Source organism: Moschus berezovskii, chromosome 22 (genome assembly GCF_049115385.1).
Source record: "Moschus berezovskii isolate FMDL1 chromosome 22, NW_MosBer_1.0, whole genome shotgun sequence".
Taxonomy (NCBI): Eukaryota; Metazoa; Chordata; class Mammalia; order Artiodactyla; family Moschidae; genus Moschus; species Moschus berezovskii.
In genome coordinates this window covers 12,606,103-12,723,088 of record NC_142481.1, presented here as the reverse complement: position 1 = coordinate 12,723,088, position 116,986 = coordinate 12,606,103, and the positions used below count along the sequence as shown (strand labels likewise).

The 116,986-nt window shown below is 54.3% G+C and overlaps 4 protein-coding genes across 7 annotated transcripts; 3 read left to right on the top strand and 1 right to left on the bottom strand.

Moving 5' to 3' along the window:
* Positions 1–6,217: 6,217 nt before the first annotated feature.
* ZNF574 (zinc finger protein 574) lies at positions 6,218–11,779 on the bottom strand. 2 transcript variants are annotated; one of them, XM_055412057.2, is made up of 2 exons: positions 11,674–11,779; positions 6,218–9,177 (listed from the first exon to the last, which is right to left on the bottom strand). In XM_055412057.2, exons 1-2 carry the CDS (start codon positions 11,777–11,779, stop codon positions 6,467–6,469), a joined length of 2,817 nt encoding a protein of 938 aa, XP_055268032.2. In that variant the 3' UTR covers positions 6,218–6,466. The 2 variants fall into 2 exon arrangements, with proteins under 2 accessions (XP_055268032.2, XP_055268031.1); XM_055412056.2 differs by having other exon boundaries at positions 11,569–11,707.
* Positions 11,780–18,042: 6,263 nt separating this feature from the next.
* Positions 18,043–80,534, top strand: GRIK5 (glutamate ionotropic receptor kainate type subunit 5). Of its 3 annotated transcripts, none has more exons than XM_055412054.2 (20): positions 18,043–18,174; positions 21,786–21,914; positions 22,225–22,389; positions 25,021–25,118; positions 25,194–25,359; positions 28,210–28,388; positions 30,170–30,223; positions 30,303–30,464; positions 32,201–32,353; positions 32,640–32,744; positions 32,873–32,980; positions 43,428–43,631; positions 59,684–59,797; positions 59,963–60,072; positions 60,451–60,624; positions 71,155–71,320; positions 71,875–72,100; positions 74,863–74,991; positions 75,089–75,210; positions 79,552–80,534. In XM_055412054.2, the coding sequence occupies exons 2-20, from the start codon at positions 21,836–21,838 to the stop codon at positions 79,966–79,968; spliced, it is 2,931 nt and encodes a 976-aa protein (XP_055268029.1). In that variant the 5' UTR covers positions 18,043–18,174; positions 21,786–21,835; the 3' UTR covers positions 79,969–80,534. The 3 variants fall into 3 exon arrangements, with proteins under 3 accessions (XP_055268029.1, XP_055268028.1, XP_055268030.1); XM_055412053.2 differs by having other exon boundaries at positions 59,681–59,797; XM_055412055.2 differs by lacking the exon at positions 30,170–30,223 and having other exon boundaries at positions 59,681–59,797.
* A 4,239-nt stretch (positions 80,535–84,773) lies between these two features.
* ATP1A3 (ATPase Na+/K+ transporting subunit alpha 3) lies at positions 84,774–105,111 on the top strand. Its single transcript, XM_055413194.2, has 23 exons — positions 84,774–84,785; positions 88,672–88,761; positions 88,877–88,936; positions 89,060–89,263; positions 90,733–90,846; positions 90,960–91,094; positions 91,743–91,860; positions 91,990–92,258; positions 93,682–93,880; positions 93,959–94,068; positions 94,155–94,289; positions 96,383–96,575; positions 96,833–97,008; positions 97,096–97,232; positions 97,853–98,003; positions 98,124–98,292; positions 101,041–101,195; positions 101,269–101,392; positions 102,835–102,980; positions 103,529–103,659; positions 104,065–104,166; positions 104,406–104,497; positions 104,785–105,111. The coding sequence occupies exons 1-23, from the start codon at positions 84,780–84,782 to the stop codon at positions 104,811–104,813; spliced, it is 3,045 nt and encodes a 1,014-aa protein (XP_055269169.2). The 5' UTR covers positions 84,774–84,779; the 3' UTR covers positions 104,814–105,111.
* A 4,906-nt stretch (positions 105,112–110,017) lies between these two features.
* RABAC1 (Rab acceptor 1) lies at positions 110,018–112,936 on the top strand. Its single transcript, XM_055412051.2, has 5 exons — positions 110,018–110,193; positions 110,467–110,679; positions 110,991–111,088; positions 112,513–112,614; positions 112,697–112,936. The coding sequence occupies exons 1-5, from the start codon at positions 110,138–110,140 to the stop codon at positions 112,783–112,785; spliced, it is 558 nt and encodes a 185-aa protein (XP_055268026.1). The 5' UTR covers positions 110,018–110,137; the 3' UTR covers positions 112,786–112,936.
* Positions 112,937–116,986: the final 4,050 nt, after the last annotated feature.

Genomic DNA, 116,986 nt, shown 5'->3' with positions numbered 1-116,986 from the left:
CTCGGGGTGCCTTGTCTGGGAAGTGGTGGAGTGGTTGCCCCTCCCACCCTGGCACCGATGAGGCCTGGCATACTGTCGACTCATCCTCGCCAGAATGTAAGCATCTCCGCTGAACCGACTCCCCGCCCTTACCCTACCTCTGAGTTTGTCCATTTTTATTTCCTGAAGAGAAGGGACTGGCTAGCGGGCCAGGGCCCTAGCCCAAGGGTGGAGACGGGGCCAAGGGCTCCTGAACGTATAGGAAGGACGTTTGAGCAGAGCCAAGTGAAAGGAATTGCAACCGAAAACCCCTCCGAGAAGACAGGCAGCATGGAAGGCATGGTGGAGATGACTCAAAAAACTCTGATTCTAGACCAAAAAATAGAAAAAAAAAAAAAAAGAAAAAAGGGAAAAAAAAAGAAAGAAAAAAGAAAAAAAAGAAAATCCAGGACTCACCACCACCCACTTCATCCTGCTTCCTCCCCTTCAAGTCCTGCCTCCCGGACTGCTCCTCCACCCCAGTAGGAAGCGGGCAGAGGAGAGGAGGAAGCAGGGGGCAGGAATGGGCCGAAGCCCTGACATTGGTGGAGGGACCCCCTTGCAGCCAGGGTGGTGGGGACCCTCCCCATCCAACCCCCATTATCTGGGAAAAGAAAAAACAAGAGAAAAAGAAAATTCCTGGGAAGGGGAAAAATAACCAAATCCCAAGCTTTAACTACAGCTGTGAAACCAAATATTGGGAAGGGGGTGGGAGGGAGGGAGGGGCAAGTGTGCCCCAGGTCTCCCCCCTGGGCCCCCCTCCCCTGAGGACTCGAGATAAGGCACCAAATACCTCATAGAACTTTAATGTTAAAATATGGAAACCAAATATCGTTGGCTGGGGGCCAGCCAGGGCAAGGGGCTGGGGGGCTGAGGGAGCCAGGGTTAGGAAGGTGATGGGGGAATTCATGCCCCCCACCTCCCTCTGCCCCTTCCACTCCAGCCTCTCCCGTCTCGACTCCGGGAAACAAAACTATCTCATCGTTTTTATTTTGTGGTCTGTACAGAGCCTGTGTCCGTGTGTCTGTGTGCGAGCGAGAGAGTTGGGGGGCTGGGGAACTTTATGTGGGGTTGGGGAAGGAGACCCCAGGCCAGGTTCTGGGCTAGGGGAGATGTCTGAGGTGGGGGGCCAGGGGCCTGGGCGAGGAAGAATGGTGAGTGGAATGGAGAAGGTGGGAGCCCTTTGAATTTCTCCTCCCCAACCCTGATCTCCTTACTCAAGGTGGGGACAGAGACTGGGTCTGCCTAACCGGGGCCTTTAAATTGTGCCAAAAAAAATGCCAGTAACTGAAACACCTCTCTGGTCTCTTCTGGGAGGGTGGGGGCTGGAAGTGGGAGGAAGGATTGGGGAGGGTAAGTGGGGTCAGCGGCGATGAAGAACCCAAGGCTCTGTATGAACTGGGGCTACGACCAGGAGGAGGAGTAAGGCTCTGAGTTTCCCGCATGTCTCCTCCCTGGGGAAGGCCAAGAGAGGGTCTCCAAGCCCTGCACCCTGGGAAGATGGGGTCAGGGACCAGCCATGCGCTGAGGGCACCTCTTGACGTGGCTAGATCTCCTCCCCTACCCAAATCCCAGGGTGCTTCTCTCCCTTTAGCCCAGGGTAGGGAGAACTGAGTGAGAGAGAGTGAGACGGACTGACACGCGGGCCCCACTGGCCTGAGTGGGAAAGGCAAGTGCGAGAGATAAAGGCCTCCAAGAGAAAAAAGAAACAAACCAAAGATTTAACCATTAAAAAAAAACCCACAGACAACTCCGCTACCTTTTTATACGTTGGAAAAAAAAGTGAAAAAAATTAAAAAATTAAAATTAAAAAAAAAAAAACACAAAAACTCCAAGCCGCAGTTCCTTCATGCGGTTTGAACTTTGACCTCAGCAGTCTCCAAAGCAAGATGACGATGAGAAAGGGGAACAAAAGAAAGAAAAAATAATGTATATTTTTAAGTATTGTCCTTGAGATGTTAGCTCCTTGTTAAACAAACACAAAAAGGAGAGAAAAATCCAGAGGGAAGCGTTGCTGGGACGGAGACAACTATTTACTATGTCTGTGACCCCTCCCCTTCCTCCCCTTCCCTCTGTCCCTCCCCCAGCCTGTTCCCCCAAGCCCAGGGGCTCAGTATTTATTTATTTATATGATTGCAGGGTGACTGGGGGCCTCTCTCGGCAACTTGGGGAGAGGCCCTTTGGATCATGGTAGGGTGGGGAAGGAGCGAGGAGTCTGGAGGAAAGCAGGACCCTGATCTTTGGTCAGTTCCTCTCTGCCGGCTCCTTTCTGGCTTCTCATGTCACTGCTGCCACCTTCACCTCCCAAATCCAAGGTTTCACGAGGGCAAGGTGACCTTCCCACCTTGTGAAGATGAAACTGGTTCAGCCCTTTCTGGGGTGGGTGTCTTGCCCCTTTGAAAGACCAGGTTTGAATGGGGAGGGGAAGAGGTGGCCAGTAGTGGGCAAGGGAGACCAAGGAGTCTTATCCAGACATGGAGCAGGCCCTGGAGGAGACCCGCCTTGCCTCCATTCTCACCAAGTTAGCCCCCCTTTCAGTTCGGTTTGTCCCCTGTGTTGGTAGCCCCTCCCCTTCCACCCTGGACCCCCCTCCCTGTCTCTTCTCGTGGTAGCGGGTTAGCGTTTCAGTGTTCTTAACTCCAATCTGCTTGTTCATTGTACAATGTGCTTCTTTTAAGGCCCCATTTTTGTAACTTGAGTGTGTCATTCATCTGAACAACATCAAAAAATAAAAAATGACAAACTGTACAGAGAGAAACTGCCTGCTCTCCTTGGTCTCCTATCTTGGGAAAGGTGGTGGGGAAGTCAGGGTGTGGGGTGGACATGTGTGTGCCTGGGAGGGGAAGGCTTTACTTCTGTTGAATGTTCAGAAGTAAGGCCTGAGCAATTTTTTTTCACCAATTAAAAAAACACGCCTGGGATCTTAGAATGAATTCAAATTCCTGAACTTAAATCTCATTTCTGGGAACCTCCCTTGCAATCCAGTGGTTAAGACTCCATGTTTCCACTGCAGGGTGCTCAGGTTCGATCCCTCGTTGGGGAACGAAGATCCCACATGCCCGTGTGACACAAACGAAATAAATCTCTTATGCCATTTTATAGATATGTGACCTTCAGTATGTGAGCTTCAATGTTGGCATCTATTACACAGGGACAATATGTAGCCTGTGGTGGTATAAAGGATTCAAGATGACCTCCAGCAGACAGACTTCGATAAGTGAGTACTATGAGAAAATCAGGAAGCCAAAGAGCAGTTCCCTACTTCCATCCACAGAGGACTTAAGAGACCATTTAAAGAGTTGACTTTGAAGTTGTCTGGTGACACAAGACACACAGCTGACTTTTTCAGAATGACATTAGTACTCTCACTCAAATTTTCGTGCTTGTCATTCGCAGCAACGACTGTTTCACACGCCAGACCATGGGCTGATCCCTAAGATCTCACCGCTGAAAATCATCAGTGGGTCGTCTCACTGTCGTCAGTTCTTCCTGTCATCACTCCCCTCTGATGAATGCATGACACAGAGGTGCTGGATTCTGCAAAATTCAATAGCGAGGGATAGGGGAACAGGAGAAAGGAAAAAAGTAGGAGAGGGTTTGATCATTTTGAAAGAAATAAAATATTAACACTTTGGGAATTCCCTGATGGTCCAGGGGTTAGGACTCTATGCTCTGCACTTCCACTGCAGGGAGGCACAAGTCCCATCCCTGGTAAGGGAACTAGAATCCCGCAGACAACATGGTGCAGCCAAAAAAAAATTACCAGTACTGCACTGTTTTGGCAAGACAGAAAAGAAAAGTGCTTCTCCACCTCTCAAGCCAAGTCAGTAGAGATGGGAGAGTGGCTTGGGCTGGAAGACAGGTCTTTTGTTCCAGTCCTCTGCCCGTAGGGGGATGCATTCAGAACCATATAGACCCAAAAGGACTCTGTCTCCCAGGCCAGTCTGTGACAATCAGAGATGGCACATGCAAGAGCACGCCAGAGCTGAACTTGGCGGCATCCACTTGTGGCCCCGTAAATGTGCTCAATTGCTCCAGGCAGCCTCCCCTGTAGTCATCCTTGGACCTCACACGTCTTGAAGAACACGTTGTCACTAGAAGACCACCATTCTGTTCTCTTGAGTGCTCTGCTGAAGCAGCTTCTACCTCTAACTAAAAAATCTGGCAACGCAAGGTTCTTCTTGGGGTCTTCAAGTCACCACCAAAATTGCTGTGTTCAAAATGCAGATTCCTAGGTCTCATCAAGCCAAGTTGCTGGATCCAAATCTCTGGGGAAATTCTCAAACATAAAGTTCAAGAGCCGTTGTCTGTCCAACTAAAACTCCAGCATCCAACAAGGGTTTGATTAGTGCATCTTCCTTAGGACCGTGGTCCAACTGAAGACTCTGGATTCCAGTTTCACTGGGGTGAACAATGATTCTTGTTCATAAACACGTTTGTGCACATAAGGTTTTCTCAAGAATGGAGTCTTAAAAAAGTTCTCACTAGAGGCTCTAGAAAGGAACCACAATAGAGGGAGACCCCTGCCCCCTGCACTGTCACAGAGCTTGCTTCTCTGCTGAAAGCATCTTTATTATGGAGTCAACCAGAACCCTCAGGGTTTTTCCCTCCATTCCTGTCCCTTGATCCAGCCTGATTTTTATCTGGTTTTGCAAAGAGAAATCCTCTAATTGTTCTATGTATTTATTTGACATGACTTTCTCGATGTTACAACTCTTCTTGAAAGCAAGCAGTTTGAGAATGAATCTTGTGGATTAAGGGGCTCTAGGGAGAAGGAAATGGCAACCCACTCCAGTGTTCTTGCCTGGAGAATCCCAGGGACGGGGGAGCCTGGTGGGCTGCCGTCTTTGGGGTCGCACAGAGTCGGGCACGACTGAAGTGACTTAGCAGCAGCAGTAGCAGCAGCATGCTGGGCTAAGATGGTTCTAGTCCTTTCTGTAGGGTGTGAGGTTACTAAAAGATGGAGCCCACAATCAACACGCTCTGGTCGAAAACAACGGCTTAACAGATAAGTGCTATTCTTCATTAGGAGCTTTCAAGATATCAAAGGCCTGAGAGCTTTACCTTTTTAAAAAATGAAGCCTAAGCCTAAGCTGTAGTGACCACAGAGGTCTACAGGATTGCTGAAGGGAGTCAATCAAGAGCAATGGAGAGGCTGAGGGGGCAGCTCTTAGGCCTCCCTTTTCACTGGTTTCAACGCAAAGAGCTTCCCTTTACCTCTCATTCAGTAGGGTTCCAACAAGAATCCTAACAAAAAGACTGGAGTAACCCTGGGGGTGGGGCTGTTAGTTTTCTTGGTGTGGCTCTCAGACACAAAGACTAGCATAGAAACCAGGCACTTCCAGTCACACTCACCATCTCTCTTCTCCACCGCCCTCCCCCTCAAGGATACAGAAGGCAGCAGAATGTAGAGGAAACCACAGAGGTGATTAAGTCAAATGAAACTACGCTGAAATTCAAGCTCTGCCCTGTGTGGGCTGAATGACCTTGGGTAAGTCTCCTCACTACTTTTGACTTCAGATTCCTTTCCTACAAAATGTTCTCTTCACAGGACCACGGTGAAGATTCCAAAAAATGTAGGAAAACACTTGAGACAAATTAGGCATTCAAACATCAGCCAGCCACCCCAACCACCTCTCCCACCACCACAAGCAACTGTTGGCTAACTCCAGGTAGGTGTCAGAGCACATTCCTACCCCCAGAAACTGTTCATCTTCTCCAGCCCCACAGCTGGATCTTGTCCCAGAAGCTACCTCCTCTACTGCCCCCGAGATCATACCTTTCCAAAATGTGCATTTGCCCTCAGGGGTCCATGGTAAGAACAAATGGCCTTGGAGGAGACCGCTCACATCAGGCCAGAGTAGGGGCAACAGGGTGGTAAGAACAGCCTGAAGACTTTCCTAAAGGTTCCTGCCCCCCAGCAGAAACAGCTTCAAGTTTTTCCATGGGGCTTTGGGGACCTCTAGTGGTCAGAGAACCACACTGCCCCTACCTATGACCAGAGGGAAGTCCCTGCTCCGAGAGCTCACAGACTGAAGTCCTCCTCTTAGGTTCTGGGTTCCCGTTTACTGAGCTCCACTGCTTGCCAGGCTATGCTTTAGGCACTGGGGATGCAGCCATGACAAGTCAGTCTCAAGAACCTGGGGGCTCAAGTGCCCAAGTTCCACCATCCCACACGGTCAGGCCAGACAAAAGCACGTAAATGTCCACTCAGTCTTTATTGACTGTTTTACCTTGGGGCCACCAGTGCTATCAGGTGTGGGGGGGCCCACCTTTATTCATATCAAGGACCCTAGAGCACCCCCCTCAGAAGACAAATCCAGTTACAGAACTTACATGGCAGTTGAGAGGAGTGGAAAGGGGCACAGAATGTACAGAGACCTAAGGGGATGGTGGAGGTCCTTCAGCAACCGGGCCTGGTGGTGCTGAAGAGGGAAACGAGGTGCGGTCAGCCACTGATCTGGACCCCCTCAGCCTCAGCCAGAGGGTAGATCTCAATGGCCTCCACCAGGGGCAGAGCTTCCACTGCAGTCTCCATCACAGCCAGGCCGACGGCAGCTTCGGCCTCTGCCAGCTGCTGCCGTACAGCTGCCTGGTGCTGCTGCTGGTGGGTCTTGCGGTGCTTCCACAGGTTGGAGAAGGAGCGGTAGCTCTTGCCACAGTCGGGGCACGAGTAGGGCCGTTCGCCTGTGTGGATGCGGCGATGTTCTGCCAAGCGCATGGAGATGGCAAAGGCCTTGCCACACACTTCACAGGCGAACGGCCGCTCACCGGTGTGCAGGCGGCGGTGGTCCTTCAGGTGGGTGCTCTGACGGAAGGCCTTGCCACAGTCCGGGCATGGGTACGGCCGCTCACCGGTGTGGATGCGCCGGTGCACCTGCAGCGACGTCTCCGTGCTGAACAGCTTCTTGCACTCGCTGCACTCCAGGCCGCGACGTCGGACCGGGGCCGCAGGGGCCGCGGGGGCCGCACTCCCAAGGGTCGTCGGGGAGGCAACGGGTGTGCGCGTAGCCCGCGGGGCCCGCGGGGCCGGCGGCTCCTTAGCCAGGACCTCCCCTGGCCCAGCCGCCGCGTGTGCGGCCTCGTGCGCCTGCAGCCGAGCGGCCGAGCCCACTTTCTTGCCACACGTGCCGCACTCGAAGCGCCGCGGGGCCTGGGCGGCCGCAGCCGCACAGCGGTGCTCCCGCAGCCGCAGCGAGGAGGGGAAGGCAGCGCCACAGGACGAGCAGCGGTGGGGCTGGCGCCCGGCGTGGGCCACCAGCTGGTGCACCTCCAGCAGCCGGCGCAGCAGGAAGGAGCGGGGGCACTCGCGACACTTGTAGGGGTACTCGCCCGTGTGGTGGTAGCGGTGCATGAGCAGGCGGTAGGGCCGGTGAAAGCGCACCCCGCACTCCTGGCAGCGGTACGGAAAGTGCTGGGCATGCACCAGACGGTGCTGCCTCAGCGTGGAGCTCTGGGTGAAGGCCTTGCCGCAGTCCCCACAGCGGTAGGGCCGCTCCCCTGTGTGTGTGAGGCGGTGGCGGGCCAGGTTGGCGGGCGAGTTAAAGGGCTTGGAGCAGTCCGGGCAGGGGAAGGGCCGCTCGCCCGTGTGCGTGCGCAGGTGGTTACGCACGTGCGATTTCTTCTTGAACATTTTGCCGCAGATGCTACACTTATGGCGCCGTTCCAGCCGGTGCACAAAACGCTGGTGCCGGGTCAGCTGCAGCGCCTTGCCAAACTCGCGACTGCATAGGAGGCAGCGATAGGTGCCTGGGGCGGCGGGTTCGGCTGAGCTCTCCTCGGCTGCGGGGGGCTCCGGGGCCTCCGGCTCTCCAGTCTCTGCTGGGGCTGGCTCAGGAAAGCCAAGGACAGGCTCCTCCGGGGGGACTGGTGTTGTGGGCAGAGGGACACCCCCAACCCCGTGGGTACGCCGGTGATACAGGAATTTGGTGAGGTTGACAAAGGTCTTTCCACATGGACACGAATGCAGAGGATTGGGGGTGTGGGCTCGCCGGTGGGCCAGGAGGAGGGCCTCCGTGCCAAAGGCCAGGCCACAGTCCACGCACAGGAAATGAGACTCACTGCTGTGGTCTCCAAGGTGCTGGTCCAGACTGGAAGGGCTGGGGAAGACACGACTGCACAGGGGGCACTTGAAGACACCCTCCCGGTGACTCCGCAGGTGCTGCTGTAGCTGGTGAGGTGAGAGAAAGAGCTGATCACAGGCTGAGCAAAAGAGCTCCTGGGTGGCTGCCCCGCCTGGCTCTCCGCTGTTGTTCCTCCGCGCTCTGCGCCCCCTGCGATCGCGCCCGAGGGCTTCCCCGTTGCGCAGCTCATAACTGTGGTCAGAGGAGGGCACGGGCTCAGGCTGAGACACAGGCACCTCCGCCGGCGCTGGGGTCAGAGTCTCCTGCTGCAAGGCGGGCTCCTCAGACTCCGGGGCGGGAGCAGGGAAGTGGGTGGCCTGATGCTCCAGGAAGTCGGCCGGCAGCTGGAAGAGCTGCGAGCACTCTGAACACTTGTAGAGGAGCAACTCCACCTCGGTCACCACCTCAGTGGGGGTGGCAGCGGCAGACGGGACAGCTGCCCCCTCCCCGCCCTCTTCCGCTTTGCGGTACGAGTGCTCCACAGCCACGCGGGTCTGGCCCACAGGGGACCCCACGACAACTGGGGACCCCAGGACAACTGGAGTCGGAGGCTTGGTGGGAGTGGCCCGGAGGTGCGTCTGCCGGTGGTTCAGCCAGAGCTCCTGGCTGGCAAAGAGAGCCTTGCAATCCACACACTCATAGTGGATGGTACTGGAGCTCAGGGCAGGCACCTTGGGTGGCGGCTCAGCTGGCACTGCCTCCTGGGGCGCCATCATCTTCAGGTGCAGCTCCTGGTGCTCCAGGAGCTGGCTGGGTGACATGAGCAGCTGCCCACACTCCAAGCACTGGTACTGGCTCTCCTGGACGAGGGTCTGATAGAGGCCCGTGCTAGAAGCTGCCTCTGCGGCCACAGTGACTCCAGGGTCAGCCACACCCACCAGCTCAAAGTGCTGCTGGGGCACGTGGGAGTTCTGATGCATGAGCACCTCCTCCAGGGATCCATAGAGTTGGTTGCACTCAGAGCAGACATAGCGGTGCTCAATGTACAGGACCGTTTCCTCTGACTCCTCAGTCATGACGGTGGCAACACCCTGGGCTGGGAGATGTGGGGACAAATCATGCCTAAGTCACTGCTTCTTCAGTCCTTCCCAGGGACAATTCTGTCCCTTTATCACTCCTCTACCAAAACCCTAGATCAATCTCCCCTCTAACTTTCTGCTTCCATATTTCCACCCCCATCCCACTCCCTAACAACCCTTCCTCTCCTGAACACACAAGAATACCAAGCACAAAACCTTTCCCCTAGTCCCTTCCCAGTCAATCTACCTAAATCTCATCTCTGAATCAACACGCATTAAACTCCCACCACCACATCCTTGCAACCTGTTGAATCTCTCATTCTCCTGCGCCACAGCTGGCCCAAGGCCCCAACCTACCACAAAAGAACCTCTTTGAGTCAATGCTTCCTCTACTGACTCCTTACCGACACACTACCCCATCCCTACCCCAGATGCCCAGGAGAGTCCTCACACAGGCCTGGGCCACCCACTTCTCACATCTCGCCCCTCCTCTGCTTCCACCCCCAGGTTCTCTCTTACACCCCAACCACTCAAACTGTCCCAATGCCCGCCACTTTCAGCACCTTTTCATGGTTCAACCCCGCCCCCTGCACATAGCCCATCAGCCACTAACTTTCTCCCTCTGGTGCCCAGGTTCCTCACATCAATAAACTTTTCTCACATTGGCCTAACCCTTCTCCACACCCAGACCTTGCCCACCTTAACCACTTTCCCACGATTCCCAGGTCCCTCTCTTCAAATTACTTAACTCCCTCTACACATTAAGGCCCTCTCCCACAACCCTAACAGCCCACCCAGAACTTCTAGACTCATCTTCACAAAAGACAGCCAGAACTTTCTTCACACTTAGACCCCTCCACCACCCTAACTCATGTCTCCAGAGCACCCAGACACTCTTCGCATGAATCATCTACCGCTTCTGTGCACTGAGACCTCATCTACAATTCTAAGTCCCTCTGGGGTGCCTAGCCCCCTCTTCATACTGACTTAAGCCCCCCTTCTTCATGGACAACCACCCTGGACAATTGAGGGAGTCCCAGAACCTCTCTCCACATAGTCTTCTTCACAAAAAAAGACCCTTCCCACCCTAACTTATTCTTGGGATACCCAGATCCTTCTTTAAAAAAGACCCACCCTCACCCTAATCCATTCCAGGGACAGACTCCCTCCCCCCACACACATTACCTTTTCTTCCTTGCAGAAAGACCCCCTTCTTCCCACCCTAACCCATTCTAGGGATGCCCAGACACCCTTCTTCCTATCAATCTAAGCCCCTCTTATCCGCAGAAAGACCCAACCCCACCCTAACCCACTCTAGGGATGCTCAGATCCCCTCTTGATACCCAAATTCCTCTTTCCTGCAAAAAGACCCCACACATAATAATATCCAGACTACCCTTCATAATGGCTTAGATTCCTTTCCCACTTACTCCTCCCACTGTCCAAATCTCATTAAGAATACCTCAACCCTGCACCAGCACCCGAACCCTGACAGCCATCTAGATCCTCCTTCCTAACACCCAAGCCCCTCTCATCAGCCTATTAACCCTGGGGCTACCCAGACCCCCTGCCCCACCCTAGACACCCAGATCGCTCTCACCACCCCAAAACCCTCCAGGGACCCCCAAGTCTTACTCTTCACCTTGACCTAATTCCTGGTACTTTCCAAAAAGACTTCTCAAGTTATTCTATAAACACGAAGACCACAGTTTCATATAACATAAAACTTCTTTACACCGAGACCCATTCTCAGGGCTCTCAACCCATTCCAAGAGTGCCCAACGCTCCCCGCTCGCCCTCCCTCCCCACATACTTTGGTTTAACTCTTCACATTAATGTAACTCATCCCCACCCTTCACCCTGGGACCTCCACCTCCCCTGAGCTCTAAATCTCCCCTCTAGGCATATCCATTTCCTGGTGTCTTTTCACACAGAAGACCTAACTCATGAGCCTAACTCTCCAGGCATAACTAGATTTTCGCTTTACGTCAACTTAACCACCTCCGTTCTCAGGGCCGGAACCCCTCCCCGGGCACCCAGCTGTCCTCTAACCGTCCAGCCTTCGTCCTGGGTTGTCCCACCGCCAAGCCCTTAGCCGCGTACTCCCTGGAGCCTTAGAGACCCTCCCGGGCACACTCGAACGCCTCCCTTCCCACCCAAGTCCCCGATAACGTCCAGCCCGAGCCCCGTCCCTCCTCACTCAGCCCTTTCCACGACTCTCGCCCCCTTCCCACCCGCCGCCCGGGCCCGATCTCCCGCGCACCCCGCGGCCCGTTGGTACCGCTCCGCCCCACCTCCCGGCGCGCGCCCCCGCTCCGGTCCTTAGTGCGCAGGCGAGGAGGCGAGAGAAGGCCGCGCGGGCAGGGTGGGGAGCCCGGCCGGCCCTTCATGCGCCCGCTCGCACGTACCCGCCTCCGCCGTCTCGCACGCCCAGGGGTCGGACGCGGACCCGGGCCGCAGCTCCCCCTGCGCGGCCACCCTAGCGCTGCGCCCTCTCTAGCTCCCGCCGTCACCTCTCGCCTGCTCCGCAGCCTCGCTCTCGCCCCCGATCGCCCGCAGCAACGCCCCTCCCACCTTCCTCCTTGGCCGCCGTGCGGTTGGCCTAGTGCGCCCAATCATCGTCCGTCTGGCCTCTGCCGTTGGGCCAATCGACGCTTCCGTCTCCGAGCCCTGGACCAATAGTATCGGGCGTTGGGCTCCCTCCGCAGCACCCAACCAATCTTCCGGCGATGTTTTCTCACTGGCCCGCCCCCGACTGATAGGGCCCGCCTCCTTACGCCCTCTGAAGGATGTTCCTCCTCCACCTCCTCCTCGACCCCTCTTGACGGCTCGAGAAGGGAGGGCGGTGCGATGACGTCAGGCGGCGGAGCGACGCTTCTGGCGCCATCTTGGGGCCGCGGGGCGGGAGGCGGGTTGTTCTCCAAGGGGAAAGTAGGGGAAATTGAGGCACAGACACCAGGAACGCGGCGGAGGCGGGGGAGCTGAAGCTTAGGAATCCCTGAAGACCGAAGGGAGAGAGTGAAACTTTGGTCAGCGGGAAGGGGAAGCTGTAACACCAATTGCATGGAAGGAGAAAAAGGGGAAATCAAGGCGCTAGACTTACTTTGTTAGAGAAGAATAAAGGCAGAAAGAAGGGAAGGAAAACCGAGGGACCCTTCAGAGGAGGAGGAGGAAGAAATGTTGGAGGAAAAGCACGGATAGGGAATCTGGGCGAACAAGAAAGATCTGAAGGATAAGGGAAGAAATGGTAGTTGGAGAAACAGTAAGATCCAGGAGGGGCATTTGTTTTGTTTCCTATCATGAATATTTAATAAGCGGCTGCAGTATGCCAAGTCAAGGTTAATCTTTGTAGGGATAGAGAAGGAACAGGAAAAGTCTGTGCCCACCTGGATTTTAATTTCTGAGAATATAAAAGTATCAGGTTCAGGGCTTCCCTGGTGGCTCATCCAGTGGTTAAGAATCTGCCTGTCAGTGCAGGAGACACCCGTTGCATTCCTGATCTGAGAATGTCCCACATTCATCGGGGCAGGTAGGCCAGAGGACAACTACTGAGCCTGTGCTCTGCCCCAAGAGAAGCTACCACAAAGAGAAGCCTGTGTACTGCAAATAGAGAGTAGCCCCGCTCCCTACAACTAGAGAAAGCCCATATACAGCAAGGCCAAGTGCAGCCAAAAATAAATATTTTAAGAAAAGAAAAGATCAGGTACACAAGTAGCTGTAGACAGCCAGTGACAGTAGTTGTAAAGAAAATAAAGGAGGGGGACAGAGGACACGGACTGATCTTGGATGGCAGGGAGGGCCTCTCTCTCAGGTCACTGAGGAATGACAGGAAGGAGGCAGGAAAGAAATTACTGTGGGGGTGGGGAAGGTATCCAGATGGATCCTCATTTTCCCCCAAACTCCTTTCAACTCAGGCTCTGGTCCAGGAGAATTTCAAAGTAAACCAAGTCCAGGACAGTGACGTTCCTGCCTTCATTATCAAGGCTTTCAGAGCCAGGACAGAGGAGATGGCAATGGGAATCTCCTGGGCCCCTTCTCTCCCTGCCATGATACCCCCAGGCTTCCTCTAGCCCAGGCCAGAGGTCTGAATTTCTACCTTTTGGGAAATCTGGCCCCCGCCTCCACCTCCCATACTGAAGAGTCACTAAGGTCTCAGGCCGGGCCAGCTAGCTCTGGCAGTTCCATTTGAAGAAACGAAGTGTGTAGGGGTAGATGACCTGAAAGACAACCTGGGTGAGACCCTGAAGGTGGTGACCCTGAAGTGTCTGGACTGTATTCCACTTTCTTCTAGGGTGCTCTTTTTCCATGCTGATGTCCCAGAAGCTCAGGAAGGCTGGGATCCCCATATGTTTGAGGAGCTCTGGCCTACTCACATCCTCTTATGGATGGCCCTCAGGGCCTTGGAAGCAAGTTGCCCCCCACCCAGCACTGCAGTATGTTGCCAGAGGTACTCTACTCCCCAAAGACAGGAGGGGACCTGCAAGAGATTCAATTGTTCTAATTGTTTCCCCTCCCCCCATTGCTAAATGTCCATCAACAGATGAATGGATAAAGAAGATGTGGTATATATACAGAATGGAATGCTACTCAGCCATAAAAATGAAATAATGTCAATTTGCAGCAATATGTATGGAATTAGAGTTTATCATAGTAAGTGAACTAAGAGGAAGACAAATGCCATATGATATACATAGAATCTAAAACATGACACAACTGAAGGTATCCATGAAGCAAACAGGCTCACAGATACAGAGAACAGACCTGTGGTTGCCACGCAGGTGGGGTGGGGGAGTGAAAGATTGGGAGCTTGGAATTAGCAGATAAAAACTATTATATATAGGATGGATAAGCAACAAGGACCTACTGTGTAGCACAGGGAATTCTATTCAATATCCTGTGATAAACCATAGTGGAAAAGAATATGAGGGTACTTCCCTGGTGGTCCAGTGGTCAAGAATCTGCCTTCCAATGCAGGGGATGCAGGTTCAATCCCTGGTCAGGGAGTTAAGATCCCACACACCTCGGGGCACCTAAGCCCATGCACCACAGCTATAGAGTCCATGTGCCGCAAACGAAAGATCCTGCATGCTGCAACTAAAACCCAACATAGCTGAATATGTAATAATAAAATAAATGTTAAGAATATTAAAGCATATATATGTATATCTGAATCACTTTGCTGTACAGCAAAAATCAACAACATTGTAAATATAATAAAAATTTTTAAAAATTTGAATCAAAAAAGTTGTGTAAGAGTTATTTTTATTAGGATCTCAAGTGCTTCCTTTTTTAAACAATTTATTTTGGCCGTGTAGCATGCAGGAGCTTAGTTTCCAACCTAGGGATAGAACTCATACCCCATGCATTGGAAGCATTGAGTCTTAACCACTAGACCACCAGGGAAGTCCCTATGCTCTGCTTTCCATGCATTTTCCAACATAATCCTCTCAATAAGTCTAGAAAGGAGGGAGGAACTAATGTTCTCACTCTACAGAGAAAGTGAGGCTCAGAGAAATTAAAGAACATGTCTCATCATTAGGAAGAGACACAACCAGGATTCTAACCCAGGAGTTCACTCCAAGATCTACACTCTTAGCTCCCACTCAGATGGGACATCCAGAGCATCATACCAAATGGATGAATGCATTGCATGCATGCTAAGTCACTTAGTCGTGTCTGACTCTGCCACCCTATGGAGAAGGCTCTCAATGGCCTACTTTGAGCCCGTCCCCATCTCTGAACCGATCCCTGTGCCAGGATGATGTGGTTCTTTGATCCTGGGTCAGGAATCAATCATTTCTGGGAACCATGTGGTTCTCTGAGGGAAAGTTCAAGTTCTGTCATCGGGATGGGCACTGGGCAGGTGAAAACAACACTCTGCCCGCCTCCCAGCCTGGAGATACATGCATGTATAAGGAGAAAGAAAAGGGAAGAAAGGGAGCCCGTAAATGCAACAGAGGAATGGTGTTTGGGGTGTAGAGCACAGAAGGAACCTTGGCTGTGGATTCAGGGTAGAAGGGATGTTGGATGAACCCTAGGTGGTTATTGTTTAGTCACTAAGTCGTATCGGACTCTTTTGTGACCCATGGACTGTAGCCCATCAGGCTCCTCTGTCCATGGGATTTCCCAGGCAAGATACTGGAGTGGGTTGCCATGCACCTCCTCCAGGGGGTCTTCCCAAACCAGGAATTGAACCAACCAACGTCTCTTACATCTCCTGCACTGGCAGGTGAGTTCTTTACCACTAGCGCCATCTGAGAAGTCTGCATGAATGCATTATTGCCTTCAGGGTGAAATCACCAGGGGCTGGAACCAGATAACCTGGAAGCTAGACTCAGCCTTTGGGGTTCCATGCTCTTGGGCAGATTCTCACTCTTGCAGAGGCCTCCTTTCCCCACTTGAAAATGGAAGGGTCCAGCTTGATTTATCTTTCTGCTTATACCTTCAGCTTGAAATTCCCAGTTTATCTGGATTGACTAGATCCCTTCATTTCAGATGACGCAGGAGTAAGCTGAGGCCTGCATCAGTTTTTCTGGAGGTGGTGGCACAGGACTAGGGCATCTGGGACAGGATCAGCTTAGACAGAATATCATTCTATGCTGGGGTCCCTGCATAAGCAATGGCCTAGAGGCCACTGTAAATCTGGGCTTTCAGACCTAGCTGGAGCTGAGAGTGGGTGTTGGGAGTTCCTTAAATCACGTGAGGAGGGGTATGCAAAGTCAGAGGTCCTTCAGGGTCAAATATGCGTGTCAGATGTATGTTGGGGCCACCCCACATGCCAGCTGCAGAGGGACTTCTGTGCCAGGCCGATGGGAGAGTTGCCACGTGCCGACTGTCTGCCTTCTCGCGAGGCATGCGGTCACGTGTGCTGGGGGCTGCACGTGAGTGCGTTAGTGTCTCCTCCCCATCACGAGCCTTGGGGGTGGTGGTGAGTCACGGACTCAGCCTTCAGCGCCAACTGTCATGTTCTTTCCCCCCAAATTTCACCCCCCATCCAGCCGTGCACCACCCACCCCCACTCCTGTCTCTGCTTCTCTCTGCCATCCCCCTGCCCTGCTCAGCTCTCTCCGGGAGGGAGGGAGTCTCCCACTTCTGTGGGCTCTGCCCTCCAGCTTCCTGCCCTTTCCCACTGCCTCTATGCTCGGGTGGGTGGCTTTCCTCCCCACCCACTCAGGTCCCTGGGATTTCTCTGCTTTATGGAGAATTCCCCTACTCACCACCCATCCCTGCATCTCCATGGGGGCTACTTCTATTTCTGGGGGCTACTCCCTTTTCCCCACACCCCGCTGCTCCTGCCTCAGCGGGTCTTTTGTGTCCTCATTCTGCCTTTCTGGGTTGTCTGGTCCCTGTGGGCCTCCCTCCAGGTCCATGACCTGCCCCCCCTTTCCCTGGCCCTCCTCCGTCTCTGTGATGTGCATCCTTGTTCCGGAGTCTGTGGGCCTCTTCTCTGGTCACCCCGGACCACTCCCCATGCCTTCTGTGCCCGAGGGCCTCAGCTCACAAGCTTCCCTCTGTCCCCCTCTTCACGAGGGGTTCTCTGGGTCCACCAGCTGCCCTTGTCTCTGCGGTTTGCTCCCTTGTTTCGACGGCCCTTTCTTTGCGCTGGGCTTCTTCCTGTCCTTGTCCTTGTGGGCTTTGAGGATCCTGGTCCACCTCTGTGGCTCTTGATGGCTGTCTTGCCGTTTCTCTGCATTTTCCTTCATCTCCGGAGCCCTCTCCCCCGGCTGCACGGCCTTCTCCCCAGGTCTCCCTGCCTCTCAGTCTCTGTCTCCTGTGGGCGCCTGTGCCCAAGGGCTGCACGGCCAGGGCGGTGGCATGGTGTGGCGGAGGAGGTGGCCCGAGGGGTGGGCCCTCTGTCCAATGCAGCGCCTTGCCCTCATCAGCATTCTCCTCGCGGGGGCCCCCAGCCCAGACCAACGGGCTCCCCCTCCCCCGACTCCCCTCCCTCCGATCTCTCCCTCTCTCAATCTCCGCCTGCCTCCCTCCCTTCCTCCTGCCCGCTCTCCTCCCCGTCTCCCTCCCTCCCTCCCTCCTCTCTCCCCCCCGCCCCTCTGCGCTCCAGGACCCAGCGCGGGCGGCAGGCTGGCAGGCAGGCGGCGGCCTCCGAGGGGAGAAGTGGCGGCGGCGGCGGCGGCGGCGGCGGCGGCGGGGAGGGAGGCCCAGCTGGGAGCCCGGAGCCGGCGGCTGCTCCTCGCAAGGGACCAGGAGTCCGTGGCCAGGGCCTCCCGCCGAGGCCCTGCGCTGGGCGCCCCCGGGACACCCCACCCTCCTCCGCCTTCCTCCTCCACCTGCTCCTCTCCCTCCTCCCCTCCCTCCTCCTCTCCTTCTCGGTCTCTCCACCTCTCCTGCCCGGCTCGTCGGCGGCGGCTCTTCTCGGGGTCTCCCAGCACCCCCTCCTCCCCCAGCCCCTCCACTCCTCCGCCTCTCCCCGCCCCCAGCATGCTTTCCCGGCGCGGGCTGAGGGTTTGAGGACTCCAGGCCCCAGCCTCCTCTTCCAGGGCCGGCCCGGGGCTCCAGGGGGGAGGGGGGAAGGGGTGGCCCCCTCCCCCCCACCCAGCCCTCCCCTCCCCCACCTCTCCTGATGGCCGGCCTCCTTGTCGCCACCCAGTCCTCGCCCCCCGTGGCCCCCCCAGGCCGGCCCGGCTAGGGGAGGGGGCGGGGGCCCTTGCCCGGGCCGGCTTCCCCCTCCCCCGGCTCTGCCTGTGCCCCCTCCCTTGCGTTTTCACCTTCCTCCCGCCTTCCCCCTCTCCTTGCTCCCCTTCCCTCCTCCATTTTCTCCTTTCCCCTTCCTCCCCTCCCTGGCCCGCCCTCTTCCACCTGTCCTTCCTCCCTGCCCCCCGAAGAGCCCCCTGTTTGGGATCAGTTGGGGGCCACCGCCGGAGGCGGGGGAGGGGGCCCTGTGGACTGCCCTCTCCCCCCGCCCCAGCCGCACCGCCCAGCGCCGGAGCATCTCCCCCTTGTCGATCCGATCCTCGGGCCTCGAGGGAGCCCAGCCCTCCGTCCCACCAGGATCCGTGAGTGTCTGCAGGCTGCGGGCTGGGCCTGGGCCTGGAAGGCCGGGCTCACTGCCGGCTGGTGGGGGGCCCACCTCCCCCTGATCGTGCCGACCGGCAGACACCCTCCCCCACCAAGGGCCTGCCCTGCACCCTCCATCTCCCCACCTCCTCTCCTCTCAGCCTCTCCTCACCCCTTCTTCTCATCACCCAGCTCAGCTGTGCCCCCAGCCCCCCAGCTTCTGGGCTCCTGAGGGGCTGATCTGGCTCTGGCTCGCGTTCTCACTCTGCCTCCAGGACTCCTGGCTGGTCTCCGCCCCAGCTCGCTCCAGCCTCGGTCCGCGGTGACCGGCTGTGCTCTCTCACTCTTGTTTCCGTCTCTCTCTGTCCTTTCCCCTGAGCCTCATCCTCTCCACCTGCCGTGGGCCCCATCCCAGTCGGTCTCTGTCTCCTGGAAGTGTCCTTTCTCCGTTTTTTGAATCTCCCATTTCATGTGTCTGTTGGACCTCTCTCTGACTCTGTCCAACTTCATTCTCTTTGCGGTGAGCCCAGCCCTTTCTTGGAGTGTCTCTATGGATCTCCCCATCTCCCTCCCCTCCCTCCGTCTCTCAAAACTCTCCTGTCTCCTCTCTGTCTGGGAGGATCCTCTGCCCTGTCTCACCCTCTCGCCACTGCCTTCTGTCCTCTGTTCACTTTGCCTGGGCCTCTGCTCACCTGTCTGCCTCTCTCTCCACCTCTGGGCTTGGAGGCCGTCTTCCTTCTCTTACTTTCTGCTTTCTTCCCCCAGATCCACTCCTCATCCTGTCTCCTCCATCCCTCACTCCTTAGCCACTGCCCTGCTTTGTGGTCCACTTTGTCTTTTTCATGGTGATCTCCTGGGCCCCCTATTCTCTCTTCCCCTTCTGCGTCCCCCCACCTGGCCTCTGGTTCCCATTCCTCCGCTTGCCTTGGGGCTTGCAGTCTCTAGGGTTGACCTGCTTCAGGATGCTCCTCTGTGCAGATGGATGGATGCATGGATGCTTCTGTGCGTGGGCACTTGTCCCCTGCCCGTGCCCCTCCAGGTCACTCACTCTTCTTCCCTCCCTCAGTTTCCCTCCTTGACTCTCCTTTCTCCTCTCTCCATGGTGGGGAGTCTGTCTCTCCCGCTTGGCCTTTCCTCTTCTCTAGAGAAGCTGTGTGGCTCATAGATCTTTGCTCTCCATCTCTCCGTTTCCGACTAGCCCTCCTTGGCGGAGTTGGGCGATTTCTGTCCTCCCCTGCGTTCCTGTACCTGTTCATCTTTTCTATGTCTCACCCCGTTGGTCCTCTCTCCTTTGGGATAGTTCTCACTTGCCCACTTGTCTGCCTTCCTCTCCTGGCAGGGCCCGTTCTGCTCACTCAGCTGCTATGTTTCCATCTTTATCTGGCTCTGCTGAAGTCTCTGGGCCCGTGTCCCTGCCCTCCCCTCTCTCTGCACGCTCCCTCTGTCCCCTTTGATGTCTCACTTCTAGGTGGTGTCTGTGTCCTTCTCTCTCATTGAGCCCCACTTACTTCCCTTTGGCTTGTTTGTCTTTCTGTCTGTGCCTTCCTGTGCCTCTGTGTCCATCTGCTGCCCCAGCCCAGTCCCTGGACTGTCTCTTTCAGCTCCCACCGGTGTCTGCCACCTGTGGGTCCCTGCCCTTCTGGCCCCTGCCTCTTTCTTGGTCTTTGTGCTTCTGGTCTCCTCCCCAGAAGCCCCTGGAGCTCAGGATGACCCCTCACTCGCACCGCTCTCCTAGCCCCGCCCTGCACGCCCCATCCCTGAGAGTTCTCCTTCTGGGTTCGCCCTGCCTCCTTCCATCCTGCACCCTTGACAGGCCTTCACCTTCGATGCAGATTACAGTTCAGAGGCCCCAGGCGGGTCCAGCAGGCCCTCCTACCCCCAGCCCGTCTTTTCCAGAGGTCCTGAGAGAGAGGGACCTGTTCAAGGTCACCTGGGAGGTGGCGGCAGAGCGGGGACCCAGGGAGTCTCTGGCGGCCCTGGCCTAGGTTTTTCTGGCTACAAGGGATGATGTGAAGTAAGTGTTGCCATCTGCTTGCCTCTTCCATCGGTGGGTCTCATTCTGCCATCTCCCCGGCCTAAGCCCTCCTCCCATGGGAATGAGTGGGGTGTGGCGAGCCCCTCAGGCTCATATCACCCCACTCCAGGCCTCTCAGGAACCCTTTCCCGTGGAAACCCAAGTGTCCCTTCCCATGGGACGCAGCCCTTGACAAGGGGGAGCCTTGCGATTGGCCAGACTCATCCCTGCCCAGTGGTCCCCCTGCAGAAGGCAAGGGCACTGGGAGCAGTTGTGGGAAGCAGACCCATTGCCTCCCACTAGTCTTCAGCTCCCTAGAGCAGGGTAGGGGGCCATAGTTTGGCACCCGATTCAGCAGATAGAGCCCCCCCACCCCGCTTTATTCACTCCTTCCATCCAGCGTACTGGTGGCATCTCGAGAAGGTTTGTGTCTCCTTTCCATTCTGTCTTTGTGGTCTATGCTGTGTCCTTCCTGTGTCTTTTTTTTGGTCACACTTCTTGGCATGTGGAATGTTAATTCCCCTTCCAGGGATTGAACCTGCGCCCCTTACACTGGGAACGTGGAGGCCTAACCACTGGACCGCCAGGGAAGTCCCCTCCTGTGTCTTGATTTGCCTCTTGTCTACCTGCCCCTCCCTCCTCTCCTTGCCCTGCCCCCTCTCTCTCTGTCTCCGTGTCTCCCTGTCTTCTGTCTTCTTCTTTCTCTTCCCTAGTCCTGTCCTCCTCTCCCTACAGCTCTCCTTCTGGGTTTCTCCCCATTGCCAGAGAAGTGTTTCTCTCCGTTGTTTCTCCCAACTCGCTTGTCTTCATATCATCCTTCTGTTCCCTCATATTTTGGCCTATTTTCCCTTTCTGCTTTCCTGAATCTCCTCATATCTCTGCCTCCCCCAGCCTCTCTTCTTTCTCTCTGTTTTTGTCTTTCTCTCTCATTACTCTTTTTTTTTTTTCCTTTTTTCTTTTTCAGCCCCTTAGGTGCCTTGGATCTTCCCATCTGTCTCCATCTGTGTGTCTCCATGTGTCTTTCTCTTCCCAAGTTTCTTAACTCCCGGATACTTTCCCCTCCAGACCCCGGATGTCCAGGCTTCTCTCCCCATGGGATTGTGGGAACCAGGGACGTCAGGAAGGTGGCAAGTGAGGCCTGGGATGGGGTTGCCTAGCAACCACTGCATCCTCTCCAGCCGGTTTCTGTTGCTTAGTAACGGCTGCCTGCCCAGAGACAGGGGCGGAACTGGGTGGGGGGTGGCACTTCCTGGTTTCCTATTGGGGTGGAGAGAGTCCCTGGAATCTGCTTTTACCTGAGATCCTTTTCATATCTCCCTCCCGTTTGGGTAGCTGTGAACATCCTCCATCAGTGCTTCTCCCCCTCGGTGCTGGGGTGCTGTGAACTTCGCCCCCCACCCCACTGCTAGTCTCCTCTGAGTCTCGGCGCCCCCAGCGATGCCTTCAGTACTGTCAGCTCTAATGAGGGCAGGGCCCTTCAGAGCTCAGCAACTGTGTCCCAGGCTCTGTGGTCACTACCCCATCCGGCAGTCCACAGAGGGGCTCAGAAGCCCCCATTTCGGCAATCTCCCCATGGGCTGGGGGGTCTCCCTGCAGGTGGCGAGTGGGGGCCGCGGCAGCTGCGTCCCCATGAGGAGGGGAGGAAGATGCCGGCTGAGCTGCTGCTGCTGCTGATTGTCGCCTTCGCCAGCCCCAGCTGCCAGGTGCTCTCATCACTGCGCATGGGTGAGGCCCTAACGCCCCCCTCCGTCCCGCCTCCCCACAGACCCTCCCACTGGGCCCTGGGGCTCTTCTCTGATCAGGCCGGTCCCTCAGGAACCCAGGGATCTGGGTCGCAGACTGGCAGCCCCTGCCCAGCTCCTTCCAACCCCCTGAGCCCAGGAGTCGGCATTGCAGGTCTCTCCAACCTCAGATTCAGGAGTCTGGACCTCATCACCCCACCTCCAGCCCTACCTCAGAGCCAAGGAGTCCAGGAGCCCAGCCCCTCTCCTCTCAGGGCCCAGGAGTACGGTCCCCAACTCCTGTGTTCCCTCAGCTGCCATCCTGGACGACCAGACCGTGTGTGGCCGCGGCGAACGTCTGGCCCTGGCCCTGGCCCGGGAGCAGATCAACGGGATCATTGAGGTCCCAGCCAAGGCCCGCGTGGAAGTGGACATCTTTGAGCTGCAGCGGGACAGCCAGTACGAGACCACGGACACCAGTGAGCGGGGCCCTGGGCGGGGTGCGGGGGTGAGGCAGGCCGGGCTGCTGCCTCCATTCCTCCCTCAGCCTTCCCTATTCTCTCTTCTGGCCTCCTCTGCCCCTTCCTTCATGTCTGCATTACCTCCTTCTTCCCAGAGATGGTGCTGCTGAGTGTGTGGGGCAACAGGGAGAGCTCCAGCATGGGTGCTGCCCTGGAGGACCCGAGGGCTTCATTTGAAAGACAAGATTCATGACTGGCTGGGGATGCTTAGCCCCCAGAGCTAAGTAATGAGGGGCCCAGGCAGTGGGGCTGGGGGCCTCAGGAGCAGGGACAGCGAAGGTGTTCTGGAGAAGACTAACCTGAAGCTGAGCTCTGAAACATGAACAGGATCTAGAAAGAGAGGCATTGCTCAAGATCCAGTCTGTGAAACACAACCAGCCCTCTAGTAGGGGTGCATGAGTATTGAATACTCACAGACTGAGTGAATGTCCCTTGAACAGACGTGCTGGGGACACAGACTTGTGGGAGATGCGGCCTTCAAACGAGTTTTAGATTTCTTCCCTGCAGACCTTATCAGAACCTTTATTTTGTTCATGTTTGTTTCAGATCTTTGAGAGGCCAAATGGGGTCCAGTGACTCCTGGACATTTTTGGCTGGAGTAGCACAGAACACAAATTAGGAGACTGGATTGGAGGGTGTGGAGGCAGATGGTGTTCCGGGCACGTGCCTGTAGTCTGGAGCTGGGGCAGAGGGGAGGACTGAGTGTTTGGAGCCAAGGAACACGATGTGGGGTTGCACTCAGCCTGACCACCTGGGCTCAGGACCTGTTTGCAGGGATTGTGAGAGACTAGAGTATAGCTGGGTGATGGGAGGTGAGGCTGGGCAGGTTGACAAGTTAGCTCGAGGAGGCCGAGAGATGCCATCTTCACCTGCAGGCAGCGGGGAGTCATTGATGGGTTTGGAGTGGGGAGCTGATGAAAGCGGAACTTAGTGGCTAGATTTGGGTAGCTGAGGAGGAGGCTGGCGAGTGCCTGGGTTGACAGCCCTGAGATAGGACAGGGGAGGGGGAGGTGAAGAGAGGGGGAAAGACGTGAGAAAATCTGAGGACAGAAAGAGACAGGACTTGGTGACTTGACCATTAGGAGAAAGGTCAAAGCTGAGGATCGTTTCCAGGGATGTGGTGTGTGAATGGTGACCCCATCCCCCCCTCATCAACACGGAAGGCGTGCAGGGAGTGCATCTGGAGGAAAGTGAGACGTTGAGTTACGGTGCTCTTTGCTGGGTGGCAGAAACCTGACTCAGGCGGACTTAAGAAAAACAACTTATCAGGTCATGTCACTAAAGGCCCTGATGCTGGGAAGGATTGAAGGCAAAAGGAGAAGGGGGCAGCAGAGGTTGAGACGATTAGCCAGCATCACCGACTCAGTGAACATGAATCTGAGCAAACCTCCAGGAGATAGTGGAGGACAAGGGAGCCTGGCATGGTGCAGTCCATGGGGTTGCAAAGAGTCAGACACGACTTGGTGACTGAACAATAGCAAAATAACCTAAAGATTAATTTGGGGCTTGCTTGGATCCAGGTACTCGAATGGTATCCCTGGATTGTTTCTGGCGTGGCTTAATACAGATACTCAAGTGATGTTCCAGGGAGCTCTGTCTTCATCTCTGGGCCCTACTTTCCTCTCAGTTGGTTTTGTTTTCAGGAATGCCCTCCCCAGCTGGTGTCAGGATGGCCATAACTGGTCAAAACTTTACATCTCTCCAGTTTAGCAAAGCCAGGGATAAATTTAGCAGGGGACCTGGGGAAGGCTCTCAATGGCCTAGTTTGAGCCCGTCCCCATCTCTGAACCGATCCCTGTGGCCAGGACGATGTGGTTCTTTGATCCTGGGTCAGGAATCAATCTGTTCTGGGAACCATGTGGTTCCCCGAGGGAAAGTTCAAGTTCTGCCATGGGGATGGGCACGGGGCAGGTGAAAACAAGACTTAGCCCGCCTCCCAGCCTAGAGACGCACACGTGTATAAGGAGAAAGAAAAGGGAAGAAAGAGAGCCAGTAAAGGCAACAGAGGAGCGGTGTTTGGGGTTTAGAGCGTAGAGGGAACCTTGGCTGTCGCCCCCGTGCACTGCAGCCCACCAGCGTCCTCTGTCCATGGGATTCTCCAGGCAAGAATACTAGAGCAGGTTACCATTTCCTCCTCCAGGGGATCTTCTTGACCCGGGGATGGAACATGCGTCTCCTGTGTCTCCTGCATTGGCAGGTGGATTCTTTTACCACTTAGTCGCCTGGGAAGCCCCGTACCCTAGGTTTTGTGTGGTTAAAAGGTTGAGAAAGACAAAGGCTGAGAAAGCAGACCCTGGATTTGCAGCCAGAAGGAGGTCCTTGGTGTCTCCTCTTCCCCTCTCCATTTCTCTCTTGCTCTGACCTGGCCCTCTGTTGCCCTGTCACCCTGTCTCCGACTGTCTCTGTTTTTTGCCCCTGCGATGGGTTGGGTCAGGGATTGGGCCTCTGGGTGCCTGGCATGGGGAGGAGGGTCAGGCAGCCCTATGTGGAGTGTCGGGTTCTCTCCTGGACCAGGGAAGGGTCCCCAAGGGTGGGGACAGGGAGGAGGGAGCAGGTGCCTGATCTGCGATCTCCTCCTGCCCCTCACAGTGTGTCAGATCCTGCCCAAGGGGGTTGTGTCTGTCCTGGGGCCCTCCTCCAGCCCCGCATCTGCCTCCACCGTGAGCCATATCTGTGGAGAAAAGGAGGTGAGAGGGGAGCCCGGGGTGGAGTGAGGGCTGGGGAGGGGGGCAGGATGGAAGCACAAGCTTGTCTCTGTTTAGATCCCCCACATCAAGGTGGGTCCCGAGGAGACGCCCCGCCTTCAGTACCTCCGCTTCGCGTCCGTCAGCTTGTACCCCAGCAACGAGGACGTCAGCCTAGCCGTCTCCCGGATCCTCGAATCCTTCAATCACCCCTCGGCCAGCCTCATCTGTGCCAAGGCTGAGTGTGAGGGAGGAGAACGGTTTTTATTTCACTTTTACTGATTCGATTCTGTTGGCCATGCCTTGCGGCGCGAGGGATCTTAGTTTCCTGACCGGGGGTCGAACCTGGGCCCTTGGCGGTGAGAATGCGGAGCCCTAACCACTGGACCGCCAGGGAATTCCCCTGAGGGAGGAGAACGGGAGGCTTTGTTTTCTGTTTCTGCAGACTCCTCTTCCCCAGAGATCTAGTCTCTCACAGTCATTAGTGCCCCCTGGCTGTAAGGTCTGGGGGAGTCAGACACAGTCTCTCCTTGTCCCCGCGTCCCTTTCCCTTTAGGAACCCAGATCTCTGGTTCCATAGAGCTTCTCACCCCCCCACCCCCAAAGAGACCATTTAATGCACAGACAGTCACTAAGCGTGGCTCAGAGCAGGGCCCCTGTAGGTCCCGGCGTTTCCTCAGTGAACAGTGCGAGGCTTGGTCCCTGGCTTCCCAGAGCTCCGGGGCCACTGGACCGCATGGTGGTCGAGCGGTTGTGTTTCAGAGTGATGCGAGCTCTCAGGAGTTGAGCGGACGGTGATCTTACCCTGGTCTGAGAGCCTCAGAGTCCGCCTCCCAGAGAAAGGGACATCTATGCTGGACCTGAAGGGTGGGGATGAGTTGAGGCGGGAGAGGAGGGAAGGCGTGGGTAGAGTCGAAAGCAAGGCAGAGGCAAGGCCCAGGGAGGCTCAAAGATGCCCCCGTGCAGAAGCAATGAGGCAGGACCCCAGAGATGGGGCTCCATCGCTCCGGGCCTGTGTTTTACCCTGAAGACGATGTGCTAAGTCACTTGGTCGTGTCCGACTCTTTTGTGACCCCATGGGCTGTAGCCCTCCAGGCTCCTCTGTCCATGGGATTTCCCAGGCAAGAGTCCTGGAGTGGGTTGCCATTTCCTCCTCCAGGGGATCTTCCTGACCCAGGGATGGAACACAGATGTGTCTCCTGCATTGCAGGTGGATTCTTGACCCGTTGAGACATCAGGGAAGCCCAGTGATAGAGGGTGGGGAAAGGAACTGCACCGGGCAGGGGAGTGTGTCGCAGGAAGAGCTCTCTGGGCCCTTTGGTTGCAGTGTGGAGAGCAGACTTGGAGAGTGATTAGAGATGTGGCAGGGAGAGCCCGCGGCGAGGAGGGATGGTCTTGGTTAGGGCTCAAGTGGTGGCAGGGGCTGGAGGGGCCAGAATGGATCTGAGGAGCATTGTGAGGGAAGGCCAGAGGGGTCATGGATGGTGACCAGGTCCTGCCCAAGAAGGAAGGGATGGTCAGTTCTGGGGCATGCAGTGGGTCTGAGGTGTCCTTGAGACAGTCAAGTGGGGACAGCTAGGGGGCTGGTGGGCCTGTGGGTGTGCAGCTGGAGAGAGAGAGGACTGGGCTCAGTCACCTCCAGGAAGAAGTCCTCTTTCGTAAGGTATTTCCTGCATACTTGCTGTGGTCCAGACATTCTTCTTGGTCTTAGGGATCAGACTGTGCGTGAGCCAGGCCAGGGGTCCCTGCCCTTGTCAGAGTTAATGAGAGGAGCCAGCCGGTGAACATAGAGAGAACGTGGTCCAGTCTGCCAGGAACTTCCCTGGCCGTCCAGTGGTTAAGACTCAAGTTTCCAATGCAGGGGCTGTGGGTTCGATCCCTAGTTGGGAAACTGGGATCCCATGTTGCACAGCACAGCCAAAAAAAAGATGTATGTGTATATATATATGCGTGTGTGTGTATATATGTGTATATATATATATAAAGTCCTGTGGATAAATAGAGGAAGATGACAGGAACTGGGAGAGCTGGGGCAGGGCTGGTATTTGAAATGGGCTGGTGGGCTTGGGCCTTGTTAAGGAGGTGACATTTGAGTAGAGATCTGAAGGTGGTGAGGCAGGGAGCTGAGTGGGGATCTGGAGAAGAGCGTTCCAGGCAGAGGGGACAGCAAGCACGGAGGCCACCGGGCATGTGTGTGTGTGCATGCGTGTGTGTGCATGCGTGTGTGTGCATGCGTGTGTGTGCATGCGTGTGTGTGCATATGTGGGTGTGTGCATGTGTGGGTGTATGCAGGTGTGTGCGTGTGTGTATGCATGTGTGTGCGTGAGTGTGTGCATGCGTGTGTGTGCGCGTGGGTGTGTATGCATATGTGTGTGTGCATGTGTGTGTATGTGCGTGTGTGTGAACAGGGAGGCCAGCATGGTTGGGAGTGAGTGAGAGGAGATGAGGTCGGGGAGATGAGACGCGTGGGCAGGTGGAGTGGGGCCTCGGGGGCGGTGAGGACTTTGGCCTTCACTCTGAACAAATGAGAAGGCGTCAGAGGGTTCGGAACAGACGGGGACACACCTGCTTACAGCAGTTCTGGCTGCTGCCCGGGGAACAGGCTCTCCCGGCATGTGGGGCGGGTGCGGCCATTGTAACAGGCAGGAGATGGCAGCGGCCTGGGCCAGGGCAGTGATGGTGGCTCGGCGCCATGGGGTAAGCTTTGAAACTCGAGCCTGGGTGGATTGGGCGCTGATGTGAGACGGAAAGGAAGCCAGGCTGCCATCAAAGGTTTTGGCCTGAGCGCCTGGCCGGCTGGAGTTTGTGTACTGACCCCAAGAGACTGGCGGTTTGGCAAGAAGAGCAGATTGCGGCTCCGCACGTGCGAAGTGTGCGTGCCTATGGCGCAGCCCCTTGGGGGCAGAAAGGTGGCAGGAGACTGGCGTGTGGAGGTCAGGGGAGGTCCTGGCCCAGCGCCCCAAGAGAGCCAGCTGTACTCTGGACAGCTGCCCTGCGTCTTCTCCCCAACTACCCCATGCCAGGGAGGAGGGAGCAGCAGCTCCCATCTGGGCACATGGAGGGGCTCTAACCCAGGGCCCCGTCCCTCCCTCAGGCCTGCTGCGATTGGAGGAGCTGGTGCGTGGCTTCCTCATCTCCAAGGAGACGCTGTCTGTGAGGATGCTGGATGACAGCCGGGACCCCACTCCGCTGCTCAAGGAGATCCGTGACGACAAAGTGTCCACCATCATCATCGACGCCAACGCATCCGTCTCCCACCTCATTCTCCGTAAGGTGGGTCCCTCCCCACCCCATCTCTGATTCCCTGCAGGGTCAGGAGCAGAAACATGGGGTGACAGAGCAGGTCCGCCGAGGCCCTCAGTGGTCGCGTGGCGGTCTGGAGCCCCGCTTCCCACGTGCGAGCACTAACCAGGAGGTTCTGACTCTTCCCGCTTGCACCCCTTTTTGAGAATACTTCCTACCTCAGTGGGTTGCCACGAGTGTTAATGAGGGAATGCTGGGGAGACACCCAGATGGCCCCTGGTCCAGAGTAGATGTTGGCACTGGGAGTGCCCTGTGGTCTTCACTGAGTGCTTGTCCTGCTCTGTGTTGGGGCGTTTCCGTGTCTTCTTTAATTTGGCTCTCAGGAATTACGTGGTGGCCCAGTGGTTAAGGTTCCACACTTCCATTGTAGGGAACACGGGTTAGATCCCTGGTTGGAGAATTAGTATTCCACAAGCTGCACAGCTCAGCCAAAAACATAAAATTATATAGGCTTCCCAGGTGGCACTAGTGGTAAAGAACCCCCCTGGCAATGCAGGAGATGTAAGAAATGCAGGTTTAATCCCTGGATCGGGAAGATCCCCTGGAGGAGGGCATGGCAACCCAGTCCAGTATTCTTGCCTGGAGAATGTCACGAACAGAGGAGCCTGATGGGCTACAGTCCATGGGGTCACAAGGAGATGAACATGACTGAAGGGACTTAGCATAGCACAACATATATATATGTGTATGTATATATATGTGTTTGGCTCTCACCCCACCCCACAGGGCAAGTATGATACCATTTTGTGAATGAAAAAGCAGTGGTTCGGGGGCAGAGATGGACTGGCTCAAGGCCACCCAGGATGGGCCAGCCCCAGGACCTTCCCCTCCCACCCCAGAACCCTCCAAGTGCCACCCACCAGTGACCCACATTCATTAATCATTCATTGTTCCCTGCTCTTAATTTTCCTTATAATCTAATCTGTATTATTTATTTTTCTCCAGCTTTAAAAAAATTAAAACCATATGTCATTGCTGAGTGTAGCTTCTAGGAGAGAAGTGAGACAGAATCCATGGGGCTCTTGAGGCAGATGTCTGAGAGAAAAGATTTTGGGTTCTCCAGGCAGGCAGGGCAGGCCTGGGCTGGGGTCCCAGCCGCTCCTGTGTGAGCCAGGTGACCAGTGATCACCTTCCTCTCCGGCCCACACTTTCCTGTCCTGGAAGGGGTTGTAACCACGCGCTAAAAGCTCCTGCCACGCAGGAAATGCAGGCTGGTGCCATTTCCTGTTCTAATGATCAGAGCAGGACAGAACTGGGCACTGCTGGCCTGAGATGTCTTCTAACTTTGTTCTCCTTGAGGACTGTGATAAAGGGGGCTCACAACGTGAGTCTTGAGAGTTATTTATTTATTTTTTATTTTCTAAATTTTTTTCTTTTTTGGCCATGCTGCGAGGCAGGTGGGCTCTTAGATTCCCCCCCAGGGATTGAACCTGTGCCCCCTGCAGTGGAAGCACAGAGTCCTGACCACTGCACCTCCAGGGAATCCCCCCAAATCTTGAGATTTAAATGGGCATCCTTTCATGGCAAAGTGCTTTTAAAGATGGCAAGGCGTAGTTTTTTCTGACCTGTGACCAGGCTGAGCCTTACACATTAGCAGCCCCAAACTTGGTTTTGGGGCAACCTGGGGGTTAAAGTTAAGGTTACCTACCCCGCCTCCACCCTTTTCCCTGTCCCTCTCTGTCCCTGGGTGTCTCTTACTGTTTCCCACGGAAGTTTCTCAGCTTCTTCCCATTTCTGCCTCTGTTCTCCAGGCCTCGGAGCTGGGAATGACCTCAGCATTTTACAAGTACATCCTCACCACCATGGTGCGTGCCCCCTGCAGCCCCCACCCACCTCTGCCCCAGGCGGGCCCGCCCCAGCCTCACACCTTCTTCTCCGCCCCAGGACTTCCCCATCCTGCACTTGGACGGGGTCGTGGAGGACTCCTCCAACATCCTGGGCTTCTCCATGTTCAACACCTCGCACCCCTTCTATCCCGAGTTCGTGCGCAGCCTCAACATGTCCTGGAGGGAGAACTGTGAAGCCAGCACCTACCCCGGCCCTGCGGTGAGCTCGCGCCCTCCTCCCAGCACACAGACACTTCTGGGGCCCCTTCAGGCTTCGGCTGATCGTGCTCAGAACCCCTGGTACCCCTCTTGCTTTCTGAGTTCATCCAGGAGGCCTCACAGTGCAGCCCTGGGGTTAAGTCTGACCTATTTCTTCCTCTCCACCTGCTCCAGCCATACCTCCAGGTGCCCCAGCACATGCACACTCCAGGGCCTTTGTACTTGCTCTTCCTGCTGCTCTGCATGCACATCCCCAGGGAGCTAGCGATTTGCTCCCTCATCACTAAGTTACTGCTCAAATGCCCCCCTATTTTAAAAATGGCCAACTACCCACTATTTGCAATGCGAGAGACCCAGGTTCCATCTCTGGGTCGGGAAGATCCCCTGGAGAAGGCAATGGCAACCCACTCCAGTATTCATGGACAGAGGAGCCTGGAGGGCTATAGCCCACGGGGTCACAGAGAGCCAGACATGGCTGAGCGACTGACACACACCCCCTATTGAGCCGCCTCCCTGCTGGCTGTTCTCCATGGCGCCTGTCTTTGCTTAGCTAGTCGCCCCGTGGCTTGCTTTGTGTGGTGCTTAGGTGTATTTATAGGGATTTAGGTTGTAAGTTCCATGAGGGCCGGGGTTTCTGTCTGTTTTGTTCATTATTGTATCCCCATACCTAAAACCAGCTGGCTCAGGGTAGATGTCTGAAAACACGTGTTGAATAAATGCAGACATACGAAAGATGCATACTTAGCGTGTGTTTGTTCACAGACATCTAGTCAGACACCAGGGTACCAAGAAGACACACCTTCGTGCACAGAAACTCACACAGACACTGAGCCACGCATTCAGATGTGTGTGTGCAGGGCCCTCACGCGCACACACGGACAGACGCGCATCCGTCTGCACCACGCACCTACCGACACCACACGGCTGCTCAGATGGTCACATCCAGCCCGCTGAGACGCGTTCTCCCAGACACACGCCCCGAATGCACAGACTCAGCTCAGCGGCCCATGCGTGTCGAACCCTCACTGAGTGCCAGGCGCTGTTTTGAGCTCTTTGCATGTGTTCTCTCCCTGGAACCCCGCATAAGCACTCAGAGGCAGAGTTAACTGTTACCTTTACATTTACCAGGGAGGAAGTGGAGATTTGGGGAGGGGTGTGGACTCAGCTCTCTGCAGGAAATATTAATAGCAGAGCCAGGCCTCTAGCTCAGAGTCACCTGCCACCCAGCCCTGGGCTCATAACCGTTATGCCCTCCTGTTTCCTGCACATGACGCCCCTCCCCCCATGTATAGATGCACGTGTGTCCAGCCCCGCCCACATAAGTGTGTCCCTGGACACACTCAGATGGGGGCTGTGGCTGTCTCCCTTCCCCTTCTCCATGACCCCATGTCAGCCACACAGATGCGTGGATTTCTGTGCCCACGAACCTCCCCACTGTGGGGGTGACAGCTGGCTGTCCAGGCAAACCCTCTTGGATGTGCCCTTCCCAAGACACATGCCACACAGGAAAAGCCGCCCTGACAACGGCTCGGGCAGCCTGCTTGCCCTTCCCCCTGCCATCTCCAACCCCCGAGACACCCCTCCTCGCTCCTGACCTCATGATTTTACATTCCTGGAGAGAGAAATGTCTGAGGGCTTGGGGGTAAACACCACAGAGCTTCGGGCCTCCCTTGGCTGAACTCCGTCTTTCCCATCCATTCCCCATCTCTGCCCGCCACCCCACCATCCACCCCCCAGCTGTCAGCTGCCCTGATGTTTGACGCCGTGCACGTGGTGGTGAGCGCCGTCCGGGAGCTGAACCGCAGCCAGGAGATCGGCGTGAAGCCGCTGGCCTGTACGTCGGCCAACATTTGGCCCCACGGGACCAGCCTCATGAACTACCTGCGCATGGTGAGCCGGGAGCGGGGCGGGCTGAGGGGCAGCAGCCTGCCTCGGGCGCGGGGACACTCACTGTGTCCCCCCCGCGCCCCGCTCCCCCGCCTCCTTGCTCTGGCCCGGCCTTCCTCCTTCTGTGCTGTTCCCGCCCCGTTTCTCCGTCCCTCCTCCTCTCCTTTTGCCCCTATGTGGTCTTGCTCATTCACCTGTGGTCCTTCCTGGTCCCTCTCCCTCTCTGTCTGTCGTCTCCTCCCTCTGGGCCCCTGCCACCCCTCCCTCTGCCCTCCTCCCGCCCTGCTAGGTAGAGTATGACGGGCTGACCGGGCGGGTCGAGTTCAACAGCAAAGGGCAGAGGACCAACTACACGCTGCGCATCTTGGAGAAGTCTCGGCAGGGCCACCGGGAGGTGAGCTTCCCCAGGGCGACGCCGGGGGGCCTTGATGGGGTGGGGGGCGAGGGTAGGGCAGGGCCCAAGGGCTGAGGCATCCTTCCGGGGGGAAGGTGCTCATGCTGACAGCGCCCTCTCTGCCTCAGATCGGGGTGTGGTACTCTAACCGGACGCTGGCCATGAATGCCACCACCCTGGACATCAACTTGTCTCAGACACTGGCCAACAAGACGCTGGTGGTTACGACCATCCTGGTGAGTGGCCCTCGTCGGGGTGGGCCATGGGTGAAGCGGCCTTTGCTGAGCGGTGCCTCCCCCAGTCCTAGTGAGGAGGCGGGATGCATTGCCAGGGCTGGCCCAGCACCCGGAACGGGGGAGATGTCACCCGGGCACCCTACGACTCCAGACTGTGGACAAGATGTCACCCGCCTAATTGCTGCTGGAGCCTCAGCGGGCACAGACTCTGACCTTAGAGCCAGGTCCAGCCCCGGGAGCTGCCAGCCTGCCAATGCCTGGCAGAGACGGGACCCACTGTCAGCACGAGCATTCCACTGGCACCGCAGGCAGGGCCTCGCACGACGCCTGGCCCAGGATGGGCCCCCATGGATCACCATCGCGGTAGAGGTCATTTTGTCACGTTTGCCCTCTGAGCATGTTGACACACACCACCTTATTTAGTATCCATCTTGAAGAGGCTCAGAGAGGTGAAGCAACTTGGCCAGGTCACACAGCAAGTATAAGGCGTGGCCAAGACGGATGCCACATCTCTGAATCTCCACAGCCTGGGTCTTAAGCACTATGCTCTGAAGGTCCAGTCCTCTCCTTTCTGAGCCCTGGCACGATCATGGTCCTGTAGCCCCTGGGGTGCCAGTCCTACGTTTTACCAGGTCAGAGACCAAGGAGTCTTTTTGTGTCAGTGAGGATGTATGAACCTGCTTTCACATCAGGCACCGTGCTAGGCCCTGGCAAGTGTCACCTTTAAACCTCTCAGCTGCTCGGTGAGGTCTGTTCTGTCTTTCTCCTTTTGACGGTCAGGAAGCAGTTTATAAGGTAGGTCCTGGCTGGAGCTGAGGGACATACCTGGAAGCCCTGCCCTGTCCCCTGCACCCTCTGCCTCCTGCCAGGAGGTCAGGGAGGGGAGATGCTCAGGACCTGGGAATCAGGAGGGTGCCCCGAGCCACTGGGCTTCGGAGAAGCCGGGTCCCTGGCCGGGTGGCATCTGTTATCTGGGGGGAGCCCCCCATCACTGTGAGCTGGGCCGGCCGATAGCTGTGGATGCTGAGCTTGGGAGGATTACACGGGTTCCGCAGAACAGCAGAGGTCCCTAAAGCAGCACGTCACACACTGAGCCATTCCCTCGGTCCCTGGGGAACTCCTGACCCAGCATGGGCCTCGTGTCCCTCTGGAGAAGGGCCAGCGAGCCTGCTGGGGAGGGACAGATGGCCTGCAGATGGGAAACCAGACACTTCCTAACAGTCTCACCGAGGGGCCCTGAGGGCCAGGCCAGGCTGACTGGGAGAAGGCGCACCTCCTTGTGCACGTGGACGTGGAGTGCAGCCCAGAGGCTTCCTGGGGTCCTGGGTGGGGAGCAGGGGCAGACGGCAGGGCGGGGATGTCAGGAGAGCGCAGTCATGACCTGGGGGGCTTCCGGCCTCTTCCTGCACTTGTCTCCCCTTTTCCCCAGGGCCCCTGAGCTCGTGTTGCCCTCTTCCTAACCTTCCTTTTCCTTGTGATGGAGTCATTCTTTCGTTCATTCATCTACAAATATTTACTGAAGCTGCACCAGATCTGATACAAATCCCGGAGGCACTGGGATGAGTCACAGGTGGTCTCGTGGTCTCTCTGTCCTCGAGGGGCCCCGAGGAGGGGATCCCAGTCTGATGAAGGAGGCGGACCTGGACACAATCATTCCCAGCCAGGGTGATAAGGGGGCCCCACAGAAAGGAGGGGCTGCCTGACCTTTCAAAAGCCTGAGGAAGGAAGGCTTCGCAGAGGAGGTAGTGTTAGATGGGGCTTTAGAAACTGTGTAGGAGTTGGGTGCACCGAGGAGGGGGCCTGGCCTCCCAGGCAGCAGGAACTCCCAGGAGGGGCCTCAGCAAGCGTTTGCCAGGCTGGATGTGGAAGCAGCAGCCTCAGTGTGCCCCTTCGTTCACGAACTTTCTCAGACTCATGTTTCTGGGCAGGGCCTGTGCCAGGCACTTGGTGACACAGATGTGAATCAGCCTGGGCACTTGAGGGAGGGGCACGACATTTTCAGGACCTGTCTTATTTCCCGCTCTGGTCCCCAGGGCATGGGATGGTGCCTGGCAGCCAGCGAACATCAAGGAGTGGTGAGCACGGTGACAGGTGGGGACTAGCCTCTGAAGAGCTTAGTCATGCTCATTCTGTACCTTGGAGGGGTTGCCCTGGTGGCTCAGCAGTCAAGAATCTGCCTGTAATGCAGGAGATGCAGGTTTGATCCCTGAGTTGGGAAGATCCCCTTGAGGAGGGCATAGCAACCCACTCCAGGATTCTTGCTTGGAGAATCCCATGGACAGAGGAGTCTGGCAGGCTCCAGGTTCGTGGGTCGCAGAGTCCAATGTGACTGAAATGGCTGGCATGTACCTTGGAGACTGTTAAAAACTGGAAGGGATGGGACCAGATCTGGATGTTTGGAAAAGCTGGGCCCTGCAGGAGAGAGATGCTCCAGGTCAGATGGGAGGATCAGGCTTGAGCTGGGCCGGGGCTGTGGGGAGGGCGGGACCTAATGTGGGGCACTGATGGGCTGGGCTGAGGGAAGGAGCAGGAGGAGGTCCTCGATGGTGTAGAGGCTGGGGTTATCCCTGGGGTGGGGCCCACATGTCTGGAGCTGAGAGGTCAGGCTGGTGCCAAGACTGAAAGAGGTCCCACAGGGAAGCTGGGGGTGTGGGACAGGCCCCAGGGGGTGATGCTGTACCCGGCCCTCCCAGAGAGTTTTCTCCTTTCCTGGCACTCCTTTCCATTAAAGCATGACATCTTATCTTGCCCTTTGGTTCTTCTGGGGTCAGCCAGACCTCACTTGCATTCCTGACTTCACCTGGACCTCAGTGTCCGACTCTTTAGGTTCCATACCTTCATCTGTACATTTGATCTTAGCCAAAAGGCTGAGAAGCCATATACCTTCATCTGTAAATGAGTCTAATAGTCCCACCTTGAAAGGCTGTGGGAGGATTGCATGAGATCAGAGGACCCCCCCCGCCCCGGCAGTGTCCTGCTGGCAAAGCAGCACGTGGGAATCCCTTTTTTCTCCTGACCTGGTATCCTCAATAAGAATAGCAACTGAGACTTACCTGGTGGTTAAGTGGTTACAACTCCAAACTTCCATTGCAGGGGACATGGGTTCAATCCTTAGTCAGGGAACTACGGTCCCAGCTCAAACAAGCCAGATGGCATGGCTCCCCCTAAAAAAAAGAGAGTAGCAGTCATCATGACCAGAGTCTTTGAGCTGTGTGCTGAGTCCTTTGCTGGTGTTACTCAGTGTTCATGGCAGTCCTGAGGCTGGTGCCATGGTGACTCCCCATTTTCAGATAAAAATAAGGCACAGGAGGGTTAGGGGACATGAGTGGCCCAACTGGAAGATGGCAGCGCCCATGTGTCTCTACCTTGAACCACAACACGTCGACTTCTGCTTCTTTCCAAGCCTTCATTTCTGTTCTAGACCTGGCCCAGCTGTCTGTACACTTGGTGACCAGGGTGGGTCTCTTCTTTCTGTTCTCAGCCTCCTCCTGTAAAAAGAGAGAATTAAAATATTCATGACAGAGTGAAGGGTGGTGGACTAGATCAAGGTTCTTTAAACTGAGCTCCAGGAAGTCTTGGATATGGAGTTGGGTCCTGGCTTCATGAAAGGGTCAAGGCGAGCAGCTTGTGAAGAATTTTCCAGAACCCATCCTACTTTTAACATTTTGGGTTTTAGTTTCAAGGGATTTTTTCCCCTAGCAGTGTAACATGCATACAGAAACTTCCACAAATCATGGGTGTACTGATCACTGAATTTTCAATAACTGAGCACACTTGTGGGACCAGCCTTCCGTATGCCCCTTCAGGTCTCTAACTCCTGCCACGGTCTCAACTTTTATCACCACATAGTAGATTTGCCTGCTTTGAACTTCACATAAATGGCATCATATTCTATATTCTCTCTTGTGCACCAACTTTGCTGCAAATGGTTTAGTCTTGTTGTGGTCCAGTCGCAAAGTCATGTCCGACTCTTTGCGACCCCATGGACTGTAGCCCACCAGACTCCTCTGTCCATGGGATTCTCCAGGCAAGAATACTGGAGTGGGTTGCCATTTCCTTCTCCAGGGGATCTTCCTGGACCAGGGATTGAACAATGTCTCCTGCTTGGCAGGCAGGTTCTTTACCCTGAGCCACCAGGGAAGCCTTTAGTGTTATCACATGTTGTGTTGCATGAACGAACCTCGATTTATTTACCCATAAATAAATGTTGGAGCTGTTTCTAGCTCTTTTGCTGTTGTGAATAGTCTTGCTGTGGATACTCTGCTACATGCCTTTCGGTGAATGGATAGGCATTCCTGTCGAGTGTATAGGCAGGAGAATTGTTGGGGTTTGCAGCCTCTGTGGATACTGATAAAGCGTCTTCCTAAGCCATGGTACCCATCTCCATTCCCATCCATGGTGTATGAAGGAGGATTCCAGTCGCTACTCACTTCTGCCGGTGCTGAGTGCAGAAAGGCGCCGACCCTATTGTGGTTTTCGTGTACATTTCCTTAATGGTCAGGGAAGTTGACCACTTTTCATTTATTGCCTATTTGGAATCTCCTTTTGGGAGGTCCCTGCTCAAAGCTTTCTGTTTATTCAGAGATTTGGGATATCTGACCTTTTTATTGATTTGTAATGTACTTGTGTATTCTGGATGTAAGTTCTTTGTTGGAATATGCATTGCAGAGACCTTCTCCCACATTGTGACTTTCCTTTTCACTCTCGGACGTTTGTTTTTCCTTTTTTTCAACCACACTTGTGTGGCTTTTGGAATCTTAGTTCCCTGACCAGAGATCAAACCCGGGCCCTTGGCAGTGAAAGCGTTGAGTCCTAACCACTCAACCACCAGGGAATTCCCCTCAGTGGTATCTTTTGAGAAAAAGATTTTTAATTTTCCTAAAGTCCATTTTTTCCCCTTTCTGTTTAATGCTTTTAGAATTTAAGAATTCCTGGGACTTCCCTGGTGGTCCAGTGATTAAGACCCTGCATTTCCACTGTAGGGGGCATGGGTTTGATCCCTGGTTGCGGAACTAAGATCCAACATGTGGTAAGGCATGGACAAAAAAAAAAAAAAATTCTCTGCCTACCCCAAGATCATAAATCTATTTTCCTGAATGTTTCTTTATAATAATTTTGTCTTTTACATTTAGATCTACAGTCCACCTAGAATTGATTTCTATATATCATGTGAGGAGGAGTGGTCAGAATACTTTTTTTCCATATAGATGTTTTATTGAAAGGCATCATTTATCAAAATGTTCATTCTTTTTCTTTTCGCTACAGTCTTACCCTTATCATAAATCATGCATGCTTGCATGCTAAGTCGCTTCAGTTGTGTCTGACTATGTATGACCCTATGGACTGTAACCCGCCAGGCTCCTCTGTCCATGAGATTCTCCAGGCAAGAATACTGGAGTGGGTTGCCATGCCCTCCTCTAGGGCATCTTCCTGACCCGGGGATTGAACCCACGACTCTTATGTCTCCTGCATTGGCAGGCAGGTTACCACTAGCGCCACCTAAATCAAGTATCCATTTACCTGTGGATGTACAAATTCTTCATTCTACTGTCTGTCTTTGCTCTACTACCACATCGTCTTAAAACACCGCAGCTTTAAGTTGTGTTAAAGCTATGGTAAATCCATCAGTCCTCATATTCTACTTTAAGATTGCTTTGGTTCTTTTGATCTTTTGCATTTTCATATACATTTACATATCATCTTTAAGATGTTTTAAATATTTTAAAATTGAAAATGTTAAACTGGGGGCGGGACAGAAGTTAATTAAATAGAATTAAATAGCATTCAACTTAATTCTTCATTAAATTGAATTCAAGGCTTGCAGGGTGGGTAAGGAGTGAAAAAAATCTGTCTCTTTCCCTCTCCAGTCCCCATTTTTTCCCCATCCTCCCAGAAATATCTGAGCATACACAAGCACATCCCCACTCTTGCCTTCACAAAGAATAGCATATTGTACACGTTGTTCTGTAGCTTGTTTTTTTCCTCTTAATATATCTTATAGAACTTGTTATTTCAGTAGTTGCCTGGGATTCTTTGATGACATCAATAATCTTGTTAACCTGTTCCAAATTAGGCTGTCTCAGTCTTTGTTCCCGCTACAAGAAATGCTGCCATGACTCCCTGGACCTACATTTTTTGTGTGCAGGTGCATAGCCACTCATTGGATGAATTCTTAGAATCAGACTTAGCAACATCCCACTGTCTGCAATGCTGGGTTTTCTGCAGAAGAGTCTTTCTTGGAGGAGTCTGAAAAATTAGAGGCTCCTTCAGGCCCCCAGCTCTGATGGTCTGGGGCTGCAGGTTGGATGCTAGGTCACTGCTTTCTGACCTGGAGTTCTGTTCCCAGGCCTCAGCCCTTAGTTTTGGCTCTGTCAGTTCTCACCCTGATCCCGAGGCTTTGAACCCAAGTCTGCAGCCCAGATGCCTCAGTCTTGAATTGGAGATCGACCTGATGGAAGGAATGAGGGCTTTGGAGAGGACAGCAGTGGGTTTCAAATCCAGCCTCTGCTCCATCTCCCCTTCCCACTGCCCTGCTTCGGCTCTGTGACCTTGGGCAAGACACTTGACTTCTCTGAACCTCAGTTTCCTCCTTTGTATGTCAAGAGGTCTGTACCAGAGCCTTCCAGCTCTAACACTTGCTCGTTGGTACCTGGCAAGTACACTTGGTACACTCGGTACCTGGCCCTCCCTTCCCTCACCCCCATCTCTGTCTGGCTGCTCACAGGTCTGCTCTCTGATGCTATCCACTTGAGTTTAGTCTGGCGCAGAGCTTAAGAGCAGAGCTGTGGACTCAGCCTGACTTGGTCATCTCGGCCACTTACTACTTCACTTCCAGGGACCTGTGTCCTCATCTCTCAAATCGAGGTAATAATACCGACCTCCTACGCTGACAGGATAGCTGTCATACAGCACGCCCACAAGAAATGCTAGCTGCTGTGCTATTGTTAGCATGATCTCATCCCTACTCTCGCTTCCACAAGTGTGGATTTAGAAATGTGGCTTTGGAGAGCGAGAAAAGTGCTGACTTCCCTCCACCCCACCTCCCCTCAGCTTTGCTGGGGTCCAGGAATCCAGTCTGTAGTACCTTATAGGTACCTTCTAGTACCTATCGGGCTTCCCTGGTGTTCAGATGGTAAAGAGTCCGCCTGCAATGCAGAAAAGACCCAGGTTCGATCCCTGGGTAGGGAAGATCCTCTGGAGAAGGGAATGGCTACCCACTCCAGTATTCTTGGGATTTTGGAGAATTCCACGGACAGAGGAACCTGGTGGGCTACAGTCCTTGGGGTCAAGAAGAGTCAGACATGACTGAGTGACTAACACTATAGTACCTACCACTGTGTAACAAACTGCCCCCAAACCTGGAGGCTTCCAACAATAATGATTATTATTTCTCACAATGCTATGGGTCAACTGAACAGTTTTGCTTTGTTTTTCTAATGTGGCCACAGCATGCAGCTTGTGGGATATTAGTTCCCCAACCAGGAATTGAGCCAACACCCTCGGTGGTGAAAACACAGCACTTGACCCCCAGGGGAGTCCCTAAAAGTGATGTATTGATTTACTTAATTATTTTTGACTTCATCTTGATGCTTGTGGCATCTTTGTTCCCCAACCAGAGATCGAACCCAGACCCTTGGCAGGGAGAGTGCAGAGCCCTAACCACTGGACCACCAGGGAATTCCCTGAGCAGTTCTGCTGCGCTCACTGCGGTTGCGTGCAACTGGTGTCTTCGGTTGGGCTATCGGCCAGCATACCTCGGTCCATTCATCCTTACTCATCCTTCAGCAGACAGGCCCAGGCTTCCTTACGCTGAGGTCCCAAGAGGTCTGCCTGAGGACCCAGGCGATGAAAGTCACACAGCCTACTTCCACCGTGCTCTGTGGGCCAAAGCAAGTCTTGAGGCCAGCTCAGACCCAAGAAGTGAGGAAACCCACTCTACCTCTTGACGGGAGGAGCTGCAAAAGACTGTGCGTCTACCCCAGAGCTTAGTAATTCTGTATTGAATGAGAGGCAGCAGGATGACCTCTGTGAACCTCAGTTTCTTTTTTTTTTTTAATCATTCATTCATTATTTTGGCTGTGCTGGGTCTTCACTGCTACACACACGTGGGCTTTCTCTAGCTGCAGCGAGCCGGGGCTACTCTCTAGTTGCAGTGCACAGGCTTCTCATTGCGGTGGCTTTTCTTGTTACTGAGCACGGGCTCTAGAGTGCGGGCCCAGTAGTTGCAGAGCACAGGCTTAGTTGCCCCAGGGCATGTGGGATCTTCCTGGACTGGGGATCGAACCCTAGTCCACTGCATTGGCAGGTGGATTCCTGACTGTTAGACCACCAGGGAAGTCCAAGCCCTAGTTTCCACATATGCAAAGTGAGTCTAAGAATACCACCCATGTAAGGTCACTGTGAGGAAATAAAGTGATAAAATCCAGAGAACACAGTGCAGGAGCTGGTGCTCAGCAGGTGTTCAGTCCATATGGTAACCATTGTAGATATTATTGGCCAAGGTTCTTCTGGCTGGTTCCTAAGTCATAACTCCTTTTATTCCTAAGTCCAAGGTGACACTGTGCAACCATTTATACAATAACTGCACAGATAAATTTCCCTTTTGTTACCATCATCTTCCAATACCTCATCTTACTAACACTTGGAATATTCTCTCTGCTTTTGTGTCATTTGGCACAATAAGAGTCAGTAAAGTCTGCTCAAACCCCTCAGAAATAAGCATCAGCGTAGCAAAACGGCTGTAGGCCAGAGATTGCAAACTGTTACGTGCTTGTTTAGCCTGCAAAGCATTAAAAAAAATATGGTATTAGAATTTGAATTGTTGCTAACCTTTATAATCAGGAGATTTTACAAAACAACCTGGGTTTCCAAATTCTCTTAACGTTGGACCATCTGGCATCTCAGGACTGCTGCTCTCATGACAGCATTGGGCTGGAGCTAAATCCTGGTGGGGCAGATCCTCTTGGATCCCTTGGTGGCTTGTGAAGTCAGTTTAGTGGGTCGCTGTTGACTGTGTAGGAAAATGAAACAGAGCAGGACAGAAAATACCAGGACATTTTGCCACAGTTGTAAGAAGGACTGCTTTGTGGAACGAAGTGTAGTGATGTACATGCAGCTGCAGTCACACAGGCATATGTGTGTATGGCTTGGATTACACGTAATATATCTCAAGGGGCTTTCCACGTGGCACTAGCGGTAAAGAACCCGCTAGCAATGCAGGGGACGCAAGAAATGCGGGTTCCATCCCTGGATCGGGAAGATCCCTGGAGGAGGGCATGGCAACCCACTCCAGTATTCTTGCCTGGAGAATCCCATGGACAGAGGAGCCTGGTGGGCTACAGTCTATCAGGTCATAACGACTGAGCACACATGCACGCCCTGCAGACTGATTCACTTGGGTTACCTGCCTTCCTCATAGCCATTTGAGCTTTTTTTAAAAAAAAATTGTGCTGCTTGGCTTGTGGAATCTTATTTCCCTGACCAGGGATTGAACCCAGGGCAACTGCAGTGAAGGTGCCGAGTCCTAACTAACGGACTGTCAGGGAAGTTCCCATTTGAACTTGAGATGAGTGAATGTTAACTTGGCTGGTGGAGATCAAACCAGCTCCCTGGGATCTACTAGGGACTGGCAGGTTCCCTGTGCTTTTCCCTTGGCTCTAAGTATTTATGTTTTTTAGTAGTTATTTATATTTTTTTGAGGTATAGTTGATCTACAGTGTTTTCATTTCAGGTCTATAATACGGTGATCACGTTTTAAACACACACACATATATTCTTTTTTTCAGATTCTTTTCCCTTATAGGTTATTACAAAATATGAGTATAGTTCCCTGGACTGCACAGTAGGTCCTTGTTGATTATCGATTTGTGGTGCTGGAGAAGACTCTCTAGAGTCCCTTGGACTGCAAGGAAATCAAATCAGTCAATCCTAAAGGAAATCAACTCTGAATATTTATTGGACGGACTGATGCTGAAGCTGAAACTCTCATACTTTGGTCACCTGATGGGAAGAGCTGACTCATTGGAAAAGACCCTGCCCAGATGCTGGGAAAGACTGAAGGCCAAAGGAGAAGGGGGTGACAGAGGATGAGATGGTTGAATGGCATTACCGACTCAGTAACACTGAGTTTGAGCAAACTCTAGGAGATGGTGAAGGACATAGGAGCCTGGAATATTGCAGTCCATGGGGTGGCAAAGAGCTGGACACCACTTAGCGACTAAACAACAACAATATGTTAATCCCAACCTCCTAATTTATCCCACCCCTCCCCACCCCTGCCCTGGCTCTGAGCGTGAGTAAACAGGGGCTGTAGGCAGGCCAGGACTCCGTCATCCCTGCTCTGCGAGCAGCTTCCGGAGCTAGCTGCCCGGCGTGGGCTCTGGAACCCAGACGTCCCTTCGATGCCCAGTCTCTGACCACCCCCGCCTCTTCTCTCCCGCTTCCCCAGGAGAACCCGTACGTCATGCGCCGGCCCAACTTCCAGGCTCTGTCCGGGAACGAGCGCTTCGAGGGCTTCTGCGTGGACATGCTGCGGGAGCTGGCCGAGCTGCTGCGCTTCCGGTACCGCCTGCGCTTGGTGGAGGACGGGCTGTACGGGGCGCCCGAGCCCAACGGCTCCTGGACGGGCATGGTGGGCGAGCTCATCAACCGGGTACGGCGGGGCTGGGGCTGCGGAAGGGGCGTGGGCCGGGTGAGGAGGCAGGGAGGGCAGCCAGTGGGACCTCAGGGCCAGCCTGGCATGTACGCTAGGCACCAGCCCATGGTGTGCTGTGCCCCTGTGGCTGGTGAGCACCACGGGGCCAGCACAGATTGGAAGGGAACAGTGCATCACTTCCGGTGTCAAAGGCCATGCACGTCACTTCCTGTGTCCGGCTTCCAGATGCCTCCCTCATGCCGCCTCGGCTTTGTCTTTGCTCAAAGCTCAGACGGGAAAGAATCTACCCGCAATGTGGGAGATCCCCTGGAGAAGGGAATGGCTATCCACTCCAATATTCTTGCCTGGAAAATTTCATGGACAGAGGCTACAGTCCATGGGGTTGTGAAGAGTTGGACATGATTGAGCAACTAACAAACACTTGAGTGAATGAAGGAGAGGAGGAACCGGAACTGGAGGGACTGGACAACTGCAGGAGGTGGAGAAGGCTTCCTGTGGGAGGCGGAGCTAGGAGGGGCAGCCGGGGACTGCACCTCAGGTGCACTGTGTCCCAGCACCTGCCAGGAGGTGGACTTCGAGGTTGCCTATTGCTCTCACAAGTCCACTCTTCCAGTAGATGTTTATTGAACATCTAGTGTGTGCCTTGCACCTTGCTAGGCCTAGGGTATAGTGATGAGCCTAGGGGACCTGGACCCTACTTCCAAGAGCTCAGGGCCCCATTGAGATGTAGAAAAACAAATGACCACAAGATAGAACCTTCCAGACTTCAAGGGGGAAAACTCAGAGGAGGGACCTAGAGGCTCCTGAAGAGGTGACACCCCAGCAGATTCCCAAAGAGTGTGAAATAGTCAGCTGGGTGAAGTGGGGTTTGGGAGGTGGAGATCTTATTCGGAGGACAAGAAATGGCATTTACAAACAGCTGGGTGGGGTGTGTGTAAGAGAGAGAGGGATGTATTGGAAGAGCAGCTGGGCCCTGAGTGTGGGCAGGATGTGAGGGTGGGAGAGGAAGGGCAGGTGGGAGGTGGTAGGCGAGGGTGCAGTGGAAAGACTATTTTGGAGTCAGGCCAACCCTGGTATGAGTGCTGTGGTGAGTCATTTCTCTCCTCTGAGCCTCAGTTTCCCCTTCCTAGAATGGGGGCTAATGATAGCTGACAGGTCTGTAATGAGGGTTACAGACACACCACACTTGTTGCTGGTCACGTGTGGTTCCTGAGTTCCTCTTTGTTTCTGGTGGCCCTGCGAGGCTTGAAAGATCTTGGTTCCTCAACCAGGGATTGAACCCAGGGCCCCAGCAGTGAAGGTGTGGAGTCCTAATCTCTGGACCACCAGGGAACTACTGGAACCACCCTGTAATTCCTTTTCCTTCCAGACATGAGAAGCTACATGGGCAAATGCCCAGAAAAGACAAATAGGCCCCTGGCTTAGGGCATGCCCAGGGGAGGTGTGTGGAGCGGGGACCTGAGCCATGAACAGTCAGGGTGGCCTTGACATTGGACTTGGCAGAGGGCATTGGAGACTGTCACTTTCCTGTCTCTCTCATCCAGAATTCACTGCATGCGAGCCCCTGAATGTCACCAGGGTAAACTCTAAAAGGCCACTTTGCTTGACAAGGACGTTGATCCCTTAGGGCACTGATTTTCAAAAGTTGTTTTGACTGCAGAACCTTTTTTCCAATTGAAAGGGCCCTCAGAACCCTGGACAAAATAGCTGCTCTGGTGGAGAAGGAGGTAGGGGTGTCCCCTGGGGTCCTGGCGACTCAGTCACCCTCCCCGACCCTGGCCAATTCCAACTGGCAGGCCCGAGGCACTGTTCTGCCGGCAGCCAGCTGTTTGAAAGCTTCAGCCCTGGGTGGGTTTAAGAGTCTGAGGCCAGGATCTGAGGAACCTAGAGGCAGAAGCTGGTGCCTTAATGCCCACCTCACTGGCAGCCTTACCTGTGACCTCATTGCCATAGCCTGATCCCCAGTCATGTAAACTCAAAACTTTTTGTTTATCGGGCCCCAGAAATAAGATTCCAGGAGAGTAACAACCCCCTCCCCCCAACCAAAGTCACTGTCAACTGGATGCCTGTCCATTCATCAAAGAAGAAATCCTATTTATAACTGTATGACCTTGGGCAAGAGTTTTACTCCCTGTGCCTTAGGACTTGGTGTGAAGGTATCTGGGGTGAGCAGAGCAGGACTGGGAACTTTGCTGATTGCTGGCTGCTAATCAGAAAAGTTTATGCTTCTGGATCCTGGGTCTTGTTGAATCTCTGTGGAGCATTTGTTGTGTGACATTGGGCGAGTTATTTAGCCTCCTTGTAAAACCGAAGAAATAACAAATGCTGTCACATAGGGTCGTTGTGAGTGTAAAATGAGTTAATCTGTGTGGGGGCTTGGAACAGGGCCCTGCAAGTAGTGGGTGCTGTGTGCCTGAACTCTCTTTCTATTGTTGTTAGTGTTATTCCTGCCAGCACGGACAAACATTCATGCATTCATCTGCCCTCCAGCCAGCTAGCATTTATTGAGTGCCTGCTGTATACCAGTAGGAAAAATCCCCTGATGCTGGCAAAGATTGAAGGCAAAAGGAGAAGAGGGCGGCAGAGGATGAGATGGTTAGATAGCATCATTGACTCTATGGACGTGAACTTGAGTAGGAGATAGTGGGGGACAGGGAAGCCTGGTGGGCTGCAGTCCACGGGGTCACAAAGAGTCGGACACGACTTAGCAACTGAACAACAGCAGCAGCTGTATACCAGGTGCTGTGGTGCACCCTGGGGATTCAGTGGCCTGGCTTTGCTCTTAGGGTTAAAGACTTTGGTCCTCAGCTGGTGGCCCATGGGATGCACCCCCTGCAGACAAAGGGTAGAGCTGGCTCAAATGAGGAGACAGTTGTCGGGTAGGGAGTGGCAGGGGCTGCCAGAGTGTCTGTAGGGATGTAAGGGGAGGCTGGAGAGGGCCTGGACTTGGTGACTGCCTGGGGTGAGGGACGGAGGAGAGAGGACGTGAGCGCTCCTCCTGTTTCTGATTTGGGCAACTGGGCACCAGCGATGACATTTAGGGAAAGGACATTGGAGGAGGAGCAGGCTGACTGTGCAAAGGATGGGCAGGGTTTGGCCTCGCCAAGGTTCATCTGCCTGCTGTGGAAGGCCAAGCCCACTGAGCCTCACACAGACACTCCTCACTGTCCTCCCCGCAGTGGCAGCTGATGTTAGTGAACTTCACTCCACGTGCCAGGAACTTTCCAAGTGTCACTTACTTCTGACAATCCTTCCTGGCCCAGACAATCACTGCCCTCCTGCCGATGTGAGATCAGGGGCTCAGCAGTGAAGGGACTGGCCCCCAACACGCAAGGCTGCAGATGGGTGTGTCTGACCCGAGGCTCGTGTCCTTTCCAGACACTCGGCAGGTCCTTGGGAAGCCTAGAGTGGTCAGGGCGATGCTCACGCCATGCCAGGCCCTTGTCCGAACTTTATGAACTTAACACAACTCCTTGACTCCTCACGGCCACCCCTTTGAGGAAGGCCTGGTGTTAGCTCAGATTTCTGTAATGGACAGAGTGAGGCACTCAGATACCATGCCCAGGGTAGATGGCTGGTGACAGGCAGAGCCAGGGCTGGCATCCCGGCAGGCTGGCCCAGAGCTGAAGACTGAACTTCCAGAGGGAAGACAGCCCGGGGCACCAGCAGCCCCCCAACCACCCCCGGGCCAGGTGCAGGGCTCAGACGCCAGGCTCCAATTACGGTCCATTTATTCCACCCAGTGGCCACTGCTGGAACTGGCTTTCTCCCTGCTGTCACTGGCACGCTGTGAACCCAGCCTCGCCCCTCTCACCCGCCTCCTCTGGGCCTCCCGTCTCTCTCCATGCCAGTTTGTCCTCTAGTAGAATCTTTCTAGGGGCTTCCCTCGTGGCTCAAATGGTAAAGAATCTGCCTGCAATGCAGGAGATGCGGGTTTAATCCCTGGGTCGGGAAGATCCCCTGGAGGAGGAAATGGCAATCCACTCCATTATTCTTGCCTGGAGAATCCCATGGACAGAGGAGCCTGGTGGGCTACAGTCCAGGGGGTGCAAAGAGTCAGACACAACTGAGCAAGTAACACACTTTAGTTGTCACCTCCCCAGGCCTGCAGACTAAACTCTGTGCACTTTGGTCTGGTACTTAAGAGATCAGGACGCAGATTTCCAGGTGGAAATTAGCAGGCAGGAGGTGTGGGAGGGGCGCCCTTAGAAACCTGCCTTATGAGGTGGCATGTGGGAAAGAACCCATCTGCCAATGCAGGAGATGCAGGAGACCCAGGTTCCATCCCTGGGTGGGGAAGATTCCTTCAAGGAAGGCATAGCAACCCACTGCAGTATTCTTGCCTGGAGAGTCGCATGGACAGAGGAGCCTGGTAGGCTACAGTCCATGGGGTCGCAAAAAGTCAGACATGACTGAAGTGACTTAGCACGAGGGAGGGGAGGAGCAGGCTTGGGCAGAGAGGGAGGAGTTGAGCTGTGAGGCAGTCATGACTATCCTGCGGGCAGCTCTGGAGCTGGGGTGGCCATTAAAGATGTCCCCCTGAGGGAAAGGGCCAGGCTTTTATGCCCCCCACTGACAAATCATTGGAGAGGGGCTGTCCTCAGGGGACGTCAAGGGGCTTCTTCCACCTACAAAGCAAACAGCCACCAACACCTGGGGCCATGAGTATCCCATACTGAAGAAGGGTCCAGGCGGCCACCACGGTGTCCACAGCTGTGAGCTGGTCAGACGCCAGATGGAGCTGGCCTCAGGTTGGAAGTGTTCCCACGTGATCTCTGACAGCCACTTCATCTCTCTGATCTCAGTTTCCCCTCTTGAAATGGGAATGATGTTCCCTCCATCACAGAGATGTGTGGGGAGTGGGCGAGGGGCGATTCGAGTTCCCAGGACAGAGCCTGGGTCACTGGGGTCTTGCAGGTAAGGAATTTGGGTGTGTTTTTTTGGTTTGTTTTTTGTTTTTCTTTTTGACCTTGCTACGTGGCTTGAGGATCCTAGTTCCCCAAAGAGGGATGGAACCCGGGCCCCATGAGTGAAAGCACTTGATTCCCAATCACTGGACCACCAGGAAATTCCTTTTTTTTCTTTTTTTTTAATTTTTATTGTCTTGTGGAGCCACTGAAAGGTTTTAAGCAGGGAAAGTGCCATGATCTAATTCCTTTATTCTTTTTTTTATTGAGGTGAAGTTCATATAAAATTAACCCATTTTAAAGTATACAATTCAGTGGCATTTAGTATATTCACAATATTGCATAACCATTGCCTCTCTCTAGTTTCAAGACATTTTCATGACCTCCAAAGAAAACCCAAACCCAACAGCAGTCACTGCCATTTCCCCCTTTACCCAGCGTCTGGCAATTACCACTCTGCTCTCTGTCTCCATGAGTTACTTGTTCTAGACATTTTGTGTAAATGGAACCAGCCAATATGTGGCCTTTTGAGTCTGGCTTCTTTCACACAGCACAGTGCGCTCGAGGTTCATCCACATTATAGCGTGATGACTACTGCCTTCCTTTTTAAAAAAGTATTATTATTACTCTGGAGGAGGGCATGGCAACCCACTCCAGTATTCTTGCCTGGAAAATCCCATGGACGGAGGAGCCTGGCCGGCTACAGTCCATGGGGTCACAAAGAGTCTGACATGACTGAGCTACTGAGCGTGCGTGCACACACACACACACACACACACACACACACACACACGTTATTACTGTTATTATTAGGCTAGCCCGTGCAGCATGTGGGATCTTAGTTCCCTGACCAGGGATGCAACCTGCAACCCCTGCATTACAAGTGTGGAGTCTTAACTGCTGCACCACCAGGGAAGTCCCCTGCCTTCCTTTTTGAGGCTGAATAATATTCCATTACATGGATATAGGGCCTTGATTTAATTTCAGAAACATTTTAAAATGATTACTCTGAGCAAGGCTTCCCCGGTGTTGCTAGTGGTAAAGAACCCACCTGCCGATGCAGGAGACAAAAAAGATGCAGTTTCGATCCCTGGGTTAGGAAGATCCCCTGCAGGAGGGCATGGCAACCCACTTCAGTATTCCTGCCTGGAGAATCCCATGGACAGGAATCTGGCGGGCTGCGGTCCACAGGGTGGCAAAGAATCAGACGGGACTGAATGACTGAGCATGCATGCAGTGGTGGCTGAGAAATAACCATAGTGGTCCAAGAACAGAGACAGAACGGTCCATTTCAGAGGTCGTTGGAAGGTGTGGAGGAGAGAAGATGCTGGCTTGTGCTGGGGTGGTAGCTATGTCAGGTGTACCGCCAGGTAGGGTGTGTGCTAGAGGCCAAAAGGAGTCAAGTAACTGCAGGGTTTGGCTAAACAGCTGGGCAAAACTGGTAAAGCCAGTTTCCATGGTGGGAAGGATATAGGAGGGGCAGTCTCTGAGTGGGGAGGATAAGAGTTATCTCTGGGCGTGGATCATTGGAGATACCTACTTGAAATTCAAGTGGAGACAAAAGGATTTCCTTGTGCGACTGAGCATGAATTATTTAACTTGTCCCCTATTGATGGATGTTTGGATGGTTTCCAGTTTTTGCAGGCATAGACAATGCTACCATCAACTGGGCCTGTGGGTTGGTGGGGGTGTTCCTGAGGGATAAATTCCAAGCGGTGGAAGCATTGGGTCAAAGGGCATGAATATTTTTTAAGCACATACTGCCAAATGGCCCTTCAAAGAGGTTCCACCAATTTATATTCCCACCCAAAGTGCACGAGAATGTCAAATTTCCCACACTCTTGCCAACAATGGGTATTATCCATCTTTTAAAAAAATCTTTGCCAACCCGAAAGGCTAAAAATAATCTTAGCGTTTTAACCTAAACACAATGTCACATGGCTGCACATTAACCCCCATGTGGATGTACTGTAATTTACTGAAGCGTTTTTTAGTTGTTTCCAGGTATTTTTATCTGTTTGTGCTGTTATAAACAACCATAAGCAAACATCTTCATGCACAAAAGCTTAGCCTGTGTTGTAGTTGATTAGAATTGACTCTCAATAGAAATACCAGATGAAAGAGGAAAACCCTTTGTATGGCTTTTGTTATATATTGTGAAACTGCTTTCTGGAAAGACTGTACCAGGTTCTTCTTTCTCTTCTTTTTTTTCCAGCTGTGCCACATGGCATAAAATGTCTTAGTTCCCTGTGTGCACGCATGGTCAGTCACTAAGTTGTGTCCAATTCTTTGCGACCCCATGGACTGTAGCCCACCAGGCTCCTCTGTCCCTAGGATTTCCCTGGCAAGAATACTGGAGTGGGTTGCCATTTCCTTTTCCAGTGGACCAGGGATGGAACCTGAATCTCCTGCATTGGCAGGCAGGTTCTTTACTACTGAGCCACCTGGAAAGCCCCTTAGTACCCTTACCAGGGATCAAACCTATGACTCTTGTGTTGCAAGCTCGAAGTCTGAAACACTGGACCACCAAGGAAATCCCTTCTTTTCTCTTTTTTTTAAGCCCAGTTTCTTTTAACACCAACTTTGTCTCAGCACTGAGGATTTGATGGGTTTTAGATTTTCAGACAACCTCCTATCATTTTCATAGATGGCAAAGCATTTTGAGTTTTCCTGCTTTTACTAGTGGACCACTATAAGGGTTCTGTGGCCATGTGATCGATGGAGTCTGAGCCCAAGTTCCACTCAGGAGGGGCCCGATGGATCTGTGGATTCCCTCTGTGTTTCTCCAGGTCTGGGTTGTATAATTGAGACAGACGTATGTGGCAGCTGGCAGAATCCCACACTGGTTTTCTGACCCGTGGAGTCAGGATCATTGTTGTAGAAAGAGCCAGTGGAACCCCCAGAACGCCCCACATTTCCCAGGATAGAAATCCAAAAGCAATTCTACCGCCTTTGGAGAAACTGCAGATTAGTGCCACCATTAATGGCTCAAAAGAACCTGGGTGGTGATCTCATCTTTGTTCTACTGGCCTGTTTGGAGACTTCCCTCGTGGTCCAGTGGCTAAGACTATGCTTCCAATGCCGGGGGCATGGGTTTGATCCCTGGTCAGGGAACTAAGATCCTGCATGCCAGGAGGCATGGCCAAAAAACAAATAGACAAAATACAACTGACCTGTTTGGCTTGTGTGGAAGGCAGATGGATCTCGGAGAATGACTGTGGATTACTGTAAATGCAATCAGGTGGTGATTGCAATTGCAGTTGCTGGCCCAAATGAAGTGTCTTTACTGGAGCACGTCAGCACAGCCTTGGCAGCTGTTGTGAGCTACTGACTAACCTGGCAAATGCTTTTGTCTCCATACCACTTTCCAAGGACCACCAGAAGCCAGGAGTACAAACTTTCAGTCTTGCTGAAGGCTGACATCAACTCTGTTGCTTTTCGCCATCGTCTAGACCACTGAGAACCTGGTCTTTGGGTACAGTGTTGCACTCGTCCATCACATTGGCAGCATTCTGCTGATCGGATCTTAAGAGGAGGAATCGGCATTTAGTAAGGAGGTTGGCAGTAAACCCACTGCTGATATCAGTCAATTATGGTCCAATCTGGAGACAAAACAACACCAGTTACTTGAACAGAATCACGTTACTCAGTTGTGTCTGACTCTTTGCAACCCTACGGACTGTGCCAGGCTCCTCTGTCCTCCACTATCTCTCTCAGTTTATTCAAACTCACGTCCACTGAGTCGGTGATGCTCTCTAACCATCTCATCCTCCCCCGCCCTCTTCTCCTTCTGCCTTCGGTCTTTCCCTGCATCAGAGTCTTCTCTAATGAGTTGTCTCTTCGCATCAGATGGCCAAAGTATTGGCGCTTCAGTCCTTCCAATAAATACTCAGGGTTGGTTTCCTTTAGAATTGACTGGTTTGATCTCCTTGCAGAATCATATCAGCTATTTTTGTATATTTGTTTTTCTTTTCGTTTTTTTTTTTTTTTTGGTCGCAGTGTGCATGCAGGATCTTAGTTCCCTGACCAGGGTTGGCCCTGTGCCCCCTGCAGTGGAAGCTCTGAGTGCTGAAACTGTGCACCTCTGATGAACCCATGTGTGAGGATTCAAAGCCAACCAAAACTCAGAGTGGGACTTGAACCCACGGTCCTTTTTATTTTATTTTTTATATTTATTTACTTGGCTGCGTCGGGTCTTAGCTGTGGCTTGCAGCATCTTCGCTGCATCATACGGGATCTTTTGTGGCAGCATATAGACTCTCTAGTTGTGGTGCCGGCTCCAGAGCTCGCAGGCAGGCTCTGTGGTTGCAGTGCATGGGCATCGTTGCTCTGCAGCTTGTGACATCTCAGCTCCCCCACCAGGGATCGAACCCGAGTTCTCTGCACTGCAAGCTGGACCACCAGGAAAGTTCTGAATCGACTGTCTTCTTAATTAGAATCACTCACCTGGTGTCTGAACTTGGGTTCTTTGCATCTGAGCACAGAAGGAATTCAGGGAAAGGCAAAGTGATAGGCAAGAAGTAGAATTACTAATATTCTACTTGCTTGGGTGGGATGCAAGTGGGCAAATGAGGGGGCTGTGTCCCAAGGATCAAGTAGACCACGTTTTTGGGCTCAACTGGTGGCTCAGAAGGTAAAGAATCTGCCTGCAATGCAGGAGACCTAGGTTTGATTCCTGGGTTGGGAAGATTCCCTGGAAGGGGAAATGGCTACCCGCTCCAGTATTTCTGGCTGGGAAATCCCGTGGACAGAGGAGCCTGGTGTGCTACAGTCTATGGGGTTACAAAGAGGACACGACTGAGCAACTTATATCCTTATAAGTTGACTGAACACTAACACTTATAATCAAAGGAAAGTGGAGGAGGGGGGAAAGGACTGCCTTCTTCTTCTTTCTTCCAGTTGATGTCAGGCTTACATCACTAGCTTCTCTTTTCTTTTGGATAGGAGAGTATTTGACCCTATGAGGTCAAACTAGGACTGTCACAGAGCTTATTGAAATCAGCAGAAGGGTGGTAACATGTCCTAAAATATGTTGAATCATTTCAGTTTGCATGTAACGACAGTCTCCTGCTTTGAAATGTCAACCTTTCCCTTAAATCTGTCCTTAATCCTAAAGATCATTGTTTTGCTGATCTCGATCAACACAATGCAAGCTTCATTTTTTTTTTTTTTCTTTCACTTAATGACCTGGGGCATAGCTCATGCTTTTACTCATGGCTTTGTAGTTAAGCAAACCTGCTTCATCCCAGGATATTGTAATAGCTTTCTTGAGTGACCCTTGCCTTAGAGTAGGGCTTCCCCGGTGGCTCAGATGGTAAAGAGGCTGCCTGCAGTGCAGGAGACCTGGGTTTGATCCCTGGGTTGGGAAGATCACCTGGAGAAGGAAATGGCAACCCACTCCAGTGTTTTTGCCTGGAAAATCCCACGGACAGAGGAGCCTTGTAGGTTACAGCCCATGGAATCATGAAGAGTTGGGCACGACTAAGCAACTTCACTTTCACTTTACCTTAGAATGGTCTCCTGAAGTTCACTAGGTTTTCCTTTCTATCTACAAGCCCCCACTGGGACTTCTACAGCTATCTGTGTAACTATTTTTATCCCTATCAGTTTTTTAAATTTTATTTTTAAATATTTATTTATTTGGCCGCATCAGGTCTTAGAACATGTGATATCTTCATTAAATCTTGTGGGGTCTTTCCTTGTGGTGCCTGGACTTTCTCATTGTGAGGTGCGGGCTTAGTTGCCCCAAGGTATGTGGGATCTTAGTTCCTCGACCAGGGATCGAACCCACGTCCCCTGCATTGCAGGGTGCATTCTTAACCCCTGGGGCCATCAGGGGAGTTCCATCCATATCAGTCTTAACCACTGGACCACCAGGGATTTTTCCTCCTATCAGCTATTGGAACAGAGAGAATATAGCTATTTGTTGCACTTCCCTGGTAGTCCAGTGGTTAAGAATCCACCTGGCAGTGCAGGGGACATGGACTCGATCTCTGTTCTGGGAAGATCCTGTGTGCTGCGAGGCAACTGAGCCTGTGAGCCACAACTACTGCGCCCATGCTCTGGGGCCTGTGAGCCACAACCAGAGAGAAGCCCCCGCTCGCCACAACTCCAGAAAGTCCTTGGGCAGCAGCAAAGACCCAGCACAGCCAAAAATAGACTAATCTTTTTAAAAAAGAACTGTTAGCTTGGGAAATCCCTGGCAGTCCAGCGGTTAAGACTCCGTGCTTCCTCTGCTCAGCGTCCGGGCAGATCCTGCAGACTTCACAGTGTAGCCAAAAAAAAAAAAAAGGAATTGTTAACTAGATGTAAAGTTGTTAGAGCGCTTCCCTGTTGTCTCAGTGGGAAAGAATCCACCTGCCAATGCAGAGACGGGGATTCTATCCCTGGGTTGGGAAGATCCCCTGGAGAAGGGAATGGCAACCCACTCCAGTATTCCTGCCTGGAGAATCCCACGAAAAAAGGAGCCTGGCGGGCTACAGTCCATGGGGCTACAAAAAGGTTGGGACATGATTTAACAACTAAATAACAAAATGAAAGTTGTGAACCTGCTCTCCAAAAGAGTAAAAAGGAAACCAAGGGGTCCTGAGGGTAGCAGCTGCAGGAAGCACCCTGAGGGCTAAGGGGAAAGGAGAAGAAGTTGGAAAGACTGAAACTTAGAAACTCAAGAGAGGCCCGATGGAGCTGAGACTCAGACCTTTGAGGTGGAGATGCCATTGGTCTGGTATTGCAGATGTTTGGTGGGATTTTTGGATTTGAGCAGCAGCTCATCCCTGGGTCTCAGTGTGTGTGCTACTTCAGTCCTTTTACCAAACAATTCGTAAGGCTTTTCATTTTGAGGGAGGCCCAGAGTACAAAGACTCTGCAGCAGGTGCTGGCTTCATGTAATCTGTCCTGACTGACACCCGGACCCGATGACCCGGCAGATCCAGGGATGTGCAGAGTGCTGGTGGCAAATAGGGAGGCAGGCAGCAGGAGGTCACTCACTGCAGACCACCAGGGTTTTGAAACAAATCAGGCTCTTTTCTGCAGATACTGTTTTTTCAATTTGAGAAACTGCTCATTCCTGGACCCCCATAGAGATTGAACACCTGCCCCTGGATAGTGACCGTGTGACCTGAGCACTTGTGTGATCTGAGTATTGTTATTGTGCACCAGTCAGGGTCCTACCAGGAAACAGTTCACTCCAAACATCTGAATGAAGAGAAGGATTCACTAGGAGTGAAGCTGCCAACTAGGTAACTGGGAGGGTAAAAGTTGAAGTCCGAGGCCAACTTTTTCTGCAAGGGGCCATATGTAAATAGTCCCGGCTTCCAGATCATCCTGTCACTACTCAACTCTTCTTTTGTCTGGAAAGCAGTTGCCTATGATACCTAAACGAGTGAGGCTGGCTGGGTTCCAAGAAAACTTTATTTACAAAATTGGTTAGATGCACTAGACCTGGCCTTGGTTCACACACCCTTGCTCTCAGGCACGGAGGTAGCAAGTCAGAAAGTCACTTTGTCTCAAGTTCTGAAGGAACAGAGAGGAAACTTTGAGGAAGGGCTCTGTGAGGCTCGTTCTGCAAGTGCTTGCTGTGGTTCTTAGTCGCTAAGTCATGTCGGACTTTTTTGTGACCCCGTGGACTGTAGCCCGCCAGGTTCCTCTGTCCATGGGATTCTCCAGACAGGAATGCTGGAGTGGGTTGCCATTTCCTCACCCAGGGGATCTTCCCGACCCAGGGATCGAGTCCCTGTCTCCTGCATTGGCAGGTGGATTCCTTACCACTGAGCCATCGGGGAAGCCCACTCAAGTGCTAGGAAGCTGCAGACTGTATTTGTCTGCTGTCCTGGGAAGGACTGCGGCTGCCTTTGGTGCAGAAAGAAGGCTGGGGACCCGAGAGCCCCACTGGAAAGTGCAGGTTACTCTCAGTCTTCCAGCCTTGCAGTCTTCCTCTGGCGCCCCCTGTTGGCAGAGCCTGACGGAGCCGATGGCACAGCACAGGTGGTTTGCACAGAACTGGTGCACAGGGCGGGGTGGGGGCAGTGGGACAGTCACAAGTGGTTGGTTTTTAGGCATTTAGACAACTCCCCCGTCATTTCTACAGGTGGCTTTTCATTTGGCTTCTTCCCGATTTCATCCCAGAGGTGAAACTGTCAAGGTCGCCTTGGGGAGGGAAGTCTTCTAGAAGGAATGGGTGTCTCTTTTGGGAAATGAAGAGGCGGGGAGGAGGAGGTGGAAAGGGAGGGGGAGTTTTAAGACTCTGAGAGGAGTCTAGAAGGAACTTTCAGCCTTTAAGGATCTGTCTGTCCTCTGTTCAGAATGAAACCCGAATCTGACCACCAGCACTTTGCCCGCCCCCAGCATCTCCATGGACACCTTTAGTCAGCTTTCTCCCTGCCCATCTCACCCCTATGCCCGCTTCTACTCTTGCCTCTGTGGTCTATTCTCAAGGCAACCAGGTCAGTCACCTCCTGCTCACACCTTCTGATGTGATGCCCTGCACTGTCCTTGGAGCAGAATTGGCCCCCTTACCCTGCCTGCAAGGCCCTGCAGGGCTCTGGTCCCCACTCCACTGAACTTCCCACCCCTCACTTTCTTTTTCTTTTTTTTAGATATGTATTTATTTGGCTGCACCAGCTCTTAGTTGCAGCACACAGGATCTTCAATCTCAGTTGTGGCAAGACCAGGGGTCGAACCCAGGTCCCTGCTTTGGGAGCACAGAGTCTTAGCCACTGGACCACCAGGGAAGTCCCCTACCCCTCCCTTTCTGCTCCAGCCACCCTGGACACTGTCTTGGGTGCAGTGGGGAAGCCACCCCTGGGTTTTAAACAGGTGATTATCACTTTGGATTGGGGGTGTTATTAGCGGAGGCGGGGGGGTGTGGCAGTGAGGAGGTTGATGGGTTATCATGGAGGACCTTTGCCAAGACAGACCTCTTGGAGTGCGTAAAATATAATAGAGATTCCTGTATTTGCTGGCACTGTTCCTGACAATTCACGTATTAGTCATAAGAGGGCAAGTGCACGAAAAAGGAGAAAACCAGAATTCCCTGCTGGTCCAGTGGTTGGGACTCGGTGCTTTCACTGCTGGGGGCACAGGTTCGATCCCTGGTCACAGAACTGAGAATCTGCAATTTGTGGGCCAAAAAAAAAACAACAACAGAGGGAACCACTCCTTACTCTCAACATCCAGAAATTCCTGAGGGTGGGCTGTGAATCTAGTGTGTTCTGGGCCCTTGCCACACGTCAAAGCCTCTGGCTTCACCATCTCTGCTCCCAAGTCTCACTGGGGCCATGTCGTCTGTCCCCCACCTTGCGGGAATCGTTTCACCTGCGTCGTCTCCCTCTGCTCTTGGTTTGTCTTTCGGGTCTGTCCTCTTTCCCTGACATCGAGTTATCTTTCAGATTGGTCTCTTCTCCCCCGATCCTGGATTTCATTTGGGCCCCACGTGGTTGCTCTGTGACCCTGGTTCTGTTTTCAGCCTGTGCCTCCTCTCTCTCCTTCAAGGCCTGAGCCCTCTCTCCCTTTCCCCAATTCTGTCCCAGCCTCTATTACCTCCCATGCTGTCAGTCTCAGTGCCTTGGGGAGGTAAGTATGTCCCTCCTCCCAGGGCAGTGATCTAGGCCCTTGACTCTTCTGGTCCAGCCCCAGGGTTGAAGGTCTGTGCTTGAATTGGGAGTCAATGCTGGGCCCAATTGAGGCCATGGGGGCGGAGCTGGTATTCGTGGAAGAGGCATCCTGGGAGCCGGGTCCCAACCCAGGAGACGTCTCGCTCACACATATTGCCCCCATTTTACAGAGGAGCAAACTGAGGCTCAGAGACATGGAAGCCCCTGCCCCCGGTCACCCAGCGAGCTTGAGTCAGAGCCAGGCTCCGTCCTCCCGCACCCGGCCCTTACCAGCTCCCTGCCTCTTCTGTCATGTATGTGTGCATGTGAGGGCATGTGTTCACATGTGTGCACTGTGCCTGTAGGAGATGACCGCACCCTCCCCACATTCCCGGTCCGCCCTGCACTCGTGTACTGGGCCCGGGTCTGTCTGCCTGAGTCCACGTGGGTAGCCTGTGTCTGGGCACTCATGTGTGGATTTGGTGTGTGTGCACATGTTGCTGGTGTAGACTTGACCGTGAACAGTGCTCACACGTGCTGTGTGTGTGTGTGTGTGTCTCCGGGGTGTGTATATGTCTGTGTGAAATGCCAGGTTTTTTCCCAGCCTGGGTCCTGCCCACAGCTGAGCAAGATGACCTCTTTGGATCAGGCACCCCAGTGTGCCACCAGACCCCCCGACACACACTTTTCTTCCTCCCCACCCTTCACCATGTCAGACCTGGACCCCAGCCACCCACCCCTCCCTGACTCAAGACCACTTGCAGCTCCTCTCAAGGTCATTCTTTCAACGGAGCTGGGCGTAGTCCTGTGTCTCGGGATGCCTGGGTGCACACACCTGGGTCCCTAGCCCCTGCCAGGGGCAGGAGAGTGGAGGTCACACGTCTGTGTTATGATCCCCAGCTGTTGTACCTTTATTCCCTAGTGCCTTGGGCTCTCTGAGACTCAGTCTCCCCAGCTGTAAAATGGGGCTAGTAGTGGCCCCCAGGGAGCTGTTGAGAAGATTATACAAGATAAACCCTATAAAGTGGCATCTAGTTCAGAGCCTGGCATGTAGTAAGCTTGATAAACGTTCAGTTCAGTTCAGTTCAGTCGCTCAGTTGTGTCCGACTCTCCGCGACCCCATTACCTGTTGTTAACTGTTCATACCAAAGAGAAACCAAGGCTCTGGGAGGGTCCTGAGTGGGTCAGTGTCCAGGCATCTTGACTCCAGTCTCAGGACCCCAGCATGGTGGGAGTGGCGGGGGGTGAGTGGTAGGTTTTGTAAAGCAGGGTCTTAAATGATGAGCTTGACGTCAGGGGAGGAGAGTGGGAGAGACTGGCTGAGGCAGGCAGCTGGGAGGAAGGAGGGCGTGAGATGACAGGTCCAACACGGGGCCCACGGTGCCCCCCTGGAGCCAGTCTGGCCCCCTGGCTCCTCCTGCTGTCCTCCCCTCTGTGTGTCTCTCTCTTGGCTTCTGATTCTCCAAATCGCTCCCTCGGCACAGTTCTCTCTAACTGCGCGTCTGTCTCCCCGGCCCACCCCTCTGCCCCCGCCCCACCTCCCCTCCAGCAGAAGGCAGACCTGGCTGTGGCCGCCTTCACCATCACAGCCGAGCGGGAGAAGGTCATCGACTTCTCCAAACCCTTCATGACCCTGGGGATCAGCATCCTGTACCGGGTGCACATGGTATGGTTCCCCTGGGGGCGTGGCCGGGGGTGTCGGGGTGGCGTTGAGGCCCGAGGGAGACGGAGGCTGCAGGCTGGGCCTTGCCTGCCGCAGTGGGGCCTGTGGGCCCTGGGGCTTTGGGAGGGGCTGTGGGGGGGACTCTGCTCTCACTCCCTCTCCCACCAGGGCCGCAAGCCCGGCTACTTTTCCTTCCTGGACCCTTTCTCTCCCGCCGTGTGGCTCTTCATGCTTCTTGCCTATCTGGCCGTCAGTTGCGTCCTGTTCCTGGCCGCCAGGTGAGTCCACCACCTGCTGCCTCGGAGGGAGGGCGTGGGGAGGGGCAGGAGCCGGGGCCTCCACGGCTGGCCTTTCTGTCTGTCCTGATGGTCTCGGCCTCCACTCGGAGTCTTGGGTTCCTGCACCCGCCCTCCCTCCTGCCTTTTCGGCCCCATCTCTGTGTTTCCTCCGAGTCTCTGACTTTTGCTCCGTGGTCCTCTCCAGGCCTCTCCCTTCTCGCTCTCCTGCCCCCTCCCCCTTTGCCCCCACTGTCTCTGTGTGTGTCTCTCCCTGTGCGTCTGTCTCTCTTCCTCTACATGTGTGTCTTCCCATCTCTTCTGACCACGGTGGCTCTCTCTCCTGTTTTCTTTCTTCCCACCCGCTGTGTCTCTCCACAGGCTGAGCCCCTACGAGTGGTACAACCCGCACCCGTGCCTGCGGGCGCGCCCCCACATCCTGGAGAACCAATACACGCTGGGCAACAGCCTCTGGTTCCCCGTGGGGGGCTTCATGCAGCAGGGCTCAGAGATCATGCCCCGGGCGCTGTCCACGCGCTGCGTCAGCGGAGTCTGGTGAGAGGCTGTCTGCCCGCCCCAACCGGGGTTGGTGGGGTGTTTTGGGGGGGCCCTCCTGAGACCTGGGCCCATTCCTGTTGCCCACACCAGCTGTGTGACGGGACACGGGGAGGATGAGCTGAGCCCAGCTCTGCAGCTCACTGGCTGTACGACCCGCTCATGCCTCAGTCTCCTCATCTGAGAAATGGGAGTAAAAATGCCCATGTCTCAGGTTGTAAGGATCCAGCCAGGTGGTGATAGGAAAGCGCTTCTGCTGACCAGAGGGGTTATAATCAGAGCAGCATGTCCTGTCTGAGACATTGCCCCAGGCAATCACAGAGACTAGAATCCTTGAGCCACGACAGCCTTCACTGTCCAGAGGCCAAGGCTGAGGCCCAGTCAGACACCTGCTCCCTCAGAGCCCCACGGGGACCTAGTACCTTGAACAGAGCTTATTTTGCCCCTGAGACAAGTTCCGAGAAGCTTCATGCCAGAGAGCAGACACTGACAACCGGTGGTGTCTGGCTTAACATTTTTTGGATTAGTTGGCATTTAAAAATTGGGCAGATTCACTTACAAATTCAGATTTCTTTCTTTTTAAAAGAAAAATATTTCATTAAATTAGTTTATTTGTTGGCCACGTGGAATATAGAAGCTTAGTTCCCCAGGTTCTATAGGGATTGAAGCTATGCCTCCTGCATTGGAAGCTCTGATGTTCTTAACCACTGGACTACCAGGGAAGTCCCATGCTTCTTTCTTTTTCTGCTCTGTTTTGGCTACACCATATGGCTTGCAGGAATCTGTTTCCCAACCGGGGATTGAACCCCGGGCCTCAGCAGTGAGAGCCCGCTGTCCTAACCACGACGCCTCCAGGGAACTCCCCAAATTCAGATTTCTCACTTTTCTCAAAGATTTGGGAGATCCGGTATTGCTCAGCTGGCATTCCCACTTGGTGTCAATGTCTGTCCCATTGGCCTCAGGCTCCTCTGCCTCCTCCGGTCACTTTCTGGCCTTGCTTCCATAAGCGCTCATGTTTGCCACCCTGTCTTTGATTTATTTAGCCCCATGGTATGTGGGACCTTAGTTCTCCAACCACGGGTTGAACCCATGTCCCCTGCATTAGGAGTGCAGAGTCTTAACCACTGGACCACCAGGGAAGTCCCTATCCTGTCTTTGAAATAGCAGATGGGCTTGGTTGCAACTCATGTAACGCTTCTCAGCTCCTTTTCCTCCTGAGAACCACAGAAAGCTGAGGAGCATGCCTCGAACAAGGAACATTCTCCCAGCTTTATGGATTAGAAGACTGAGACCCAGAGAGAGGAAGTGGTTTCCTAGAGAGAATGCCTTTGGCTGGAGGCAGGGTGGGGCTGAGCCAGCTTCCCGCCCCAGCGCCACCCACCCCCCAGTCCCGGGGTGCTGCCTGAGCCTGGTCTGCTCCCCAGGCCCTTGGTGACCTCTCCAGGGTGACCCAAGACGCTGGGCCTCGTCCCCGTCTGCTACAGTCAATGCATCAATAGTCATTCAGCACAAAGTGCTTCTGAGCCCTCTCCATGTGCCGCGGACTCAGGTGAAAAATTAAGAGGCAAAGGAGCTGAGAATAAATAAGTAAACAGATAAATAAACACAGGGACGTCATATTTTATGCCAGGAAGTATCCCAGTGATAATTGTCTGATTCAAAACTTGTTCATTCAAGCCCAGCCATAATGGTGGCAGGTTTTTCTCTCTCTCAGCTAAGTGGGACTAACTGCCATCTGGCACTTGTTTGCAGTTTGCTTGGCCCACTGGCTTTGAAGCTTTTGAATCTCAGTTTCTTTTAACCGTTTTGGAATTGGTATCACTTCAGGAGTTAACACCCTGCCTTCCTTTTCTGTTGCCATTGCAACAAATTACCACAAACCTAGTGGTTTAAAAACAATGTATATTTATTCTCTTACAGCTCTGGAGTTCAGAAGTGCAAAACAGATATCAGTGGGCTAAAGTCAAGGTGTTGGCAGGGCCAATTTTGAAGGCTCTAGGGGAGAATCCATTTCCTTGCCTTTTCCAGCTTTTAGAAGCTGCCTGCCTTCCTGGGCTCGTGGCCCCTTCTTCCAGCTTCAGAGCCAGCAGCACATCATCTTCAAATCTCTCTCTGACTCTGACCTCCTTCTTCCCCTTATAAGGACCCTTGTGATTCCATGGGCCCATCTGGATACTCCAGGTCAATCTCCCAATCCCAGGATGCTTAACTTAATTCTATCTTCAAAGACCCTTTTTAAGAAAAAAAATATTTATTTATTTCGCTGCACTGGGTCTTAGCTCCAGCACTCAGAATCTTTATCTTCATTGTGACATGCCGGGTCTTTAGTTGCAGCATGCTAACTCCAATACTTTGGCCACCTCATGCGACGAGTTGACTCACTGGAAAAGACTCTGATGCTGGGAGGGATTGGGGGCGGGAGGAGACGGGGATGACAGAGAATGAGATGGCTGGATGGTATCACCGACTCGATGGACATGAGTTTGAGTGAACTCCAGGAGTTGGTGATGGACAGAGAGGCCTGGCGTGCTGTGATTCCTGGGGTCGCAAAGAGTCGGACACGACTGAGCGACTGAATTGAACTGAACTGAACTCCTAGTTATGGCATATGGAATCTAGCTTCCTGACCAAGGATCGAATCTGGGCCCCCTGCACTGGGAGTGCAGAGTCTTAGCCACTGGACCACCAGGGAAGTCCCCTGTAAGAGCCTCTTACTCTGTGAAGGAACATACAAGTTCCAGGGATGTGCATATAGACGTCTTAGGGGCAAGACTTTCTTCTGCCTACCACACATTCTGAGTGAATTTTATTAGCATTTTAAATGTAACAATGTATCAGATGTACATAAGCTGAGCTATTGAAGAACCCAACAGGGTACAGTGAAAAAGAACAGTGGAGAATGAAGATGCTTAGGAAAGGCACCTCTGAGGAAGGTGACATCTAGGCTGAGTCCTAAAGGTGCAAACAGAGGCAGGCCTGTCAAGGAGAGGGAGGCACATTCAGCCAGGCAGGAGAGGGCTGCCTGTGTGAGGAGGTGGCTGCAAGGGCAGGGAGGGACCCGCCGTGACAAATCTGGCTGAGTCCCCAGGTCAGGTGGGGGACCAGTGACCACCCCTCTGTAGCCCCTCCCTTCTGCTCCTCAGTCAGGGACCCTCCTCCCCAGCTGGGTATTCTATGCCCCAGGGATGTGGTCGCCACAGGAACAACAGTGGCCCCCCCAGAGCCTGCCTCCTGGGTCCCTCATCTCGTGTCCACCCGGGCCACAGCCTCCTGCAGCCACGCCCGAGGAGGCCAATGGCCATGGCCATGCCCCATGGCCTGTGGGATCTTAGTTCCCCAAACGGGGATTGAACTTGCACCCCCTGCTCTGGAAGCCCCATGTCTTACCCACCGGACCGCCAGGGAGGCCCCAGTTCTGCCTTGAAAATCAGTATTTCCGAGTTCACACTCTGACCCCAGCCCTGTCCCTCCTGGGCTCCCCCAGTCACTCCTTGAAGTCGGTCCTTAGACCTCCTTTGCTGTTGTCAACTTCTCAGGCCAGGTCACCCTCTCCTCACACCCTCCTGGTAAAGAAAGCCCCCAAACCTCAGGTCTCGCTCTGCTCCCTTCCCCACGCTCCACCAGGAGCCCCCTTTATTGATATGGGCCAGCACACCCTGGGCCCCCTTTATTGATATGGCCAGCACACCCTGTTAGCCATCCTCTTTCTAGAAACTCTTTGCTCCTAGGCTGCTGTGTCTTCCTGGTTCTGCTACCTCTTTGGACCCTCTGCTCCATTTCACCGTGGCTTCCATCGGCCCGTGCTCTCTCTCACTCCACGCGTGATTCTTCAGTGCTCACAGACTCAATGCGCTCTTTAAAAAGCAAACAAAACACTATTTATTTGTTTATTTTGACCACTCCACACAGCGGGTAGGATCTCAGTCCCTGACCAGGGATTGAATGCAGGCCACAGCAGTGAAAATGCAGGCTCCTAACCACTAGCACGTGCACGTGCTAAGTTGCTTCAGTCGTGTCTGACTCTTTGAGACCCCATGGACTGTCGCCCACCAGGCTCCTCTGTCCATGGGATTCTCCAGGAAAGAATACTGGAGTGGGTTGCCATGCCCTCCTCCAGGGGACCTTCCCAACCCAGGGATCAAACCCATGTCTCTTAAGTCCTTTGCATTGGCAGGTGGGTTCTTTATCACTAGTGCCACCTGGGAAACCCCCCTTAACCACTAGACCACTAGGGTACTCCTTCAATGCCTTCTTTAAAAAAAAAATTATTTGTGGCTGTGCTGGGTCTTCGTTGCTGCATGGCCTTTCCTCTAGTTGTGGCAAGTGGAGGCTACTCTCTAGCTGAAGTGCACAGGCTTTGCATTGCAGTGGCCTCTCTTGTTGCGGAGCACGGGCCCTAGGGCGCTTGGGCTTCAGTAGTTGCAGTTCATAGACTCTGGAGCACAGGATCAATAGTTGTGGTACATGGGCTCAGTTGCTCTGTAGCATGTGGGATCTTCCCGGATCAGGGATCAAACATGTGTCTTCTGCATTGGCAGGCAGATTGTTTACCACTTAGCTACCAAGGAACCCAGTGCCCTGTTTTTATAACAAATATTTGGTAACATCTCTTTTCCACCCTAATGAAATTCAAAGGTAATACATCAACCTACACACATGATTCAGAACAAATCGATATAATGCCCTGATTTCAATACAAAGGAGAAAAGGGGAAGTGATTGATGATAAAACAGTAGGAAAGCAGTACCTAAATGCTTGGGCGGGACTGTGCTCCAAGACAGATTGCAGTGGTCAGGTGGCCGCACCTACAGGTAGTGGATACCATTGCAATTATAAGAAGACAGACCGTTTAATAGAATGATGTCAACACCTGAGGCATGACGCTTTGAAATCATTGGTAGATAAGTGTATCTGTACAAATACAAATCACCATGAATGTGAGACTCTTCAACGCAGCTGGTCCAAGTGTCTTCACACAGTGACTCAAATACCACAAGCAGGGCTGCTGTCAGAGACGTGATTTCCCCAAATCGTGAACAGTTCTTGGCAAGGTTTCAAACAAAACAATATCCAGCTTTGTTCCTCAATCTAAACAATAGGTACCTTTCTAGAAATGTTGGTTTCTATTCTAGCCATGCCAAAAATATTTTTGTTTTTATGTCCATGCGTGCTCAGTCATGTCCGACTCTTTGCAACCCCATGGATTGTCACCCACCAGGTTCCTCTGTCCATGGGAGTCTCCAGATGGGAATACTGGGGTGGGTTGCCATTTCCTTCTCCAGGGAATCTTCCTGACCCAGGGATCGAACCTGAGTCTTCTGTGTTGGCAAGCAGATTCTTTACCACTAGCGCCACCTGGGAAGCCCTAGTTTTTATGTATCAGAGAGTTAAGAGTCAGAAAATCATACAGGATTTTCCATGTTTAGACTGGGCTGTCTGGTCAACACCTGTCCCCACCTACTGACATCAGGACCCCACACAATCACTTTGGTCACCAGAGTGCCCCACACCTCACCAAGCACTTTCCTCAAACAACCCCGGGGTCACTCCCTGCCCAGGAACCACCACTCTGTATACCCCCGGCTTCCCTTCCCAAGTCCTCAACTGCACATCCCTCCATGAGGCACCCTCAAACTCAGCTTGCCCAAAACGGAGCTCACGTCCTTACTCCCAAATTGGTCCTCAGGCTCTGTCTTGGTGAATGGCCCCATCACCCCCACCATCGCCACTGCCTGTCTGCCATGCTGTCCCTGGGGTTTTGGGGGTACCTGGGGTGTACCAGGCAGAATAGTTTTGACTTGAGTGAATGACAGCATTGACCCGTGGGGTAGGTTTGAAGAGACTTGGCTTCCAGAGATATTATGGTGGACCCTGGATCTTTGTGTGAATTGAGTCTGGGTTGCTTTTGGAAGAGGCGTATTGTTCATCCATTTATCCTACACTCCACGTGCATCCCAGCATCTAGCACAGGAGTGTGCTTGCGTGCTCAGCAGAGGACAGCTGCTCTTTTTATCATCATCCGCTGGAGGAGGGGCTGGTCTGGAAGGACATCTCAGCATCTTTCCTGTCCTCAGGCGCCACAGATCTGTATCTGCACTTCAGCAGGAAGCCTCGCCCCTCTCACCTGCCTGGTGGGAGAACAGAGGGCCAGGCCAAGACAGGTGCCTGCCTTTGGGTCTAGAGCCAGGTCAGTGGGTACTTCTTTTCCCAAGTCCATCCTGAGTCACAGGACCACGAAAGCACACAGGTGCGTAGTACTTGGTCTACGTTGTAACTCACTGTTAGAACAGCCCTGTGAGGAGCGACCTACAATTATTATCATCATTATTACTGTTATTATATATACTGTTATTTTGGCCACACTCTGAGGTTTATGGGATCTTAGTTCCTCCACCAGGGATTGAACCCACCCACTTGACACTGAAAGCATGGAGTCCTAACCACTGGCCTGCGAGGGAATTCCTGTGGGAGTCTATGGTTATACTTAACCTCATTGGTGAATCCATGGTCTCACAGCTCATCAATGATGGAGCCAGGATTTGGGGATTTTCCAGGGACCTTGATTTCTACTTTATTTCCACTGTGGTCAGTGAATATTCTCTGTAAGATTTTAATCTTTTGTCATTTATTGAGACTTGTTTAATGACTCAGCATAGTCTATCCTGGTAAATGTTCTACGTGCACATGCATAGAATGTGTGTTTTGCTGTTGGTGGATGCAATGTTTTGTAAATGGCAATTAGGACCAGTAGGTTACTCTTGTCTTCATGTCTTCTGTATGCTTATTGACTTTGTGTTTACTGATTCTATCAATTACTGAGGGAAGAGTGTTGAGGTCACCACTTGTAATTGTGGAAAATTTTTATCTGTTTCTCTTTTCAGTTCTAGCAGGTTTTGCTTCATGAAATTTGAAGCTGTGTAATTAGGTGCATCAATGTTTAGGACTGTTGTGTTCTTTTGATGAATTGACCCCTTTGCTATTATGTAGCTCAGTTGATAAAGAATCTGCCTGCAATGCAGGAGACCCTGGTTTGATTCCTAGGTTGGGAAGATCCACTGGAGAAGGGATAGGCTACCCACTCCAGTATTCTTGGGCTTCCCTTGTGGCTCAGCTGGTAAAGAACCCACCTGCAATGCAGAAGACCTGGGTTCAACCCCTGGGTTGGGAAGATCCCCTGGAGAAGGGAAAGGCAACCCACTATAGTATTCTGGCCTAGAGAATTCCATGGACTGTATAGTCCATGGGGTCTATACAAGAGTCAGACACAACTGAGTGACTTTCACTTTCACTTCCTCTTTATTACCGGTAAATTCCTTGTTTGGGGGTTACCTTTTTTGATATTCATATAGCCATCCCAGCTTTTTTAAAAAAGTATTTATTTGGCTGCACTACATCTTAGTTGTAGCATGTGGGATCTAGTTCCCTGACCAGGGATCGAACTGGGGCCCTCTGTTCAATCACTGTAGCACGGAGTCTTAGCCACTGGACCACCAGGGCCATCCCCAACTGTTTTAGTGTAGTGTTTGATAGTATATCTTTTCCCCATCCTTTTACTGTCAGCTTACCTACACTTAACGTTTAAAGTGGTTTTCTTATAGGCAGCACGTACTTAGGCCTTGAGCCAGGGATTGGCAAACTTTTGAGTATTGGGCCAAATTATAAATATTTCAGGCATTGTTGGTCATATGGTATCTGTTGCATCTACTTAACCCTGAACGTTGGTGATGGACAGGGAGGCCTGGCGTGCTGTGGTTCATGGGGTCGCTAAGAGTCGGACACGACTGAGCGACTGAACTGAACTGAACTGAACCCTGAATGTGGTACCAAAGCAGCCTTGATTGAATGAGTGTGGTTGTGTTCCAATGAAACTTTTTTTCATGCACAGTGGGGCATGTCGGATCTTAGTTCCCCAACCAGGGATCCAACCCACGCCCCATCCTTCCCACATTGGAAGCTCAGAGTCCTAACCACTGAACCGCCCGGAAATTCCCCCAATAAAATTTTATGGACAGTGACAGTGAAATTTGAATTTTATGTGTTGTGTGTCATGAGCTGTTACTCTTCCTTCAGTTTCTTTTTAAGCATTTTAAAATGTGAAAGCCGTTCTTAGCTTGTGGGCTGCACAAAAACAGTAAATCAGATCTTGCCTGTGGGCCATAGTTTGCCAACCCCAGGCTGAGACCATTTACCTGCAGTATAATTATTGATATTTGTTTGATATTGTTTAATTGCTAAGTCGTGTCTTTTTGCGATCTCATGGATTGTAGCATGCCAGGCTCCTCTGTCTATGGGATTCTCCAGGCAAGAATACTGGAGTGGGTTGCCATTTCCTTCCCCAGGGGATCTTTCTGACCCAGGGATCAAACCTGGGTCTTCATGTCTCCTGCATTACAGGTGGATTCTTCACAACTGAGCCACCTGGGAAGCTCATAAAACCCAGTATTTACTTATAAAAATTAGTTACATTCATTCAGAAAAAATTCAGACTTCATAAATTGGATGTAAAATGTTACGAGCTATTTCCAAAACGAGAAATAACTAATAACGTGGTTATGCATGTTTTTCTTACTTGGGGTTTATTGAGATTCTTGGATCTGTAAGTTTATAATTTTCACTAAATTTGAAAAATGTTGGACGTTACTCTTTCAGAGGGTTTTTTTCTGTTACCCCCTTAGTCTCTCTGTCTTTGGGACTCCAGTCATGGGTGTAAGACCACTTGGCATCCTTCCTAAGGCCACTAAGCTCTGTGCTCATTGTTGGTCGTTTCTTCCCTCTTTGTGTTTCCTTTTTTGTGTTTGTGTGTCTCTTTTGAGTAGATTCTTTTGCTGTCTTCAAAATCCATTTTCTTTTCTGTGCAGTGTCGAATCTGTGTAGATCCTTCCAGTAAAAATTTCCTTTTAGATGTTGTATATTTCACATACAGATTTCTATCCCTGTCTTGCATTTCCTTCTGCAATATGTTGATGTTTTTCTTTGCGTCCTTGATCACTCTGAATGTCTTTGTAATAGCTGTTTAATGTCCTGGCTGCTAATTCCATCATCTCTGCCGATTCTAGTTCGGCTTCCATTGAGCAACTTTTTCCTAGTTTAGGTCACAAGTTTCCTGCACGTTTGTTTATCTGGTATTTTTTATTGGATGACAGACATTGTGGATTTTATGCTGTTTACATTGTTGTGTGTATTAAAGAATCTTGGGGTTTGTTGGTTTTTTTTTCCTGCAAAACAGTTACTTGTGGATTCTTTTGAGCCTTTCCAGGCCTGTTTTTAAGCTCTTTTAGGGTAGGCCTAGCATAACATATTCTTGGGCTAACTTAACTCTAATTCTAACGTGTGCTGCTTTTGGTTCTCTATTGAATGTCTTATGCATTCAAAGAAATCTCTCTACTCTGGTACAAGGAGCTCAAAAGATTCCCATCCCTGTATGAGCCCTGGAAATTGTTCTCCCTTTGAAAATTGTTCTTATCTGACCCCTTGGAGTTTTATCCAGTGCTTACACAGACTGACATTCAGCCGAAGATTCAGAAGAGAAGCTGTGCAGATTTCTAGAACTCTGAGCACTCTGATTCTTCCTCGTGGGCATTCTGACTCATGAATGCTGGCCATCTAGGCCTTCTTGATCTCTGATCTCCATCTCCGCAGCTCAGTGAGTTTGCCAGACGCTGGGTTTTCCTTCCTGGCACGGCCGTCTGTAAATTAAGTCCAGCTGGGCAATGGCAAGCAAGCCTTCCTTCATTATTTCTCTTTCCTCCAGGATCCTGGTCCTGTGATGCCTGTTGTCCTTTGTCTAAGGTCATTTCCTATACCCTGTCCAGTTTTCTATTAATAGCTCACAATGAGAGGGTATTTCCAGACCATCTTATTCTCTTGTGTTTCTGGGAGCGGGAGTCTCTGGAAAGAAAGTGTTAGTCGCTCAGTTGTGTCCAACTGTTTGTGACACCATGGACTGTAGTCTGCCAGGCTCCTCTGTCCATGGGATTCTCCAGGAAAGAATACTGAAGTGGGTTGCCCTGCCCTCCTCCAGGGGATCTTCCCAACCCAGGGATCAAATCCCGGTCTTCTGCATTGCAGATGGATTCTTTACTCTCTGAGCTACCAGGAAGTCTCTAGAAGTAATACTTAAACCCAGGGAAGGGACTTCCCTGGTGGTTCAATGGCTTCAACTCTGCGCTCTCAATGCAGGGGACCCTTGTTCAGTCCCTGCTCAGGGAACTAGATCCCACATACTCAACTAAAACCTGGTGCAGCAAAATAAATAAATAAAAATCTTTTTAAAAAGGTAAACCCAGGGATCTGGCTCCAGATGCTATGATCCCAGCCCCTCCCAACTCTTTGTGACACCATGGACTATAGCCCTCCAGGCTCCTCTGTCCATGGGATTCTGTGATCCCAGATTCTATGATCCCAGTCAGCAGTCAGCCTTCTAGGTGCTTGGGTCACTGGCGGGGGGGGCACCACCAATGGGGTGCATGGCCACAGGGGCAAGGTGGCAGGGGTGTCTCCAGCCCATAGCTCACCCCTCCCACCCCTCAGGTGGGCCTTCACCTTGATCATCATCTCCTCCTACACGGCCAACCTGGCCGCCTTCCTCACCGTGCAGCGCATGGAGGTGCCCGTGGAGTCAGCCGACGACCTGGCAGACCAGACCAACATCGAGTATGGCACCATCCACGCCGGCTCCACCATGACCTTCTTTCAGGTGGGGCCCCCGGGGCCACCCTGGCTTGGTGTCGGGGTCACCGCCATGCACAGCAGCTTAGGGTAGGGCAGGGCATTCCTCAGAAGGTCCCCGCAGGGCCTGGAGGAGGAAAGCGGTCCTGTTTGGCCTGGATGGAGGTCTCCTTGAAGCAGGCTGGGCCCTGGAGAGATAATGGGGGTGGAGCCTCTGCTTCTCTGGATATACACTGGGAACACTGGGAAGACAGGGCTGGGCATTAAGCTGAGTCAAGACCCAAGAGTGGGAGAGAGAAAAAGGGTTGGAAAACAGGTCATGCCCTCTCCTTCCCAAGCCTTCAGTCCTCGGGTTCCTCACTGGGCTGGTGGGTGTGGGGATGGTTTGGACCAGGCCTTGAGCAGTCTGTCTGTCTGTCTGTCTGTCTGTCTTGTCTCTCTCTGTCCTCGGCTCTGTCTTCCTCTGGTCTCCTCACTCTCTCGGCTTGAGGGAGACCTCCTGGAGGGCAGAGGGCTCAGGGGGAAAGGCAGGAGTGGAAAGACCCTCACCCGTCCTCCCCTCCCCACGCTCCCCTTGCCCAGAATTCACGGTACCAGACGTACCAGCGGATGTGGAACTACATGCAGTCGAAGCAGCCCAGCGTGTTTGTCAAGAGCACAGAGGAGGGCATCGCCCGCGTCCTCAACTCCCGCTACGCCTTCCTGCTCGAGTCCACCATGAATGAGTACCACCGGCGCCTCAACTGCAACCTCACCCAGATCGGGGGCCTCCTCGACACCAAGGGCTACGGCATCGGCATGCCGCTGGGTATGGCAGCCCTGGGGCCCCGGGCAGCGGGAACCAAGCTGTGTGAGCAGGCCACGGGGTGGGCCAGACCCTCCCTGAGCAGGCTGGGTGTGCTATGTGTAGCCTCCTGACTGTGTGGCCTCAGGTACCGCCACCCTCCTGAGCCTCTGCGCCCTCCACCCAGACAAACAGGCCTAGGAGCCATCCACTCCAGCCCTACAGGGCGGCTGGGAGAACCCTGTGAGGCTCGCCACCTTCTCCCATTGGCCCCAGGGCCCCTCCAGCAGGAGGGTATGGTTTTGCTGACTTCACATTCTCTGCACCAAACCCACAGGCAGCGCAGGTGCTCAGGAAATGACAATGGATGCTGTTGGATGGGTGGAAGGGAGGGAGGAAGAATGATGGATGGATCTGCCAGGGAGACCTGGAGGTGTTTTAACTCACCACCAATCTTGTCACCCAATTTTGGCTTTTAAACCTACCTATATTCTGATGATTGCTGCGTTACTTACCTGTGACTACATAACAGATGAGCCCAAATTTTAGCAGCTTTGCAGTAGGGTCAGTGCTGTTATCAGGGAAACTGGTGCCTGGTGCTCTGAGAGATAGGATCCGGAGTCACGCCAACCTGGATTACAATCCCAGCTTCCTCCCTGACTCAGGCAACAGTGTCATCTGCCTCCTTCAGATAATGAGGGTGGTAATACCTACCTCGGGCTTCCCTGGTGGCTCAGCAGTAAAGAATCCACCTGCCGATGCGGGAGATGCGGGTTCAGTCCCTGAGTGGGGAAGATGCCCCGGAGAAGGAAATGGCAACCCACTCCAGTATTCCGGCCGGGAAGATCCCTTGGGCAGGGGAGCCTGGCGGGTTACAGTCCGTGGGGTCGCAAAGGGTCAGACACAACTTAGCAACTGAACGGCAACAGTACATGCCTCGGGATCACTGTGAGACGTGAATACATTTCCGTAGACCGAGGGTCTAACACATAGTAGGTATCTGCTAAATACCCATCACCACACTTGCCCTAGTTTCTGGCACCTGGAAGATGCTCAAGAATCACCACAGTGGGGACTCCCCTGGTGGTCCAGTGGTTAAGACTTCACCTTCCAATGCAGGGGGCACAGGTTTGATCCCTGGTCGGGAAGCTAAGATGCCTTACAGTCAAAAAACCAAAACATAAAACAGAAGCAATATTGTAACAAATTCAATAAAGACCTTAAAAATGGTCCACATAAAAAATATTTTAAAAAAGAATTACCATAATTAGTACAGGGTAGGAAGTTAAGGGTCGGACATGACTGAGCGACTTCACTTTCACTTTTCACATTCATGCATTGGAGAAGGAAATGGCAACCCACTCCAGTGTTCTTGCCTGGAGAATCCCAGGGACGGCGAAGCCTGGTGGGCTGCCATTTATGGGGTCGCACAGAGTCTAACACGACTGAAGCGACTTAGCAGTAGCAGCAGCAGCAGGATGTGGGTGTGACCCAAGGATAGTTTAAGGGAAGGATCTGAGGGCAGGGAGGAGAGAGGTGGTCCAGGTCTGGGGCCATGCAGAGGAGAGGTGTGGCTGGGGACTCATTCAGGTGGCAGGTCTGATGCCCTACTGTGTGCCAGGACTGTGCTGGTTACTCAGAGGCCACAGCAGGGAGCTAGCTGCTCAGCCCCCACCTCGGCTGCCTAATGGGGCAAAGACGGCAGACAGACAGCTAACACATAGCCTCATAAGGTGACATCATGTGGTCACAACTGCTCTGAAGTAAATCAGCGGAAGAGATGGACAGGGAGTGGGGTGCTTGTTGTCATTTTTTTTTTTTAATTTGGCTGCACCACATAGCTTGCCGTATCTTAATTCACTAACCAGGGATTGAACCCAGGCCCCACCCCCACCCCCGCCCCGCGTAGTGAAAGCACAGAGTCCTAACCCCAGAGTCCTGGACTGCTGGGGAATTCCCTGGCATTTTAAATAGAGTTAGAGAAGACCTTTCTGAGGCACCATGTGAGCTGCACCTTGAGTGAAGGGAGGGAACATTCCAGACAGAAGCAAAAGTCCTAAGGGAGCCCCAGGTGGCAGGACCAGTGAATGCAGGATCTTGTTGAACCTGTGAACACTTTTTTTCTAGCTGCAAACAGAAGTCATTGGAGAGTTTTAAGCACCAGAGAGGTGTGATCTATGACTGTGTTTCTGAAATTGTCTTTCTGGCGGCTGTGTTGAGAAGAGATTCAGTGAGGAGTGAGGGAGGGGGCCACAAGGAGGGGAGTGGTGTTGTGCAGTCGCTCAGTTGTGTCTGACTCTTTGCAATCCCATGGACTGCGGCACGCCAGGCTTCACTGTCCTTCACCATCTCCCGGAGTCTATTCAAACTCATGTCCATTGAGTTGATGATGCCATCCAACCATCTCATCCTCTGTCCCCCCCTTCTCCTGCGCTCAGTCTTTCTCAGCATCAGGTCTTTTCCAATGAATCAGCTCTTTGCATCAGATGGGCAAAGTACTGGAGCTTCAGCTTCAGCATCAGTTTTTCCAATGACTATTCAGGGTTGATTTCCTTTAGGATGGACTGGTTTGATCTCCTTGCTGTCCAAGGAGGGGGAAATGGTGACAAAAGTGACAGGTCGGGGGCTTGGCCCGGGGTGGTTAAGGGGAGGTGGCGAGCAGTAGTCAGATGGAGGGTGGACAGGGAAGATGCTGGGTGCCCAGCAGAGCAGGGAGGAGAGGAGCTGGGCCTTGGTGGGCAGGGCTCCAGGGTCCCGATGACCCGCCCCACCGTGTGCTGGTCCAGGCTCCCCGTTCCGGGATGAGATCACGCTGGCCATCCTTCAGCTTCAGGAGAACAACCGGCTGGAGATCCTGAAGCGCAAGTGGTGGGAGGGGGGCCGCTGCCCCAAGGAGGAGGACCACCGAGCCAAAGGTCAGCTGCCCCGCTCCCCTGCCCTTCCCGAAGGCCCGCACTGGCCCCCCTGCTCCGCCCACAAGGCCCGACCCCTGGCTCTCCCCCTCCCCCCCAGGCTTGGGCATGGAGAACATCGGGGGCATTTTTGTCGTGCTCATCTGTGGCCTCATCATCGCTGTCTTCGTGGCGGTCATGGAGTTCATATGGTCCACGCGGAGGTCGGCAGAGTCGGAAGAGGTAAGGAGGCTGACGAAGGGTGTGCGGGGAGAAGCGGGACCCCGGGGGTGGCGAAGACCCCAGGGGAGAGGGGAAGACTGTGGCATTGGGAGCCCTGCCTGGAGGAATGCGGGGGAAGGGGTGGGAGCCAGGGAGGGGAGAGACGATCCTCCAGGGGGTTCCAGAGCGCCAGAAAGAGGTGAGAGCAGGGACTTCGCTGTGGTCCAGTGGTTAGGACTTGGTGGTCTCAAGGCAGAGGGTCCCGGTTCAATCCCTGCTCCAATCCCTGCTCGGGGAGCTAAGATCCCACAAGCGGCCGAGCAGCCAAATTTTTAAAAAAGAGGCAGAAGGGAGAGGAGCGAGAGCGTCCATGACATGAGGAAAGACAGAGCGGGCAGAGGGCGCAGGCAGCCCTGAGGATGCGGCAAGGAGTGAGGAGGGGCCCCGAGAGAAGGCGGGGAGAGGACGAGGTGGCAGATGAGGAAGAGACAGCAGGAGAGACTGTGGGGCGAGGAGCGTGCAGCTGTCTGCGGCAGCGCGGAAGCCCACCCACACTCCGCCAGCCCCGCGGCCCGGTCCCCACCTGCCGCGCCCTCCGCCAGCCTCCAGCCCCTCCTCCCCCTCCTCGCTCTGAGCCCTTGACCTTGCTTCTGCTCGCCTGCGGAAAGCAGAGGAGTCCGGGAGCCTGCCAGCCCTCACCCCCGCATCCCGCCACCCGCCTGCCTTCTCCACTCGCCCCGTTAGTTATTCCAAGTGAGCATCCACGCCCCTCCTCGCTAACGCTCCCTCCACCGGTGCCGGGCCTCCTCCTCCCCTCGCGGCTTCCCAAGGACATTCCTCAACCTTCCTTCCCTCCGGCATCATCAGTTTTCCTCTCTCTATCGGATCAAGCCGGGTGGCAGACAGACACACTATCGTTTCTCCCATCTTCAAGGAATCCCCTCTCTCGACCCAGCTTCCCCTCCTGGTCACCAGCCCATTTCTCCCCTTCTGTGGTAGCCTTGACAGGGTGTTTCCAGTTTCTGCCCTTCCATTCGTTCTTGGACACACTCCCATCCACTTTCTGTCCCCGCCCCTCTGCTGAAGCCAGTCTCGCCATCCACGACCTTCACATCTGAAATCCAGTGCCTGAGTCTCCGGCCTCATCACAGTGAGGTAGCCCTGGGCTCCCACACAGCCGGTCACGATCTCCTCAGCCCTCTCTGGTCCCTGCTTCTGTGTCATCTTCCTCCTACCTCTGACATTCTCACTGGGGGCCCTCGGGCTCGGGCCTTGGACTTCTCTTCCTGCCCTCCCTCGCTGATCTCTTCCAGCCAAATGGTTTGCGAGACTGTATGCTGATGACTCCTGCATTATTCATCTTTTGCCACGTAACAAGCTATCCCCCATTTTAGCCACTTCAACAGCAAACTGATACCGGTTCATAGTTTCCATAGGTCAGGAATCTGGGAGCAGCTTAGCTGGGTGGTCCTGGCAGCTCAGTGTCTCTGCTAAGGTCATGTGCATGATGTCATGGGGACTTGTTGTTGTCTGGGGGCTTCCCAGGTGGCTCTAGTGGTAAAGAATCTGCCTGCCAATCCAGGATACGTAAGAGATGTGGGTTCGATTCCTGGGTCAGGAAGATCCCCTGGAGGAGGGGGCATGACAGCCCACTCCAGTACTCCTGGCGGCTACAGTCCGTAGGGTCGCACAGAGTCAGACACGACTGAAGCGACTTAGCACATACACACAGAGGCCCCACTGGGGCTAGAGGATCTACTTCTAGGATGGTTCCGTCTCACAATGTAATTGGGGTTTTAATTTATGGGAGTGACTGGGTGATGACATGGAGAGGCCAGTGCCAGGGAGAGAAGAATTTAGTACTTACATGACCTAACAAAGCCCATGCTCCCCCCACCACTAGCTCCACTGGGGCCACAAGGAAAGCACCAGCTTTGGTCAGGAAGCAGAAGAAGGGAGAGAGAAACCTCGGGCAGAGGCTTTATTGGGAAAGGCAAGGCAAGTGGGGAAATGGCTTAGTACTCGGCCATGTGAACGCTGTTAGCAGGCTCTGGGCTAGAGGGGTGGTCTCTCCTTGTCTGGTACCTTCCCTGGGTTGTTTTAGGATTTGGTGTGTGAGTCAGATAAATGGGGAGTATAGATTCAGAACTGGTTGGGTTTTCATATGAAAGGCAGGTTCCCAACCCTTCGCTGTCCCTAAGAATTGGCTAGCTCTGGGAGGGCGGTCTCTCCCTGGCTAGCAAGATGTTTGATATGTCAAAACATCTTGAGATAGAATAAAAATACACTCGTTCACGTGGCAGCGGGCAGGAGGCCTCAGTTCCTCTCTCAGAGACCTCTCCACAGGGCTGCTGGAGTGGCCTCGGGCCTGGCAGCCGACTTGCCCCAGAGCGAGGGGTCCAAGAGAGAGCTGAAAAGTCAGCCTTATTCTGTGGATCACACAGTGACCCACCTACAAAGGCAAAGTGGATCTCACAAGGGTGTGAACACCCCGGGGGCAGCATCTTGGAGGCTGACTACCATAACCCCAGGTGTGTATCCCTTCCAGGGACCTCTCCCTGAGCCCACAGTTTGTCAGTTCAGCTCCCGGTACTCTGCACCTCCACATGGATGTCCACCAGGCGGTGCGTGACGCCACGTGGCCCACACGGAGCTCCTGCCCACCCATCAGGCAACACTGTCATTCCAGTTGCTGGGGCCAAAATATGTGGAGTCACCCTTCACCCCTCCCTCTTTCTCACACCCTCTACCTGACCTCAGCAAAAACTGTGGGCTCCACCTTTGAAACACACCCAGAATTCAAACTCTTCTCACCTCCTTGGCCACCACCACACTGGTCCAGTCACTGCCATCTCTTGACTGGTGATCAGAGTGGCTTCCTAGGGGGCCCCCTGCTCTCGCCTTGGCCTCCCTACAGCCTTCCCAGCACGGCTTCAGAGCGAGCTGGTGAAAGCACAGCGGTCCTGTATCTAAAACTCTTCTGACTCAGTGGTTCTGTTGCTGTTCAGTCGCTCAGTCGTGTCCGACTCTTTGCGACCCCATGGACTGCAGCACGCCAGGCTTGCCTGTCCTTCACCATCTCCTGGAGCTTGCTCAGACTCATGTCCGTTGAGTCAGTGATGCCATCCAACCATCTCGTCCTCTGTCATCCCCTTCTCCTGCCTTCAATCTTTCTCAGCATCAGGGTCTTTTCCAGTGAGTCAGCTCATCTGACTCAGAGTAAAAGCCAAATGCTTACCGTGGACTCTGGGCCTTAAACAAGCCAGCCCCCATTGCCCCTCTGACCTCATCTCCTCCCATGCCCCCTTGCCCACCCCACCCCAACCACCTGACCTGCTCCAGGTTCTTCCAGCACCTCCGCACCTGTATCCAGCTGAACCGTCTGCCCTCCCTCCTACCGGGTCCCCTGCAGCTCATCCCTGCCCTGCCTTGCACATCCTACTTGCACTTCCTCTTCTCAATGAGTCTCCCATAAGGTCTCATCTCAACATTCAGCCTTGCTCCCCACCCACACCCCTATCTCTTTTCCGAATTTAATTTTTCTCCAAAGCACTCATCACCATCGAACATACTACGTTTTTAGGTTTCGTCTCTGAATGCTGGAATATAACCTCCAGGAGGGTAGGGGCTTCCGTCTGTTCTCTGCTGTGGCCCTAATGCTCCCAGACAGTGCCTGGGACACTGTAGGTGGTCTGCCAGTATGTTATGAGAGTGTTAGTCACTCAGTTGTGTCCGACTCTTTGCGACCCCATGGGCTGTAGCTCGCCAGGCTCCTCTGTCCATGGGATTTTCCAGGCAAGAGTACTGGAGTAAGTAGCCATTGCCTTCTCCAGGGGATCTTCCCCACCCAGGGATCAAACCTGGGTCTCCTGCTATGCAGGCAGATTCTTGACCATCTGAGCCACCAGTAGGCGGTCAGTACCAAGCACAGGAATCAGTGACAGAGGATGGAGAACAAGTAGGAGGGAAGGACTAGAAGGAGTTAGAAACTTTCGAGTGAAAAGACAAGAGGCGAGATAGTAGGAAGAGAGGAGCATGGCTCGGAGGTGAAGGGCCGATTTAAGAACAAATCCGGGAGACGGGAGAGAGAAGTGGGCAGACAGGACTTGAGAGGCGAGAAGAAGGAAGAGCACGGGGAGAGAAGGGACCTGCGAGGGAAGAGACTAGGAAGTGAGGAGAGGATGGAAGGAAGGGAGAGGATGAGAGCGCAGGTGGGAAAGAGAAAGAGCGGTGAACTCAGCGAGGGGCGGGGAGAGCAGGAGGACGTGAAGAGCCTCGCCTAGAGGACCAGAGGGGCAGAGAGGGAGGAGGCGCGGCGGCAGGAGGGCGCAGGCCGTGACCGCCGCCCCGCGCCGCCCCCAGGTGTCGGTGTGCCAGGAGATGCTGCAGGAGCTGCGGCACGCGGTGTCCTGCCGCAAGACGTCGCGTTCCCGCCGGCGCCGGCGGCCCGGCGGCCCCAGCCGCGCCCTGCTGTCGCTGCGCGCCGTCCGCGAGATGCGCCTTAGCAACGGCAAGCTCTACTCGGCGGGCGCGGATGCGGGCAGCGCGCACGGGGGCCCCCAGCGCCTCCTGGACGATCCGGGGCCGCCAGGCGGGGCCCGGCCCCCCGCACCCACGCCCTGCACCCACGTGCGCGTCTGCCAGGAGTGCCGGCGCATCCAGGCGCTGCGGGCGTCCGGGGCCGGCGCGCCCCCGCGTGGCCTGGGCGCCCCCGCCGACGCCGCCAGCCCGCCCCGGCCCCGCCCCGCCGGCCCCCGCGAGCTGGCCGAGCACGAGTGACCACGGGCGGGCGCCCGGACTGACGCAGGGGCCGGGCCCGCCCCAGGCCCCGGTCGCCCTCGCTTCCCCAGTGGGCGAGGGACGGGACTTGGCGCCCGCCGCGCGCCGGACGCCGCGATTTTGCCTTCGGTTCCCGGTGAAGTCCGAGGCTCGGTTCCAGAGCCCGCCCGCGCCCTCTAGTGGACTCCCCGGAGGGAGCCGCGGACGCCCGCACTCCGCCCCCGACTGCGGACAAAGAGGAGCGCAGGGACCGAGGACTCCGGGGGCCGGGACTGCAGGGGTCGTTCCCGGAAGCGGAAAGCAGTCCGCAGGGAGAACCCCATCCTGGGACTGCTCAGGCTCCCCAAGACTTGACGCAGCCCTCCCCACTTCTGGAGAAGTGGGAAGCCTCTGGGCAGATGGGTGTCCCCTGGCGCCCCTCGACTCTTCTCTTTCTCTCTTTTTTTTGGGGAGAAACCTCCGAATTTCTATGAGACCCCCACAGGGAGGGGGTCAGTTGGGCCCCCATCCCTCCTCCTGCCACAGCCCAGTCCCTGTTGGAATAAAAAAAAGAACAAAACCCCAAAGCTGGGGATACGCAGGTCTCATTTCCTGGGGGGTGTGAGGGCACCGAAGGCTTGGGCTTCCCCTCCCCACCCCCCAGGGAGTCTGCTGAGAACCACAGACTGGATGGTCACCCCTGCTGCTGCTGCTGCTGCTAAGTCGCTTCTGCACTCTCAATTCTTCGCCCTGCCCTCAGACAGCAGGTCAGCGCAGGTCCGGGCAGCTGGCCCTTGTCCACTGACCTTCTCCCAGGACAGAAGGAGGCAGCTCTCCCTGAGACAGATGGAGAGATGCAGGGATCTGGAGAGGCGGAGACACCAGGAAAAGGAGACGTAGGATGACAGAAACCAGATGGGGCTGGGGGAGGGGAGGGCGAGTGAACAGTGTGGTGGTGCCCCGGCTAGCCCGGACGCTGACAGGTGTGTGCCTGGGCCAGGGTGATTTGCTGGCTTTGTAATCATGTGCGTGTGTGCATGAGACCACCTTCAGTTGTCTGTGCCCCTGATCCTGTGTTTCTCCTGAAAACGTAACTCCCCAGCCCCCAAGAGAAGAAGTGAGAAATCCCAGTGGAGGGGGTGGGTGGGGGGCGGGAGGCCGAAGGGCGGGAGGATCCGGGAAAAGGGTGGGTCTGCTTTCTGTCCCCGCCCTCCCCCGCCCCGCTGGAGGTTTCTGTGGAAACTGCCGCTGAGAAAGGACGAGTGAAGGTCACACAGCCAGAGCCAAAACGAGGCCGAGTGGAAGGGGGAGATATGGAGAGGTGGAGAGAAAGAGATGGGAGAGGAATGGGGAAGAGACAGAAATGGAGTAGCGATGGGGAGAGACCACGGAGGGGAGCAGAGGGGGATGGGGAAATAGGCCAAAGAGGAAGACACAGGGAGACAAGCCATAATGAGGTGGGAGAAGGGTGAGACAGAATGGGAGAGGGGAGGGTAGACAGAGAAACAGGTTCAGAGACCGAGGGTTGTTGGGGCTGAGAGAAGCAGAGACCGAAGTGGAGCAGAGATAGGTGAGAAACAGGAAACCTTGGAAAACTTGGACGTTAGGGGGCCCGAGCCGTGGAAATGCGAGAGATCAAGCGAGGGAAAGGAGCGAGGCTGGGCCCCGCCCCTCGGGCAGGCGGCCCAGAGCTCGGGAGCTGTCCGTTCAGCACCGGCCTGGCGCGCAGCATCGCCCTGTCTCCCCGACAGGACCTGCCAGCCTTCGCAGTGCTTGGGCACGCCACATCCGGGGGACCCCGCCTGGCACACAGCACCCCGTCTCAACCTGGCCTCTTCCGTGTCTCAGACACTTGCCACATGTGTGCCCTTCAGAGGCAGGTGTGGGGGCGAGCTTGTGTCCCAGGATATTTCTTGTTTCCACATCTCTTAGAAACGAATCAATGTCTCTGCCCTTGAGCGGGAATGTCAGTCCGTCAAGGTGATAGAATATGGCTGTAGACATTTGTGGTCTCTCCCATTCTCTGTCCCAATACCAAGCATCAGGTCTCCCATTTCTGAGTCTCCCCCACCCCCATTTCTGCTCTGTCTCTTCAGTCTTTATCTCTGTCTCCCCAGTTTGCCAGATATGTCTGCCTGGCTCTCTGTGTCCCTGTGTCTCTCTGTCATCTTCACTAAGTAATGCAGTTGATCTGTCTCCTCCATCTGTTTCCTCATTTCTGTCTTTGCCAGTCTGTCTGTCTTTGTCCATCTTTCTGTTTTTCTTTCCTATTTGCATCTCTCTGGTTTTGAACTCTGTGTCCAATCCTCCCCTTAGTCTCTCCTTCCATCTCTCTTGCCGAGTTCCCTTGTCCCCATCCATTCCTGTGACCTTCATAAATCTTCCTCCTCCCCCACCCAACTTCCGCAAAGCCTCACGCTGGGAACACTATGCACAGTCATCAGTCTCCCCAAACTGAGGAGGGAGTGCATGAAGGGGGACCTGAGCCTGTCTGGGGTGCAGTCTCCCCCAGCCCAGCTGGTGAGCAGGAGGAGACAAGGCCAAGAATCTCCTGGGATCCTGAAGCCCCCCAGGATTCTCCACCCCCCAATCTCTCTGCCATGGTCCAGGCTCATCCCTGCAGGATAAGGTGGAGAGGAAAAAGATAATATGTTCCCTCCCATCCTCCTCCTGGAAGGGGACAGAGTTCTGCAGAGGGGCCAACTACCAGGGCTAGAAGATGTGGCTCCCCCCACCACCACCAGTCTCCATGGAGACCGGCCAGATCTGTAAGCCCAGCCTCCTTTGCTGCATATGCTACCTCCCTGTTACTATGGCAACAAAGGACAGCAGGGAAGGATGGGGACGGGTCAGAGTACAGGATTGGGCTGAGGCTCTGGGTGCTGGAGGAACGAAGGAACCCACCTGCCCGCCTGCCCCCTTTTATTCTCTGGCCCAGTCTCCCTGTCCTTGTGGTTCTGTGGTTTTGAATCTCCCATTTTTTGTGTCTCACTCCAGCCTTCAGCCTTTCATACATATCAGTGACCTGGTCCTTAACCTTCATGCCCCTTGCCTGTCCCCCACATCTCGACTTCCATAGGTTGGAGGATACCCACATCCTGAAAAAGCTACAGAAACAGGCTCTTGCCTGCTCTCTGCCCTTTCTGCCGTCCCCGCAGAGTCTGGGAGTGTTCCTCATAGAGCAGAGAGGTGTGGGTGGGAGGCTGTAACTCCTCAGGCTCCAGTGGGTGGCTGATGGGGTGTCATGTGTATTGTGGCAGGCGTGGGGTGTGGGTGCTAGCTGTGCATCTGTGTGTGTGTGTATCAATATATACCAAGCTGGGATGTGCATGGCGTGGGGGTGTGGGCATTGGGAGTATTTGAAGCTACAATACAAGTGTATAAGACAGCACTGAAATACATGATGAGTGTAGTGTGTGAGGTGTGTGGGATGGTGTTGCGTGATCTGTGTCTGTGAATTATTGTGCCGTGCATGAATCTGTGTGCACCCTTGGTCATTCACAATTAGCAATACTTTGGCAGTTTGGCATGGAGGGTCTTTGCGTGTGCCCAGATATATTGGGGAGGAGTGTGTGTGATGTTGTGTGATTACACAGCAGAGTCCACAAAGGTTCAAGTGGTGTCTGGGTGACAGTGCTGAGTGTGGATGTGTACTGGTTCATGGGCCCATGGGTTAAATGTTTACTGGTCTCTGTGTGAGATGGTTTATGGCCAGCTATGATGGAGCATGTGATGTGTGTGTCTGTGAGGTGGTGTTTTAAGGGTGTGTGTTTCTCTGCATGGCGTTTTATGACTGTGTGATTCTGTTGTGGTGTGATGGGGTGTGCAGTGTGTGTTACGTGTGTTTTCCTTGCTATGTGTTTGTGAGTCTCTGGGCTTGTTTTGATGGGTACTGTAGGATGTGTGGGAGGTGATAAGCTGGTGTGTGACGGAATGTGATTGTGAAACTGGTGGTGTGTGGTGGGTGGCGTTGGTGGGTGTCCCCAGCATCTATGCTCTCTGGGTGACGGTCGGGGGTGAGTCCGATGCTTAGTGGGATTCTCTGGCTGTGATATGTCTCCTGTGTACCTGTGCAGTTGTGTCTCGTTGGATAACTGCCATGCCATAGTGGGTGGGGGGAGGTCACACAGTGAGGGGCCTCAGGGCCCCGCCCCCCTCTGCAGCGTCCCTGCTCATTGCGGGGTATCTTTCTCGCCTCTTGGGTTTCCTCCATCTGCCCCTCCTGAACAGCACCCCACAGTCTCCAGGGCTCCCCCTGCCTCATTGCAGAGAAGGGTGCTCTGGCCCTCCTGCCTTATTGCAGTGGTTTACGGGGCTTCCCCCCACCCGGTGTTCACCTTCCACAGCGCACCCCTCCCTCTGGTGGCACACAATGAGGGGGTATTCCGGGGCTCTCCCACCCTCAGCTCCCCCTCCTTGGAGGCGACACCCCACACTGCGGGGGTTTCCAGGTCCCTCATTGCTGGGGGTCTCCGGGTTCTCCGCCTCCCGCAGCGCTCCCCCCTTCGCCGCCGAGCCGCCACTTTGCGGAGGCTGGGGGGCGGGGAAAACAGCTGCAGTACCGGGGGCGGGGCCGCGGGCCATCCATCAGGGCGGCGGCGCCCCTGATTGGCCGGCGCCGGCCCCCCCGCGGGCGCGGGCATATGAGGAGGCGGAGGCGGCGGCGGGCGCCGCAGACTCTGTGCGCTAGGGCTGACCGCCGGACCCAAGCGCGGACCGAGGCGCGGGCGCTGCAGAGGCCCCCAGCCCGAGCCCGCGCCTGAGCCCACCCTGAGGCCCCCTGCCTCGGCCCCTGCCCCGCCCGCGTGCCCCTGTCCCCCGGAGCCGCCAAGATGGGGGTAGGTGCTCGGGCCAGCCAGGCGATGCCTGTGTGTGTGTGCCTGTGTGTGTGACATTGTGGGTCCAGTGACATTGGGTGTCTGCGGAGAACGGGGGACGAGGACTCTGGGACCTCTGCTCTCCGGGACCTGGGTGCAGGACCCTGGGAGCCGGCTGACCCTGCCCGTCCGTGTGGTTGTGTCGCTGGTTGAGTGTGTGCGCGGGGCCGCCTGGTTCGGCGGGAGTCTGTGTGGCGCATGTTGGCGGGTCCTTTGTGTGCGGGGTCGGCGGGGCACGGACCGGCCTTCGGCCTCTCTGTCTGACCTGGTGTGGTTCCTTGCTCAGCCGAAGATGTGTGTGTGCGTTCCTGGTTCTGTCAGGCCTGGCAGCACCGTTCGCCTGCGATTGTGTGGCCCGGGTCCTGTCTGAATGCCTGCACTCGAGTCTGGGTGTGTCTGAACGCCGGTGTTTGTGCCTGGGGGTGTTGAATGTTGAAGCCCGTCTGCTTCCGTGGCCAGGCGGGGATAGGTCCAGACTATGAGATGCACACCCGATGACCTCCCTTTCTCCTTCCAGGCCCGCGTGGGGGTGCTCCGCAGTGCGGAGCAGCCTGGGTCTGCAGCGTGTGTCTTCCTCCTAATCTGGGGGAGCAGACCTGGGGGCTGGGGGGAGCAGGAGAGCCACGGCAGGGAGACTGAGTGCCTTGCTGAGGGCTATGTGTGCAAAGGCGTGTTGTGGGGGTATTGTGCATGCCCGGCTATGCCCTTTCCTTCGTGTCCGTGTGTCCTTGTCTGTGAGTTTCTCCAGCAGATGCCGCCTCTTTCCCTGGCTGACCACCTGACCCCCCAGCTGCAGCCCTGGATCCCTCCCTGAGTGTCTGGGGCGGGGCCAGAGGGAGGGGGTGGAGGGAAGGAGGCTGGTGGGCTGGGCTGGGTGGGATGAAGAGAGAGGGGGTTGGGATGGGAGAGCCAAAATGAGGGATGGGAAGAAAGATGGCGGAGGAAGGCTTTTGGGTCCAGGGACGGAGGTGGGGGATGGGGCTGCAGATCGGTGGATGGGGGTGGGCGAGGGGGGAGGGGAAGAAGAATTGGCTGGGGAGAGGACTGGGAGAGAGAAGGGGCAGGTGGGAGTCAGTGATGGCTTCCAGGTAAGTGGAAATGGAAGGGAAGCCATGGGCAGACTGGAAGAGAGGACTGAGGCTAAATGCCTTAGATAAGAAATTGGGGACGGGTCTTAGGAAAAGACGTGGGACAGGGGAAGTGAGTGCTTTAGACATGGGAGACAGACATGGAAAGACAGAGAAATGGGCGGACACACAGAGAGATGCTCTGAAAGAGACAAAGAGAGAAAAAGAGACAGAGAGACCGAGAAAGAGACAGACACGGGCAGGAGGCTATGGAAAGAGAGACACCGACACGGAGAGAAAGGGGAGACCAAGAGAGAAGCCAAGGCTGAGGGGAGGAGGCCCAGGCACTGACGCGTCCCATCCAGAGACAGCCAGAGGCAACCTGAACGGCAGGAAAAGCCAACAGTGGGCACAAGGGGAGGTCGACTGAGCGACGCTGAGATGAGGCCTCAGATGCCTTGGAGGGGGAGGGAGGGGCCGGCTGAGGGGCAGAGCCTGCCTGAGCTTGGCTGGCGTGGATAACGGTGAGGAGCTGCAGAGGCGGGCTGCAGCGGCCAGACAGGCGTGTCCCCCACCCTCCGAGGTGCTCCCGCCCCGCAGTGCGCCCATCTGGGCCTCCTGCCTTGACTGGGAAAGCCTCGGCTCCCCCTCCAACAGATGGAAGCCCGCCCTCAAGGGAGTCTGGTCATGGCAAGGGCAAGCAGGAGCCAAGGCTTGTCTGCCAGGGACTGGGGTATCCCAGCCCCTCCTTTTTCAGACTCAGAAGTCCAGACCCCCAGCCCCTGCTCCCTCAGACCCAGGGGTCCAGACCCCCAGCCTCTCCTCTCTCAGATGGAGGAGTCTGGGGCTCCACCCCTGGGTCTCACAGGGACCTAAGCATCAGCTCCCCAGCCTTCCCTAAGGCTTCAGGGGTGGGCAGCTAGTTTTCTTCCCACCTCCCTCCAGGCCCCTCTCTCTCCTCTCTTTCCTGCCCCTCATTTCTCTAACTTGTGCCCATGACCTTGTATCTCCATTCTCTCCGTCCTTGGGTCTGCCCCTTGCGGAGGCTGAGACCCCTCCTGAAACAGGGGCAGAGGGGGGTCCTCCCTGCCCCCCCGAATCTCTATGCTCCATGTCAGACGCAGCACTGCTGCAGGGCTGGCCCAGGGCCAAGCTACCCTCCTGCCCCATGAAACCCAGGCTCCCAGGCCTCTAGGATGCAGTAGCCCCCTGGGCTTAGCCTCCGGGTCTGGGGGCAGACAGCAGGCAGCTCAACCCTCTACAAGGTCACGAGGGGATTAGCGCTGAGCTGCGCTGAGCCTGGGATCTCAGCTTGGCTCTGGGCCCGTAAGATCTGTCAGCGGTCCTCTATCAGCACCCAGCCTCACCCCACCCCTCCTGCCAGCCTCCAAGGACCCTGGCTTCCCCATGAGCCCAAGCCCCCAAACTGGAACTTCCATCGCTCCCCGTACACTACATCCAGTTCACGCCAGGCCTGGGGGACTTCTGCCTCTTGCTCTTCTGCACCCCGAATCCCAGCCAGCAGCTAGTCTGTCCTTCAGAGACCTAAACATGCCCACCCCCATCCAAACATAATCATGGCTCCCGCCAGCCCCCAGGAGAGAGGCTAGGCCACAGCTTGTCAGTCAAGTCCCACAGGACCGACTGCACGTCCGGCCAGGCCACCATCCCTGGACCCAACAGGCGACCTCCTGGGCATTTGTCCCAACTGGGTCCTCTGAAAGAGATATCCATGGAGTTGGGAGAAGAGACCCAAGAAAAGAGCCAGGAAGAAAAGACAGGGAGAGACCTGGGGGAGTGAAATGGGGGAGGCCGGGAGCTGGAAGCACAGAGGTGCCAAGATGGACGATAGAGACAGAGTGGAAGGTACGGGGGTAGACAGGAGGATGGCAGAGCGAGGCCCTGAGACACGGACAAGGTCGTGGAAGCCGTGGAGACAGGGAGAGACGCACCGAGCGTTACAGAGAAGGAGGCACCTTGAGAGGTGAAGGCAGAGGGGAGAGATAAGGAGGGACAGAGAGTACTGACGCTCAGATGATCCAAGACCCCCACACAGCACAGAGAGACTGACTCAGCCAGACTCAGGGAGGGAGTTCAAGAGATGGTGACAGATATTGTATGAACCAGAAAACATCAAGAGCCGGAGATCAGAGAGAGACAAAAATCATGGAGAAACACACAGAAAGATGCAGACGCAGAGAAGGTGAAGTGACGAGAGAGTGAGATCAGAGAAAGGACTGCAGAGATGGAGACGCCCACAGGTGGAGAGGTTCAGAGGTAAAGTGGCAGAAGACGGAGAGAGGCAGACGGGAACAAGCCAGACACAGAGACCGGAGAGGCAGACCACAGACACTGCAAGAGACAGACACTTGGCGGGGGTGGGGGGCTTGGGCAAGCCCAGGGAGAGGGAGTGAGAGACAGAGAAATAAAGAGATATGGAGACTGAAGCAGGGAGGCCTCGAGACAGAGGCACAGACAGACCCAGATGGAGACTCACTGGCACAGAGATCCAAGGAGCCAGAGATGGGGTGGGGGTGGGGGGTTGGGAGGGGCTGCGGGGGTTGGAAGCAATAGGAGGAGACAAGCCTCGGGAGTTCTGAGAGACACCCAGGCCGGGAGTTCTGAGAGACACCCAGGCCGCAGGGCAGGGACAGATGGAGCCCCCAGAGCAGGCCCTGCCTGGAGACGCAGCTGCACAGCCGCAGGGCCGGTGCCCCCCTGTAACCCCTTCTCGCCCGCAGTCTGGTGGTTCTGACAGCTATCGTGTCGCCACCTCGCAGGACAAGAAAGATGACAAGGGCTCGCCCAAGAAGAGCAAGGGCACCAAAGACCGCCGAGACCTGGATGACCTCAAGAAGGAGGTGGCTATGGTGAGTCCCACCCTCTGCACCCGCCCGGAGCTGGCCCCTCCCCCAATAACCTCCCTGCCCCCCGCCGCCAGGCCTCCACGCTCACCCGATGTCCCCCCAAACTCCTGTTCCTCAGACAGAGCACAAGATGTCCGTGGAAGAGGTCTGCCGGAAATACAACACCGACTGTGTGCAGGTGCGGCCAGGCTGGAGGGACAAGCATCCCCGGGGTGGTGGGGGGAGGCGTGACCCCCAATGCCTGAGGGTGCTCTGTAGTGTTGGGGTGCCAGGGTTTCTACGTGAGTCCTGTGTCCCCCAGGGTCTGACCCACAGCAAAGCCCAGGAGATCCTGGCCCGAGATGGGCCCAACGCGCTCACACCGCCGCCGACCACCCCGGAGTGGGTCAAGTTCTGCCGCCAGCTCTTCGGGGGCTTCTCGATCCTGCTGTGGATCGGAGCCATCCTCTGCTTCCTGGCCTACGGCATCCAGGCGGGCACAGAGGATGACCCTTCTGGCGACAACGTGAGTGCTCTCCACCTGGCCTGCCCAGGAGCTCGTCCGTGTAGAGACACGTAGGCATGTCTCACCTCTCCCCTTGGACTTTTCAAAGCCCCGCCTCCGACTTCTTCCCATCTGACTTTCACAATCACACAGTGAAAGAACCAGAGATTCAAGGAGGAAAACGGGCTCAGCAAGGACAAGTATGGGACTTCCTGACGGTCCAGTGGTTAGGGCTTGGCGCTTCCACTGCAGGGGGCCTGGGTTCGATTCCTGGTTGGGAACTAAGATCCTGCAAGCCACAGGGTACAGTCAAAAAAATAAAAAAAATCAAGTTGCTTGTTCAAGGTCACACAGTAGGAAGTATGAGCTGGGGCTCCATCCCAAGGCTGTGTGACATCACTGGCCTTGAGGGTAGACACAAGCAGGTGGTCATGGCCTGAAAGATGCTCGGTGAATGGGCTCACGTAGAGACCCAGGCACACCCACGTGCTGATTTACCAGGTCCTGTCCACTCAGCACAGGGGACACACACACAGTCTCAACAGACACGATGCTCATAAACATAGACCTGTATTCTGACTACATGGAGATCCTTGCACGCACACAGCCACACATGCGCATGTACACACTAGTGCAGAGGGTCAGTGCAGGCAGTCACACTAACACAGAGATTCAAGCACGGCCACCTAGTTCAGACTCACAGGCACAGACACAGACATGGACTAATAGACAGACAGACGCAAGCACCCACACACACACAGTCGCAGGCATAACCTGGTGGCGGACAGAGAGGTGTGAAAGTCAAGCGCAGACAGGATTCTCAGAAATTAAAGCCTCAACAGGTGAACAAGACCCAGAGTCTCAGACCTCCGCACACCAACAGAGGGAGGCAGAGACAGAGATCCACCTAGAGAGAGTCAGACACAAACAGCCTCACACATTTACACTTGATCTTGGCCAAAAGGCCGAGAAGCGATAGTCTCATACATTTAAAGTCAAGCATTCAGTCAGACACACAGGCACGTTGCCCTTAACACAGACAGACACATGGACAATAGCATACACACCGATTCTCTGACATAGGCTCAAAGACCCACAAAATGGAGAGACTGACAGACTGGAGGCTCAGACATGCTTTTGTTCAGAAAGAGGGATCCAAGGGAATTCCCCGGTGGTCCAATGATTAGGACTCCATGCTTTCACTGTTGAGGGCCTGGGTTTGATCCCTGGTCAGGGAACTAAGATCCCATAAGCTGTGTGGTGAGGCCAATAAATAAATAGAACAAACATTAAAAAAAAGAGACAGAAAGAAAGACTCAAACATGGACAGCCAGAGAGACACAGACTCTCAAATAGATACAACCTGAGGTCAGATATACAACTGCAGAAGCCCACTTACTCAAAGCTCTCTCCCCATACTGCACACATCTCAGGGTAGGGGCGGTGGGGAGTTGCTGTGGGGCGGGCTGTGACCTTGCGTCTCCCCACAGCTGTACCTGGGCATCGTGCTGGCAGCCGTGGTCATCATCACTGGCTGCTTCTCCTACTACCAGGAAGCCAAGAGCTCCAAGATCATGGAATCCTTCAAGAACATGGTTCCCCAGGTGAGGGGTGCCCAGGAAGGGGCCAGGTGGGGTGTGGACAGCTGCCGAGGCTATGCCCAGTGACCTCAGGCAGAGAGCTTCAGGGAGGTGACGCCTCTCCATCCCACCCTCAGCAAGCCCTGGTCATCCGGGAAGGTGAGAAGATGCAGGTGAACGCTGAGGAGGTGGTGGTCGGGGACCTGGTGGAGATCAAGGGTGGAGACCGAGTTCCAGCCGACCTGCGCATCATCTCAGCCCATGGCTGCAAGGTGGGAGTGGGGCCCAGCTCTGCCCTTCCTGGAGTGGCCCAGGAGTCCAGGCTCCCAGCCCCTCCTCCCCCAGACCCAGGATCCAGGCCCCCAGCCCCTCCTCCCTCAGACCCAGGATCCAGGCCCCCAGCCCCTGCTCCCTCAGGCCCAGGAGTCCACGCCCCAGCCCCTCCTCCCTCAGACCCAGGATCCAGGCCCCCAGCCCCTCCTCCCTCAGACCCAGGAGTCCAGACCCCCAGCCCCTCCTCCCCCAGACCCAGGATCCAGGCCCCCCAGCCCCTGCTCCCTCAGACCCAGGAGTCCAGGCCCCCAGCCCCTCCTCCCTCAGACCCAGAGGTCCAGGCCCCCAGCCCCTCCTCCCTCAGACCCAGGAGTCCAGGCCCCCTCCTCCCTCAGACCTGCAGGTACCTTTGACCTTGCCTAGAAGTTGCACCCTCTCCACCTTCAAGAACCCAACCTCTGTCCTCCAGACACAGACACCCAGACTTCTAGGTCTCTAGCTGTGACCTCCACAGACACAAATTTCCTTAGTTAATGAGATTTCCGCCTCATTAACAAAACAAACAAAAACCTTGAAATCTCCTCTGAGCAAATGCCAGTTGACCCCAGGCCCAGGGTTGAGCCCTGTCCCCTGTGCACTCACCCCAGGTGGACAACTCTTCCCTGACCGGTGAATCAGAGCCCCAGACCCGCTCCCCCGACTGCACGCACGACAACCCCCTGGAGACCCGGAACATCACCTTCTTTTCCACCAACTGCGTGGAAGGTGAGACGGTCGGGGTGGGGCAGGCACCCGGGTCGGGCCAGGCTGGTCCAGACAGACAGACGCACCTCAGGGGCTCGGGGTCCCTCTGCACCTTGCTGAGCCTCAGCCCCGTTCCCTCTGGCTGCGCAGGCACGGCTCGGGGCGTGGTGGTGGCCACAGGTGACCGCACTGTCATGGGCCGCATCGCCACTCTGGCTTCGGGGCTGGAGGTGGGCAAGACACCCATCGCCATCGAGATCGAGCACTTCATCCAGCTCATCACCGGCGTGGCCGTCTTCCTGGGCGTCTCCTTCTTCATCCTGTCTCTCATTCTCGGATACACCTGGCTCGAGGCTGTCATCTTTCTCATCGGCATCATCGTGGCCAATGTCCCAGAGGGCCTGCTGGCCACGGTCACCGTAAGGCCCAGAGCCCCGGGTCTGAGGGAAGAGGGAGCTGGGGGCCCGATGGCAAAGCTCTTTTCTTTAAAACAGTTTTTTTTTTATTTGGCTGCAGTGGGTCTTAGTTGCCGCATGCAGAACCCTTAAGCGATGATCTTATTTACTTATTTATTTTTTGGCTGCACCACACTGCATGTGGGATCTTAGTGCCCGGACCGGGAGTCGAACCTGTGCCCGCTGCGTTAGAAGGCGAATTCTTAACCACTGAAGTTCAATGGCAATGATCTTGATTGCAACTTGGGGGGCCAAATTGCAATCAAGACATCAAGGGCCAAATCCTCCCAGACATTGAATAAGGAGGGTCCTGGGACTCAGAGGGCCTCATGAACAAAACCAAACCAACAGGGATTTCCCTGGCTGTCCAGTGGTTAGGACTCTGTGCTTTCACTGCCAACGGCCTGGGTTTGATCCCTGGTTGGGGAACTAAGATCCCGCAAGCTAACCACCCTATCATTTTTGAAGTTAATTTACAAAATTAAGAAGCACACTCTCATGGTAAAAAAATCAAAAGAATACATTAAAATAGTTAAAGAGTAAAATAACAGTCTGGACCCACTGCCTAGCCTAGCCATCAGCCCCCCTTCAGAAGCAGGCTCACTGCACTGTTCCCAGCAGAGGTGGGCATCCTCCCACATATGCAGTAACTGTTTTCAGCGTACACAGAAGGGACCATCCTAGGAATACTGTTCTGCTCCTTGATTCTTTTAGAATCAATAGATCCTGCAAACTTTTCCATGTTAGCATATTCAAAGCTACTCTAGGTCAAGGCCTTTTATTGACCTACACTGTACACACTAGACTTGCACACATGAACATACAACCTGATGAGCTGGAGTCAGCTGAACACACCCTGGGTCAGCTGCACCCAGATGGAGTTCCCCAGAAACCCTCTCAAGACCTTGTTCAGCCCTTCCCCTGCAACCCCAGGATTACCCCTAGGATAGCCTGGTTTCAAACAGTAGTGTTTGTACTTCACATCAGTTGAATCATTCAGCAGCAACTCTTGTTTCTGCCTCTTCTTTGCTGAACATTGTTTTTGAGCTTCACCCATGCGATTGTAGGCACTGATCTCTTATCCTTTTTCATCGCTGTATAGTATTCCCATCTTCTATTTTCCCAATTTTCTTTTCTGCTGTTAGAGAACATTTTGGTAGTTTCAGTTTGGGACTATTATGTTGCTGCTGTGAACATTCTAGTATATTTTGGGGACTGCATCTGAGCCCATTTCTATGAATCTGTGCCTTGGGTGGAGTCTCTGGGTGATTCTTTGCTCAGGATTCTCTTTGGGCTTAAGCAGTCAGGTTGTTGGACAGTTGTGTTGTCGGGCCAGCCCTGCCACCTGACTCTACCTGTAACTCATCTGTCCTTGCACACACCCCAGGTGTGTCTGACACTGACTGCCAAGCGCATGGCTCGGAAGAACTGCCTTGTGAAAAACCTAGAGGCTGTAGAGACCCTGGGCTCCACGTCCACCATCTGCTCAGATAAGACAGGGACCCTCACCCAGAACCGCATGACAGTCGCCCACATGTGGTTTGACAACCAGATCCACGAGGCCGACACCACTGAGGACCAGTCAGGTGAGGGTGGAGCCCAGACAGGAGGGTGCTTGCCCCCCCACCCCGGGTGCCCCTTGCCCTGACTGGTGGCTTTTTCAGGGACTTCATTCGACAAGAGCTCGCACACCTGGGTAGCCCTGTCCCACATCGCTGGACTCTGCAACCGTGCTGTCTTCAAAGGGGGTCAGGACAATGTCCCCGTGCTCAAGGTGGGTCCCACCTCCCACTGGCCTCAACCCAGCTCCTGCCCACCCCGTGCTTCTCTGCTCTGACAGCCCTCTCTCCCGCCCTACAGAGGGATGTGGCTGGGGATGCCTCCGAATCTGCTCTGCTCAAGTGCATCGAATTGTCCTCTGGCTCCGTGAAGCTGATGCGTGAGCGTAATAAGAAAGTGGCCGAGATCCCCTTCAACTCCACCAACAAATACCAGGTGCCCTGGGGCTCTCCACGTTCTCTGTGAAGCCCAAAAAGCAGTCAGCTCTGCCCCACTGCCCTCCTTCTTTGGGCAAGCTACTAACTTTCCCAGAGCCTCAGTTTCCCCATCTGTAAAATGGGACTGTTAGTGGAGAGAGGAACAGATGGGAGTGAGAGCAAGGTCTCTGTGGGAGAGGGAGGCAGAGGAGTAAAGATTTTCCTGCAGCAGAGTGGGAACCAGCCAGAGATTTCATTCATTCAGCAGATATATTTTTAAGCAGCCACCATATGTCTGGGATGCTCGCGTTAGGTGCTGGGGAGACATAATAGCAGTGAGTGAAGCAGCGAAGTTCCTCCTCTTGTGGAACTTATGCTCCTGTGCCAGGAGGCAGACAGTGACAGAGGCATGAGGACTTGAGGAAGTTTGTCACCATGCGGAGGGAGGAAGCCCTGCAGGTATCTGGGGGGGCAGTGGGCATAGTATGTGCAAAGGTCCTAAGGCAGGAATGTGTTGGGGTGTCTGAACAATAGTCAGGGGTTGTGGAGCCAGGAAGCATGGTGGGAGATGAGGGCTGTGTGTGCTGGGCCAGGTCCCGTCAGGCCTCATGGGCTGTGGACACAACTTGGCTGTGACCCTGGGGGGAATGTGAGCCAAGGAGCAGGGTAGAGATGGGACCTGACCCACATTTTTAAAAACGGCTTTATTGAGATCTAGTTCATTTACCATCATAGCTCACCCACGCAGTACATAATTCAGGAGTGTCCGTGTAGTCACACAGAGCATATAGCATAGTGTATGCAACACAGTACAGCTAGCATCTACGCAGTCAGTTTAGAGAACTTCCATCATCTCAGAAAACACCCTCACACTCTCTGGCTTTGTTCCCCTACTTCCCCCGTCTCCCCAAGCCCTAAGCAACTACTAGTCTACGGCCTGTCTCTCTGCCCTTGCTTATTCTCAACACTTCATGCCAACAGAATCCTACAATATGTGTTTTTGAGTGTCTGAGTTCTCTCAGCATCATGTTTTCCAGGCTCCTCAGGGCTTCCCTGGTGGCTCAGATAGTAAAGGATCCGCCTGCAATGAGGAAGACCTGGGTTCGATCCCTGGGTTTGGAAGATCCCCTGGAGAAAGGAATGGCTACCCACTCCAGTATTCTGGCCTGGAGAATTCCATGGACTATAGAGTCCATGGGGTCACAGAGTCGGACACGGCTGAGCAGCTTTCACTCCCCTTCCTTCCATGTTGTAGCACCTATCAGTACTCCATTCCTTTTTATGGCTGAATGACTTTGCGTTGAATGGCGAGATCACATTTTGTTGATCCATTCACCTATCAACGGACATCTGGGTTATTTGCACCCTTTGGTTTCTATGAATAATGCTGCTGTGAACACCTGCCTACAAGTTTCTGTCTGGACATCGTCTGCATGCCTTTTGGGTGCATACCCGGGGATTGCCGGCTTACGTCATAACTCCATATTTAAGCTTTGTGGGGATAGCCAGGCTGTTTTCCAAAGTGGCTGTACCATTTTTCACTGACTCTCATATTTTAAAGTCTCCTTCTGCCTACCATGGGAAGAAAATACAATACAATGGGGAGGGGAGGACAGACACAGGGACTCGATATGGGGCTGCTGCTGTGACATTTCATATGAGAGATGGTGGTGGCTGAATGGGAAGGCAGGGGAGGTGAGAAGAAGTCAGAATCTGGGTACTTCAGAGGCGAGCTGAACAGATTCAGTGATGGGTCTAATGTGAGATGAGAGATCGTTGGGCGAGGCAGAGAGAAATGCCTGTGTCCTCAGGACCTTTGAGATTTCTGTAAGAGAGACACAGAGGAGAAGAAATATTTGTCAGACAAAGAGACAGAAATGGGCAGGGATGAGCAGAGATCTCTGCGAGAGAGTCCGAGAAACAGATGACAATCTCTCAGGTAGAGAGACTCAGGCAGTGCCCTCTGGGGAGCCCGGCTGTGGTCCGTCCTGGCATCCATGGCATCCTGGCACCCAAGGGGGTGGCGGGGAGTCCTCTTCCCCCCGGCTGGGCACAGGTAGCCTCCAGGTCCCTGGGAGGCTCAGGCATGGCCACCCTCTGCTCTGTTTGCAGCTCTCTATCCACGAGACCGAGGACCCCAATGATAACCGGTACCTGCTGGTGATGAAGGGCGCCCCCGAGCGCATCTTGGACCGCTGCTCCACCATCCTGCTGCACGGCAAGGAGCAGCCGCTGGATGAAGAGATGAAGGAGGCCTTCCAGAACGCCTACCTCGAGCTCGGCGGCCTGGGCGAGCGCGTGCTTGGTGGGCACCAGGGGTGGGGCCAAGTTGGGGCAGGGGCCGGAGGGTAAGGAGGGATGTGCTGCCCAGAGCATGGCTCCGAATAGGATCCCCCAGAATGCACCGTGATTGATTGAATGAATGCCAGGGGAAGACATCTTTCAGAAATGAGTGTGGATTGACTCTGGCCAGCTGGGGAGTTTGCTTGCTGTCACAGGAGCTGTGGGCAGGAGGCAGGGAGGACTGAGGCTGGAGCCCCTGTTCCTTTCTCCCCACATCAGGTTTCTGCCACTACTACCTGCCCGAGGAGCAGTTCCCCAAGGGCTTTGCCTTCGACTGTGACGATGTGAACTTCACCACCGACAACCTCTGCTTCGTGGGCCTCATGTCCATGATTGACCCTCCCCGAGCGGCTGTCCCCGATGCGGTGGGCAAGTGCCGCAGTGCAGGCATCAAGGTGTGGCCCGGGGGTTAGCGGGGGAGGCAGGGTCAGGGCTCCAGGGGCCAGCGGTAAGGCTGGACCATTTGCACACAATGCCCGCAGGTCATCATGGTCACCGGTGATCACCCCATCACGGCCAAGGCCATTGCCAAGGGCGTGGGCATCATCTCCGAGGGCAACGAGACTGTGGAGGACATCGCTGCCCGGCTCAACATTCCTGTCAGCCAGGTCAACCCCCGGTGAGCCCCGCCCGGTCCAACTCAGGCCCCTCTGGGATAGTGGGTCCCCTTCCTCCTGGGTCTCCTCTGTTGACTCAGCTTCTGGGCCACGTTCCTCTTCTGTCTTAATGATGGGCAGCCTGGTGTTCCAGCTGCGTGAGGCTGGCAAGGGGTAGGCTCACATCCCAGCTTGACCACACATGAGCTGTGTGACCTTGGGTGAGTCATTTAGCCTCTCTGAGTCCCAGTTTCCTCCACTCTAAAATGGGCTGCTAGTAATTCCCATCTGAGGGGATTCTATGATATCCCTCATCCCGGGGTCCATCAGTCTCTCTTCCTGCCTGGCTTTGTCTCGCTCATCTCTGTTCTGACTCCCTTAGCTTTCCCATCCTCAAGTCTCTCTCTGGGTCTGTTTCCATTTCCTGGTTGCATATCTCTGTTCCTCTAACTCCAGGGTCCCAAAGTTCCTCCTGAGGTCCGCCCTCCATCCCTCCCACAGCCCCTCCTCCCGCATTTCCCTTCATCTCTGATCCCCCCACCCCCACCCCCACAAAGCCCTTTGTCCCTGTCTCAGAGCCTGGTCCATCCTCCCCTGTCTGTGGGTCTGTCCACATATGCTGACCACTCTCTGCTCTCCCCAGGGACGCCAAGGCCTGCGTGATCCACGGCACTGACCTCAAGGACTTCACCTCTGAGCAAATCGATGAGATCCTGCAGAACCACACCGAGATTGTCTTCGCCCGCACCTCCCCCCAGCAGAAGCTCATCATTGTGGAGGGTTGTCAGAGACAGGTGGGCTGGGGCTGGGCTCCCTTGGGGGAAGGGGGCTGGGGGCCAGGACTCCGGGGTCCATGATGAGAAGAGGGTTAGTGCCAGGCCTCTGGGCACCGTGCTTACCCTCTCCCCCTCCAGGGAGCCATCGTGGCCGTGACTGGGGACGGCGTGAACGACTCCCCTGCCCTGAAGAAGGCTGACATCGGGGTGGCCATGGGCATCGCCGGCTCTGACGTCTCCAAACAGGCAGCTGACATGATTCTTCTGGACGACAACTTTGCCTCCATTGTCACGGGTGTGGAGGAGGGTGAGTGAGTCAGCCCGGGTGACTCTGGAGACTGGGATCCCTGCGTGAAGCCCGAGAAGGGCGAGGGGAACAGGCAGGGCCGCAGCAGGTGCACGACGGGGAGACCGCAGAATCCCACCAGGACCCCAGCACAGCCTGAGCTTGTCCTTTTCAATTTTCTTCCCCCTGCAATGTTGGGGGCTCCCTGGGGGCAGGACTGAGCTGATACACTTCAGGGTCCCTGTGTTGCCCAGCGAGGACCCAGTCTGTTGGAAGTATTTAAAAGATACTCAGAAGTACAACCTCAGGGAGGCAGAGGGTCCAGCAGAGGGGCCCTAAGGAGGCCTCTCCTCCAGCCTGTGTTCAGGGGCCAAGGAAGCTTCCCTGAGTGGGCAGGAGTCACTGTGCCAAGTCCCCAGGGCCATGTGGAAATTTTCACACAGAGAAATGCCAGCAAAGGGAGTTGCAGGCAGAGGCACGGCTGTGTGGGGGTGCTGGCGGGTGAGGCTGGATCGCCAAGAGCTCAGACCTCAGGGTCCCCTGGGCACCACTTCCTGATGGGCCTGGATGCGGCCGCAGATGGGGCTTGTTCATCTTCAGTTTTATTCTGATCATCCAAGTAATTCATGATAATTATAGAAAATGCAGAAAAGCATTAAGAAGCACATTGGCATCGCCCACAACCTCACCATCCAGAAATATTCACAGTTCACACTGTGGTTGCATTTTCTTCCAGTCTCTCTCTCACATTTCAAATGCACCCAGTGTAAAAAATAACTCGTGATAAGGGAGAATTCAAACAGTGGAGCTGAGCCTACAGCCTCAGGTTAAATGCCCTGAGCCCTTGTCTCCTATGGCCCAGAGGATACATGGTTAACCCTTTCTCACCGCCCCCCCCAAAACATCTCCCACGCATGTGCAGAGCACACACTCACGGATGCTCTAGTTCATGCCTCCCAGACATTTCTTGGGCTCCTACCTTGTGCATCACGCCGAGGGCTGGAGAATCAGCTATGAGCAAAGCAGACATGGTCCCTGCCCTCCAGGAACTGGGGGGCCTTCCCCAAGTTAACAAATTATAACATAACAAACGTGATTACAGGGACTTGCCTGGAAGTCCAGTAGTTAAGACTCCAAGCTTCCAGTGCAGGAGGCACGGGTTCTATTCCTGGTCGGAGAGCTAAGATCCTACATTTCATGCAGCACAGCCAAAAAAAAAAAAAAAAAACAACACCAAAATAAACAAAACAAAAAACCAAACATAATTACGTATGGTGACAAGTGCTAAGAAGAAAACCAGCAGGGTGCTATGATAGATGATAACAGGGGTCCTACCTTTAAAAAATTTTTTTTGGCTGCACTGCATGGAGTTGGGGATCCTAGTTCCCCCACCAGGGATTGAACTTGCACCTTCTGCGTTGGAACCACAGAGTCCTAACCACTGGACCTCCAGGGAAGTCCCAGCAGGGGTCCTACCTAGGAAAGGAGGGTCAAGGAAGGCCTCTCTGATGTGAAAGAAGAAGCACAGTGTAACCTTCAGTAGGGGGAAGTCCAGATACACCTACAAGCAGAGCAAGTGGCACAGTGAACCCCCCCATCACATCGCCTGGCTCAGTACACACACTGGATTATGTTGCAGTACACTCAAATCATCGCCCATACAGATTCAGGGTGAGACCCCAGCAGTTTGTGGAGAGCAACACATTGCAGGGATAGGCAGCAGCAGGTGTGAGCAACCAGGTACCTTATTTTTTACACAAAGGGGATCATACCATCTATGCCACCTCCCACAGAACAGCCTGCTTTGTGTGCCTTTTTAAAAAAATAAGTATGACAATTCCCTTATTTATTTATTTATTTTTTTGCTGTGTCATTTGGCTTGTGGGATCTTAGTTCTCCGACCAGGGATCAAACTTACGCCCCTGCAGTGGAAGCAGGGAGTCTTAACCAATAGGCCACCAGAGAAGTCCCTCCTTTTTGGGTATTATAATGCTATGGTGGGGCTTCCCTGTTAAAGATAAAGATAAAGTTGGTAAAGAATCTGCCTGCAACGCAGGAGACCCCGGTTCAATTCCTGGGTCGAGAAGATTCGCTGGAGAAGGGATAGGCTACCAACTCCAGTATTCTTGTGCTTCTCTTATGGCTCAGCTGGTAAAGAATCCTCCTGCAATGCAGGAAACTTGGGTTCGACCCCTGGGTTGGGAAGATCTCCTGGAGAAGGGAGAGGCTACCCACTCCTGTATTCTGCCTGGAAAATTCCATGAACTGTCTAGTCCATGAGGTCGCAAAGAGTTGGACACAACTGAGCAACTTTGACTTTCAATGCTATGGTGAACATTCTTGTACTTGCTTTTTGGTGGACATAAACACTCATCCTATAAACCTATGATGAGGACTGCTAAGTCAATAAGGCAGGGATGCTTAACTTCAACAAAAAATACTGGGAACTCCATGGCGGTCTAGTGGTTAAGACTGCACTTTCGCTGCTGGGGGCACGGGTTCAGTTGCTGGTCGGGGCAACTAAGATCCTGCAAGCCATGCGGCATGGCCCAAAAAGGGGGAAAAAAAGAAAAGAAACTGCTACTCAGTCTTCCTAAGTGGTTGTATTTTGAGAATGTTTGAACAGAGGCAACCTGGTTGGATGTCTGAATTGAAAGGCGGGTGGTGAGGGGATGGATTAGGAAGGACGCCTGGACTGGGTAGGGAAGGGGCAGTGGGACTAGGGTGCCCTGGCGTGGGTGCTGAGGTCTGAGCCCACCCTGCCAACAGGCCGCCTGATCTTTGACAACCTGAAGAAATCCATTGCCTACACCCTGACCAGCAACATCCCGGAGATCACACCCTTCCTGCTGTTCATCATGGCCAACATCCCGCTGCCTCTGGGGACCATCACCATCCTCTGCATTGACCTGGGCACTGACATGGTGAGCCCCAGCCACCCCCAGGCTCCGGGAGGGCAGGGTCCCCCACCCTGAGTCACCAGCTTCTCCTGCCCAGGTCCCTGCCATCTCACTGGCGTACGAGGCTGCCGAGAGTGACATCATGAAGAGACAGCCCAGGAACCCACGCACCGACAAGCTGGTCAACGAGAGACTCATCAGCATGGCCTACGGACAGATCGGTGAGGACCTGGGGCCCCCACCTGGCTTACGGCTGAATGCCCAGCGCCTGGCCCACCCTGGGGGCTCGGGAACCCCGTGTTGAGTGAGTGGAGTGAAAAGCAGGACATGCTGCCATCGGTCTAGTCGTGGCAGTCCAAATGCGGGCTGGAAAAGAATTTCCAGACACAGAGCATTTCAGAAGGGAGTGAGTGTATTAACAGCAAGGAGCAGAGATAATGAAGATACTGCAAATGCAGTGGGTGGGGGAGAGTCAGTGCTTTTATGGGCTGCTGCTGCTGCTGCTAAGTCGCTTCAATTGTGTCCGACTCTGTGCGACCCCATAGACGGCAGCCCACCAGGCTTCCCCGTCCCTGGGATTCTCCAGGCAAGAACACTGGAGTGGGTTGCCATTTCCTTCTCCAATGCATGAAAGTGAAAAGTGACAGTGAAGTCGCTCAGTCGTGTCCGACTCTTAGCGACCCCATGGACTGCAGCCTACCAGGCTCCTCCATCCATGGGATTTTCCAGGCAAGAGTACTGGGTGGGGTGCCATTGCCTTCTCTGTTTTATGGGTTAGTAGCCAGTTTTTTAGCCTCAAAATGAAGAAAACTTCTGCTAGAAGGGTGGCATTAGGTGACTGGTTAGGGTGCTAGAGGGTGAGTACTGGGGTGGGCATTTTTACCTAATATGGGGTCAGGAAGCTGGCCAGGAAGGATCGCAGTGTGTGTGTGGGCGGGGCCGGGGGAGGGGGGGATTGGCAATGATTACCGGGAGCTCAGTCAGTTCCAGAGGTGACTTTGGTTCTGGGCTCCCCTTCTGTGGCCTTGGTGCCAGGTCTCACACCTGGGACTTTGGTGTGGGACTCCACAAGTTTGGAAGGAATGACTTAGAGATGGGGGGTGGTCACCGAGGTGGGGCAGGCACGGGTGGAGGAAAGGCCTCCAGGGGGCATGTGGGGTACTGAGTGGCAGGTCAGGGCTTGCCCCAGGAGGGCCACGCCATTGCTCCACCCCCCACCATGCTGGGAAGGACCAGTCAGCCTGTGAGCTCTCTGAGGGCAGGGGCGAGCCCCACCCGTTCCTGCCTCCTTCTCCGTCTGCTGCTGGAGGGGAGGCATGCAGACATAGGTATCCCAGCAGAGGCCTGGTGGTGGTGGTCAGAGGCCTGGGAAAGTCATTCCTGCATAGGGGGTCCTCAGGGATTTCCTGATGTCCACGTGGCCTGGGTCAAGTGGGAGGGAGCCTTCGGGTTCTCCATCTCTGGGGAGCCCCCTCCCCAGGTCTGCTGCTCCAGGGAGCCCATTCCGGGTGCTCACCACCAGGTGGCGGCCTCAGGTCGTCCTCTGAGAGCCCAGCCAGGAGGATGCTCAGGCAGAGGACTGAGTCTCAAGGGGCCCCAGAGATGCCCTGGGCTGGCTGCCCGCCCCACCTGAGCCTCTCATCTCCCTACTCTCCTCCCCCAGGAATGATCCAGGCTCTTGGTGGCTTCTTCTCCTACTTCGTGATCCTGGCAGAAAATGGCTTCTTGCCCGGCAACCTGGTGGGCATCCGGCTGAACTGGGATGACCGCACGGTTAACGACCTGGAGGACAGTTACGGACAGCAGTGGGTGCGTAGGGCCGGGTCTCACAACGTGGCTGCGGGCCTCCCAGGAGGGGTCTTTGCCCACAGCATCCTGGGCCCCGGTGAGCTGTCCTATCCATGCACAGGTGGCTTCCTGTGATGGCCCCTCTGCCCTGGGGGTCATCAAGACCCTCCCCCGGACACAAGGGGCCTCCTGGAGCTCTTGCCCCAACCCATCGTGGTCCTGTCCACTGGCCAGGCTTTCTGCCCTGCCAGGCAGGAAGCCTTTGTGACTGCCTTCCCAGTGTCTGTCTTCCCTTCAAAGCTCAGCCAGTGTCCCCCCCAGGAGGCCCCCAGATTCTTTGGTCCACAACTAAGGTCACCAGCACGCTCTCTCCTTCCTTGTCCATTTCCTGACTCTTCCCGAGGGGCTCTGAGCTACAGAGGGCAGACATGTCCCCATCTGGACAGAGTCCCCGCTTTGCCCTGGGGACCTACGCAGGGGTGCACACAAGGAGCATGTGGGCAAGGAGTGGCGGCCGGGGCTGCGGCCACACTGGCCACTGACTGGCATGCGCATCGCCACCCTCGCAGACCTACGAGCAGAGGAAGGTGGTGGAGTTCACGTGCCACACGGCTTTCTTCGTGAGCATAGTGGTTGTGCAGTGGGCTGACCTGATCATCTGCAAGACCCGGAGGAACTCTGTCTTCCAGCAGGGCATGAAGTGAGGGCCGTGGTCGCTGTGGCTGCTTTCCATCCTGCCCCACATCTGTCTGCTCTGGTTTTGCCTCTGAGTTGATTTTCTCTCCAGTGGTCACATCTGTCTTGGATTTCCTGTCTGCCTGTGTGTGTGTGTGTGCGATGCGCGTGCACTGCTGGGGTGTTCCTGGGTCCCTCTCCAGACCTGTTTTGTCTTTTTATACCCCTGCCTGTCTGTGTGTCTCTCTGTCTTCGTATTTCACGGTCGCCATCTCCCTGGACCCGTCTGTGCCTCGCTGCCTGTTTCTGTCTCCATCCCTGTGTGTCTCCTTGTCTGTCTCTCTCCGTCTGCCTGTGGGGGTGCCTCTGTGTCTATGGGGTGGGGATGCCGGGTGGGCTTCTCTGGGTCCAGCCCTGACTGTGCCTGCAGGAACAAGATCCTGATCTTTGGCTTGTTTGAGGAGACGGCCCTGGCGGCCTTCCTGTCCTACTGCCCAGGCATGGACGTGGCCCTTCGCATGTACCCCCTCAAGTGAGTGCCTTTCCCCCTCCAGGTACCACCTGCTCCAGGGTCCTCCCAGGAGCCTTTGCAGTGGAACACCGGCACGGGGTGGGGGGTGGGGTCGGGCTCTGCAGACCCCGGCCCAGAGCCATGGCCAGGGCACCGGTCACCTTGGGCACGAAGGATCAGGGGGCAGTGCGCTGGGCGTGGCCCCGCCTTTCCTCCGTGTTGCCCGGCGCTGACTCGCTCCTCCTCTCGCTTCTCCGCAGGCCCAGCTGGTGGTTCTGTGCCTTCCCCTACAGTTTCCTCATCTTCGTCTACGACGAAATCCGCAAACTGATCCTGCGCAGGAACCCCGGGGGTGAGGGGCTAACGCGGGTAGAGGGGGGAGGCTGGGGGGAATGGGGCCCGGCCGCTGGAGGGGGAGGCGGGAGACCGCCGCCTGGTGACGATGCTGACCTCTCTCTGTCTTCCCCCTCCCCGCTTCTTGCTGTCTCTCCATCCCCTTGGCACCTCTTCCCTCTCCCCTTCTCTCCGGGCTCCGCCTTTCCCTGTCTCTCTGCCCCTTTGGGCTTCTTTCTGCCTCTGCTTGTGCGTCTCTCCGTGCCCGACCCTCCGGTCCCTGACTTTCCTCCTTTGTCTCTCCAGGTTGGGTGGAGAAGGAAACCTACTACTGACCTCAGCCCCACCAGTCTCCCGTCTGTTTCCCGCCCCCGCGCGCCCGGGACCGCCCACTCCAGGCCCCTCATTTTGTATTCTGGGGGGAGGGGCCCTCTCGCCCCGTGGCCCCGCCCCTCAAGTGACCTCCCGCCTCCCTCCCCCGCGCCCCGCCCCCTGGCTGGCTTCTCTCTCCGCCCCCGCCCCTGTCTCTCTCCCCCCTCTCTCTCTTTTGTGTGTCTGTTCCTCTCCTCCTCACCCCTGCCTCCCAGACCCCTCCCTGGACTCTTTTTTACTCCCCGTCTCCCCCTGGCTGATGCCGTCTCTGGTTCTGGACAATTATCAAATATATCAGTGGGGAGAGAGAAGCCGTGTGTGTCGTGCTTTGCTTTGTTGGAGGGGGTGGAGTGGGGGTGTGTGGGCAGGACAGCGTTCCCTGTGCTGGCACCCATAACTGGGTGATTCACAGAAGCCCAGAAATTTAGCCTGGCATGAACTTGGGAGTCATGGAATCTTAAAGTCAACAAACCACAGAGTTTTAGACCCAACAGGGATTAGTGTGAGAACACTGTGAATTCGCCAGGTGATGGGATTCTGGGATCAGAACACGGGATAGGGAGTCAGACTCTGGATCCTCTCATATTGGAGAGGACCCTGGGGGGCCATGATGATATAATGGTTCACTGAGCTCCCACTCTGTGCTCTGCCCTCTTCTAAACATTCTACCTGTAATTCAGTTCAGTTCAGTTCAGTCGCTCAGTCGTGTCCGACTCTTTGCGACCCCATGAACCACTGCACGCCAGGCCTCCCTGTCCATCACCAGCTCCTGGAGTTCACTCAAACTCATGTCCATCGAGTCGGTGATGCCATCCAGTCACCTCATTCTCTGTCGCCCCCGTCTCCTCCTACCCCCAATCAGAGTCTTTTCCAGTGAGTCAACTTGTCGCATGAGGTGGCCAAAGTACTGGGGTTTCAGCTTTAGCATCAGTCCTTCCAATGAACACCCAGGATTGATCTCCTCTAGAATGGACTGGTTGGATCTCCTTGCAGTCCAAGGGACTCTCAAGAGTCTTCTCCAGCACCACAGTTCAAAAGCATCAATTCTTCGGCGATCAGCTTTCTTCACAGTCCAACTCTCACATCCATACATGACCACGGGAAAAACCATAGCCTTGACTAGACGGACCTTGGTTGGCAAAGTAATGTCTCTGCTTTTTAATATGCTATCTAGGCTGGTCATAACTTTCCTTCCAAGAAGTAAGCGTCTTTTAATTTCATGGCTGCAATCAGCATCCGCAGTGATTTTGGAGCCCAAAAAAATAGTTCACTTAATCCTCACAAGGCACAGAGAGGGACAGGAACCTGCTCAGGGTCACACAGCTGCGAGGTGACAAATCTGGATGTCAAACCTAGGATGTCCAAGCTCTAAGTCACCATGTTCTTCTCTTGTTGAGAAAAGCTTCCATACAGTGACTTGCACAGATCTCAAAGGCAGAGCTCGGTGATTTAAATAATTACATCCATGTCGCCACCATCCATATTGAGCTTTAGAACATTTACATCTACCCAGAAAGTTCCTTCATTGCCCCTTCCCAGTCAGCAGCCCCTCCACAGGTAACCACTGATCTGCTTTCTGTTACCATCTCTTGGTTGTGCCTGTTCTTGGACTCTGTAGAATGAAATCTCATGGCGTGCTGCCGCAGGTCCTTCTTATCCTCAACATCGGGTCTATGAGGGTCATCCACGGTGTCTCAGGTATTGGTAGCCAACACTTTTTCATTGCAGGGTTTTCCACTGTGTGACTATTATGCTATTTGTCAATCCATTCTCCTGTTGATGGATTTGTTGTTTCCCTTTTGGGAGCCTCTAGGAACATTCTAGTAACATCCTCTGATGACATATGTGGGCATCTCTGTTGGGTACCTGCCTAGAAATGGAATTGCTGATTGGGGATAGACTGTGTTTACCTTTCATAGAAATAGCCAGGCCCTTTCCAAAGCTCTTGTGTCATTGGTGTTGCCACAATGTATCAAAGTTCCAGTTGCTCCACATCCTTGTCAACACTTGCTATTGTCAGTCTTTTGAATTTTAGCCCTCCTGGTTGGGCAGCCCTACCACTTCCCTTGAGGCAGCCTTTCTAACAGAGATGGCAGTGAGAGGAAGGCCTGGGGCTGGTCCTTGGCCTACCTGCCTCCCAGTTCAAGTGTCTGGGATGCTGTGAGTCCACATGAGTGTGAGTGTGTGTGCATGCCCACTGCATAAGACAGTGCTGAGGAAGAGTGCCTTAATCTGAAGGGGAAGATAGTCAGACGGCAAGGGCCATGATGCCAGACACCGCCTGTGATGCCCAGGGCAGAGCCTGGTCCTGGTAACTGTTGTGAGCCTGGACCTCCCCTAGGAAGGCCAGAGAACCTACTTTATTCATCGGGTACAGGGTGAGGAATACGCCCATAGACAGGTGGGCAATCTGAGGCCCAGAGAGGGCAGGGACTTCTTGAGGTCACACAGCAGATACATAACCCAGGTTTCCGATTGTCTATCTTCCTACCCTCCCAGCTCCATTTCTTCCAGGGATCCAAGAGGCAGGAAGGCGGCCTCAGGCTGGAGGGACCCCCTTATCTCCGGCCATCCCCCTCATTCATGGCTCGCGTGCCAGAGGCCCCTTTTCCCTGGCCTCCCCTCATCCCCCTGACTCAGGGATCTTCCCATCTCTCACCGTATCTCCGCCTTAGGGCTTCCTCCCACAACCCCTGTTTCAAGGGGCTCCTCCCTCCCATTGCCCTTCTGTCAAGTCCCCCCCGCCCCACTCAGAGGGCCCCTCCCCACAATGTCCTTGCCTCTCGACCCCACCGTCCTCAGCCCTTGCTTTTTGTCACCTCCAGGCCTTTGCTTGTTATGTCCTCTGTGCAGAGCAAGTACTCACAGGAACACAAACATGAGTTATGAGTGACATGCCTTTTATTTGTGTTCTATGAGGAAGCCCCAGAGCTCTCATAACAGAAGTCAAATCCCATTTCCCCAAGGTTGGCCCTGGAAGAAGGCGGCTGGGTCTCTGCCTCCAACCCTCTGCTCCTCAAGACTCATCTTTCTCTTGGGGGCTCTTCCAGTTACCTCCACTGCTCCCATTACTTTGAAATCAGGTGGCTGCTCCCCTATTAATGCTCTGGACTAACTGTGGACTCACAGGAAACCCCCTACCCCAATTTCCTGAAGTCCAGCTCGACCCAAGTGGGAAACCTGAACAATCTTCTATTAAAAGCCTGGGGCTGACAAAGAGGTAAAGTGAAAATGTCAGTTGCTCACTCGACCCCACGGACTGTAGCCTGTAAGGATCTTCTCTGTCCATAGAATTCTCCAGGCAAGAAAACTAGAGTGGGTAGCTATTCCCATCTCCAGGAGATCTTCCAAACCAAGGGATCAAACCCAGGTCTCCTGCATTGCAGGCAGATTCTTTACCGTCTAAGCCACCAAATATCTCACTGGGTATTCTCCTTTAGCCCCACCCAGTCTCAGAAAATGAGGTTCTCAGTCTGTATAAGGGAGCCCAGGCTTCCCGAAACTTCTACACATTTCTTGAGGCCATTCTGGTGCACCCCCTTAGAACTCCGGCTGGTTTTCTACAACTCGCCCTGCGGCAGGGGCAAAGACTGAGAGAGCTAAGATTCTGGGAACCAGGGGAAAGAAAGGCCCATGTCTCAGACACCAGTCACTCTTTGGGACATCCAAGGGGCCAGTGAGAAGGCTGGGACTTCCCTGGTGATATAGTGCTTAAGAATCCACCTTGCAATGCAGGGGACCTGGGTTCGATCCCTGGTCTGGGAACCAAGATCCCACATGCCACAAAGCAACTAAGCACCATGTCTTGTATAACTAAGACTTGATGTAGCCAAAAATAAACAAATAAAATTTTTTAAAAATTTTTGAGAAGGCTGAACTCCAGAAATAATTATAACAGCCATGACAATGTAGTGGCAATAGCATGGACTATTGTTTATCAAACAGTTATGAAATATCAAGACTCTTTCAAGCACTTTACATGATCATTCAACCCAATCTCAATCCCATGAGTGTGGTACTCCCAGGATCTTCACTGTCCAGATGAAGACACTGAGATTCAGGGAGGTGATGAGCTCAACACAGCTTGAAATTTGACCTCTGACCCCAGAATCCCAGCTCTTTTAGTTATGACATCTACATCTTTAAAAAATTCTCACCCTTTCGATAAAACTGAACAAAAAAATGATAAATGAAAAAATAAAATCTCAACCTTTCCCCCCACTTCCCTTCACCCTAACCAAGGCAAGGGCACGCCTAGGTCCCTAATCCTAAACCATTCACCCTTGGGAGCCCAAGGGTGGGGTGGAGCTTTGCTTCCCACCTTAGACACCCCCTCCAGCAACCATGGCCCCATCACTAGCCTCTTAAAGAAGGAAGGAACAGACTCCCATGAATTCTTTACAGTCTCGCTATTCAAAATGTGGGCCATGGACCAGAAGCATCAACATCACCTAGAAACTTGATAGAAACGCGGATGAAGGATCTTGCCCTAGATCTGCTGAATCAGAATATCTGAGTGTTTTATCAAGTGTTTTTTTATACCTTCTAGAGACAGAATGACAGCTCTACACGGTCCCCATGGTAGCCTGCACGGGGGAGTACACAGCGTCTTCTTACCTTTCAGTTCAGTTCAGTTCAGTCGCTCAGTCGTGTCCGACTCTTTGCGACCCCATGAATCACAGCATGCCAGGCCTCCCTGTCCATCACCAACTCCTGGAGTTCACTTAAACTCATGTCCATTGAGTCGGTGATGCCATCCAGCCATCTCACTCTCTGTCGTCCCCTTCTCCTCCCGCCCCCAATCTTTCCCAACATCAGTCTTTTCCAGTGAGTCAACTCTTCGCATGAGGTGGCCAAGTATTGGAGTTTCAGCTTTAGCATCAGTCCCTCCAATGAACACCCAGGATTTATCTCCTTTAGAATGAACTGGTTGGATCTCCTTGCAGTCAGAGCTTGCCTAACACCCTGACAACCCACCTTCCCCGACTTCACGCGTCTTAATTCGGAAACTACAACTCCCGCAATACTCAGAGGGGTTCTGGGTTATTTTACACAACTACAACTCCCAAAGTGCTTCGCGAGACATACCACCATCGTGGTGCCCATTCTCCCCGGCACCATCAGGACTACAACTCCCACAATGCTCGGCAGCGGAACTACCGTTCCCCAGCGGCTCCAGAACAGCTGCACGTCCGCTCCAGCTCTGCTGGGTGAGGCCGGGCTCGGGCGGGGCCCGTGGGGTCTGTAGAGCCCTGGGCTCCTTAGTTCTTCCCCAGACAACACAGACATGGCGACCGAGAAGGACCAGCAGAAGGATGCCGTGGCGGAAGGACTGAGCGCCGCGTGAGCAACAGACCCGGGAGTCGTGGCCCCCGACCCCTCCTCCCTGGGGGTCCTAGGAATCCCGGCCTCTAGACATAAGAGTTTGGGCCTCTTGTCCTCTTCGAGGACTCTGGAGTCTGGGCCCTCAGCCCCTTTCTCCCCTGAGATCCAGGAGCCTGGGACCATTATCCACCCCAGAACCCCGGAGTCCGGCCCCCCTCGGTCCTCTTCTTGCTGGGGGGTCCGGACTCCATCCCGGTCGGTCGATCGCTGACGTGACCCCTCACCCACCAGGACCCTGCTGCCGAAACTGATTCCATCTGGCGCGGGCCGTGAGTGGCTGGAGCGGCGCCGTGCGACCATCCGGTCCTGGGGCTCCTTCGTGGACCAGCGGCGCTTCTCGCGGCCCCGCAACCTGGGCGAGCTGTGCCAGCGCCTCGTACGCAACGTGGAGTACTACCAGAGCAACTATGTGTTCGTGTTTCTGGGCCTCATCCTGTACTGCGTGTGAGTGCCTCTTCGGCCCATCCGCGCCCCCGTCCCCACCCCCACCAGGCTGCGTGGCCCGCGCTGGCCGACCCCGCCCTCAGCATCCGGCCCCACCTCTCACTGCCCGGGCCCCATTCCCATGGGATAGTTCTGTCGGAAGTTTTCACCGAAGGGCCAGGTCCCTAGTCCCCCCATCAACCTGGCCAGGATTCAGTGTGACCAAATGTGACCCCAAGCAGATCGCCTGCCATCCGCCGGTGGGAAGGTCAGGGCCTCCTTGTCTGGCCTAGCCCCAGCTTCCTGACGCATGGCTCCCTGCCCCCTTCCAGGGCGACGTCTCCCATGCTGCTGGTGGCTCTGGCTGTCTTCTTTGGCGCCTGCTACATCCTCTATCTGCGCACGTTGCAATCCAAGTTTGTGCTGTTCGGTGAGAAATCCCTTGCCCAGACTTCACATCCTGGTCTCTTGGAATGCAAGCCTTTTGACACTAAACCCAAGTCCTTTTGAACCCACGTCTGCCCAAGCCTCTATCAACCCTAGATTCCCCCAAACTCGGTCCTTTAAAGTCTCAGACACACCTGATGCTCCCACCCACTCTCAGCCCCCCACAAATTGCTATCCCCCAAGTCCAGAAGATACCCCAGAACCCACCTCCGCCTGACTCCTTAAACCTCCTGCTTCCCTCTCCCTCCTGCCTAACCTCCTGCCAAAAACGTCAGCTGCACGTACCCACATAGGCCACCAGGTGGCGACTTCCCACTGGCCTATATCCGTGCTCCCCCTTTCCTGCTTCCTGGGGTGGAAGTGGAAATCTTGGGATTTCTCAGAGAGGGAAGCTGAGCCCTGTGGCTCAGGTGGTCCCAGACGGGCACCGGAAGTACCACTGAGAAGGAAGTGGGGACTTCCGTGGTGGTTCAGTGGTTAAGACCATGCTTCCAACACAGGGGGCATGGGTTCCATCCCCCTTCAGGGAACTAAGTCACACATTATGTGCGGTGGGCGCAGAAGATTTAAAAATAAAACAGAGGGCCCTGAATTCCCAACTAGGCGATGCTCAAGGGCTTTGGAGTGGGGATAAGGGGGAATTGGGCTCAGATGAACAGGGAGACCTAAGACAGAATGCTTCAGAAGCCTGCGGTCATGTACATGACAAGGGTGGGCTGGGTGGAGGGGCACATGGGGCTAGCCCAGGGCATGGAGGGAGCGCTTGGAGTATAGACAGGACTTGGCTTCAGCCACTGCTGCCACCAGTACCTGCAGATCCGACCTTCCAATCCACCACGAGAAGCCAGACATCTGTACAGCTGCCCCTTGGTGTCCATAGGGGATTGTTCCAGGAGCCCCCAGGGATGGCAAAGTCCACCGATGCTCAAGTCCCTTATGAAAAATCATGTAGTACAATGATCCATGGGTTTCCATCCATGGATACAGAGGGCCGGACTATTGTTATGTGAAATTATCCAGTTTTCCCGGCAGCCGCAAACCAAATTCTGAGGGAATAATGTGCAGACTCAAAAAAGACACATCCCCAGGTCAGACTTGGCTCTTGGGCTGCCAGTCGGAGGTTCCAGATCTGCGTGAGTGCAGGCTGGAGCCGGAGAACTATCGTCAGGAGAGGGAGGCTGGGAGCTTCCTAGCAGAAGTGAGGTTGAAGGGCAGGGGGCTGAGGAAGGCACTCTGTGTTCCCACAGTCAGTGGGTGGGACCAAGGGCTGGAGGGCCTTGGCACAAGTTTAGATTAGACCCTGAGGCTCCCAGAGCTTGCGAGACCAGAGTTTTGGGGGAGCATCAGGGGTTACTCTGGGAGGAGGCACGAGTCGGAACAGCTGCCCCAATGCCCTCTGCCCCGCAGGCCGTGAGGTGAGCCCTGCCCATCAGTATGCTCTGGCCGGGGGTGTCTCCTTTCCCTTCTTCTGGCTGGCTGGCGCGGGCTCCGCCGTCTTCTGGGTCCTAGGTGAGTATAGGGTCTGGACAGCTCTGTGGGCAGTGGGGGCCAGGTGAGGCCACCAGGCCCTGAACTGCCCGCTTTCCCACAGGAGCCACTCTCGTAGTCATCGGCTCCCACGCCGCCTTCCACCAGATGGAGGCTGTGGACGGGGAGGAGCTGCAGATGGAACCCGTGTGATGTGGCTTCGTGGGCCCAGCAGCCTCCCGAGCTAGCTGCCCCTGTTCACCCCGGTCCCACTCGGCTCTGCAGCTCCGGCCAAAGGCCCCCTTTCCACGTTAAGACCAGGGAGGGACTCCAGCTTTGGAAATAAAACTGTTACAGTTGTTCAGCCAATATCCTCCCTCTTCTGTGGGGCTGTGTCAGTGATGCTGGGGTCCTGCGGAGACCAGGAAGGCGGGGGTGGGCAGTGGGTGGAGGTGGGGGTGGGGAGAGGACAATAAGCAAGATAAACAGCAAATGCGATAGGATGGTCAGTGGCGACAAGTTCTAAGGAGAAAAGAGTATGTCGGGGCCCTTGAGATCACCCCCAAGTTTCATGATTTGCTAGGAGGACTCAGGACTCGGGCACCAGCTGTATTCACAGCTGCGATTCATTATCATGAAAGGTTATGAAGCAAAATGTCGCATAGTTGTGTCCAACTCTTTGTGACCCCATGGACTGTGGCCCACCAGGCTCCTCTGTGCATGGAATTCTCCAGGCAAGAACACTGCAGTGGGTTGCCATGCCCTTCTCCAGGGAATCTTCTCGATCCAGGGATCGAACCCAGTTCTCCCACATTGCAGGCACTGTTACCTATGAAGCAAAATCAGCAAAGAAAAAAGGCACGTAGGGTGAAGTCCAGAAGAAACCAGACACAAGCTCCCCAGAGCCGTCTCCCAGCGGGGCCACCAGGTTGAGTGCAGTCGCTGCAACAGTGAAATGCTATCTGCAGAGAAGTTCATCAGAGACTCAGTACCCAGAAAGAAAGCAGGTCTTCAGCGTAAACAACGTGGTTGCACAGTGTAGACACAAGAGCCATTCTTTCAGGGAGCAGCAAGAACTCTGCTGAAATCCAGGTTCCCAGAGACCAGACAAGGGCCACTGCACAAGCAAGGGTGGTCTCTAAGGGTGGTCATCTTCATGTCAACTCCTCACAGAGAAAGTTCTGGAAATGAGTGATAGGTTTAAGAAGCTTCCCCGAGCTGATGTTCAGTGAAGACAAATTGAGGCAGACTTCCCTGGTGGTTCCAGTGATTAAGAATCTACCTGCCAATCCAGGGAGCACGGGTTTGATCCCTACGCCAGGAATATTCCACATGTTGCGGGCCAGCTAAGCCCATGCGCCACAACTACTGAGCCCGCATACCTAGGCCCCCACTCTGAAACGGGAGAAGCCCCCACCCCCGCCCCGTGCACAGCAAGGAAGACCCAGCACGGCTAAACAGTTTAAAAACTGAGTGAGGGAGGGAATTCCCTGGTGGTCCAGTGGTTAGGACCGCACGCCCTCACTGCCAAGGACCCAGGGTCAATCCCTGGTCAGGGAATTAAGACCACATAAGCCATGTGGTGTGGAAAAGAAAAAAAATTTTTGAAAAAAGACCTACTAGCTTTCACACTTAGGTATTATTAATTGGTGGCTAATCACCTTTGGTTTGTGAAGCGAGTGAAAGTTGCTCAGTCGTGTCCGACTCTGTGACCCCACCGACTATACAGTCCATGGATTCTCCAGGCCAGAATACTGGAGTGGGTAGCCGTTCCCTTCTCCAGGAGGTCTTCCCAACCCAGGGGTCGAACCCAGGTCTCCCGCATCGCAGGCGGGTTCTTTACCAACTGAGCTATCAGAGAAGCCTCTAAATAATGATAATAAAGTGTGAGCGGGAGCAGCCACAGATCCCTCCCTCCCAGAGGGAGAACGTTCTGGTGAGAGGAAACAGTAGGTACAAATGCCGGGAGAGGGCAGTGGGCCTGGAGGCAGGAACAGCGGGGGGCCCGCATGGCTGGAGCAGACGGGGGCGGGTGGGTGGGAGACCTGAAACCCCTTTGGTGGGGAAGGGGCGCTGGTTTTCCTGAGTGAGGGGATAGAGGCACCCTTGGCTCTTCTCTGTAACCTGAAGGCCACTGAGTGGTACAACCACTGACCACTGACTAAACAGAAAGGCACATGGTAGGGACAGCAGTTGGCAGGTGTGACGACAAAGTGAGGTGACAGATAGGCCCCGAAGAGCCACTTCAGAGGATGCGGGTCTAGGCGGGCTCTGAGGAGGTGGCGTTTCTGTGAGCTCTGAGGGACACAGAGCCGGCCACAGGAAGAGCCGCGGGTGAAGTGGCCCAGCAGAGGCACGGTGCCCCACACAGCCAGTTGAGGCTGGCCACCCCAACCTCTGGTCTCACCCAAATCCACTAGTTCAATGTTCTTTTCAGGAAGTGTTTGTTGAGGGCCCACTGAGTGCCTGGATTCTGGATTGTCCTGGGATTCTGTCACATATGGTGGCCATCAGCCATGTATGGCGGGTTTCCCTGGTGGCTCAGAAGGTAAGGAGTCTGCCCACAATGCGGGAGACCTGGGTTCGATTCCTGAGTCGGGAAGAACCCCCAGAGAAGGAAATGGCAACCCTCTCCAGTATCCTTCCTGAGAAATCCCATGGATAAAGAAGCCTATAGTCCATGGGGCTTCAAGAGAGTCGGACACGACTGAGCGACTTCAGAGCCGTAAATGGCTACTAGCTACTTGAAACACGGCTGATCCGGATGGAGACGCACTGTAAACTATAAGACACACACCAGATTTCAAAGACTTAGTAGGAAAAGAGTGTAAAATATCAAATTAATAATTTTTATATTGGTTATGTGTTGGAAGGATAGTCTATTGGATGTTGTTGTTGTTTAGTCACTAAATCATGTCCAACTCTTGCAATCCCTATGGACTGTAGCCCACCAGGCTCTTCTATCTATGGGATTCTCCAGGTAAGAATACTAGAGTGGGTTGCCATTTTCTTCTCCAGGGGATCTTCCCAACCCAGGGTTCAAACTGGAGTCTCCTGCACTGCAGGCAGATTCTTTACCACTAAGCCCCTGGGAAGCTGGTGGATATGCTGGGTATCTGTAGGATATGCTAGGGTTGGATCAGTTAGGGTAAATTAGTATTTTCACTTTTTTCTTTACTTTTTAAAATGTGAGAGAATTCCCTGGTGGTCCTGTGGTTAGGACTTGGCACTCTCACTGTGGGGGCTGGGGTTCGAGCCCTGGTCAAGGAACTATGATCCCCCATACCACACAGACAGCATGGCCTAAAATAAAACAAACTGTGATTAGGTAAATAATACAACATTAGATCTGTAGCTCCTATCCTGTTTCTACTGGACATGCTGGCTTAAATGCTGAAGAAACAAGGGCACCAGAGTTGAGCCCTTGCCTTCTTGGAACTCACATTCATGAACCAAGCAACCAACGAATAGGAAGCTCTCAGACAGCCAAGACTATGAAACAGGAGACTGGGTGTGACTAGAGGGTAATTGTGGAAGGCAGGGGCTTGCTGGGCAGTGAGGCGGAGCTTGTCCCTCAAGAGGTCTCGGGGAAGAGTATTCCGGCTAGAGGGAGTTGCAAGTGCAAAGGCCCTGAGGTGGAACTTGCTCAATGACAAGGCACGGGGGTGAAGGGAGTGACAAAGGAGATGAGCGTGGGGAGGATGTCAGGGGCCAGATCAGGCAGTACCTGGGAGCCATGCGGAGGTTTTGAACGCTAGCTTAAGGCAATGTGAAACTATGGAAGGCTTTTGAGCAAGAAAGGGAGAGGTCAGGTGTGAATGTCAGGAATATCCCCAAGCTACTTCCCTTGGAGGTCTGGTGGTTAAGACTCTGTGCTTCCTCTGGAGGGGGCACAGGTTCGATCCCTAGTGGGGAACTAAGATCCCACAAGCCGGGCAATGTGGCCAAAAAACAAAACAAAACAAAATTATCCTTTGGGGTCCTGTGGGAGATGGGCTGGAGGCAGTAAGACCATGGAGGATGAGCCAAGCTGGGGAAGATGAGGCAGGGACTGTGAAATGGAAAGGACAGACAGGAAAAGCAGATTAAGGAAGATGAAGGCTGGGGCTTTGTGATTGGCCTGTGTGGGAGGGAGCAGGCAAGGGGAACCCCCAGGCTTTCGGCAAAATGGGGAGACCAGGGGACGTGTGTGTCCGGGTTCACAGTGTTCCCAGTCACCGGGCGGGGGCGCAGTTCCAGTGGTTGCCACCAGAGGGCGGAAAAGCGCTTCCTCCAGCCCTTCTCCCCGGAGAGCGCCAGGGATGGGCTTGTTCTGGCAGAGAAGACCTGGAGTGTCTGCGGCTGCGGGTCAGGCTCCTGGGTCTAATCAGAGGCCAAGTTCCCAACTTGAGGATGGCTGAAGGTGCTCAGTTTG

What these genes read in the sequence shown, in the direction of transcription:
- RABAC1 (XM_055412051.2), top strand. Translation starts at nt 110,138, where the DNA reads ATGGCGACCGAGAAGGACCAGCAGAAGGATGCCGTGGCGGAAGGACTG. An exon ending in GGCCTCATCCTGTACTGCGT is followed by an intron (nt 110,680 to 110,990) that starts GTGAGTGCCTCT and finishes GCCCCCTTCCAG; the next exon opens with GGCGACGTCTCCCATGCTGC. An exon ending in ATCCAAGTTTGTGCTGTTCG is followed by an intron (nt 111,089 to 112,512) that starts GTGAGAAATCCC and finishes TCTGCCCCGCAG; the next exon opens with GCCGTGAGGTGAGCCCTGCC.
- ZNF574 (XM_055412057.2), bottom strand. Translation starts at nt 11,779, where the DNA reads ATGATTGGGCGCACTAGGCCAACCGCACGGCGGCCAAGGAGGAAGGTG. An exon ending in GGCTGCGGAGCAGGCGAGAG is followed by an intron (nt 9,178 to 11,673) that starts GTGACGGCGGGA and finishes CACATCTCCCAG; the next exon opens with CCCAGGGTGTTGCCACCGTC.
- ATP1A3 (XM_055413194.2), top strand. An exon ending in TTCCACCAACTGCGTGGAAG is followed by an intron (nt 91,861 to 91,989) that starts GTGAGACGGTCG and finishes CTGGCTGCGCAG; the next exon opens with GCACGGCTCGGGGCGTGGTG. An exon ending in GTCAGCCAGGTCAACCCCCG is followed by an intron (nt 97,233 to 97,852) that starts GTGAGCCCCGCC and finishes TGCTCTCCCCAG; the next exon opens with GGACGCCAAGGCCTGCGTGA.
- GRIK5 (XM_055412053.2), top strand. Translation starts at nt 21,836, where the DNA reads ATGCCGGCTGAGCTGCTGCTGCTGCTGATTGTCGCCTTCGCCAGCCCC. An exon ending in CGCTGCGTCAGCGGAGTCTG is followed by an intron (nt 60,625 to 71,154) that starts GTGAGAGGCTGT and finishes CCCACCCCTCAG; the next exon opens with GTGGGCCTTCACCTTGATCA. An exon ending in CCACCATGACCTTCTTTCAG is followed by an intron (nt 71,321 to 71,874) that starts GTGGGGCCCCCG and finishes CCCCTTGCCCAG; the next exon opens with AATTCACGGTACCAGACGTA.